At 40.4% G+C, this 123,347-nt stretch overlaps 2 protein-coding genes across 2 annotated transcripts; one reads left to right on the forward strand and one right to left on the reverse strand.

The window, feature by feature from the left end:
• The first annotated feature begins 21,556 nt into the window (after positions 1 to 21,556).
• USP7 (ubiquitin specific peptidase 7) lies at positions 21,557 to 99,331 on the forward strand. Its single transcript, XM_050905662.1, has 31 exons — positions 21,557 to 21,975; positions 54,157 to 54,261; positions 60,188 to 60,386; positions 61,829 to 61,967; positions 62,699 to 62,787; positions 63,492 to 63,600; positions 70,187 to 70,317; positions 73,187 to 73,241; positions 73,779 to 73,859; positions 73,952 to 74,042; positions 74,841 to 74,923; positions 75,905 to 76,014; positions 76,866 to 77,022; positions 78,131 to 78,275; positions 78,843 to 78,973; positions 80,064 to 80,198; positions 80,396 to 80,497; positions 81,187 to 81,292; positions 81,702 to 81,794; positions 82,692 to 82,759; positions 83,981 to 84,081; positions 85,477 to 85,630; positions 86,957 to 87,024; positions 88,163 to 88,271; positions 88,363 to 88,440; positions 88,810 to 88,910; positions 89,529 to 89,628; positions 90,467 to 90,586; positions 91,889 to 91,960; positions 92,889 to 92,979; positions 95,827 to 99,331. The coding sequence occupies exons 1-31, from the start codon at positions 21,891 to 21,893 to the stop codon at positions 95,931 to 95,933; spliced, it is 3,315 nt and encodes a 1,104-aa protein (XP_050761619.1). The 5' UTR covers positions 21,557 to 21,890; the 3' UTR covers positions 95,934 to 99,331.
• Positions 99,332 to 103,060: 3,729 nt separating this feature from the next.
• On the reverse strand, positions 103,061 to 107,348 carry LITAFD (LITAF domain containing). Its single transcript, XM_050905733.1, has 4 exons — positions 107,243 to 107,348; positions 104,951 to 105,016; positions 103,639 to 103,798; positions 103,061 to 103,169 (listed from the first exon to the last, which is right to left on the reverse strand). Exons 1-4 carry the CDS (start codon positions 107,346 to 107,348, stop codon positions 103,061 to 103,063), a joined length of 441 nt encoding a protein of 146 aa, XP_050761690.1.
• Positions 107,349 to 123,347: the final 15,999 nt, after the last annotated feature.

Raw genomic sequence — 123,347 nt, forward strand, 5'->3', positions numbered from 1 at the left:
AGACTATTTTCATCTGATACTTTACGTTATTCCACTGGATCAATGTGATATTAGTCACCATACAGAGCAGAACAAGCTGAAATACAGCATTGAAACTGTGTATTGCTCTTGTCTGGAGTACTCCTCAGACACAGCTCAGCATCCAGCTCTGTCAATGCACCTTATATTGACCTTTTGTTCCTAATCCTGCCTTCTCTGGAGATAATATCCAGTGAAATTACTGTAACTTTATTTGGGGAGGTCTAATGTCGATCAAACAACAGGATACTTTCACATACAGAACATTATGAGATAAATACCAATCTTAGAAACAGAGAGGATGCAGAGCATGCCATGTCCTTTCATAATGAGCTGTGACAGGGAAATAATATTACTTATCTAATACTTCTGAATTTAGGAGGACTGAAGAGAGGTTTCAAATAGGTCCTTGTGTTACTTTGCTCAACGACAATTACGTTATTTTATCACATTTTCATACTAAGAGATATTTTATATCCCCTGTAACATGAACTGTAAGCTTCTCGGGACAGAGACTGCAATACACACTTAGAGAGTGATATGGCTAAAACAACGGAGAGGAGATGAAAGTTGGTCTCCTTGCTATAGAGCCTCCCATGACCTCCTGCAAGCCCTTCAACTCTCCACTGCTGAGCTTTGCCTCTTACTTTTTCACTAGAGCACTGTAGATCCTTACAGTCTCTTAATAAAGCAGGGCAGTACATTTTGCTCTTCCCCCTGAAAGATGTCTTACGCTTTGGGATTTAGGAGCTGAGGCAAGAGGTAAGCAAGTTGGTTTTGAAGAGCCTCACAGTTTGACACTATGCCGGAGCTAACGGAGGTTTAAACCAAAATGAAAAGCAAATGACATTAAGCAAACAGGAGGTGACGATGGGAGGGGGAAATGAATATTTTGAGAACTGCCAAATATTTTTTGAGCCACTGTCAACTGACACGCTTTGCTTTCCATTGACTTATCACTTTATTGCTCTTAGTATCAGGATGACACAGATTCTCTCAGGCATCTGATAACCAGGGAGAATCCTTCTCTTATGTGGTCTTGCATGCACTGCATACCTCACATTGGTGGTCTTGCAAGCTGTGATAATGTCCCTCCTGCAATATATCTCAAGATAGAAATAACAACTGAATGTTGCACAGAAACTTTGGCTACATCTACGTGCATTGCTTAGAAGTTTGCGACATTTAGCGTGTTAGGGTGTCGCCACTGCAATACTCTGGGCTTTACACCGGGCTCTAATTCTGGATCTACGACAAGTTCTTTTTGCCTGGGCGGTAAGTCTCAAAGTTTGCCTTTATATCCCCCACCTTACTCGTGACTTGGAGTGCAGTGCACTTAATGATGGAGACCACGTGGGAGACCTTATCTTGGGAAACTTACTGCAGTCAATCATTAAGACAAGCTTCTGCCTTCAAAGATGAGGTAAAATCTTCAAAATCTGACATGAGAATCCCTCAATATATGCTCACCCTTGCTGCTCTGTCTGGCCCCTGCAAGCCAATCCTAATAGTAGCCTAGAATGACTCCTGCTGGGAAACATTCACCAACATCCCCTCACTTTGATATGCATCTTAAAAAAAAGTACAAATTTAATATTGGAAGCAGAATAGAAGCCTTTTTCTTAAGGAACAAGGTAATGCATTGGAGACTCTGGTTCTCAGGTTTGGCATGTACCTGGCATCCACATTTGCTCTGGTGTACCAGAGTTTCTGAGTGTGTTCTTCTCACATGAAGGGTCATATGCTAAGAAATATGCCCCCAGAATCCTTTAATTAACCAAATTCAAACTGTAGAATTGAGTGGCTTTTCCACAAGGCATCATTTACATTTACCCAAGAGCAGAACCACGGATGCCTGGAAGCTGGCTGTCAAGAAGGTTCTCACCTTCACTCTGGAAAGAGTTCAAGTAAGCGGTTAATATAAAATTTCCTTTTATCTTATATTTGCTTCTTGCCTATCTCTTTTCAGTCCATTAGGAAATAAGGTCAGCATCACCTCAGAGAATACCTTCCACGCTGTTTTGCTGTCCCCTATTTCTTTGTGTTCACCAAGAGCAATCCTGATCTAGTCTGAACTTTGATTCAGCCCTCACGTCTGGAGGGTCCATGTAGTAAGGAGCCAGGAAGACTGCATAAACAAAAAGGCACATTCACGAAACAGGAAACGTTATTCTCCTTAGAATTCTTACTGTCATTTTATTTTCAGTGAAGATTTGAAAATTCTCCCTACAAGAAAGACCCAGAGCTTTTCCTGGCTGTGAGGCAGTGAAGTATTTTCACGTCTTGTAAGGATGCCAAGCTCTCGTAGGACGTAGAGTGCTTAAGTCCTTCTGCTGTAATGGCTCTATCTTCTGGGATGCAATCAGTGAGCTTTCCAGGTACATTATCAGTTTGATGCCCCCAAATTCTCACTGCTCCCTAAGCCCTACAAGCTCGGTAATAATGTCCAGTGAAAAGTCTTCTAACCTGCCAAGCCTGCTCTCCGGTGGGAACTTACCAGTCCTGCTGCCGCTCTAGTATCAAGTCCGGACTTGACTCTCTTCTTTCAGGAGTCCTACATGCTGGAAAGCAGATTTAGTTTCATTATCATCTCCTATGAAAGCAGGATGACTCTTAGTCCTGGGAAGAAGTAGGTTGTATTAGGGAGACTAACAGGATTATGACCAGTTCAGTAGGACACTCAGAAGGCCACAGATTTCTCCCCTGCTGCAGCTGACAAGCACCGGGCAGCACATCTGAAAGTGCTGAATGTCCCCGACAAAGGAAACACTTCAATTCTTGTTCCCCGGGTACACACCTACTTCTACCTTGAATAAAGAAAAGAACCGACAATCTCATAACAGGGTCCAGGGAGCCATTGGAAAGACGATGCAAAACGATTCCCATTTTACTCTTGACTCATCTCTTTATTCATTACTCCTTGAAATTCCCACCGCCAGAGTGGGAGCTGTGAGTATGTGTGGGATGCAGGGCTGGGCACAGACCTGCAGTCCCTACTCTAAACCTCCATCAGCTGTCATAACAGCAGCAATTATATCCTCTCCACTGCCTCTAGAGGGTAGAGCAATCATGAGTCTCTAACGGGGCGGGCAGGTTGAACAGTGCCATTCCAGTCTCCTAAAAGCTTTAAAATTTCCTTAGCAACCCTGCACAAAAATTGCCAGTCAGTGCAGCCAGCCAGCAGACCTGAGACTGGTGATACAGCAGTTTCGCAGCGCTCTGCCAGATTCATCCCGCTCCAAACATATTCATAGCAGTCTCATGGAAGTCCCAGGACTGCTTTGGCAGCAATTGTGCAGGATAAATAAAGCTCCCATTGTTGCAGATGACTCTGCTTTCAATTGCATGGGAATCCAGGGCAGCAGGGACTTCTGACTGATAAAGGTTAGCACATTTGTACTACTTTTCTAGTAATGCAGGGCTTGAATTGCGGCACTAAATCACACCTTTTGGAGTATATTTTTGGGCAGCTGTTTCGTAATTGCTTGCAGCATTTTTCTAAGCAGTTAAGCCTCCACTACGATGTTTAATTCTTGTGTCCCCAGCCTCACTGCACTGCCATTTGAACAGGCATGAGTTAATACATTCTCAGCCATAGGTATGTCTGGCTCTTCACATGAATAAGGAGGGAGTCTTTGCCTCAAAAATCTTTGGGGGAGGAGGGGTTTATATCATGGGAGCAGAACACAAGTCTATAATCAAGGGCTTGTGTGATTTCTGAATTGTTGAGTGGAAGAAATAGTGCTCTTTTTATGATATGCTTTGATAGAAAGTCCTTTTATACTTAAGTATGAGCCATGCAGGTTCACTTGAAGTAGCCCTGATCACGACCTCTGAACATATTCCTGAAAACTCTTTGGATTTCACTAGCTGTAAATATCCCTTCCATAGAATAAATTAAAAAGACCTGACGCAGCTCCTTGCATGCCACCTTAACATTACAATACATTTATTTGTCCCTCCAGCAATTTACCGAACTGAAGTTACTGCTCCTGAATATACAGCAGGTATAGCATAGAGATACAACCTCTTCAAAGACAAAAAGCAGTCCATCGTCATTTGCTTAACTACCTTCCTCCTAAAACACTTAAGAAACTGCATGCAACTTCCCTGAACCAGAAATTTCCCACTAGTAGGCACCTAAATAATTATAACTGTTATTGAAAATTTTATTCCAGCAATCTGGTCTGCCTATACGGCATGTGGTTTTTTGAGCCTAATCAGAGCTCAGAAGGCAGTTTATATAAATCAGCCTCAGGATGGTAATATGATAGCAGCCGCGCTTGTTTATAATGCAGGCTTCTACATGGTGCAAAGTCTGAGTTTGATTGTTTATAGCAGGCAATGAAAAGGCATGCCTCTGCCTTGCCCTTTGATTGCTCGCCTGATCTGAACCATTGAAAGCTGCAAAAAACGTCGGCAGCCTTTTTTTCTAGATGTTTAATTCACTATGTTGCAGCCTGTAGAATAGGAAAAAAAAATTGTATGTAATAAAGTTAAGGCAGACAGTTTTTCAGAAGTCTAACCTCCCTCACATGGACCAGAATGAGAGTGTAAAAGCATATGTCTCTTCATACCAGCACAGGGACAAAATTCACCGTGGCACACTGAAGTGACGGCCCTGTACATCCAAGCCCAGCAGTGCAACAGCTCATTGCCTGTGTACTTGCAGCCAGCATGCTCAGCCAAGCTGGTCTCAGAGAGGAGGCAAAAAGTGGAATTGGGACTGTGAGAGAGTTGTTTGTTTTCCCACTTCTCTGGATGCCAGACGTCTCAATCTGCCTGCAATTTGGGGAGGGAGAGATCCCCAGGGGAGAAGGAGGGAAGGGAACGGAGGAGGCTGCTTCCTTTGCTCTCTCAGCATGGCAACCCATTGAGAAATAAGGGAAGACAGAAAAGAATCTTGTTAAAATATAGTCAATTAGGGCTAAGGACCCTACAAAAGGAAGAAATGTTGCTTATAAACAATGCTCTATGAACAGCAGAAACGATGAGACTCGATTTCTGCAAGTTCTCCCGTGCAGATTCTCTGACGTCTGATAGCACTGTTGTGCTCTTCTTGCAGCTTTTATACTTGGGGAGACGTGGTGGGTTTCTCCCCTGTGCAGCACTCAAATAGAGTGACATGGGGAGCACTCTGGATTTATTCATCTGAGAGCTAATCTCCTTGCTTCTTTTGTGAAAAACGAAAAATGTGTAGGGCACAGCCTGACCCCAACACAGACACGCTGGGGACCAATGCAGAGGGCACTTCCTCACCGTTAAAAGCAGGTTGGCACGCCTGAGCTTTGTCCCAGGCAATCACAAGTAACACCACGTGTCTAACTTGGGGCTCATCTTTGCTTTTATAAGCTAAACGGCAATCTTTTTTCGTAACGGACTTCCCATGGCCCTTCTCCAGCCATGCAGAGCATGCGTGGTTGGCCAGAGAAGGCAGACAGCCCTTCCCGGCACTGCTGGTTCATCCCAAGCACTGCACACATGGGGACCCCCTGTCCTCAAATCACCAAAATAATGTCCCCAACGGCTGGGTCTCCATCAGCCCCAGCATAATTTGCCCTTTTAAAGCTCTCAGTGAACAGATCATTTGCAAGTATGTAAAATGTAATGAAAATACGAGCGGCCAGGACTTGCTTTGCAGTAAAGATGTCTGTATTTCTTCTGAGCGCACGGCACAGGCGGGTGATGCAGGCCTGGTTTATGGCCGTCGTAAAGGCTACGTGGAAAGTCACCTGACACTGGTGGCTTAACACAACCGTGGTTTATGGCACATTGTTTTCCCCTTTTTTGTGCTTCTCCAGGAACATGGTGTCACCTGAAATTTGCAAGATGCATACTCTGTGGTGCGTAACAGCCCCAAATCCTCCAGTGGACTGAACTGACATACATATATTGACTGCATTGAACTGTTCAGTTTTACAGCAGTTGAGGATTTAGCTTGCAAAGCCTATAGCATGTTAACTATGTTATCTTTGTAATTTTGTTATTGGACTATCCTGTAGCTCCCTGGGAGGGGAACTGCGTTCACCCATTGCTGTCCTGTGTTCTCCTGCAGGATGAGCTGCTGTTGGCGAATGAGCTGATGTGTGCTGCTCTTTGGGGAGTTGCTGCAGGCTGCGCTCTCCGTGAAAGACCAGGATATTCAGAGGATTCGCTCAAGTAATTTTTTTGTTCCCTTTATCAGTTTTCAGTATCTTCCTTCAACCTGAGTTTTATATTTATACTTTTGGTGACTATAATGACTGCCTTTCCTTCTCTCTCTTAACATTGTTGACAGTAATAGTGTAGCTATAGAGATGTATTGTCCTGGTTGGTGTACAACAATGATTTTAAATCCATAAAGAAAAATTAGACTTATAATTGTTATTTTGGTGCTGACCTTTTTTATTAGTGGGATACAAATCACAGAACTCTTCATTTTCTTCACCTTGCTGCCCAGTCCCCTCTGTTCTGGAGTTAGCTGGCATTTCTTCCAGCTTATCATCAATGTGCTAAGATGGCGATAAACCTCACAGCAAATTATTTTGGGAGTGGGAGTAGGTAGTCTGAATTTGTGAATTTTAAATTCCAGATATATTGCAGAACCATTTTGCCTTTCTGTTACAGAATTCCTCTGGGACAAACTGAGATTGCCTACAGGTTACTTTTATCCTTTTGTGCTTCTTTCACTTACTTAACCTATTTTTCTGCTTCCTGGATTCAACCATTAAGGCTATCCAGTCCTTCGAGGAAAGATTCAAATTTCCTAACAGGGAAGCCATTGATATTTGAAGCTTCTTATTTCTTGGGACCAGTTCCTACAGGACCTCTGCAATAGCTAAACTTTTTTTTTTTTCCTCAGTGTAAGGGTTAAGGAACTGTCCCAAGCAGCAGAGGCAACACCAGGCTGCTGGCTCCAAAACACCACACAAACGCCTTCCCTTTGTAACATCCCTATTCAAGTGTCTTTTGCATAGTAAAAGCATTTAGCAGCAAATACAGGCCACAAGGAGTTTATTCGGTCATTGTTCGATACAATAAATGCCATACCTGAGCATCTAGTAAACTGTAGATTTTTTTAAATGTCACCAAATGTGTTTTTTGAAAAAGAATCTCTGTGTCTGCTAATGCAAAGCAAGATGACAGATCTATATGGGAAGACATGGTCTACACTCTTCCTGCTCTAATAGCTGGTCTTCCTCTATTTTCCTCTGTTTCACTGTGATGACCCTATTTCATATAATTTCTATGGTAATTTTTCTGTACACAAACTCCCAATTACTACAATATGCGTGTAACTGGTCGTTGTGATAGTTAATCATGTGGCCAAATAATCCCTCCATTAATAAAGCAGGAAGAATCACACACCATCCACCTAGGAAAACAAACGAAAATAAGATTTTCTACATAAAGATTTGTAAAAAGACTTAATTCCCTTAGTCTCAAGAAAAGAGAGAGCATACTCTGTCATCCTTGCTGCTGCTGGGTCTGGCCATCTTTTGCTCCCCTCTGGCGCAGGCTGGTGTTCCCAGAGTGATCCTCCATGCTGGGGATTGTCAGATGGGCTCTGGGAGTATTTGTAGGCATTAGGAAACACGAGATTTGTTATTTCATTGATCGATCCACTTCACATTCTGTCTTTTGGAAATGGAAAGAGGTGGATTCAAAAATAACAGGGAAAGAATGAGGAAGCTCCTCTGGGCAGGAACCGGCAGGGAGCTGATGGAGCCAGAAGAACAGGAAGAACAACAACATGAGGACCAATAGGCCTTTCTCCTTCAGGCAGGTTATTGCTATTTTGTCTTCCTCAAAGTCTCATATCCCCAGAAATGACTCCTGAACCAGCCTTGGCTCCCTCCAGTTTCCTCATACAATGTTTTCTGGTGGGAATTTTCGAAGTGCTCTGAAGAATTAAGTTCTGGCCTCCCTGATGATTATAAAATGGCAGGTTTTTTTGCAAAACAGTCACTTTTTTCCAAAATAATGGGGAAGGAAAAGTAATGAACCTGAGTTGTATGTGACAAAGAAAGAAGAGAACGTGAGTGTGGGAGTGTAAGCATTGCACAAGGAGCGTGTGCTTGCACATCTCCCTGTGAAACAGCAGTTTCCTTGCCGTGCTTCAGACCACACCAACTATCAGGCAGAAAACCATGAGCAGGTATGCACTGTTGTACTGCAAAATGATGTACACGTCAAATGACTATATCCCTCTTCAGAGCTGCACCCTGTCACAGGATCTGGGTACATGCCTGGGCTTCCCTGCCCTCAGGAGCCCCGACCTGTGCTATTTCACCCCTCCCCGCCTGGACTTCTGCCTGCCCTTGGAAATTCCCTGCCCTTCAGGCAGTGGGTAAGCCTGGGCTTCCACTCCTGCCTCCTCCCACCACCATACTCAGCTGTAGCTCCCTCCGCTCAGCCACCGATTCCCAAAATCAGTGGCCGTTCTTGCAACCCCTTAAAAGTCAACTAGGGTCCTTCCAGCTGTGATTCCTCCACATGTTTCCCTGCTGTCCTGCTGCTGTGTGTGTAAGATAACTGCTTCACTTTTCTGTCTGTCTCCTCCATTGGGGCAGAAGAGGATTGAGGATGTCCCACGAATTTCTAGATAGCCAGTCCTCAAGCTTTTGCCTGGCAGGATTCAAAAGTAGATTATCAGTATGTCCAAGCTCTCCACAGCCAGCAAAATCAGACCAACAATCTGCCTGGCCTCTAGTACCTGTCATGTAGCCCAGAACCTCTCCATCACTGCCACTATCTGATGCTTAATCAAGCTCCAGCACACTTGGGGCAGCAGATTAAAATCAGCCCTCTGAGGTTACACTGCCTTCAGCCTTACTCCTCTCCAAGGCAGACCTCTGGGGATCTGTTCCTCTGGGGAATCAGGTCCTAGATTGCCACTGTTAGCCCAATATACTGAAGAAAAATAACTCCAGCCTGGGTTGGCCTTAATACAGAACTGCAGCAGTCCCAGTGCCAATTCACAAAAAATTGTCCTTGCTTTTGAGGGCAGCGACACTCGGCGAGAAGATGGAAAAGGTGACTAACAGTAGTGACCTCTTTAAGCATACTGACATTTGCAACATAATATTTCTGGGACTGTGTGACATTGATACAAATTATTGTTCAGGAACATAGCAAATGAGGACATTGGACTGGGAAAAGTTTCCTACTTCCTTGAAACTAGTGCCTAGCTGTTGTATTGAGAGATGATCAGTAACAAGTTGGAAGTATCCTTAAAAAACAACCTATTTAAACATCAAGTTACCCTCATGTTTAAACAACACTCCCTCTACTATAAAGCATTTTCAGCTCTCAAATATAGAGAAGAATATAGAGAGGAAGAAATCAATTGCATTAGATTTGCAGGTCTGCAAATGTGTACATGTGAAGTTATGCATAGGAATATCCCCATTGAAGAGCTGTGTGTGAGCCTGAGGGTGTCACGACTCATCCTCTTCCAGCTGTAGCTGTGCTGGCTAAGGCAATTATTGCCTTCCTCAAGTCCTAAGTGTCTGTGTAACCAGTACTTCAGTCCATCCTATCTGCTAATGCAGGATTGCTTCCTACTATTTAAACCCCTTAAGGGACAGGCTTCCACCTTTTTCCTTGAAAGATATGTCCATGATTTAGTAAGCAGCACTAATAAGACATTTTTCACATATGAAAAATATTCTCTCTCCTCTCTTACCTTTACTCAAATTCCCGGAACAAATAATGGCTCTTTTTTCTTTGTACCTGTGTAAATCCAAAGTATTTCATAGAATAATCCATTTCTGCATTAACGTATGCATGGTGTTGCCTAGTTGTTGGTTTGTTCTCTAGTTTTGGTTAAGCTTTAATGCTGTGAATGCCTAATGAGATCTTATACTATACTAGCAACATCCCAAACGGTATTGATTGTGAAATATCAACTGCCTAAAAAAAGAAAGTTACTGACCTATAATTTTTGTGTTTGAAGAGAACATTCAGATTCTCATTTCAGTGAAGATTCTCAGTCCTACATCTTGACTACTCAGAATGAGATAAACGCAAGCCTTTATAACCCTGAGAGGTTTGGGTCCATACAGCGGTGGCTTGGTACTAGTGCCAAGCACAAACTGGTGGTCTCCACAACTGGATCAGCTGCTCCGTGCAGCTCCCGGTCTGAACAGGAGTTAATGTTTTACCAGAGAAACAGATCAGCCAAGGAGGGCAAAAAATAAAAGAGGATGGGAATGGGAAGAAAGTCTGACAGAACAATACAGAAGTTACAAAATCAATATCTTATCAGAGACTCTCCAACAATAGGACAGAGGTGAACAGTCTCTTCAGGGAAGTCAGTTCTAGTGAATGGCTGGCCCTCTCCAGAGGTCTGTCCGGATTTTTACCCCTGGCGTATCAGGAGGTGACAAAAAAGAAGCTACAACAATGAGAAAAGCCGTGTAAGGATGGAAGTGGTAGGAGAAAGGGATGGGTACAGAAGCCAAGTCATATTTAAAACAAAAGGTAAGGCAACTCAGAGCAATCTCCAGCATAGCATTGCTTACTCTGAAAGATGCATGTGAGACCACAGGAAAAGAAACTCAGAGCTAAGTAATGTTATCCTGCAACAGATGAAGTTTCTACTGGGTTGAACAGCTTGATTCCTATAATATTGGAAACAATTTCCACAGCACAGGATGACTAAAACAGGATTTCTTGCTGTAGACCAAATCTAAATCACAGTGGTTTTGTAAATGCATGGAGAAAGTCCACATAGCTAGCTTGCAGTTGCCTTTGATGGAAATATCCCTGAGACAAATTGTGGAGGCTGCTTTGTTCAGATCAAATGCAGTTTGACATAATTTAAAACTTCAGGCCAGATAGGTTATAAAACCAAAATGTACTGGAGTAGCTTAGCCATTAGACAACGTATCGGTGACAGAGTTGCCCGTTGTGTTGATACCAAGTGAGACAATAAGTTAGATAGACCTTCCAAGGGAGTTCGTTTGCTCAAGTAGCACTTTACAACTGGTTTCTATCAAAAACTTAGAACAGGGCTTCATTATAAGATGCAGAGTGGAAATGGCAAAGTAGCTCAAGTCTCCTTTGCAGTGATTCTCAGATGAGTTCTCTGCAGCACTCTACCATGTAAAATCTAAGAGAAGATAAATAAGTGACTGACGCATGAAACTCACTTGATGTCACCGAGAAAGTATTTAAGAAACCAGACAATGAGTGGTTCCAGGGAAGTCAGCAATGGCAGACCCCATAAAGACGCTAGAACAGAGCTTTTTTTAGGAGGTTCCAAAAATACCCATTGCCATATGAACTCGTAACAAAGTCTTAAGAGTCTACCTTGGAGTAATTCAGTTTAGGTAAAACTTGTTGGCATTTTTACATCAAGGAGCCTGACTACTTGGATGTACTGCTTCCCATGTGTATTGGGGAAGGTCAGTGCTTTAAGCTTTGGGTTCTGACAGACTAAATCACCAAAGAATCATCAAATAAAAGTGTCAGTTCTTCTTCACTTGCAGCTGTAGGTCTTCCTGAAGCCTTTGAAATCCAGCTGAACATCACTCAAAATCTTCTGCTTGTTCTGATCTGAGGCCAGAGGTAAAAGATTTGCCTTTGTTAGAAAGCTCCTGACAAGATCTGTAAATATGCCAACCTCTTGGGGCTTGGTCTGTGTTGAAAGATGGCTTTTGCTCCTTCAGCTTCTGCTGTGGAGGACCTCTGGGACTGATTTCCTTGAAGCTACTCAGAAGCATGAAATCCTATTAATAAAGAAGAATCCCTCTCCCCTGCTGTGACCAGAGCATTCAGATGAGTCCATGAGCTAACCCTTGGCAGAATCCTCCAGCTTGATGGTGCTGGTTTATTGGGCCTATGGATAGAAATATGAAAAAGCCATCCCATTGAGCACGTAGGAGCACAAAATTAACGCTATTGTAGAAGACACTGCGTGTTAAGCTATTCTAGAAAAACTTCTTGAAAGTATCAATGCACTTTGAGCATTGAGGCAAGAATGAGTACCAGCAACAGCAGTCTGCCAAAACACTGAAGTAGCCTCCAGAGAAGCCAGGGAAATCAAGTCAAAGCAAGTTCCTACATGCATCATATCACTCCAGGCAACAGCCTTCAACATTGGCAAAGCAGTAATGATTCTGCAAGGACTTCCATTGCCAGGTACAGCCGGGAAGAAATGATGGGAGATATTAAATACACATATACATATGCTTGGTGGAAAGGGTAAATGATGACCACAGGAATCCTGCTTTTTGCTTAATGCAGCAACTGCAATCAAACCAAAAAGCTACTGAAAGTTATCTTGTCCTAAGGATCCCAGACCAAGAATTGAATTCTGACCAGAGGCTATCTTTAAAAATGATCAATTCGAGGGTTTTCCATGCATAGCATATCTGAAAAATTAAACTGATAATTCTCTTTCCTCCCCATGCCCTACTACTACCGACCGCACCATGCATCAGAAGTATTTCAAATACAATATATGTAAAACTGCCCAAAAGATCTTTTTTCTCCCCAATTTTCTCAAAAGAATTAAATGGTTTATTCTTGCTAAAAACCAAGCTCAGCCAATATGTCCCCTGAGTAAAAGGCCACTTCACTTCCGCTACAGTGGACATACAAGGGGTTGCCTAGAAAGCAAAGCATGCTGAAATAATGACAGCCTCCTTTAAGCTGTGATGTTAGCACCAACTGAATGTTTAAGTAAGTTTCATATTCAAATAACAAAACAGCTTGTATTAAATATAATTAATATTCATTGCTAAATATTGAGAACAAATAAAGGTAGTCAGATGCCACATTAGTCTTTGACTTCACCACTGTGGAAGTGTTAATTCATGCTCTCATCTTGCCTCCCACACTCTATTGCCAGTTCTCCTTCTATGTTCTTAAAAGTCCAGCTTCCTAAACTCCTCTGAATGTAAACTATGGCTGGTAACAGGAAGAAGTGCAATTATGTGATTCCACCAGCAAAAAACTCTACCAGTTTCAGTTCCATTTCAGGATCCCAGTTAAATTCATCCTATTTTTAAGTCTTCAAATGCAATTGCCCGAGGGAGCCTTCCAGATGTTTATCTCTGTGCTCCCAGCCCTGCTCTTTCTATTACTCTAATTGGTATCTTCCTCCTCTCCACAACATTCTGCACAATTCTGGCATTGCTGTGGTGAGAAACTCCTCCTCCTCAGACCCCACATATAGGAGCAGTTTTCTGGCAATTAATTCTCAGTCTCTGCTCAAATATCTGTAGCAGTCATTCCTGTTCACATACGCCTCTGAAAAGTATCTTAAAGAGGAGGGGAAAAAAAAGCATCTCATTTGTTTCTTACAGCTTTTATGACAGAAGGCTGAAGATAGCTTTTTTTATTCTGTCCTGAGTTCTTGGCTTGCTTGCACTTTGACCTCTCCAGCTTTGCTAGCTGGCAGATAGCATAGGGAAACCAGGAGAATGACAATGACAATAGGGCTGACATCTGAACAATCGGAGGGCAGGGGTTTCTAATCAAACTACTTCTTCTTCCTCCTACTGAACGCAAATTCCTAATAATACTTAGGAGACAACTTACTCTGGGAAGAATTCAGCAGTCACATCTTTATCAAAAGCCAAAGGGCTTTCACTTCAGCAGTTTCTTGTAGGAACAATGAAGCTTCATAATTCTGATATTCCTTTCACGCACACACACACACACACAGACAGAAAAAAAAAAGGAAAAATACTTTTGTTCATTTTACTGGGAATTTCTGACTCAAGACACTGAAGGACACTGCATTGGTTCTTGAATCTGCCTGCGCAGAGGTCCCTGCAGGATCAGGGCTCTCATTTGAAAGTGACAGAAAGAGAGTCATGTCTTCTAGGACCTAGTTTTATTCACTTCAAAGCAAAAGGTGTATCTTCCCAAGCTTATCTTTAAAAAGTTTCTTTCCGTTATTAATTTAACTTCTTTTAATTTATTCCCTCTCTAGGATCTTTTCTTTGCCACTTAAAACAAATGGATTCATTCAGCCAATGCTGTAACATTCATTTGAAGTAAAAATGCCAACTGCAGATCTCAGTTGCCTTGTTTTATTTGGTCATTTTGTGACTACAGATTTTGTGAGGTCTGCATGTTAAACAGTTTACAAGAATAATCTCCAATACTGGAATCCGATCCGTCTGTGCAGACTCCACTGACTTCATTGGGTTTACCTGGGCTGATCAAATTGCAGGATCAGTTCCTACATTTGTATTGAACTCTGCCAGATTGTAAATAACACATTGAAAAGAAATCAAAGCTACCCCTTAATATACGACAGATTATTCTAATATGATATATAAAGATTCGACGTAGCCATAGCATCACTTATGCTTATGCTGCCCCTGCCCTGTTTTCACAGCTTGTTAAACTATCAGGATAAAGTGAAGACCAGGGTGAAGAAGAACCAGTGGCAGAGAGGAGGTAATCATTAGTGTGGACACTTGAAAGAAGGAAAGGATTTGTGGAGGCAGGTTTTTCTTCTGAGGAGGAAGGTAGAGGAAGGAGATAAGGCAATTGCAGTGGATAGATGGCACTGTAGGTCTCAGACTGATGCCTGGGCTGCCATCGTCTTCATGGTACTCAAAAGTTAAACTCAACATCCAGGTGGGGATTTGATGTGCAGCCAGGCAAAGGGAGGTGATCTCAGGGAGGAAAAACGGCTCAAATTTTGAAATACTCAGATTTTTCATGTTACATTCTATATTTATTTTCACTTTAACATAATAGTTTGCATAATTGTTTGCTTAGCAGCACTAACACCTGGCAGACCTAGTCAACATCAGGAAACATTTTATTTAGCAGAGACAGTACCTGCCCATCTCTGTGACGCTTTCCTGTGACCAGACAAGCAGAGAACTACATTTGTGGGTACATAACTAACTCCTCTAGTTAGCAAGACCCAACTTAAATGTGTGTTGCGGTCTTCTGGATTGGCCATCTGGTGCTTTGCAGAGGAGGTGTCACAGAGGAGGTCTGTGACAAAGCCAAGAACTCAGGTCCCATCTCCTAAGTCTCAGCCTGGTACCTTAACTGGCAAGTTTCTGTTCTTTTTGTCTTCAAGAACTCTCTGGGCAAAGGGCACAGAAATTCTTTGGTATCCTCCACAGCTGGATAGACCAGTGGCCAAATACCATTACAGGTGATACTTGCTTTTGATGTCAAAAGTCAAGACACTTAAACAATAGAAAATTTGCAGCAGGGTGATCAATCGCTATGCCATACCTGAAGAATTCACCTAATTTTCATCCTACTACTCTGTGCCACGTTTCCTTGGATGTGTGATACAGGGATGGCCAGAACCTACAAACCATCAGTTTTTCTAAAAAAGACCACATAATTCACTTCTTTAATATATACACAGCTCACGTTTTGGTGCTGACAGTGAGTTAGCTGCTGTATGACCTGTGGTGCACGACAAGTCACTTCATCTTTTGCTGCCTGTTTGTAAGTATGGTGATCTTAAACGCCTCACCTCCCTCACAGAGGAGGAGATGTACAGATTATTCAAACACCACACTATAAGCATTTGAGAACCTCTGCAGGTTGAAGTGCTTCAGCAGAACAACGCATGCTGCACGGGAGGCATCAGTTTTCTTACTGGCAATCCCTGTCTTCCACTAATAATACATTGATTTTAAAAAGGGCTGTTGCAAGTATACCTAATTGCACGGGTACTTTTCAGCTTCACCTTCTGCCTTCTACTCGGAGTGAGACACCGCTTTTACAGCTACCCTTAGTTGATTAATTACAGTTGTACAGAAAAAGATGGACCAGTAAAGTACCTTCCATTCCCTTTTTACTTTGGATGTATACCACTGCAACACTTGACTTCATAGTTTACTGTGTCCAACAAAATTTGATGAGAAAAAGGAATCATTGGACTATTCAAAGATGGTGAACAGAGACTGAGTCACCACCTAGCAGCTTAGATGTAAACATACAACTTTTTAGCAAAACAGGCTTGGTTTTATTGTGAAAATTAAACTTCATCAATTTTTTTTTTTTAATAGCTATGAAATTAGATGTCTTGACTCTCAGTGAAAGTCGTATGAAAGATGTGGCTTTGGAAAACTGCTCAAAAATATACTTTGAGATATGCACAAGATCGGCCAGCCCGGCTGAAACCACTTAGCAATGACAAAACAAAAGCTTGTAAAGTACATAAATCATGTAAAACTTTGAACTATGGGATGCATTCAGTTGGAATGGATTTACCACCTTTTATTATTAAGGAATAATGATTTATATCTCTCCTTAAAAGATAATGTTTGTTCAATTAAAGAGAAATCATCAAACCAAAGATCTCTGAATTGAAAACATCCCTGAAAATTTTGTAATTATGTATTTTACCCTAGTTTCCTGAGGAAACAGAGCTTAGGTTATTGCACTGTCTGCTTGTCTGTCACTCTCAACAAAAAATGATAAAGGAGTATTAGACTGAACTGATAAATATCTGCAAACTTTGTGGAAATTGCTGGCTCATTAAAGAACCGCAGAATTATTTCAGTTGGGAGGGACTTTCAGAGGCCATTGGGTCCAGCCCCTGCTCAGAGAAAGACTGGGGTTATTTGGAGCTATTTGTCACTTTGTGGAAAGAAGCGCCATGAAAGTCTGGGGTTATTGCAGGATGTTGAGGGTTAGAAAATGTGGAAAATACATTTACAGGATGTGAAACTCCATCCATCCCACTACTTGTGCAACAAGTTGTTATAGCTAAATACATACATTGCAGCCAAATAAATTATCTAGTTTTCCCATCTGATTTTGTGCCTTTAACAACATTTTCTGCCTTTTGCCTGTTGCCTTCCTGTCTCATGTGCTGCAGGAGGCTCGTGATTATCTTCTTCCCCACACTCAGCTCGAAGGTGTTCACAAGAGTCACTGATGGCCTGGTTCAACTGGAGGGTCTCTGATTTGCAATTGCATTAATCTAGAGCGCCCAGGACAACGGATTTGATTCTTTGGCTCCCTAAATAAGGTCTCCTGGGATCCACCTTTCACTCTTTAGGTACAAAGCAAGCCAGGCAGCACTAGCAATGGGGCAAAGCATCAGAAGGACCATGAACAAGGGAACAGAGAGCTTCTGGCAACAATGAGAATACTTTAACTACTTGTATCACTGTAGTACCAAGCGTCTCTGATCATGGATATGGGACGAAGGAGAAAAACAGTGAGAGACCAGAAGAGGCTGCCTGAGTGGGGAAGGCAGCCTGGTATAACTGTGGGTATGGTCCCATGAGTGCAAACTCAATGTCTTGAGGAAGCACAGTGCTGGCACAGAGGCATGTTTGCATTAATGTATATTCATCCAGAAACATAGTAGAGTAAGCTGCACAAGCAGCAACCCCAGTTTTGCTGGTTTAGTGCCTCTGTATTAAGGGTGTGTGCCGGCGTAATTGCCCTTCTGTCATTAAAGGGCTATAAATTTTCTTAATTATAGACACGGCCACCTGCACGCATTATGGAGCACCATAAGTGGTGCTGGAAGTAAGCGTAGAGACTGGCCAGGAGAGGACACCTCTGAAGCTGAAGCCAGGGCAGCAAATGGAGCCAAGCGGGAAGCAAGATTTCCTGAAGCAGCTGAGGAGCAGGGAGGAAATAAGCAGACTGGCAGAGACACAGGGCTTGCTCTGGTTCCTAAAGGCTCAGCCTGGCACACAGGCAGATGAACACTGGCTTGCGAGTGTTTTAAAAATAAACAGCCCGAGTTGGATTTATTTTTAAATTTCAGGGAGGCTCGGGAGGAGGTCAGCCTCACAAAACGAAGCCCATTTCTTCAATGGCATTTTAAAGATGATAGCACCTCTTTAACTTCATCTCTCATTACGATGACTAATGTGGAGAGAATGTTGGGAGGCTGCAGCCAGTCTGACAGCCCTATTGACCCCGAGAGCACACAGTAAGGGATCTCCTTTGCCTACTCACCTACGACCACAACCTGGAGGACGAAATCCTTTGCTCAGGTGCAGCTTCACCAGACTCCCCAGTGCTTTGTGTGGGCACAAGGGCCAAGAGGGACTGGATTAGTTGACAGGATAGAGGCCTAAATTTAGACAAGATTCAGTAAGTGGGTGTAGGAAACAAAAGGAAGGAGTGGAAAAGGAAGGACAAGAATAAAAGAGATAGGAATGGATACATAGACTGTATTCAACATGCTCCCGCTCGTGATCTTTGTTTTTATTTTTTTTTAAATATCAGTAACCCTTGCCAGGGATTTGCCCAACTCTTCCGCACAAGGAATTTACCATCAAAACTACAGTAGATGGGAATCACTTGCAGAGGGATGTGGCTGTTGAGGATGGGGTGTGGAGTGCAGAAACGGATTTATTCAGAAAACAGAAGGCATTTATGGAACAGCTGGATAAATAAGTGATTGAATATCAGTGCTGGAGTAGAGGCTGGGTGAAACGCCGGCAGCAATGATACAGCCAGGTGGTTATACAAAAGGGGACCGTCCTTTCCTTCAAAGGACAGAGCTTGTGTGTCTTGTACTGGAGAAAGGTGAACGGCAGAAAGTTTCCGAAGGAAGTGGCAACGGGCCAGAAATATTCAGCGGAAGTATTCTTCATGTAGTTGGGATAAAATGTTCATGTATGTTGAGATCTGGACTTCACCTTAGGCTTGGCAATTAATAAGATTTCTATTTCCTGTCTAGAAACATTCAAATCACAGTGCTACAATCACCAGCTGATGGTATAAAATGCCTACTATTTAATTATTTCAGAAATGCATTTGAGATTATTATATACACATACTTAAAATTTATTCCCTCTTAAATATAAGTACCTGAATCAATTCTCAATAGATTTTTTTTTTACTCACAGCTATTTTCACACAATATAAATGACACATTTTCACGTCTTTGCAAAACATTATAAGGTACTTTAGTCTGTATTGTAGCTGGACTCTGAAATGATAAAGTTTACTTAAACTAGGAATATACAATCAAGTGCTTGATTGCGACATGCCATCGTCACAAACGGATACATCGTTCCTGCGTCCAGTTACCAACAGGAAAATTCTGGCCTCTCTTCCATACCGCCCTTTCCACAGCAAAGGATTTGTACAGATGCATTTTGCACAACTTCTGCTCCTCTAGAACAGTAGGAGAATTCAACAATTTTGGAAAATTAGTTACCTTAAAGTCAACTGAAGCTCAGAGAAGTTTTTGTATATAAAATAATGTTTTTAATGCTTATGATAACATCAGCTTATGGTTAACTTTAGGGACTCATTCTTTGCAGTAGGGAAATTGTTTTCCTCAGTTGTTCCTTGCCCACAAACCCAGTGTCCGTGGCTGAAGAATCAGGTAATAACCCGTAGCCACCTTCTTGTTGTGACATACTGGTTCGTCCTGTATTGGGGATCACTTGTGCAGGGAGGATGGAGGGATGAGTTTAAACCTGTGTATGATTTAGGAGGTTGGAATGGAAAGAGCAATTGTTCTGGGAGGTAGTTACAGGGAAAGACTGGCAGTGGGGAATTCAAAGTTTAGGACATTAAGAAGCTAAAGATATGTCCATCAATCTCTGTCCAAACCTCTGTCCTAATCCCCCTCTTCTGCTGAGATATTGTAAACCCAGGTTTAGCAGATTTGTCATGTTTTTGCCTGGGTCAATAGCAACAAACCATTTCCAGGTTTGTAAATAACTTTTCTTTAAACAGCTTTTGAAAATTGAGAGGAACAACAGGGAAAGTCAGAACGTACTTTTTGGAAGGCAAACTACCAAATTAACTGTTTTTAAAACCTGATCTTCCCACTAATATCCTCAACTTCCCTTATTTTTCCTCTTTCTAGCCCTGGAGTTTTACTACTTAAGGCAGGGCTTCAGACTTGGAAATTATTTTCCTCTCCTGCCCACCCCTGCAGACTCCCGTGTTGCTGAGAAGGGGCCAGCTGGAGCCCAGACAGGCTGGACTTGTCCCCCAGATTGGTTTTGATTTGCTCATTTTATAAACTAGAAAAATAAACAAACTTTTAGTTCGCTTATGCACTTGCAATCAGACCAGCACCGTCTGCTTGGGTACATTTTCATTCCCTTCAGGAGGCCCAATTTTGCACGTCCTGAGCCCTTCCCTTCAGAGACTATCCTGCTGCCTGGGTTTCCCAGGACTGTCAAGTAAATACTGGGCTGCTTAATGCATCTCTCCACAGCCCTCTTAACTAGTCTTTCATCCCCAAGTGAAGGTGCTTCCCTCGTTGCTCTAACCCCAAACTGGACCAGCCAGGCGTTACTTATTCATCCGCACCCCTGCCACCTTCTTCCATCACAGGAGAACAGACAGGTCTCTTCCCTGGGAAGGACTACGTCCTCCATACAAGGCTTATGAAAAAGAGCGGCATCCAGGCGAGGAACGGTCTTGTTTACAGATTCCTCTTTCCACACATCATACAAGTATGTCCTTTATCTGCCTGCCCATGCCCTACAAGCGCGGCAGCCCAGGGACATGGGGTGCCCTGTCAGGGGACGGGGCGAGCCCCAAGCAGGGCTCACCTCACACACGGCCAGTGCAAGCGCCCCTCGCCTGGCCGTGCCCCGGTTCCAAGGCTGGAGCACCACGCCGGGAAGGGCCTGCCCGGCCCGGAGCCCGCCATGAGCCCCGCACCCAGCCACGCACACGCGGGCCTGGGCGCAAGGGGGGAAACGTGCCCGCAGTGGGCACGGAAGCCCCCGGGGCCCAGACGGAGCCCAGCGGGTCGCCGGAGCCTCCGCGGGCGCCCGAGGCCGGCCCGCAGCCCCTCGGCAGGCCCCGGCCGGGCCCCGCTGGGGGGGGCGCCGCCCTCGGCCGCGAGAGGGCGCGCGGGGGCGGCGGGGCGCGTCGGGCGGCCGCGGGCAGCGCCGGGCTGCGCGGCGAGAGGGCTGCCCGGGGAGGAGAGGGCTGCCCGGGGAGGCGCGGGCGGGCCCGGGCTCCCGCAAGGCGAGCGTAGGGCGCGGCCCCGGGCCTCCGTCAGGTGGGGCCGGGGCCGGAGCCTCCGCGCCGGGCCGGCGGGGAGGAGCGGGTCTCCCGCCGCAGCGGCCGGGAGGGGCCCGGCGCCTCGGCCGGCGGGCAGCGGGGACCCTGGGTGGCGGCGGCGCTCCTCGTGCTGCGCGCAGGTGGCGGCGGCGGCGGCGGCCTGCGGGGAGGCCGCGGCGGCGCCGGCGCCCGGGCCCGGCCCCTGTGGCCCCGCCCCTCCGGCCTCCTGTGGCGGCGGCGGCGGCAGCGGCTGCTGTTCCCGGGGCGGCCGCGGCGCTGCCTCCCCCTCCCCGGCTCGCTGGGCTGCCCCTCATGCGGATGTGACATTTCACGGCGTTTACCGCAGCCGCCATTTTGAGACAGAGAGCGCTGGCGGCGGCGGAGCGGCACCAGCGCGCCGGGGCACAGGCAACGGGGGGGGCCCGCGGGCCGGGAGCAGCGAGCCGGGCGTCGGCCAGCGGCTGTGCCGGGGCGCTGGGGGGGGCGGGAGGGCAGAGGAGGGGCCCCGCGGCGCCTCCCCGACTTCGCAGCGCCGGGGACACCTCGCCGGGGGAGGGGGAAGCGCCGGGCGCCGCCGCCGGGCCCTGACTCCTGGTCTCCCGTCCCCCCCTCCCCTCCTCCCGGTCCCCTCCCCTCCGGCCCCCGGGGAAGCCGCCACCCCCGGCCGGTCCCTCCTCCCCACCCCTTCCCCCCGACCGGGTGCCGCCGCCGAGATTGGGCGAATAGCGAGCAAATACGTGCGCGTCTCGCTGCCTCCGCCGGCTGCCCGCTCCCTGCCCGCCGGAGCCCAGCCGCAGCCCCCCGAGGCGGGTGCCCAGTCCCGGCCGCTGCCAAGGCCCCGCCGCTCCTCCGCCCCTTCCCCTCCCGACACAGGCCTGCAGCCCCCAGCGGGAAAGGCCCAGGCCGCCGCCGCCGCCGCGCCCGAGCCCCAGCCCGACATGAACCACCATCAGCAGCAGCAGCAGCAGCACCAGAAGCCCGGGGAGCAGCAGCTGAGCGAGCCCGAGGACATGGAGATGGAAGGTAAAGCCGGGGCCGGGCAGGGCCCCGCGCCCTCAACTCTGAGGAGAGTTTCTCCCCCTCGCCCCTCTGCTTTGCTGCCGGCTCCCCGGGCGCCGCGTCCCCCTCGGGGAGCTCCCGTCCTCCCTCCGCGATGAACACGCGCCCGGCCCTCTCCTCCCCTGCGAGCAGGGGCGGCCGCAGCTCGCCGTCCCATGCCCGGCCGCGGCCAGCCCCGGCAGCCGGGGTCCCCCCGCCCGGGGCGCGGGGAGCTCTGCCCGGTGGCGCTTCGTCGGGAGCGGGGGGGACGCCGGGGAAAGTTGCGGCGGTGAGGAGCGGTGCGGGGCCGGGGGAGGCGGCCCGGGGGGGGTGGGGGTGGCTCTGCAGGAATTTGCATCGCGGGAGGGGGAGGGTGCGGGGGAAGCGCTGCTACAGAAGGGGACCCGCTCCCCCGGGGCGAGGCGTGCGGCCGTGAGCCCGGACCTTCGGCCTGGCGGGGACCGGGAGCCTCCCGCCGGGGGTGGCCGTCGGGAGGTGAGCCGGGGGGGCGGCGGCGGGGGCGCGCAGCCGCGCCCTGAGGGGGGGGCCCGTCCGGCCGGGAGGGGACGGGGGTCCGTCTCAAAGTAGTTGTGATTTCGGGGGAGGGTTTTGCCTTCCGCGGGGGAAAGGGGACGTGGCTGTCCCGAGGGCTGCCCGGTCCCCGGGGCTGGCGGGCGGTGAACGGTGGGCAGCAGGGCCTAGCCCGGCCCGGCCCGCCGGCGTCCCCCGCTCCCGCCGCCGGGGTGGGCGGTGGGCTTCAGCCCTGCCCTGCCCGGGGCCGTGCGGGGCGGCGCGGCGGCTCGGCCCGGCCACTCATTGTATGCAGGCAGCCACGCTGCTCGCCATTTTTAATTAACCCTCCTCAGAGGGTTATTTACAGAAACCGCTGCCGGCCGGGCCTAGCGCGGGGTCGGCGGGCAGCGCTGGCCATGTGTAGCGCCTGCACAGCCCTCGGCCCGGATCCTGCACCGTCATGCAGTTGCGCTGGTTTCATAAAGGAGGCACTACATTTTCAGGCTTGTTCCCTACTCCCGTCCGGTGTAGTCTCCAGTGGTGCCTTTAGCATTTTTTTGCATTGTATGGGTATTTTTACACACCCTCCCCCCTTTGGACAACACCTTCCGTCTGAATTCAACGATGTAAAATTATTTTGGGCAAATGTACGGTGGGATTTTGTTCCCTAAGGAAGGGCAGCCACGGCATGCTGCTTGTACCGAATGGTATTTGGCTTGGAGGTCAAAAACACCAACTACCTAAATATCGTTTAGAATGCCTGGCTGTGAAGATGCCAATTCTGTTATGACTGTTTTAATCAACAGTGACATAACATTCGCCAACACAAGATATTTTGCTTGGAAACGTTGACAATCGACTTAGCAAATGTACCTTTCTGCTAAATAATAGCCATTGAAATCAAGAGGAGCAAAGGTGTTTCAGTGGAAGTTTGTCACGGTGACTGTGAGATTACATTTCAGGATTAGAAGGTCATTACATAAAGCCTTGCTTTCTGAAACATAAATCTCTATTTCAAAAATAATAGCTAAAACTTATTTACTATCAGAGAGACTGGTTTTGGTTTTGTTTTATAAAAATCTCCAAGCTGGTGTTTATATACTGTGTGACAAATACGTAAAAGGAGGTGATCTAAAATATACTTCATATTTGTTTGTATGCATACAAATATTAACATCTTATGGGTTATATTTTCCAGCAGATTGTTTGATAGCCTTTAGCAATCTGCTTTTTCTCAATATCCTTTTCAAGTCCTTTAGAATATTGACTGCATTTAATGTTTTTATTTTGATTTTTATGGGCTTGATGCTCTACCGTGCTGGGCACACTGTGAAATGCTGAACATTTTTATGCAGTTTAAAGGTGTCCTGAACTTCTCTGGATTGCATCCTCTCTGTCAGTGGGGATACAGGAGTCCAAAATACATGCAGAAGTCCCTTTGATGGTTGTGGAAATCTTACACTGGTGGCCACCTCCATTGGAGGGGTGAGGAAAGAGTCTCTGAGTATGTCAACATAGCGACGCTGAGAATACAGCGTTATCTCAGAAATCTATTTGAGATCTATTAGGCCGCACACAGCTGATGCCGGGTGATATTACGAACTTGCTAATTTTTGAGAGTTTACAGAACTGTCCATTTATGCAAAAACAAAACCAAAAAAGTTTAGCCTTTGGAGGTTTTTTGCAATACTTGCTTTTTCTTGAGAAATGTGTTAAGTTTACAAGATTGCAGAGATCAGATTATTGCTAACTTTTAATAAAGTTGACGTCACAGGTATATATTCATTTAGTGTGTAAAACAATGTTCATCATCTTAATGTATGGGTGTTTGTGCTTTCTTGAGAGAGATGCTTTCAAGCAGTGAGGAAAATACTTAATAACATGTAGTTACGTTAATTTTAACATGCACAGAACAGTGTCGGATGCCATTCTTCAGTGAGTGATCACGTTAGATTTAGGAGGTATGTGAAGAATGCGCAGTGGAAAATTGCACATCTTGATTTTGAATTATGTGAAGGTTCGCCTATTCTGTGTACAGCTATACTAGATGAACAGTTTTTGGTGAGTGAAGTAACCATTTCAGACGTAGTAATAAAAGTGTGGAATTAAACTCTTCAGGATTAATTCAGATATGGTATTTTGAGTGTCTGCTCTCATGTCCCTGTTTTTCTCCCTTCCCTTTCCCTTATGACTAATTTACTCTTCCTTGATGACCTTATGGATGCTCTGTGTAAATGAAAGTAGTACTAGACGGGGCTATTGGACTTCAGGAGGGAGGAAGACATTCCCTTTAGAAAGAAAAATTAATCTATGCATCATGAAGGCAAGAAGCAATGACAGCCTTGATAAGGGGCAGATACCTGCTCAGCAGGACCAGGTGTGATGCAGGCTCACCTACTTGCAATACTTAGCTAGAATGCTGTGGTGTTACAAATCGCCTCTTTGTGTATTTAGTCTTCTGTTACCTGTGGATGTTGTTTGTAATCAGCTTTAGACTTACTGAGGCTTGGCAGGACTGATACGTGGACAGAGAAACTTCAAATTTATGACAACTGTCAGACGAGGTTGCGTCCCCTTGGCTGAAGGCAGCTGCTTCCCTAGCTGAGGGTACAGTTGGACAAACACAGTGTTTGCTGCCGCTCGTTTTCATCTCGTGTGTCACGCCAGCAGTTGGGCTAGTGCACCTCCATGTGACTATGAAGTGATCAGAATTAAAAACAAAAAGTGGAGCTTTGAAATGTAGTTTAGGTTTTTAATTTGGTTCACCCTGCAGCCCCGTTTAGCGTTGTATGAATGTGGTGAAGGTTTGGCGTTGGGGCGGGAAGGAGCAAGAAGGGCTGCTTGAGGTGGCACGGATGCTGGCAGTTACCTGGCCAAATTCTGTCACTAGTCATGGATTTTGTGTGCACCCCTCATCCATTGCTGCATAAAAGCATGTGATTCTGGCTGCCTTTGGGCCGAAACAGAGTGGGAGTGTGCAGATGAGCCGTTGGTGCCTGAGTTTTAGATAAATTAACAGTTTGGGCTGGTGATTAGTAAATTATCCTGTAGAAATTCTGAAGAGTTTATTTGTATGCTAAATAAACTTAGTGGAAAAAATAAATAATGGTTTTTCTGTACTGTAGGTAGAGTATGTAGGTTGCTTTATCATGCAAAGAATTACGGCTGTTTAGTTGCTAGTGAGTTGCTCTATAAAGTGTTATTGAATCCAAGTCCTGATACTTTATATATGCTTCCTCTGTAACGTCTTTTCACAAATGTGTCTGAACTTCAAAGAACTTGGCTTAATACAAATCTACAGTTACATATTTCATAAAGTTCTTTCATGGAAAGTCTCATTTGCAGCTTAATAACTGTAAGTTTCCCTTGTTTATAGTTTGAATCTGCTTTTTTTGTAGGTTCAGCCTCTGCCCATAGTTACGTATGTACGTATGTTTCGCATTATGGAAGTTTCTTTTCCGAAGTAGCCAGCACAAGCTTATCAAGACAGTGTCACAGTCCCTGAACACGTGGTGACTGGCAGTTCAGGTTGCACACTTGTGCTCTTCTTGTGTCAGCTCTGCAGCCTCTCAGGCAATGCTGTCTTTTAAGTTTTTCCCTAGTTAGGGCAATTTAAAGTTGAGATTTGAATTCCAGGTGAAATGATGCAAGATATTTACAAAGAACAAGAAAAAAAAAATTTGGCGTGTCTGTGTGTATGTATGTGAAAAGTTTAAAACCGCACTTTCTTGCAGTTTCCATGCAATTGAAAGTTTGTGTTGCTTGCTGTTAATTCCTGTTTTGCTCACTACTGACAGAATTTACTAGATTTCTGATCCACTGTGTGATACTGGTCTCAAGTACATAACTTATTTTTTTGCCTGCCTTCTGAATGCTTACTTCCCTCTCATATTTTTTCCTCGTTAGTATTCTCAGTTCCTGGCAATTTAATATCATTTGCGACTGTAACATGATGTTCGTTTCTTTCTTCGCCTGCTTCCATGCCTTCCTCCTGAAGGCCTGTATCCCTCTCTTTCCCTGAGCTCCTTCGCTGTCTTCTATATTGCTTCTAACCAACCAAGTGGTGATAGAGTGAGGCTGTATGTTTGAGAGGAGAATATGCAGACTAAATTCATCATACAACTGTAGGTATCTGCTTGTTTATATGTTCTTCCTGCCCCTTCCCCTCTCGAGCCTTGACATTTTTCCATGAAATAAATGATGCTCAAGTGAGGGGAGATAAAAAAGCTGATGCAGCAGACAACAAGCAAAATTAAGTTAATTCTGAGGTTATACCTAGAGCGAAGAACCAGGCCTGGCCTCTTATTCCCAGTAATGATAATGTTTAGTACCTCTGGAAACAGCATGCTTGGCCTTGGGAAAAGATGTGCGTTGCATCGTTCTCATATAGCTGCTTCATGCCAACCGAGAAAGCAGCACTGGTGACTTCTGAAGAGTGCTATGCCTAGAGTTTCTTCTGTGCATTCTTCATGAACTGGGTGCTCAATAGGTTGTCAGCTTTAGTAAACTTTCTGTGAAGGGGAAGTGGAAATAGTGGAATACTGGAAAATGTGTGTAAAATTCGGAGGGAAGTGTAGATAGCACGCCATTCAGGATGAACTATATATATCGGACTTCCTTACTCCACTCCAGTTGTTCCATGCTGTTGGCTGAATTCAGAAGAGAAGTAAAATCTGCTCCCTGTCATTACTAGGTAGCTATACTAAGTAAAGTAGCAAGTTGTGTGTGTAAAAGTAATATAAGCCCAAACTTTAAAAAAGCAGATGGAATAGTTGTTTGAGACTGAATCGGTTTCATTGCTGCAGAATAATTTATCACAAGAAAATCTAAACAGTGTAGCAGTTAAACCAGTTTAGCCAGTACATCTTGCATGACATCATTCGATATTTGGGGTAAGGGTGAAAATGAACTGGTTTAGAGCTTGTGAAGCATCCAATTTTTCTTAAATGATAATAAATTTAAAATAGGGCATTGTTTGCTGTAGTTTGTGCTTTGAGGTGTCTCAGATCAGTTGTTTTAATTTAACTTTGTATCTTGTGGCTGTAGAATGTTGATTGTGAAGGAGTAAAATACTAGGTGGCTTGCAATACAAGGCATTAGTAATCCATAGCAAGTGTGCTTTTTCCCCTCAAATACATAGGTATATTAATATATATAAAATCTGCTATGTGCTAGTTTGACATTATCAGCAACAGCATTAACAGTTATTATAAAGTGTCTTGGCAAGTAGAATGGGGGCTGGAGACTGGCTATCTTATTTGTCAAGTTATTAAATGTGCAGTGTTGTTTTCTGAAACTTTTTTTATTGGTCTTTTAAGGTAATGTATTTTGCTCTGATGGTTTTAGCGTTTTAATTTGATACACTAGCAAGAAGAGTAAAAGTGCACCTAATCAGTGGCAATGGCTGTAGCATAATGTATCTGTACATATTGTTGCAGGCTTAGACTTAACACATTTTAATATTTCTGCTAAACCTTTTTTTTTTTTTTTCAGCTTGGCTTACTGATGGTAGTAAAACAAGCTCTGTAAGTTTAGAAACATTGAATGGAGTTTGAATGACTTGCCAGCAAAATGAAGAATGGTCAGCTTGGAAATAATGTTTTATTCTGACTTGTATTTGCCTAGTTTCCCTAGAAGGCTGAGATTTTGTCAACTAGAAATAATTAAGCTTCTGGAAATTAGTAGATGGATTTTGAAAATACTGAAACTGTACTGAATATTTGCAGTTTGGGGAAGACAGTGTTAGTCTTTTATCGTAGTGCCTAGGAATCTTTGGGATTCTCTTCAGAATATAAAAACACATTTGAAGACTGTTTTATATTGAACTTAATATGCATCTAGAATAACACAGCTTGATTGTTCAGTGTAACAGCATGTGCATATTTATGTAAAATATCTTAAAAATATGGAGATTAAAACTAAATGGTAAATTTTGATAAAACTAAAATTCCGTGATGTAATCAGTATAGCATATTTCAGTTTGTGTTTTTAATTGCTGTTTGGCAGCTGTTTTAAACGTTACCAAAATAAGTCATACCTGACCCATTTAATAGTGAAGGTTTAAACAAAACCATCATGCTTTCTAGCATCAAACATCTTAGGAGAACAGGACATTCAGTGCCTGCAAACCTGGAGTTCTCCCTGACTGCAGCTGTAAAGCGAGCTCCAGAGTGATGCCACTTGGAGAAGGTGTGCCAGGAGCATCCTATTTAAAATGGGGAAGAGAAAACACTAGTACCTCAGCTTATTCTTGCATATATGCTGGTATGTGCAGATAGACAGTCTTCCAGGCGTCCTGAACATCTTGGGGTTTTCTGCATCGAAACCAGCACCTCAACTTGCATTCCAAAGCGTATTGCAAGCCAGAGGAAGATGATGTGGATAGTGAGCTGGAACGTCCTATGAGAAGAAAATTCAAAATAGATTTTTTTCTTTAGCAGTACTGCAGTGTTTTGCAGCCTAGGAGAGGTGATGAGGTTTTTTTTGATAATCATACCTCTTTGATATGAAACATCATAAAAGTGCTGGAAAACAGAACTTGGAGCTTTATATTTTGTATGTTAAGGGATTGAATGCACTCCAGTAGAACTTGCTTTAAATGCAGAAATCTGTGAAAATTCTTAAGGTCATTTTTCATAATTTCCCTTTTCCTCGTGTAAATAGGAAAGGAAGCATAGGAGCATCATTGGTGTTCACTGTGGCTCTAAGCTTGATCATCTGGTGATTTCACAAGGTGCAACTGTAAGGATGTTCTTAAATACGGCATCTCCAGCTGTGCATGTGTGTTTTTGTAAAGATCTAAGGAAAATTTTGGTTTAGGGCTCTGAATGTGATGTTATACTAATACAACCATTGGATGAATTTCTGTTGAGCTGTGTTTAAAAAAAGGAATGGTTGTGTATTTCCACAACAGAGATTTTCCTTCCCATATGTTTTGGTGAGTTATTTTCTAACATCACTGATATTGTTCGGCAAAACTTTGATGGAGATTTTGATAAAAATAGGTGTTTGCACCCTCATACTAAAACTTGGTGAAGGTTTTAAATTCCAAATCCGTCTTAGTGGGTTAATATTCTTACTGTTTAATAGATCAGGGATTAGTGGTGTAAATTTGCTTCATAAAATGGCTAATTTGTGAATTAAAAATGCACAGAATCTGTAGTAAATAAGTTAATAAATGATTTGATATATATAAACATTATTTAAGAGAAGGGAAATTATATTTTTAAGAAAAGAAACAGACGTCCCAGTATAAGATCAACACATTTTTCTGTGACTAGATAGGAAATTTTTGGTGCAAAACTTGCTTCTGAGCCATGGAAGTATTGGATAAATTGTGGACTACAGTTTCAAGTCTAGGCCATGCGGTGGTCCGTCTGCACTCTTGAGCATCTCGCATGCAGTTGCCCATGCCCGCAGTCCCTCGGGACCCAGCAGCGGCTCAGGAATGCTCCGCGGGCTGGGGAAAAATCGACCCCCCAGCTGAGGAGGAAGCCACCCTGCACGGACGCTGGGACAGGCGTGCCACCCTGTCTTGTTGCTCACCTGTGCAGTTTAGCCCTTATCTCTCAGTAGAGGATGAGGACTTTTGGGTAGGTGTTTTAAACTTGCACATGTTCTGCAGTTCTCCCACTGCGCTGGACATGGTGGTGGCAGTGGCAGGGGGTTGTGGCCTGTAGTGTTACGAACATTCTGGTTTGCATGTCTTAAGGTCAGAAAGGTTGGCCACCCTGCGTCTGGGATCTGTATTTTCATGCATTGCTGTTTCATGCATCAGCTGTGATAGGGACCATTACTGATCTGGTCCTGCTAGGCTACCCCAGCCCCTGTATGACTAGAGGAGTGTCTGTGTTGAATTGCACTTATTTAGCATTATACAGTTTTTGGACAGTAACCTGTTGCATTTTTTTGTCTTGATAGTCTCTGATTACTGGAAAAGAACGAAGAGATTAAAAAGTGTTTGGGGAGTGATCAGTTTCTCCCCCCCCCCCCCCCCCCCCCCCCCCCCCCATTTTTTTTTCCTTTTTTCCTTCCCCCACATCTAAAAAATACATTTTGTTTTAGGGAGTCAAGGTGGAGTTGGCGATCCTAGTGCTGGGGCATGGTGGTTTCTGCATCATCTTTAGTTTTTTTCAAGAACAGAGATCACTTCATTTGGAGGTGGGGAAGAGTTTACATTCTCCCTTCCTGCTTGTAAAGCCCGGCAGCTCTCCTGATGCAGCTGACTCGTTGCTGTTACTGTTCAGTAGTCATGAAATACATCTCAGTTACATATCTCCAGAATATTTCTGGTAACTGTAATCAGGTAACAATTTTTAGACACAAGTTTGCCTTCACAGCATGTCTTAACTGTGCCATTTAGATAAATGGTTGGTTTGCTTCTGTTACAGATGTTAGAGCTGACTAGACACTCGGATGCTGTTGCATGGGTTTACAGGCTTCAGGTCCTAAGACAATGTGAGATATACTTTTTTTTTTTAAAGGAAAACTGCTTAAGCAGAGGCTGCGTGAACCCTCTTTTATTGTTCATTAAATCAAGCTAAGGATAGTTAGATTTCCTTCTTCATTGGGAATAGTAAGGAACTGACCTCTTCTAAAGAATTTTTCACCTGGTTAAGTGTTAGTTGCTTAATAATATCGAGGGGTGAACCTAATTTCTGTAGAACAGTAGATACTATTAGAAGTTTGAACACAGAGATAACTCAAATGTGTCTGTAAATTATATGAATTAAACAGTGTGTCACAAACCACATGCAAAACCCTGCTTGCTAGTAGCGATTACAGTAGTGATGTTTCACAATTTTCTTCTGCTTTCCTTTCCCTCTTCACATTCTTCCTGTGTGGTTTTTATCTCCTCTGTTTCAGTCTGACTGTTTCAGATACTTCTTGGACTTCAAGCCTGCACCAAAAAACCAGTCCCCTTAAAAACTAGTGTAACGCTTTGCAATATTTCCGTCATGCCACGAAGGTGGTAACCATAAGCATAAGTTCTGGGGGTTTTCTTTTTTTTTTTTTTTCTTTCTTCTTAAAGTGTCCTTACAGTTGAGCAATTAAAAATAAGCAGCAGTAAAATCAAACCAAAATCTGCCAGAAGTCAAAACTTACTAATAATTTTGTTAGTTTAGTCTAAAAGTTTAACCACAGGGTTTTATAATAATTTTTTTGTTTCTTCAAATGTATTGCTTCAGTTCCATATTGATTTTAAGATATTTTCTTGTTCTCAGCAGATTTGTCTTGGTTTTTTAACCTGTTTTGTTCATCAGGCTCATGCTTTGGCTTACAACCTGTGCCCTGAAGTGTGTTGTCTGAAGTAGGAGAGGGTTGATGTGGGAGGGATAGAGTCCTTACTGGAAGGGATTCTTGGGGTTTCCCTCTGAAGGAGGGAAAGCTGTGCAGCTCCTTTGCTTACCAGTGGAGCTTTGCTGGGGAAACCCTCTCTTGACCTTGATAATAGCACAGATTAAGGGGAAAAATAATTAGAAAGTTGCACAAAAATGGATCTCGTTTCACCTGTGTCAGTTGCCTGTTCGTAAGCAGCCCCATTCAGCTGTGACTTTGTTCTGTCCCTTCTGCTTTGCTGGAGATACTTAGTGAAACCGGTGGGTTCTCCAGTACCTGCAGCTGAACAAAGAGCTGAGCTGGCTCTGATGAAGAGCAGAGTGTAGAGATGTAAATGAGCCCGAGGACTGGGCGCGTTGGCATTGCGGCTGAAGAAACGTGTGTGGAACCACAGCATCTGCCTTCAGACTTTTAAACTTGGGATAAAAACACTTCAGCTTTATTGGTCAGTGACCTCTCTTGCTGGATTAAGAAAACATTCTAACTAATTCTTTAAGACCTTTCAGCAGCCTTCAATATAATGAACTGAGAGGTGTTAACATTAATGCAGTAAGCGACTGTGCCTCAAGTGGTTCTCTTCAGTATGTTTATCTGTTGGTTGTCTTGCAAATTTTGCATGCCCCAGAAGCATTTGTATAAATCCATATTGCAAACTAATAATGAAGATGAATCAAAATTTAGATAGTTTGTGGCACCTTTGAAGAACAAAACTGAAGTCAAATCTAAGAAAAGTACTTGGTTGCTTGAAGTACAGCATGGTCAAGGTCTGAACGTGAGCCATGGGAGCCTTCCTAATGCGTTATATGTCCAAATGTGTAAACACATGCTTTTGCTAGTAAAGTTATACTGATAACACTGAATTCAACACAGCACATCTTCAGGGCCCATTTTGTTCAAGAATATTATTGTTACCTAGCTTTTGCTTAAATTAGTGTAGTGGAAGCCCACTCGCAGTTAGCAGGTGTGCGTGCTAGACCTCTCTGGAGTCAGAGGCATCAAACATCTCCCACATCCAAGGTGTGTCTCTTAACTGGTACGGTGTCAGGTGGCTGTGCCATGCAGCAGTCCAGCTGAGAATAAGTGCCTGCAAGAAAGAGGAGTCTAACCCAAAATGGAGCACAAGCTGCAGGGAAGGTCCTGGATTGTGGTCTGGGCACCAGACTTCATTATATCAGATGACTTTTATATGCTACTGGAAGCCAGGAGAAGAGTTTGTGTCTAGTTCCCTCTAACACTGCTACAGAGAAGAGGCATCTTCTAGAGCGGGGTTTTTTTGACCTCTGTGCCTCCCTTTTGCCTCCTCGCTTGCACTGACACAACTGTGTGGGAGCACATGGTAAACAAGATGAATGAAGAGATCTGAATTTAAAATAACTTCCTTATTTGGGGTTTATTTTTAACCTAGCTCAGTTCACTGGTCTGCTTTATTGTTTGGCCCCACAAACAAGTGGGTCAGCTTGACTGAGGAGGCAGGAGGGAGAGAAAACTCTTAAGTCATTAATAACTTCTACAACTTTTTTTTTAAAAACTTTCCCAAGACCCTTTATTTGACACCTGGGCCTGTCTCCCCCAAGAAATGCATTAGGGGACAGGGCTGTAGCAAAATTCCAAGGGTGTGTATCAGATCCAAGCTTACAGAGCTCTTAGTGCGGACACATGGTTTTACCATTATAAAAATTGAATGTTGTTCAGATGCAAACCACTTCTGGGGATGAAACTGTTCCCATTGCAGGTCTGCTTCTGAATGTCCTCACTTCTGTTGCTTTTTTTTTTTTTTTTTTGCACAAGGGTATTCCTTGTAGTTAAAAATAGTCTCTTGCATTTTCCGACTTGAAGATACATCTGAAGGATCTTCAGCTTTCTCACCTATACTAAGTGGGTTACTATTTTCTGATTTAAGTACCTATTAAAATCTCAAACAGTTACCTCAAATCATGATCTAGATGTATTTGTGGGGGTTTTAACCTCCTGTCCAAACTAGCTTTTCTTCTGATATTTTCAGCACAGTGATAAAAAGGTTGCAGAGTTGGTGCAGACCAACTTCAGTCCTGGAGTTGGTGCTTACTGCAGCTGTTCTATCAGCCAAGCTCTCTGGCCTGTGTAATGGTCCTAATTTAAACAGGAGCCACTGGTTTCTGGAATGTGGTTGGATCATACGAGTTTTTAGCAGGTCTGTTAAAAGGAATTTCAGAGTTAACCTGCTTCCTAGTCTGGAAAGTTTACAGGATAAGATGCGTGAAATCATGGTAATTTTAAATTCAACTTAAAGGTGTACCTATTGCTATTAGCATCATGTTCACAGGTTAGACTTAAGAATATAAAACTGGCTTAGTACCGACTGGCTTGATGCTAGACAGGGTCTAGTTATTGTATCTGGAGCAAAATATTGGCAGAGATTAACTGGGCTAATGTTAATTTTTGATCTCTCATTTTTAATATACCTTGAAATGCACATTAACCACCTCGGATGCATGCTTTATTAAATCAAAGGATTGGTGTACAGTGAAAGTATTTGAAATTTTGGCAGGATACAACTTTGTAAGTAGAAAGATATTTGTGTTTTCTGAAGTAAGAAATTTTTTTAAGTAAGTGGAATTGTTGAGTAATTTATGGGTCATTTCTACCCTAAATATGGACAGTTGTGTACTATGAAAAGCTGGTTAAGCTCTCGGTGTTATAAATCCATTCTTGGTGGTAGTGTTGCACATCTGATTTCCACATCATGCTCAGAAATTGGGGAGGAGTTGTTAATTTGGGAACTTGCTTCTCCAGTGGGGATGCATTGCACCCCCATAGCCACGTGCTGTGCCAGGCCAGTTAATCTGGCCACGGTCCTGTTGCTGGTAGCACTCTTTCCTTGGGAGCCATCTCCCAGCTGGATGACTTGTTGCAGGGATGGCAGAAGCCTGCTTTATGCCTCTGCCTCCTAGGTGAGGGTGCACCAAAGGTAGAGGAAGGGGTGCCTTGGGAGAAGGAGCTTTGAAAATAGGTCGCTACTTCCAAAAGAATAATTTTGCCCTACCTACTGGTCCAGTTCAGAAGAGCACCTGGAGAAGTGGGCAGCTGAGAAGAGTGCCTTGTTCTTGGTTGCAGCCTTGTCTAGATGCTCCTTGGACCTGAGCAGAGGAGAGGCTATAGGGGTATCTGCTCCTTTTCCCCTGCCACCACTGAGAAGATGGTATGTGAACTGCCTGCCAGGCAAGGAGTGGCACCAGTGCTCAGATGGATAGCACAGAATTTCTAGTGGTATATGTTAACTTCAGAAGTTCAGTTTATATTCAAAAGATAGCTGTATACTTGGTTATATTGAGGTGGGCATGAATTTTCTGGGAGCTGGAACGCTTTCCTCAACATACCATACTTATCTCCTGCGTAAATTCACTCACTGAGATTTGTAACTGTAAGTCCTGTGTCGTGGTTGAATGTATGCAGCTGCCTCCTGGATCTGCAGAGAAATTTGGACTGTCCCTGTGATATTCATCAGCAGCAAAAGCTATTTTAAGATGATATTTTAATGGTAGTTCGTTACCTGGACATACCTGAATAATTTGGTTTATGACCTACCCAGATTGTTTAACCACTTGCTCTGTTGTAAGATTTGGGAGAAAATACAAACTGCTGTAGCTATGCCACTTGTCATGATGAGAAATATGTTCTCCTTTCCACAGAGCTCTACCAGTTCTTTCAGATGTGTTTTTCAAGCAACGATAATCAAATATAAGGATTGGAGTTAAGCTGTTGGAGCTGTATTGAAATGCATGTTACCATTGTAAGAAGTTTAAAAAGCACCAGTGCAGATAGCAGTGTATACCACTGGCAATAACAGCTCTTCTGTGTACACCATGTACATGCCATGGTTTCCACTGATCCTCTCTGTATCTAAACAAAACTCAAAAATGCAATCTAGTCTTGAAAATCCGTAATGACCTAGAGCTCATGCTTCTTGTCTGCTGTTTTTCTTTTCTGTTTCCGCCTTAAGATAAAGCATCATGAGGGTTGTGAACCTGCATAAGCAGAGATTCTGGTTGTTGGGTGTTGAGAAACCATATTGCTGGCACTTGGATTGCTGCTAGATAGATCTTGGTCTGAGATCTGGCCAAACCAAGTACACTAGTATATGAATTAAAGTGTAGGGGTAATTTCTTTGATCCCAGATGAAGTATTCATGTAAATCAACCGTTACAATAATAGTATCTGTAATAGTAAAATAATACTAAATACTGTAAATAATACCAATACTCTTGTTTCTGATTTTATTCTTCACTTGCAGAACAGAAAGTGAGAAAGCTGTATCTTGCTTGATCCGATCTTTTGCCTTTTTGCATACTTGTTAAAATTGATGACAGAAATCACATGGAAACTGTGCATGTCCAGCAGGCTTTTTTACGCTCAAAATGCCATTCCTCTAAAAAATATTTCATATTTGTACATTAAAAAAAATTGAATGGGAAAATAAGGTATAAACCTATCCCTAGAGCAGTAGTTGTAACATGCAATTAATGCAGCACAGACAATGCTGTCATGTAACAGGAGTTTGTCACTTAATGCAGGTTCTTAACTTCAACTGTAGAGGGATGCTATAATTCTTCCAGAGTGCTTTGAACACCAGTGTCTTGAGTTTTAGTTTGCATGTGTGCAAATGGATGGGGGGTGCATTTAGTGGTGAATCTGGAATAACCTTTCCTTTTCCCCAGTAGCTGGAGCTCAGCATTCAAGTGGATGTTCCCTGTACAGCTCAGCAGGGTGAGTTCAGAGTCACTGTGCCTGAAAAGCAAGGTTGCAGGGGTTTGAAGTGTGCTCGGACTTCAAGAATGCTGGATTGTATTGAGTTATAGGGAATAAGCACTGTTGGCATTGAAATTCTTACATTTATAGCCTTTTTGTTTGCTTATGAAATCCATGGAGTTGGTTGCTAATAGCATTTGCAGAAAATAAAGAAAAGAAAATACTTCCCCCCCCCCTGCCTGAAACTTTAAAAACAAATCTGGATGTGAAGACTGCATCTATTAGGCAGGTTATGATGGCAGAAGCAATAGTAAAAGCTAAAACCAGGTGCCTGTAAGATACATTGAAAGGTGTTTCTCTTTTGTTCTGGGGTCATTTATTCTGTGTCAATACTTTGAAGCAAATATTTTAATTTTCAAAGGAGAGAGAGAGAGTGGCATTTGCAGTAGTTTGTGCAATGAAGGAACACTTCTTTGTCTTGGATTGTGCAACCCAACAGTAGTGGGTGTGATATTTCTTCTGTGCATGCGGTCTGGTCCTTGCGACGGACTTCCTCTCTCCTGCCATACAGGTGCACATGGGTTAAGTCCCAGGGCCTTGCCTTGAGAAGGGGAGTATGAGGAGATCCTACAGCTTGATAGAAGTTCTCTAATAAAATCCCAGAGATCTCTAGCATCCCACAGATTATCATCTGGGATGTTTAGCTAAGTCTCTTGTTTACCCTGACTGTCCAAGCCAAAGTGAGACAGACATCTACTCACCCTGTCCCTTGTCTGTGTCTCTCTCTTTGGTCTTGTGGGGTTTCTTTGATCTTAAAAAGTGTGCTGAAAATGCATCAATAGTAAAACATCCACAGGGACGTTAAAATAGCTGAATTTGGCCATATGAATTAGAGCAAATCAAAACGTGTATGTTTATTTCTTTATTTTAACATTTTTATGGTCAAAGGATGTAGTGTGTGGGGGGGAAGTATATCTGCTAGGTAAAAATCTAGACAATGTATTGTGTCTGATGGGGTTTGTGAACAAGCTTAAACAGGTAAAGACTCTCCTGTTACATGTGCACAGATAAATTTCCTTTTGTGTAGCTTAGCTGTTAAAAGTATTCCAGTGTTGTGTTGCCACCCTGATAAACACAACACATTGCCACTTACTTGTAGGCACCTGGTTTTTGTAGGTGAAATAACTGAATATTGTATCAAAGGGTTGGTTTGGTTCTTTTGCTGGTCTGAGTGCTGTGTCCCAGAGCGCAGCTTCTCCTCCCTGATAACCTCCAGCAAAATAACCATTCTCTTTTCAGTTCCGGTCTGTTTTGTTTTTGTTTTTGTTGTCTTTTATATCTCTTCTTATTCTTTATTGCAAAGGCATGGCATGGCATGTGTTTCCCTTTTTTTCTGTAAGAAAGTTTCTGCTTTCAGAAAGGGAACGGTATTCCTGCATGCATAACAGTTGCAGTTCAATTATTACCGTCTCTAGTAATTCTTAAATCCTGGTCTTATTCTGACTTTGACCAGTAACATCTGGAGCTCGTTTCAGGTTTGGGTCAGACCTGACTGTAATGACATTTAAATTGGAGCTCTCTGCTTCAATTCTGTCAGTTCGAGGTATTAAAAAAATAGTGACTTTTAGATGAGAAACCTTCAAATAATGCACACTAGTTGCAGATACTTTTTTTTGTATGTACTTTTATTTCTTAAGCAAGATCTCTTAAATTGTATCCTCTCTGCTTCTGAAAGGAGAAACATCTTTATGGATTCTTAATTGAAATTTTTTTTTTTGTTTTGGTGAAAAAGGGCTGGAGCTGAGAAAGTGCGAGGAATTATATTCTAGACAGTTTGTGGTGTACTTCTATGTTTGGATTTATTTCTCTCTCCTCCCCTGTGATCCACTGCCATGCACTGTCCCATGCTCACCCTCCTCCGAGGAAAACTGTTAGCAGTTTTAAAGTCATGGAAAAGTAGTCCAGGAAAAAGAGAGGAAATGAGATGAGGACCCAGTAGTGGGGAGGACTGACAAAAAAATCTACTTTTGCATGCTCCAGGGGTATGCTCAAAACACTGAGAGCATTTGTGGGATAAAAGTTATAGCAGGAAATGTAAATGGACTAGCTAGAGCAAAAGAAGTGTGCGTAGTAAGGGTTTCTGTCCCAGCTGTGTGTGAGTTTGTAGTGGCTGATGACGAGACAGGCCACAAATGCTACATTATTAGAGAGAAAAGTAAAGGGTGGAGAGAAAACTTAAGGGACTTACCATTTTCATGAGACAAAGGAAGGATCATTCATCGTCAATAGAATAAGGAATTTGAGATACAGCTTAATTTGGTGGTGATGTTTATACCAGCTTCTAGCCAGAGGCAAAGCAGGAAGGCAGTAATTAATTTGGAAGTCCTCAAAATTTGCTTCAGATGAGTGGCGCTAGCAATGGAGCAAAAATAGAAGTCGTTGGGAAGATTTGCCAGAAAGAATAGAGTATTGAGATGGGGAGTGTATTTGTGGAATTAGGGTGTTTTGCAGAGCATAAGAAAGATGTAATTCACTGGGTGACACGCAGTAGTCAGCTGTTCTAAAACACATTTTCAAGTCTGTTTTGTTGCCTTTATGCTCTAAGAATAGTTGACCAGAAAGCTATTGAAATACTGTCTGAGGATTTGGCTCATGAAACAAAAAATAAAATGTAATATGTAATAAATAAGAAAGTAAATATACAACAAACGTGAGCAGTGAAGTACAACTTCCTCTTCAGAATGTATTTTTGCTCAAAAATGTGCTAGTTATAACTGCTGCTACATGTGAGGTAACTGTCTTTCCAAAGAAAAAGGAGAAGAATTTGAGCAACTTGTTTTGTCTGCCTTTTCAGGGAAAAACTAATTTGGGTGGTTATTTGGGGTGGTGACATATCAGGGCATTAATGAGAGTGCTGAAATATGCAAGAGCTCCAGCATATAAAATAAACTCCATCTGAAGCATCATCCCTCCACCCTTCATCCACTTGGTTGCACTGCAACATGAAATCTAAATTACATAGGTGCAAGGTCTCATTTCTTGAATGTCTCTCAAATTTCTGTTTCTAAAATAGTTGTTTGCGTGATTTGCATAAACCACATAGTTTTGAAGTTTGCAGCTGCAAATGTTACCGTATCATGTACATGGTTCAAGAAGCTCTGTCTGTGATAAAGAACAGTTTTAAAAATGATTGCTGCTTTACAGGTGTTCCAGTGTTTATCAGTAGATTTTTTTTTTTTTTTTTGTTCTTGTTTGTATTCCAAATAGCTTGATTTTGGAGATCGGAATTTAGCTGTTCTCAGCTAATGTGGGTGTGGAGGAGTACACGGTAGTTTCTTTGCCTCGTTGATTTCAGTGTATTTGTATTAGGAATTAAAAAAGAAAGCTAACCTCACAATGTGTGTATGGTTGTGCCTTTTTTAATATGTATATTGTTTTCTCTAGAACACAAAGTGTAACTTCATTTCTGATTGTGTTTGCTTAAGTAATATGCAAACTTGGCTACATGGTCCCATGGCAGCGTTTCTGGCACCAGAACAACTGGTTGCCTATTGAACACTGAATAGTTAAACAGGAAAAGCTTTTATTTGTCACTTCTTAAATGAAAACAAAAGAAAACTTTTAAAAAAAAAAAAAAGTGACTTAAAATTGCTGACAAAAAAGTGATAAAATTGTCAGTGGAGTGCTTAACTGAGGATTATAAAATTCCCATTCTGCATTCTTTTAAGAATTCCTTGGTAAATAATGGAAGCTAACACCCGACATTCTGTGTTTTCTATATAAAACAGTTTTTCAGCTGTGTTATTTGTCTGAAGAAAGTTGTTCTTCATGTAGACAGTATTAAATAGCCCAGTTTAGTGCTAATTTTGGCATCTGCTAACATTTGGGTGTTTTCAGTACAGTAACTTACATCTTCAGAGCAGTAAAGAGAAGCTGATCTTCAGAACATTTTACAACAATAATCAGCTCTTTCTCAGAGCCTGAATAATTATTTCCCTGCATTAACACTTGGGGGTAAAAAGGTTGCTGTCAGAATGGAAAGGGAAAATAAAGGTTAAATCTTATTTAAAAGTGAATGCTGAAGAAAGCCTAAAGTGCTTTGGGACCTAATGATTCTGTTGTAAAGACTGAGGAAGACTCTTGGTTCAGTCCTCTGTTAAGGCTTTTTAAATTATTTTAGTGATTGGTAGTGTTCGTGCTACGAAGTAGGAGAAGGCCGCCTGGCAGATCATTCAGTAAATTAAGGCTGGCCAGAAATTTAATGGCTGTAGTTTCTTGGGAGTGTCCAGACCCCAAAATCTTCGTGGAGACTCTGGTCAAAATGGGGACACTTCTGATGCAGGGAAGGGGATTTCTGTGCCAAACAGGAGTGGGATGGGGTAAACCACCCCACAGCCCCTCCTTCCTGGGGCACCAGCCCTGAGCCTTTTGCCTATTCAAAGCCAGGGACATCACCAAGTCCACGGTCCCAGCTAGGCACTCCTCCCACATAAGGTCGTTCTCTGCTGGTCCTCTTTGGCTCAGTGAAGTTTTTGTAGAACATGGAACAATACTAACAGGCGAGGTTGGAAAATTGAGCTTATTAAGTAACAACCTCAAAAACTCCTGGGAACCATGTCTTTCAGGAATTTGGGAAACTGGTGGAGAATAGAAAACTCTGAAATCTGTGTCTTAGAGAACAAAAAAGCAGCTTCTTGTCCAGCTTATTGTAAAACATCCCATTTGAAAAAGGAATGTTTTTTGTTTTGCTCATTCCACAGTTGTTAATTTTAGATGAGAGCATAATTACTTCTTGTTAATTACAGTGAAAACAAATGGTAAAATTAACCCGAAGTGTAGATTTTTTTTTTTTTGGTAGTAGGAATCTCTTAAAGTCATAGTTTACCATTATGCTTGAAATGTATATGTTAATAAACACAGCGAAAACTGAATTTCAGTAGAAAATAATGACATTGCCAGCGGTTCTCCTTATATCGCTGGGAGGAAACAGTAAATGTTCCTCTGTTAGCACGACGTGCACGTGTGCATGTGTATCAGTTCACATAGAGGACTTAACAAAAAAAAACCAAACCAAACCTTGAATGGTTTAATTGTTGTTGTCGTTTTCCCCACAGGTAATCTAGACTTGTAAAAGCGACCCTGACATGAGGTTAGGATTTATCAGCACTGGGCAGACCCACGCTAATTGATTCAGCTCTGTGCCCTACTACTGCAGCCGCTAATCTGTGATGCAGTTCCTCGTGCGGCAGGCTCAAACGAGGAGGAAACTGTCAGAAGCACCGACGCTGGGCTGGGAGGCGAAGCCGTCACCCGTGGGTGTAGGGCTGGGTGGGGAGCCCGGGGCTGATCCTGTGCACTGCCCCACACCGCCTGGATGCTTCTCGGCAACTGGGATTGTTTTTCTTGAAGTGGAAGAGAAGCATGACTTGGGTCATGCTTCTTATTTTGAATGCAAAGTGCTAAACACTGCTGTGATAGGCTGCTTTTTTTTTTTTTTCTACAGTAAAGTTTATAGACAGTGCAAAACTGTGTTCTGAGTCAGGAATCTTGGATTCTATTTCTTGTAAACTTTAGGCTGGTAACAGGTTTTTCAGTATGAATGTTCAAAAGCTTCTTATGGAAACCCTGCGTATTTGCATAAGATTAGCCACCCTGGATTGAGCAAAAATTGTTTAACCTGGTCTCTTGTGTCTTGAGGTCTGTCAGTAGCAGATGCTTATGTTAAACTTCGGGGCGGGGGAGGTATGGCGAGTTCCCTTCCCTGCTGTGCTCACCCCGAGGGTGTCTGAGCCTGGCCAGGCTGCCTCCGTGCCTTTTCACCGCTCCTGATGGAATCTTCTTCCATTCATTGCTTTGCCTTCGGAAGTGAATGGGGAATAATACATGCTTTGTATAAGTTCACTGTGCTTCTGCATCTCGAACACTGAGTGCAGCCTGGTTAACAGCCTTGCTTTCCTCCTCCATTTTAAAAAGGTATAGGAGAAGTGAAGAAGTTATAATGAGGAAAATAAAGATCATAAAAGGTATCAAATGGCTGCTGTAGCAGTAATGACTAAGTAGACTAGGAAGCGGCTGTCTGGCCCTAGTGTGGTGGATAACAGGAAAAATGTGCTAAAAGTCTGGAAAGCACAAGTGGCAGGAGAAGGTGAAACAGAAGCAATGTAATGCCCAGAGAACATAGAATGTAAATATCAGAGGGCAGGTTGAAAACAAAAAGAAAAAGAGTTATTTTGTATAACATAGTTAAACTGTGGCACTCCTTGCTGGGATGTTGTAGATACTAGTAATGTCTGCTGGTTTGAAAAGTGGGGGCACATACTCATAGGGCATTTTGAAATGCAAAGACACCGTCCACAGATCAGGAAATCCCAGGGCCATGAGATGGGGACCTAGGAGGGTGCCCTACAGCAGTGTCCCCATTCCTGTTCCCTTCAGCCTGCCATGGCTTCCTTTGTTGGCTGGTGTCGAACCTTCGTACTGTGCTTTGTGGACCTCCTGTTTTGCACTAGTGCCACTGCCTTTGAGCCAGAGGGAGCTGGGAAGGTGTCTTGGCCTCCACAGCGTCTTCTGACAAAATGTTTCATAGCTTTCAGAAGTTTCACATGCGGCATGAAGAAGGATTTTGGTTTTTTCCTTTAAACTTGCCTTCTGGTAATTTCATGTAAAGCCCCTTGTATTGTAAGTAATAGAAAATGATTGTCCTCTGGTGGGTTGTTGGTTGGTTGGTTGGTTGGGTTTTTTCCTCCTCCATGCTATTCAGAATATTTGTCTGGCATATCCCGTACCCCCCTCTAATCACCTTTTCTCTGAAGTGAATATATCTAGTCTGTTTTCTCTGTCCTCATTCTTAACCTGTTAGTGTATTATATGAAGAAGTCAAACCAGAACACGACAGGCTTTATTTACTGTTCTTCCTTATAAACAGTATCTTTCTGCTTCCATATTCTAATTCAGATTGTTGTAGTATTCAGTGCATTGTGCTAAGTAGAGCCCATAGTAGTTCTTCTTTATAGAAGCACCGCTTCAAGAACAATATGTGTTCTTGATCACAGTTCAGGTACTGTGCTTAGGAAGTCCCAAGATCTTCCAGTTGTGCATCCCAACTGAGCAGTGTATGCATCATGTGGCATGGCGTAGATCACCACTGTCTGTGTACCTAAGGACGTTTTTGCATTTTTCTAGATTCGCCATAGGACTACCAGATCAAGTCTGTAGATGATTTGGCTTGTGATTTCATGCTGCTTTGCTATAATAGCCACCTTTAAAACAAGTTTAGTAGTTGCATACTTAGCCTAAAAGGAGTAATTTCTTGTGAGCATATTTGATTTAGACTCCTTTACTGTTCAGCAAAGAAGCCTGGATTTAAGCTTGTTTGTGTTGTCAAATGAGAAGGAAATACCATTAACTCTGCTTGCTTTCTTTTTCACAATTGTGTAAGAGTTTTAAACGTTATCTTTCCGAATCCGATTTGTTTGCCTTTCCCTCTTCTCTCAAAAGCCTCAGTCTCAGAATTACTAGCTACCTGTAACCACTAAGTCAGATTCCTGTGAACCTGCTTTACATATCTGTCCATTTCTCTGCACAGCAGAAAGCATAAAGAAGAAGAGGCAAAACAAGGTCAGCGTTAGCAAATCTCCAATGGTAAAGGAAGACCTTTAAAAGCATTACTGAAAATAACAGGAAGAAATCGTGAAGGTGTTATATCCTAGGTATGAGGTCGCTGATGTGCACATTGCACAGTTTCTCTAGCTCGGAGTGATCTGTCCTGTTTAAAGGCAAATTAAGGTATGAGGCTAAAAGTTAATTTTTTTTCCTCCTAGTGTCTGTAAAATTAATTGCAGTGCAAAATCCGTATTATTATCCATTGTTGTTCTTTGCTAGGAAACTATTTTTGCATTTAAACTCTAACATGGATGGATCAACAGTGTTTCAACAGTTTAAAAAACCATGTCAGTATTAGGAAAGAAAGAAGATGTAGTATATTCATGCTACCTTTCCATGCTACTGCTAGGGTGAGCAGAGCTCAGCATACTTCAAGACTGAGTTCAGGAGTGAGCAGTGTGATTAGCATTTGCTGTAAGTATGAATCCATTCTCAAATAGAATTGCAGAATCTGAAGTAATGGGAAAGAATATTTTGACTTTGTAACAAAGTAACTACACAGAATCAGTCTACCTCCAGAGCTAGTTTGGGCAAGTGATTTATGTAATCATACTAACCCATGTAAGGCAACATTTTATGTTACTGTTAAACGTGCAAAACCTTTTTGCTGCCTAAGTATATAGCAAGCATTCAGTCATAGTATTTACTTTAATAGATATACCCCAAAACTTTCTGAAGCTGTGGACTGTACTCATGCAAAATGATACAGAAGTGAGTTCTGAAAATGTGTGTAGCTGACTGACTACTAAAAATTATACTGGTCCAGGTGGTGAAGGTGTATGCTTTTCTATACTTTCACAAGGAAAGAGGGAGGTGCTAATGGGAGCATAATCACCAATCCCATAACGTGCTCATATTATTATCCAAATAAACTCATTTTAATTGCTATTTAATGGTCTTTTTTAAAACACCAAGAATGTGATCACAGCACTATAGCATGCTGAGTATAATGTCATGTATAAACATAAGTGCTCTGTGATGCTTGGACTGCCCTGGCTCCAGTTGAGAATGTATCCTTTTCTTCCCTGTGTCAGAAGTTCTTTTTTTTTTTGAGTAGTTTTTCAGCCTTTCTAGTGGTGATTGCCGAAGAGCTTAGCGTTTGTTGTTGCAAGAGATAAGTCCATTACTCAGTAAAGCAGTAAAACATAAAGAGGGGTGTGATACTGGAAAAACATATTGTTTAGGGTGTGTTCAGTAGGTTGGGACCGAGTGCCTTGTCTTCAGCAAAGATGTAATCATACTACCATCTCTGGAATGTGCAGAGACAAGACGTAACGAGTTAGGGTAGTTGCTTCTATAGCCTTGCTGCTCTAGATACAGCAAAGAGAAGGTAGTGCAAGTCCAGTAGCTGTTGCCATAATAGGTCATGACACTTCTGATGTTTCAGCCTTTCGTTGTCGTGGAAGAAAATAATTTGTCTTGTCAACTGTTCTAGTTACTGATTTTTGAGTATTATATGGGAGCCAGAAGCAGTCTTCCTCCCTTTCTTCCTGATCTGATAGACTTCTAGAAGTGTAACCTAAGCTAACAAAGCTCATCAGACTAAGAAAAGGAACTATGAAAGATTTTTCAGCAGACCTTCTCTTGCCCTGATGACTGCCAAGGGGTTGTGGCACTGTAGAATGGGTAAAGTCAGGTTAGTGAGACAGGCATGTTGGTATCTTTCTGATAAATGACATCATTGTACTGAAGAAAAACTCATGCTGGTGCTGCTGTCTACCCCAAGTTATTAAACATCTGGAGCTTAAAAAGTGTATGAAAAACTTCTTAAAATGAGAACGCTGTCTATATGAACTCCTTCGGCAAGAGTATAAAGTTGTAAATATGTTGGATAATTACAGGCCTGTTGTTAGTGTCCAAACTGAACTCTGGTTCATGCAGTCTTTCATTTAACACTGAATTATTCATAAAGCAATGAGTTAAACTGCTGAAAGCAGGCAGTAATTTAGTCACTGTTTGTTTTAGTAAATTTTTCAGGGTGACTTCTTGAATGGCAGCTTTTGGTCCACTGAGTAATTGCATTGATAGTACCCTAAGTGCTTTATGCATGTCTATAAGAAGTTAATCACATTTTTAAGACTTAAAATTTTGTTTTGTAAAGTGCCATGAGACTGCTTCTCTCTTCAAAGATAAACAGATAAATGAGTTGCTGCAGCAAATTGCCTAGTTTATAGAGCAGGTTCTGTGTAGGCTATTTGTTCTCAGCTATTTTTCTATCCACAAAGTTATATTGTACCTCCCTTTTATTTTCAAATCAAGATAACTTTCTCAGTAGGATGAAGTTTCAGATACTCTTTACCTTACAGACTGGTATCTTTCATGCATGTTGTTTAGAGTTCAGGAGCTTCTTAGAATAATAACTTCTTCGTTTTATCTAAGAATAGGATAGTCATGTAACCTATTAATATGATCTTTTTTTTTTGATTCATTAGGTACATTGGCGCAATTTAAAGCCGGTCTTGCTATCCTATGTTTTATCAAAATGCTGTCTTTGGACAGGCAGACATAATGGTTGGAATATAAGGCAACAGCAGTATAATGATTGATCAGTGTAATAAGTGGTGGCTGTAGCATTACTGTCTGTCTAGTCATTGCTAAATATTTTGTAGGCATGGCAGAGATGATGAGTCTGCTTTCAGGAAGTTGTCCCATCCCAGTAATGTTTTCTTCTTCATTTACTGTCTTGTGTAGCATCATCTCCTTCTGTGGGGGATTTGCAATTCACAGTCAATAATGCAATAATTATTTGTTTCAGATGACAATTAGAGGGTAAGAGACTTCTGTATAATACTGTTTCTGGGTTTTTTTTAAGATCTAATGTTTGCTACTTGCTCTTTAGTAAATAAATGTCCTTTCTACTTTCATTTATTCTTTCTTTCTTTCTTTCGAAATTTGCTAAGGCAAATTTTCAAAGCATTGAAGACCTTTAAACCTCGTCTCCCTAGGTACAAGTCATTTCACTTCCTGTGCGCATAACACCTTTCTCCCTTAATCTGTAAGCTTGCCTCTTGCCTTGTGATACTTCTCTAGAAGCCTTTTCCGCTTAAGACTTAGTCATTGTCTGTCATAGCTTTCTTGTTTAGAGGTTTACATTGCTAGATATACCTTTTGACACTGGATCAAGTAATGAAAAAGCAATGGACCATGAAGGAAGAAGAATAATAAATGAAACAAAAGCAAATTACCCACCATTTGCTAATGTGAGAATTAACTTCTAGCTGTAAAGGCAAATTGCATGATTTTCACAAGTCATGGAAACGTCTGTGGCAGCAGTTATCTACACCTTGGCATCAGTCCGTAGGGTCTTGGGGATTTATGTACCTCCCTTTCCCCTCCTCCCATTCTACTGGCCAAATTAATCTCCATCTCTGTTACTGTTTTATCCTTTAAAAATGTTTTAGGTGGATTGCTTTATTTTTGGATGCCTTTTGGAAGGCAGCCACACTACAGAAATTGGTTGATACCTTTTCAGATTTTCATTACAGCAACCTAGGACTGTCTTGAAAAAATGAAACTGTGTAGAACACTTTTCATTTAAATCCTTTTCTACAGAGTCCCTTTGTGCAGTAAGTGCTGTTTGTATTCTAACTGCAGGTAGGGATTAGAGGCCAAATAGTTTCTCTTACTTTTGAAAGGCTGAGTTCTTTCAGAGCAAGTGAGGGGAAATTTTTGCTTTGAACACTTCTAGTTGTTTAAAGATTGACTGTTGTAAGTTAATTTCATTCAGATCATAGAGTTGGGAACATGTTTGGCTAATTTTGGTGTGTGTGGTTGTTTTTGTTTTTTGTTTTTAAACCCTGCCTACTGGGAGTAATGGCTATTAATCTGGCTTTCGTAGCAATGGTTTCCAGACTTTTGGAGAAGCAAGTCACTGGAGCCCACAGGTTTTCTTGTGAGCTGTTAGTATAGTGACGCAAAAACCAGTTCCACTGGTTCAATAGACTACCTGCAGACCGCTTACAGGCATGGTTTGGGGACTCTGCTACAGAGAGTTGTAAGTAACCTGTTCACATAGTTTTTTCCAGTTAAAGGCAGGTATTTATTCTTCATCTTCTTCACATTATTCTGTTTCCTGTTTGCTTTCAAGAAGTAATATTCTTGCTTTAAGGTTTTCTGAATGAGTCTCATCAGTGTCCTCTTTGCACCACCGCAGTTCGGTAACTGCTTCAGAAAGCACTGCATTTACTGCTTGCTTTAGGAATTTTTCAATTATGTATTTTGATATGCTGCCCAATAGTTACAATAGCAAAGGTCAATTTGGTGGTAAAAGAGGTGATATTTAATATAGCACTTATAATGAAAAAAAATTCAGTGATTTCAATTTCTAGCAATGGTGATTTCTTAAAACTTTATTTTGTGTGTGTGTGTGTGGTATTGTCCATGTGAGACTGACATTCTGAATTATGCACTGAAGAAGTAAACGTTTAGGGGTTTATTTGAAGTATTTAAAATACTGATGTATTTAAAAATATTTTTTTAAAAACTCTTTTTAAGAGCTTATAGTATGTTCCACAATTGAAGAGGGGTTACGCAGTGAGCGCTGAGGACCAGCAGCTCAGCGGGGCTGCCCCAGGGGGTCGTTCCTCCACTTTCAGGTGGTCCAGTGAGTTCTGACACTGAGGTTCAAAGCTGGACCTGGACTGCGTGTTCAGCATGCCATTGATGTCCTTTGATGCCAATGTAATTTGAGTGCTACAAGACTACCTTTGCTCATTTTTCAGTGAGATTTACATAGCCTGACTTTATTCTTATCTCCTACTACCTTATATTTTTTGCTAAGTCCCTTTTCTCAGTGTTTACTGCAGCTTCACTCATCTATTGGAATTCACACCCCTCCACCCCCAACCCCCCCAATTTATCATATCTATACATACAGTTCTATTTATATTTTTTAAAAATTATTAAAAGCCCTTTTAAAAACTTCTAAGAAGGTTTTGATTCTGGAATGTCCATTTAGTCCAGCAGCAGGGGAGAAAGTCTTGTGTCTTGTGTTTTCAGCCCCCCACCCCCCCAAAGGCAGAACCCTGGATATGAAGTTTGGAGTGTCAAAGTCTTCAAGCTGCTGTCAGCAGTGAATGACTGTTTGACTTCTCTTTGGCCTGCTAACCCTACTGTTAGTGCAACTCCCTCATAGTTTCTGGGATAGCCGTGGAATTTCTGCATGGAGGTCTATGCAAACTGCCTGTAGTGACATGTAAAAGTACTTGGTACTAGTGATTTCCATTGTGAGGCGGTTGTGCGTGATAAATTGTAAGCAAGTTTTTAGTATCATTATTACTCCTTCATTGTGGTCTTTTTAACCTCAAAAGGAAACAGAAATGTTTCATAACCTGCTAGGGAGGCTGCTTCAGTTTCTCCTCTGTGGCTGCCAGATCCAAAAGCTAATGACAAACATTATAGATAATCTTTCAAAATTTGAATATATGGTGTGATATGAGTCATGACTGAAACCTATGAAATAGTAGCTCGCTGTCATCGTTGTTAAAGTAGTAGCCGTATTCTGCCATAATTAAATTGCTGCGATAGTGGAGTCATTCTGTAGCTTTTGTCCACATGTGACTGCAAGCACGTGTTTGCTGCAACGTATCCTACATCTTGGAGAGAGATGAAATTCTGCAGTACTCCTGTCTTGTAACATGACTTATGTTGTGCCAAAAGCCACATGATCTTGACAAAATCTTTTCTGCTTTCTTATAATAGGAAAAAAATATAGCAAACTTTGAGATTCCTTCCCTGTAGATTTGAATTATTGTGAACAGTAGAACAACAGAGCAATATCTCTTTCAGTGACATTGAGTTCATCTTATTAAACCAGCTGAATCCATCTGAACAGCTTTTTTCGAGTACAGTCTTTTTTAATCATTGCTGCTATTTTTGTTCTGATTACTTAACAGTGCGAGTATTTGAGTATGATAATGTTGAGGTCATAGTCCATAACAAGGAGACTTTTTTTTTAATACTTTCCATAAGGTCTGGCATCCCATGGCAAGATTGTGGTTTCAGAGAACTTTGTCTTCCCCCCGCCCCCCGCATCAGTTGCAATAACCATTTTGCTTTCAGGCTTTCATCTCAACACTTCGGTGACAGGCTTAGTTAATGAGCAATGAGAAGTGTACACCTGCAGAGTCATTTATATATGATCCAGTAGGTGACTGACACTTCTTACTAACTTCCCAAACTATATTGTCATGCTCCAGTTTCTTTCCAGTGGCATACGTCAATTTTTAGACTTGATTTCATTTCAGCATTCATGATCTTTCAGTAAATAAGTGAAAGCTCTTGTTTTCCTCAAACTCACTAATATCTGAAATGCCTCTTCTTGGAAGGTGTCCTAACCTCCAAACTGCAGAGACACCCTTTAAACACTTCAAGCTGTATTGTTTGTTTGTAATGCAGTGGCATGGGTAGATAGAAAACTGTTAAATGTTTTAGAAGAAACGGTCATCACACTTCTTCATGTTGCCTTGCATTCCTTTTTGTAATGAAAGCATTGCTACAAAGTTGTACGTGTTGCATTTTGGGGAGGTAGAAAACAACTTAAGTGCTCTTCACCAAACAGTCTGACAGTGTCTAAAATTCTGGTATTGAAAGCTATATTTATTTAATATTTTGCAGTACTGTATTTCAAGAGTTAAAAACATTCCTTATTCATAAGGTCACTTCATGCTTTGTAATAATACTTTCTTAATTTATGTGGCTTATGTTAACTTTTCGTTGATTAATAGACTGCATCTTTATTCCAAGGATATGATTAAAACTGGGTATTCTGGTCTAGGAACTGACAGATGACATCACTGGGGTGATGTTTATGCACTGTGGTTTAAGATGCATTAAAGACAGCAGTGTATTAAGTAGTATGTTTAGTAGGAAGGTTTTCCTGGCCAGTGTGGACAGGTATTTTTTCTATTTCTTAATCCTGTATTGTATAATTGAATAAGTCTTTGGCATCGTTCTGCTTGAGGCGAAGGAAAACATGTTTCGTAATTAAATCTTGGTATGATTTGACAGTTCTTTCCTATGAGCTTTTAAGAACAGTGGAGGAAAACACAAATTACTGGTTTTCAATGCTATAGTGGAAAATAAATGTTGTCATACTACTTGCTAGTAAATCTGTTGAACAAGGACTGTGTTTTGTTTGTGCAAAGTATTTACTGTAATAGTTGGATTTTATTAGAAGTTAAAGATTTCCTTTATTCACAGAAGCCCAAAACATTCACTAGTGTTATCTGGGTTCCATATCTGAAAGCTATGTTGCAAAATGTGTCAATATATGTCAGAAAAAGCAGCAGTGGCCTACATCATGGTTCAGTTTATCTTATCACTAAATAGTATCTCTCAGAAGCTGCCTCTTTATCGTTTAAGTTGATGCCTTTTGCTGTGATCTCTTCTGCATTTTCTCCCTCCTCTCTGCTAACTGTTCATACTGTTGAGGAATGTAGAGCAGTATCTCATAGAAAGCTCTGTGTTTCCTTAGTTAAGGACAGGTCTTTCCCCATAAAATATGGTATCAACATTTAAATCCTCTGTTAAAAGTATATTTTGGATGAGCTTTTAGTGAAGAACTGACTATTCAGTTTGTTTCTAGATACTAAGTTGCCTTGATGATAACTTTAAAACAATAATAAAAAATCCTAGTATTAATTTATTGTAAGCAATTGTTGCATTGCTGTAGGCATGCTGTATGCTTTCAAATAGGAGAGAAGTGACCCAGAGGACAGCTTCCTTGTTAGACTCTCACCATGCTGTTGCTAAAAGATTAAAAAGAAAGGAGAAAAAAAAAAAAAAAGGCACGCAGTGGAAATAAACTTGGTGATCTTTCCTTCTTACTCTTCTTTCTGTCCCTTTTCCTGTTTTTGAGTTGCAGCAGTTTAAACTTGTCCCCTCCTTAATTTTGCTGTAGTTATGTTTATTTTAACTTGCTGTTCTACCGCGCTGCAGCGTTGCTAGTGCTGATAGCTGCTAGTGGGGGCCTCTGCAGCTGTATCGCTCAGGAGCCAATCTTCTGCAGACTGTCTTCTAATAAAAGCGAAACTTTAAATCATACTTGATTTTGCTTTCGTACCAATAATGAGAAATGAGAAAGGTGTGCACTTTATTGTGGGTGCTGCATACTGTATGTTTCAGCATATACATTTCACTTGTGCCTCAGCGAGATTTGCTGCATCCTAGTAAGCTTCCGAAAGCTGTGTTTGAGCATTAAGTTTATGATCTTTTGCAGCTTTAATCCAGAAGTAAGTCTCTAACCTGATCTGTTTCTGTTCGTGCTCAGGCAGAGGTTATTAGTTCTGTGGATTTACTAGAAGACTAAATAATCAGAATAGGAATGCCGGTTGTGAAAGTTATCTTTTCTTGTGTACTGTGAATTGGAATGAGGCTGCAAAAACGTGTTGCGCACACCTCAACATGGCTGTGAGGAGAGGGAGGACTGTGAAGCAACTGGTGACTGATCCCACTTCACTTCTCACGTGGCTTACCGTAGCTTTGGCCTTAGTTCCCTGGCTTTTAAAAGACTCCAGTGACTATCACGCAGTGATTGCCATAGCTCGTCCTTCTTGTCGCACGTGTTTGTCCCTTTCTCCATACAGGAGAAATTCAGCTGCATTCAGACAGGAGACGAGCGTCTAGGCTAGCTGGTTCGGCTCTTCTCAGCCGTTCTTGCAAACAGCCAGACATCCTTATCCGCAAACACCCCCGCGCGTGCGGGTGGGGAGCACGAACACGGGTGGGGAGTTCGGCTCAGCCCCCGCCGGGCCGGGCCCGGCCCGGAGGCGAGGGCGGCTCTGTCCAGGGTGCTGACGGGGCGAGGGCAGGGGCGGGCTGGGGCGCTGCCGGGGAGCGCCGCGGCTGAGCTCGGGGTGTTCCCCTCGGGAACCGTTTCCTTCCTGTCGGACAGGTTACCCGCATCCCTGGCTACCCATGCAGTCAATAACTTATGTGTAGCTTTTGGGTATAAAACTGTTTTTAGTTACAGAAATCAGTGACTTTGCGGGTTTTGTGGTGTGGTAGAATATACAAGTTAATAGCAGGACTGGTATAGCAAAGACAAACTTACCAGACACTTTAAAGAGTGTCTCTTAAGTAGTGCTTGTCCAAGGGGTTATAGGTTTTACAGTTTGATGATTAAAAAAACAGTTTTTTGAAGAATATATCCGCATCCCTGTAATCATGCTGAAATGATCCATCGGCTTTTGATGCACAAGCAATGGAAGGAGGCGTTGTTCAGTTGCTGGATAAATCAGGAAGATGCTTGTTCAATCAAAGCAATGCATCTTTAAAATAGTAGGGTTTTAGTTCATGGAGTAGTTTCATCTCTCTTGTTTTACTGGTGTTTACATATGTTTTAAACAGTTACTGTAGCAAAACTTAACAGCAGTGATGGCTAGAAACTGGAAAATGTTACCTCTAAAATGTTCCTGAGATGGTAAAGGATTTCCTTTCCAATTTTTCCCAAGTAAGATTTAAATCTTACCATTCCATTTGATTAAATGTTTAGGTTTTGGTTTTTTTTTTAAAAAAGCAGTAACACTGAAGAAGTCTTAAAGTAAATTGTTAATTTAGACAGTCTGCTATTAGAAACTTGTTTCTGTATAAAAATGTGGAACGCCAGAAAAAGTAATTTAAAAGTTCATTTTTATTTAGTGAGACTTGATTATGAGATGCTGACTATAAGGCCATTTGGAAACTTAAGAATCAATTTATGTTCTTTGTATTTGTATTCTGCATTAACGCGGACTTTTTGCTTCGTCCATAAGTATTCATCTATTTGAGGAATTTTACAGTCAGACACATACCAGTACAATTGTTGTGCTATAATTTAAGTAGATACTGTTTTGCATGAAAGTGTGCAATTTGTGTGTCTCATAAGCACTATCTGAGACAGGAGTGTTAATATAGCTGATGAATTTTTATATTTTTTTTCTGTGTTAGCTGGAGATACAGATGATCCTCCAAGAATTACTCAAAATCCTGTCATTAATGGGAATGTAGCAATGGCTGATGGACATAACAACACTGAAGAAGACATGGAAGATGGTAAGTAAATATTTGATAAAAACATGTAGTTTGGCTTTTTTACTTCTATGATTTTGGAGGACAAAATGGTCCATGTTTTACCTGTGTCCTCTGAACTGCAGCTCATTAAAAAATGAAACCCTCTGTAGTTATGACTGCTGGTTTTCTGTATAGGCATCCTTTTAACATAGCTATACAATAGGATTAGGCATCTGAGGGTTTGGGATTTTTCTCTCTTACTCTTTCTAGGTACTCATTTAAAAATTGCCGAAAGTGATACTGTCCATTGTTATATTTTGTGATATGTCCCTTTAAACATACTGCAGCTGGTGCTTTGCTGAATAGTAATTTTGGCAGTTAAGCAATTCCTTCAGGACGTTTAGAATCCTTATCTGTCCTGCTCTCTTGTCAGGTGGCAGCTGTGATCAGTTTTTGTCTTTGTATGGTAAGTCAGTGGTAACTATTCTGTAAAGGAACATTTTTTTTTTTTTTCCCCTCAACTCTGATGCCCTTTTACTTGCAAATGCAAAGGAAGAAGTATGTATTCATGTCTTGTTAATAAAAGGGGACACTTTGAAACATTTTGAAATCTTTTTGTTGGTCTATTAAATGAAAATATGGGTGTACAGTTTCTTCTGTTACAGAAGATCAAATAATTTTTAAGTAGATGTGTCTGGGCTTATTTAAAGAAAGATAATGAGTTTGTAATTCACTTAAGTCTGTTATGTTTAATGAGGAAAATGTACAGTGATATTTCTTTTCTTAGGAGAGGATATGGGGGGGTCTACTGTTATTTTGAAGAACTAAAAATTGAATTGGGAGAAGGGACACAAAATATGAGTGAGATTTATTCCCCTCTGATTCCTTATTTCATGCTGTCTTGTGAGAGTACATTCAGGACTAGGCTTAAACATTTATTTAGATTTTTGCAAAATGTTGAGTGATTTTTGTTTGAGAAAAGTCAAAGTTTGAGGTTAAAGGTCAAAAAAGTGCTTACTTTCATGTATTCAGGGAACATATAATAGAATACTGATAGAAAATAGTAATGTTCCGTGAAGAGAATATGGTTTAAATTCAGGACAAAAGCATCTCATGGTTGAATTGCCTCTGTATCATTGGCAAAGATAATGTTTCCTATGATCAGATTCTCTCAATAAAGTAAAAATGAGGTCTGCTTAGCCTCTGAATTTTTTTGTCTGATTGCCTGATCTCATTCAGAGGGCTTTGATTTCTTGCTCAGAGTAACTAGCTGAGACAGAAATAGGGAATTCTGTTTTTATGAAAATCAAGTTATCTGTTATAAAAGATGTTAAATGGCTTTATTGGGCCATGGTATTTGGAGGGTGGCAAGAGAATATCACATGGGTTGACACCAACTGGCAAGGACAGCTCTGTTGAACTTCTGTTCTCAGTAATGATGTTTATAGGTAGAAAGCCTGATAGCATTTGCTATCAATACAAACAGTAGATAACACATTGGTCAATTAGTACAAAAATTTGTCCAGAAGTTGGTCTGTATATACTTGCACAAATTAAGCAAAAGGGACTTAAGCTGCAGAAGCAGCTGATGAAACCCAGGCTATATCGAGGATGGCAAGTAATCAGATGTACATCTCTTCATTCAGAATAACATTGGGTTTTTAACCAAAAAGCTACTGTAAAACAGTTTCTGTCATTTACCAAATATTCGACTCCTCTCAGAGAACTCAGTGTGAAGGTGTCGTGGTAGGGAGAAGGAGTATCTGAAGGTATTCAGCAAAGGGCTTGTGAAAGCTGCTGTGTTTGTGGTGGTACTCATGTCTTTGTGGACTTTCAGTGTGGTCAGGAGCTTTGATCCACTCTGCTGTGGGACATCTTTCAGGGTTAAAATGTGATTATTAAGCAATACTCTGATAGTTCCTCATTATCATATTTGAATAAGGAGTGTCTGGCTACATCTTGGTGCTGTTATAGCTCTGCATTGACACAGATAGAAAATAGTGTTATTGCAAAATGTTATAATTGCAAAAACATTCATAAAGACTTGCATCATGTAAGTGGATGATGCCTCTTTTCCAAGTCTTGTAAATCAGATTAGTTGCTTTCTGTTGCATTATTTAAACATCAGTGCAATTGCTCTCTTGCTGTTTGTTGTCTTGCTATCCTGCTTTGCAGCATGGTGTACATGTATAATGGACAGCTTGAAGATTCACAAGATAGGAAAAAATGGAGGGAGGCATTGGCCTCTTTGATAAACATATGCTCTGTTTTCCATTGCTGTTACTCATAGCAAGTGGGATCAATCTGAGCTGATAAAGAATGCATGAAGAGAATTTAGATACCTCTTCAGTGAAAATCTTAATGAGTTTAATGGTTCCTGTGAAAGAGGTGAGGAGTTAGATAAAAAGTTGATGCTTCCAGCTGGATCATAGAAACCAGCTTTCTGGTGAATTTCTGAGCTGAAGAAACTTTTGAGGTGATTTTGTTCTTCCTGCTTAGCACAAAAAGAAATGACTGATAAGATTGGAAAAAAGTGCAGCTCTCATCCCCTTTGCTAGGCAACTAACCACAGGCATTGTGAAGAACGTGTAATGGGGGCAGCAGTGGACCATCAACAGGACTTTCAGATAAGGCTGTGTTCTCCCAAGCGGTTTGACTAGAACCTGTTGTTGCTATGTATGATGTCTTAGCAATTAAAAAGAACCAGCTGAAGGAATGTGCTACGCTTTGTAGAGAAAATGACTTAATGAACCAGGCTTTGTGAGCTGGAATAGCAGCTTCTGCAAATAAAGTAAAAAAATAATAAAAAAGAAGTTCTGATCAAATTTTGTTTGCAAGTGCATCAGTATTCAAAACAGCACATAGAATAAATTCTCTTAGAAGTTAAAGTTCAAACAGAAGGTCCCTAGCTAAGCATAAACTCACAGTTTTGCAATTACCTACTGAAGTCTCATTTCTGTGAAGAATTGCAGAGGCTAGGAGGCTTTCAGAAGCATCAGTCTTAGCCATACGCTAGTATTGCGTGCTGTATTTGGATCATTATTAAAATATTCATAGAATATTCAGCCAGTTTCTCCATTAATAATTCAGGTTCAGAATATTTTAATAACCTCAATGTACTTTAAAGGTAGCAACATTTACTAAGAGAATAAAGAAATCTGCTTTTCTCAAAGGTATAAACACTTAAATATGTACTTCAGTCTTAAAATGGATCATGTTCTGTATTTGGATCTCTGATTTGAAGGATCTCTGTCGTATCAAGGTGCTAAATGTGACATTCATCTCATCAGTGAATAAATCTTTTCCGTGTAGCAAATATAATCAGTTGCATGTAATTTCACCAAGCATTGTCAGCTGGATCTGTTCTTTTTACCTTGTGTTGAGGATCATGTGTCATATTTGTAGTTCAGGGATTTATAGAAGTCTTACTTGCCCGTCACTACTAAATTATCCTGCTGCCAGTTGCAGTCTTTTATTGGAAACTGGTGGACGTGTTTGTGATGGTGACAAAAGGTTTTATTTATTTATGTGCTCAGAATACTCATCACACTTACTATTTAAACTTCATTTTTTAATATAATTCATGTTTTAATCGATTACACTTGCTAAAAATAGGGGCTTTCTGGAAGGAAAGGAAGGTTGTTATTTTGGGGGGTTGTGTTTTCTATTTTTAAAGAAACTTCTATTTTAGGATTGACCTGTGTTATGAGGCTGCATTTTTGTGGAGTAGTTACTAGTGATTGCTCAAATATTTTACTGAGAAAAGTACCTTTCCCTGGTGAGCTCTCATGCACAGGCTTTCCTGAAAAGAAATCAAGAAATATAGGCAAACTTTCTCTGAAGCATCTGCAGATGCTGCGTGGGCTGCCTTTTTTAGCTGACACCGTAGCAGCGCTGCTGCATCCTTGTACTGAAGTGCTCTGAAAGCTGCATCAAAGGAGGCAGAAAGCAAACATGGTCAGCTCATTTTTTGGAAGCTTAAGACTAAGCCCATAAGTACCGATCTTGATCGTGAATAGGGAGGCATTCTCGAGCTGGTTTGAGATACACGTGATGCAAGACTGATTTTTAAATTGTTAACTGTGTTACGGATTTTTTTTTTTTATTCTGCCTGCGACTCAACTTTGAGAGCATACAGCTCCTTTGGTTGCAGCCTGTCTGGCTCTTGGTCATAGAAGACCAGCTCTCTACTCTGTCAGCAGGCAGTGAGTAGGTAAAACGGGTAGGGAACAGTTTTTAAGTAGGTGATAGACTACTGATTAGCTACACTTACATGTAGGGAAAAAGAGAAGAAAATAATCCTTTGAACTCTTCCATTACTGAGGAAGCTGACAGCACAGGGTAATGCGAAGGTCATTGCAGGTATAGGGGAGAGAAGAAGCTGTTTTCTGCTGTAGTGCTATTACTTTCAAGAGATAATTGGGAATGCTGAGGGCTGTCAGTCCATACACAAATAAGATCAACTGTGTTGCCAAGATCAGGATCAGAAGTAGGACAACTACTTGAAAAGAAAACCATTTTGCAAGGAAGAAGAATGAAATCTGTCAAAACTCCCCGGCAGTTGTGGACAAAACTTGTTAATTTTCTGTATTGAAGTGTATAATCTTTATACTCTTGCATGTTGTTATCAAGAAACTTTCATTTTTTAAGTAAGGTAGCAACCAGGGCTCACCTGGTTTTTAAAAGAATCATTCAACACTGTCTGGTGCCATGCAAAGCTTTCTGAGTGAATGACTGCTTTGCGTGTACAGAAATAATACATTTATTGTATACTGTGCGCGTTGTCACATAATTTCATGATCAGATTTCTGGCTTGGTGTCGTACTTCAGTGCTTTTGGTTTCGGGTGTCACTGCATGTGTCACATATCTGCTTCACTTCTGCATCACCTGTGGGTGGTGTGAGAATAGCGGTCTGACCATGGGTGCTGTCTGCTGCCCTATATGCTACTCAAACCTCCTTACACCCAGTAGCAAATCTTCCCATGTTACACAAGTGTCAAGTTGGAACCATGGAAAAGGAGGGAGAGTGTCTTGTGCATAGTCTGTACTTCATCCCTGCCCTGTAAAATTTTTGCGATAAGTTGCAGGTTTTTCCTCCCTGTATGCAATATGAGGCATGTCACAATAAAGAGAGCCCAGCCTTGTGCCTTCCTGAAGCTGTCGCAGTCTCCAGCACCCTGTTATAGCTGTGTACAACAGAAGTAGAACAGATTGTGGTATGTGAAGAACTGGGGATGTGGGAAGAAGGCAAAATTAGTTTAATTGTGTGTGTCAAAATAAGCTATTTAAAAAAAAAAGTGTCTCATTTAACTTTGTTTTAGACCACTAAAAATCTCTAAAATTTTCACATACCACAAAGAATACAGGACTCTGCTCTTGAGCTATTCTTCAGCAAACTGGTATGAGATTTTAAAAAAACCTAACAACCAACCAGTGGGGTTCATCTGTTTTGAAAAGATACTGTTGCAAGCACAAAACTACTAAATGGTGACTTGGTATCAATAGGGTAGTTGAACAGATTGTGAAAATCCTTTGCACATCTTGGTTCACGCAAGGAGCTAACTTAAACTGGGCTGTGAAGACACTACACAACAAGAAGAGTTAGAGTGGGCTGTGATTTATGTTGTAAAGCATTTGATGTCTCTGTCTTGCTGTACCTGCTGCTTTAGAGGAAACTTGAGTGGTAGCAAATTCTAGTGCTAAAGAATTATTTAAGAAAATAGTGTACAAAGGAATGTGTCTCTCAGTGCTCTGTTTTCCTGAATGGTGTTGCAGTGTTTTTCAAAATGAAAAAAATGAAACTTCAGTTGCTAAGGAATTCAGTGTCTGTCAGGGTTTGGGTGTTGTTTTGGTTGCTTCCAATATCCTGCTACATAAAACATGCTCACGTTGCATGATTTTTGAAAATGATGTTTTGGAGTGAAGAACATCAGGTTTTTCAAATAAGTGTGTGTGTGTGTGTTACAGATACAAGTTGGCGATCAGAAGCAACATTTCAGTTTACAGTCGAACGCTTCAACAGATTGAGCGAGTCAGTTCTCAGTCCTCCCTGCTTTGTACGTAATTTGCCATGGAAGATCATGGTTATGCCACGACTCTACCCAGACAGACCACACCAAAAAAGCGTAGGCTTCTTCCTTCAATGCAATGCTGAATCTGATTCCACGTAAGACCCTTTTAATTATTGTACAAGTCCTCATTTGATACTAGTTAATCTGTATTGCAAGAAATACAAACATCTAAAAAAAACTATTTTACCTAGCTTTCTGCAAGAGGAAAGAACTCTTGCAAGGGTTTGGGTCCCCTTTTTCCCCCCACCTTTCTAAATCCCAAAGCATAAGAGTAATCTTCTCTTTAGGAGGAGCTAAGAGTAGCTTGTGTAGCTACAAGTTTGTGATTCAATTTAGTTATATTTCTGTTTGATTGCCGGGGGGAAGTCTTTGACTGACAGTTTTCTTGGCATGGGAAAAGTTCTGGGTTTATTTCAAATGGAAGTGGTACTGGAGCTTCTCTAACCCTGCTGAGCTATAAATCCTGCCCTGTAAAGCGTGTGAGTGAGTAACTGCTAGCAACTGAGGCAGAGCGGTGAGTGAGGTACTCATCTCCTTAAATGGAGTTCATCGCTCATCAAGCAAGATACAAACATGTACATGTGCAAATCAAAATTGGCTATCTTTGACCACTTTTGTAAATAATACAGAAATTTAAAAAGATAAATACAAATTTCTGGGGCGTTACTGCAGCTTATCCAGCTAGAGTGCAGACCCCTCATAGGTATCCCTTCCAGTAGGATAACTCTATTCTTGCACCGAATCTCACACAACTTGTAGTTCACTCTGAATAATAAGTTGCTCTTTTCCGTCGTTTTTGTTATCTAAAAGGTGAGTGCTCAGGGCAGAAGGTAAAGAAGAAAGTTGTAAGTGTATTAACTAGTCACAGGAGAAGTGGTTCATGTGCAAGTAGTCACAGAAGGCGGCTAATGTGATCTTCAGAAGTATCAACCAAGCTGCAGCTGGTGGAGCTAAGCAAGCAATAATGCCACTGCATGAGGCGGTGACAAGATCTTGTCTGAACTGATACTCAGTCTGATTGTCTTGCACAAGTGGGATGAATTTGAACAGGAATGGTCATAAAGAAGTGCTGCTGAGAAAATTAGTGTTGGGCAGTTTATCTTTTGGGAGGGAGGGTAGAACCGCCTCCTCCTTTCCTTAGCCAAAGGGTGAGTTATCACACTCTGTAGACACCAAGACTACTGTGAGTTGGCCTATCCATCTGCGTTGAAGTAGATTAGAAATAGCTCACCTCAGAGAGCAGTTAGCTTCTTAAACCACTGTTACCTGCAGTTGCCTGGCAGTACTTTCTTAACAACGCTGTTGTCCTAAGAAAATCTCCGTTCCAGCTTCACATTCATAATGTGGCTTCAGAAAGCCCCAGGGATTCACGCCTTCAATAGCAATTAACCAAATCTTAACATCTAATAAGAAAGAAAGAAAAAAGAATCCTATATGTGAAAGTAATGTACCAAAAATCCCTAACAAAAAAATTATTTTAATGACTATAAAAAGCTTGGTTTTGAATGAGTTTCAAATGTTTCTTCTGTATTTATAGGTCATGGTCTTGTCATGCACAAGCAGTTCTCAAGATAATAAACTACAAGGATGATGAAAAATCATTCAGTCGTCGTATTAGTCACCTGTTCTTTCATAAGGAAAATGACTGGGGCTTTTCCAACTTCATGGCCTGGAGTGTAAGTAATTGGACGTGTATTAATCTATTACTAGATAGGAGCAGTTTTGAACTTGCACTCCTGAATACTGAGATACCTATAGAAAAGCGGTTTTTCCCCAAGCTGTTATTTTTTTTCTGTTATTGCTGTAGATTTTTTCAATTTCATATAAATTCCTGTACTTAATTATTGTAGATTACTTTTACTTACGTTGTGATTTAAATATTCCCTCATTATTATTTTCTGCATATCTAAATGCTTGGTTTTTGTTTTCACTGTGTGATAGTCACTGTCATTCTGAAGCATCATAGATCTTCTTGTATTTCCATGTGTTCTTTGTATATGTGTACAGATATTTAATGCCCTAATAATACTACTAAGGCTTATCTTGAATCGAGACAGCTTTTTAAGCCTTTTCAAAGGTTGGGCCCTTAATTTTTCATCTGTCTGGAATATTGCCCAGAAGAAGCAGAGGCTTTGATTACCGACTCTTATTATCCACAGAAAATTGAAATAGTACTGCTAAATCTTAAAAGGCAGGAACAAGTTTCCTGTATTGAGACACTAAAAAAGAATTAAAGTGTATTAAGCTGAAAAACAGCTTTGTTGGTGTCCTTCAATTTTTCTTCTTCAGTTTATTATTACTGATAGCTCAGGCTTCGAAACTAGAAAGTGATGTCTAACTGGATGCTTCACTAGAGTCATGTTGCAAGCTCCAGTTTTCATGTTTCTGTGTCATTCCTGTTTTACAGGAAGTTACTGATCCTGAAAAAGGCTTTATAGAAGAGGACAAAGTTACTTTTGAAGTCTATGTTCAAGCAGATGCTCCACATGGAGTGGCGTAAGTATCTTTGTTTAAAAATAAAATTCTTAATGCTAATATTTTTATGTTGCTTGAGATTGTTCAAGTATTTTGTGTTATTAACATTTGTAGCGCTCATTAGACATTCTCACTTTGTCACCTTTAATTGATGAGTTCTCACATGGCAATATTTTTCATTAGTCACAGAGATATTTTGTATAGGTTAAATTTCCATTTGCATTAGTCAGCGTAATGTTGTGGAACTTCTGTATGAAGTGATTTGTGATTTAACACCTCTGCAAATCTAGCCTCAACGTTTCTGATCTTACAGCTGATAAGGGTTTCAGACACAGTCAGGTGGCTCTGCTATCTAACTTGCCTTGGTTTACAGTTGTTTTAAAACTGCCTCATCTGAGTCATTCTACTTCATGTAACTTGTAAACAAAGCGGTTGTACTGAAATGCAGACTTGCCCTAAAAGTATAGCTCTGAGTTCCAGTGCACTTTCATAATGCATAATTTTTCTGCCATATAGAACATCTTTAAAAAGAAAACCTAACAAAATCACAGAGCATTTAATTGCAAAGACTGTTACTGGCAGGCAGTAGTGAAGTGTAGTTTATTTAAACCTTAAGTAACAATGAAGAGTAGCTGATATCTACCAGCAGCGCTACCTTAGAACAAATACTCTTTATTATAGTTAATACAGAACTATCTTGTTTTTAACCACTAACTATTTTCTAGGTGGGATTCAAAGAAGCACACAGGATATGTTGGCTTAAAGAACCAGGGAGCAACTTGTTACATGAACAGTTTGTTACAGACTTTATTTTTCACAAATCAGCTACGAAAGGTAATCAATATGTGAAAGAAAATGAGATTGCTAATTGAAATATCCAATATGTTATATTTATAAATGCTTCAAAACAGAGCTGTGTGTTCCTTTTGCCTCCTTCGTCCTTTTAGAGAGGCTGAGTGCAGGAAGCTTCCTTTTATAGTTTGTAGAATATAAGCTTTTGGTTTTTGTGAAAGCAGACAGAGTACCTAGTGAAGACCTGAGCTTAAGATGTGTTTCTTAGACTGTATTATGTGTTAATGTTGCTATGAGTTGTTGGGTGGGGGGCGGGGGAAGGATGACTCTACATCTTGCAGATAAGAGACGGAAGTAATTTCCCTTTCTTGAAATAGTTAAAATAGAGAAGTCAATTATGACTTCTCAGCCCATAAACAATGTAAAGCATTGGTTATGGTTAGCATCTTTGTAGTGATGGAAGGCATTAGAATTTCAGTAGTTTAAACAACTTAATTTTATATTTGCTTCATTCATATGTTTTTTATTTACTGTAGATATTACTTCTTTGCTGGAAGGAAGAACTGCTTTAAATATCAAGCTAAATAAATATCTCATCCAAACCCAGGATGAAATATACTAGATAATGTATCATTTTAAAATAGTGCAGTAGCCTTAATGGGATAAAAACATAAATGATGACTTGATATTGGAGGTGGCTATCTGGAAGAGGGGATATACTTGGGAAAAAATGTAACTGGGCACCATTTAGTTTATTGGAGCGTCCTATTGATCCTAATTCATCCTTTTGCGCATTCCTGCGCTTATTGTGTATCTCTCAGTGAAAATGAACTGCTCTGACTTACGCTTTCTCTTGTGTATACTAGTTGTTACGTTTCCGTTAAGCTTTCTTTTCTCCAAAATTTCTCTTTTTAATGTACCTACTTTCCACTGTCTTAGATTTTCCACCATCTTATCATTATTTATATCACTGTGGCCTGTAAGTGTCCCAGTTGGGATTTCTTTTTTCTCTTTTGCAATGTGCTGCTTACTCTGAAGCATTGCAAAAAATAGCACATCGAACTCCAGTAGACTGTAACTGAGATCTTACCAATACCATGTACAAGAAATAAATACTTGCCTTGTTTTACATGATGCACCTGTTTATTTTTTGCAAGAGGTATAATTTACTCATTCAGTTTATCATGTGTTACAATGCCTGTTCTTTTTGCTCAGTACTCATAATGTTTGTGCATTTTATGTTTTTGGACAACTTCACTTTGCTCTTTAAAGAAAAAAGTGTTTTTATAATAGCTACATCTAATCCAATTGAGTAGTTCCTTTCAAGACTGTCTTGTAGTCAGTAAATCAATATGTACCATGAAGTAATCTTGTTCTGTGAAGAAGAAATTCTTTTTGTGATCCAGATTTGTTTCAACTGAGCTAATCTTTTCAGGCATTCCCCTGCATTTCTTCCCCAGCCCCCAAGTAAATATCAGCTTTTAGGGAGTGTTAATATCTGGATAGTGACCGTATGAGAGAGCTTGATTTACTAGCTGGTAACTGCAGTTTCCTTTTTGGAAATGTTATTGGACATCAGCTGAAACAGCCAATTCTTTGCTAATTCTTCAGATTTTCAGAGCCCCTACAAACAGAACAGACTACAGCGGTAGTTTTAGGCAGTTTTAATACTCATTTGCGATTATTACAGGTAAGGAAGAATCAGTAGTTGTCTTGTCTGAAAAAATGAATTTCTACGACCGTTTTGTTTTCACTCTGAGCAAAGTTGTTCCTCTTAAAACCGAGTAAAATAAAATGTGTAGTATCCTTAGTTTGCTTATCACCAATTCCATTATTTCTGTTAATCCTCCTTACTTAGAAGACATAATGATTTCTATTGCCATTATTTAGAGCTTTATTAACAGAGAAGTTGCTGTCAGGAGTAGAGCTGGGAAAGCAATGAACAATAGCAAAGGCAAGCACGTACCTATGGAAAATCAGACTCTGGTGAAGCGTGGGTGAGGATTGATGGAAAGATCCCTTCTTCTTTGCTCTGTTTCCAGACAACAGATGGGAGGTTCTTGGGTATTTGAAATGAGACCTCCCTTTATTAGCAGCCAGGTGGCTTCAGTGGTAGGGAATAAAGCAACTTTCTCTCCAGAGCGTATCTTTATTTGTCTGTTTGTGACTGGCAAATGCATACTTAAATATAGTCCGCCTAGGCAAAGGACAGTGGTAACTTCCCAAATGGGTGCAGGTTTGATCTTGGACCACGTTATATGAGTCTTCCCATGTCTGTCATTAGCGCCTCCAGCCAGTCAGTACTTGTGGCTGCATCCAGTCCATTTTAAAACTCTTTGCCAGTTCCCTTGAAAAATTCCCTACAATTCATGAGGACACTGCAGAATGTTCATATAACTATACTAAAATCACAAATACTGGTCCAGTACATTTGTCCCTGATCTGGCTCTCCTCAAGTTATCCAATACATTTTACCTTACCTTGGAGTTCCATACACAGTATTTTCTTCCCTTCTTCAAGTAATTTTCTTGACTTTAAGCAGTGTGTTCAAGCTTATCTGTAGCATTCTTTTAATGTGTAAATATCTAAAATTTTTCTCATATCTCTGTGTCTGTTGCTTATAGCCATTGCCTATACATGTCCCTGTCACTCTTTTGTGTTCATTTCCTGAGGGAACTTCTCAGGTGTTTAATTAGAGATTCTGCTTTTTTCAAATGGATCAAAATGCCTCACTCCTTGATCTTGAGGTCAAGCTTTCAGAGTTTGGGAAGGTAAGGCATAAAAATAAAGGTTTGTAGAGGATCGTATTTGTAAAATGGTTTGGAGAAACACTTAAGTTTTGAGAAATGGGCTTCGATACTACCTATATACACAAACAGAATGAAGAACCAAAGAAAGGCTGTGTGTTAAATGTTTAGTTTGTAGTAACACATTTAAAATTTCAGAAGAAATAAAACTGGTGTTTTTATTCAATGGCAGCTGGAATGTAGTAATTATAAATAAATTGTAAATTATTATTTTAATATTACTTGAGAGATACAGGAAAGGAATTAATCGTCCAGATGGTGTATGAGGAAACCAAATAGGAACTAAATGCAAAGGATCTGATTTTGATTAATTATCAAGGTGTTCTGAACTCCCATTTATACCTTTTTGATGGAAGAGTCAACCACTAGGTTGACTTTTAGCCTGCTATAGTATCATCTTGGTTTGTTACGAAGAATATTTAGCATTTAAATACTTATTTTGTGAAAATGTATCAGCACTGGCTATATTTGAATTTTTTCATTACTTGATTTTCGTATCTTATTTCTATTCGTTTGAACACAGCAAGCAACTTACTATGTATTTGGTTTTTAAAAAGCATTTATAAAGCATTTATTTTTGTTAAAAGCATTTATATATGTTAAAAACAATGAATAGGGGCTGATTATAGTGATTTAGAAGATTTGAGACTTGGTCATTCAACTATTTCCTGTTTCTACCTTTAGCCAGTGAAGACCAGCTCATAAAAGGGTTCATAAACCAGGGGCAGGGAGAGGTTAAGTTAACTCTGTAAGATGCTGACTTGTTTTGATGTTCATATTTTAAAGCGAAAAATAACTTTTGCTTGTAAAATCAAAAGTATAATTTTAGCTATTCGTATTTGAATTGGAGTTTGCCCAGATCAGCATGGTTAACTGTAACTCTGCATTTGAATAATAAAAATAGAGAAGCAATTGAAAATTATTTTCTTTATTAGCTTATTAGAATTGTTTTGAAATTGTATGTTCTGATCTTAGGAAAGAAATTTTCATAATCAGGGTGGTCCAGCTTTACAATAGGATGTGTGGAGAGGTTGTGGGATCTCCATTCCTGGAGATGCTCGCAACTCAACTGGATGTGACCCTGAGCAACTGGACCCAGCTTTGAACTTGGCACCTCTGTGAGCAGGAGCAGAGTTCAGAACCTACAGAGTTCTCTTCCAGACTAAATCACTATAAACTCTAAACTCCTAAAGCAGTGCTTAGCTCATTAGAAAAGTTGCTGATGCAACTACATGAGAAAATACTATTTTTTGTTCTCTTAATTTTTCCAGGCTAGCCAGGTAGTTAGCCTCATGGATTGGCAAAAATAATGGCATGAAGGATTATTGAGTTTCAACAGTTAAAACTTGTTGCTGATGATAAAATTGAAGATGCTATTTTCTTCAATTTATGAAATTTTAAAAAGCAGTTTAAGCAAATTTTGAAATTAAAGCAGAGCAAAGGAAGACTTTTTTGCTGCTATTAGGGTGGGGCTGGGCTATTTTTCTTAACTCTTACATCTTTAGGGTAATTTTCTGTTGGCTGTCCTTCAACAAAAAGTTGATGATAAATTTCAGCTCATTTCTATTAATGTTTTCCCTTTTATATGCGTAAGTACTACTATTGACGATGTAGCTCGCAACTAAGTAGAGACATGAAATTTGGAGGTTACTAATGTTCAGCTTTAGATAATCTCTGTTTACTGTTAAATTTTGGAAATTAAATTTAAAATTTAAAAGATAAAGGCATGTGAACTAACATTGTTTTACAGTTGCATAATTAACCAGTGTTTTTCTGTCTGAATATAAGGGATTTGCTTTCTTTATGAAACCGATATTTCAGTAAAATAGTTTCTTTTATTTCATCTTATTACTGTAGCTCTTCTGCTGATAGTTTCTTATTATATTATTCTTCTAAGTATTTATGTTGCTGTACTTTTGAAAAATTTTGTGGATATTCAGAATTGTAATAGGAAACTGGCCTGCTGACTTCTTAACAACTTTTTTTGCCTTTTTTCTTTCTTCCTTTCTTTTTTGGCATTCCCTTGTGTTCTTTTTGTATCAGCTTTGTCTTTGTCTAACGTCTGTCTCATCTGGTTCCCATCACCTCTGTACTGAGCTTTCATATAACAATGAATGTGTTTCCCCAACAATTCAGCTACATACTGGAAGTACTAACCTTGCTCTGTATATAGGGAACTGAAGTACAGGGTAAGGTAGAGGTGCTGGACACCTCTGAAATCTAGGCTGATGCAGAAACCGAGTGAGAACTACTCAGATCCAGTTCAGCGCTTCACTCGCAGAAATGTGTCGTTCCCTGTTGTTTCACAGGCAAAAATTCAGGTGGCAATTTTTCTGTTTCTTAACAGGTTATTTTCTCATATGCTACTTAATATTGGAGTCTTTATTTTTTCATGTGTTGTTACCTATCCTTCCAGAGTTGTCTGTGTTTTCTTTTTACGTTCATGCTTTCTAAATGCGCATCTCCCTGTGTCGTGGTTTAACCCCAGCCAGCAACTAAGCACCACGCAGCAGCTCGCCTCTCTCCCCTCCCAGCAGGGGAGAAAAAAAGAAGTAAAACTCGTGGGTTGAGATAAGAGCAGTTTAATAACTAAAGTAAAATAAAATATAATACTACTAATAAAAATATAATAATAATAGTAATGAAAAGGAATATAACAAAAAAAAAAAAGAGAGAAACAAAACCCAAGAAAAGACAAGTGATGCACAATGCAGTTGCTCACCACCCACTGACCGATGCCCCAGCAGCGATCCTCCCTCCTGGCCAACTCCTCCCAGTTTATACACTGGGCATGACGTTCTATGGTATGGAATACTCCTTTGGCTAGTTCGGGTCAGCTGCCCCGGCTGTGCTCCCTCCCAGCTCCTTGCACACCTGCTTGCTGGCAGAGCACGGGAAACAGAAAAGTCCTTGGCTTAAGATAAGCGCTACTTAGCAACAACTAAGACATCAGCGTGTTATCAACATTATTCTCACACTAAATCCAAAACGCAGCACTGTACCAGCTACTAAGAAGAAAATTAACCCTAGCCCAGCTGAAACCAGGACACCCTGTAAATACCTTTTCTTTGCTGTTGCTTTTCCCTATATATATTGGTATACACTTTTAAAAAAGTAAATCTCATTTCAGTGCCTGTTGAACTCTCCTAATCCCTGTTTGGTCCATTTGTGTAATTTCTTTGTTCTCAGTCCTTCACACATCAGTATAATCAGTGAATTGAATTGTTAAGCTGTTTATTTGCTGGACAGCAATGACGTTAAGTAGGAATGAATGTATCAGGGAATCTCAAAGCTTCCTCTGACATCCTTCTCCATGTGGACCATTTCTGTTTTCGTTCATTTGTTGCCTTTTATGGTTTCATGTGGTTGGGGTTTTTTTTGTTTTCCCCCCCCCCACTATGGGTGACAATATTCACAGATAGGCAAGCTACAGCACAAAACTGAAGTTATTTTCAAAAGCCTATAGTATTGATCAGTATATCTGGTGATGATTGCATAGACATACCAGGCGTGATAAGTTGTTTGAAGGTGTTGAATGCTTTAGTGCATTTACTTTTCTAGGCTGGAATAAGGGAACTATTTAGATAAAATAACCATGAATGGGATCTGTTGTTTACATCTTTCTAACCACTGTGCTCTAAGAAAAGTCATTCTAGACAATTAATGTTTTTACACTACAGTATGAGATTTTTTTCAGACTGTTTTGGAGTGATGATTAAATGGAGTTATATGAAGGAAGTCACTGAAGAGGAAAGAATGCATTAAACAATACGAGCAATAAACTTTTCCTTAGATACTAATTGAACTAAATGCTTTTTCAGGCTGTGTACATGATGCCCACAGAAGGAGATGATTCATCCAAAAGTGTTCCTTTAGCATTGCAAAGAGTGTTTTATGAGCTGCAACATAGTGACAAACCAGTTGGAACTAAAAAGTTAACAAAATCTTTTGGGTAAGTTTCAGAGATTTGGACTATTTACTGGGCTATTACAGACTTCATAAAGCTTTTCTTTAAAAAAGGTTTTATTTAAATCAGGCTATTTTTAGAGAGGTGCAGAGAAGTGTTAATATAGCATTATGTTAATTGCTAACTTTTCTTAGTTTACTTGGATAGGTTTTTATTTATAGTCAGTACTAAAGACAGCTGATGCAAAAGTCAGATTTTTTGGGGGAGGGGAGTGGTACACAATCAAACACAGCTGTTAGTAGCAGGGTTATAATTCACCTGTTACCTGAAAATTGTGTGATGCATTTGACTTAAGTAAAATTCAGGACAAAATATGTTGTTGAAACATTGCAGTTCATGTATTGTTAATGTCTTTTTAAAAATTTAAATCTGTTAAATTTAAAGAAATAGCTGTAATTTGCATTTCCATATTGTTAGCTCTGCATTGATGACTTGTAACATTTTCTTATGACATATCAAAGATGCACGTATTTTTGCCTGTGCACAATTTAGAAGCATTTAATACTGTATTCTGTTTCGTGATTTAAAGCTTAAGAGGAGTATCTGTTGCATGAAGTAAAGGTGTCGGAGCACACACATGAAGTAATTCTTTGCATTTTCCTCATTCTAGCACCCTCTCTTCCTCCATAAAACATCTGCAAAAAGGCTTGCTTTTTATTTTCATTTTTGCCCAGTATCCAGTTCACTGCCTGGTATTTTTTCCAGTCTGGTGGTACTTCTTGTGAGATGGTGTTACAGGGTGTAATTTTAAATCTGGAGTATCTAGACATAGAATTATACAATATAGCTGCATTGAGGATGTTGATTTTTTTTTTTTTTTTTTTTTTTTTTTACTAGCTTGATGTTTCAGTTGAGCACAAGTTAGGACAGAAGATTAAGATTAGCATAACCTCTGCAAGCCTCCTCTTTGCATGTCGTGTAAGCATGGAGTAGGATTTTGTCAAAAACTGTCCTCAAAGATTGTATTTTGCATTATTTTGTCACACTGTATTTGTAGACTAGTCTTTTGTAGTAATATTGACAAGCATTTTTTTATTTAAAAACAGGTTAGGAAGTTTGTATCATCTTTTTCACGTAGCTGTCCTGGTGTCTATCCCGCATCTTCTGCTAAAGCTTGTAGTAGTGCTCTGTCCTGATAAGACTCTTTGTAATCTTGCGTCTTTGTAACCTTACCTTTTCACCTTTTGGGGGAATTTTTAAAATGAAATCGGTAACCTCAGTGTTGTACGTTTATCTGGTCATACCCTCTTCCTACTAGCACACTGTATATTTAGTTTATCAGCGCTCCTGCTGTCCTATTACACTGGAAAGACTTGCTGATATCGTAAATATTTCATCTTGAGTGAAGATCCCAACTGTGTCATCTTTAGCAGCATGAAGAGACATTTCCCAAGGGTGTTGCAGATGCTTAATTTTGTATCCGAGAACAAGGTTTTAAAACTCTGTTCGTGCCTGCCTTCATTCTTTGGAAGGAATTTTTGAATATGTTTGAAGATTTGATCTTTTCCCCCCGATTAAGTCAGAGAGGGGTTTCTGACCTTGTGAGACCTACCTATATGCTGTGTAGAGTGTAACTTATTACTGGGTATTGTGAGTTTCTAAGTAAGTTTGGCTTCTTTCAGTAGAAAGTGATGCTATTGTCTGAAGGAGCCCTTTTTTGTCCTAATATTAGTATGTAACCTTTTTCTTTGATTTTTGTCCTTTAAGCTGACTAGTGTTTAAAGCCTAGGGAGTCAGGAGGTTATTTTGCATTCTTAATTATCCAGCAGGTCACTTCATTCAGCTTGTTTAAGTGTGGACCCCCACACAGTTGTTTTGGCACGCTTTTGGGAGTAGTATGGTGCCGTGTGACAGTGGTGGTGAGTCACTGAGAAGAGAGTGGTAGGGGAAGATAAAGTTAGTATTGCTCCTGATCACCCCTGTGCTTGTGGCTTCAAGGGCCAGGGTTGAACCTCATGCTGAAGCTAGAGGCTCCAGTAAACATAGCTTATTTCATATGGTTAGGAGTGATGACTGTTGCAAAAAGAGTTGTCAGAGGCTTAAAACTTAAAAAGCAATCTTGAGTTTAAGTTAAAGAGTTCATAGGAGAAAATATTTCATGCTGAAACTAAAAACACTTTATGCTTCTTCTTTATTTAAGGCAGTAGTGCTGAATACCCTTGTTGCAGTGTGCCGTGTTGGCTACGAGGCATTTAGAGGCTGTTGCTGTCACGCCTCCTTTCACATGAGTGTGTTTGCACATGGACAGTTCAGGAAGCTGGATGCCTTCTTGCACCCTTGGAGTTAATGTGCATCCAGGATTAACTGTTTAGATGAGCACAAAGGAGCCAGTATTTCCTATAAATCCATTTACTTCCTTTCATGGGCTGAAATAATCCGTGAATGCTACTTGACTGCACCTGAAGGGCCCTCAGAAGAGAGGCAGCTAGAAGCATGCTGCGGAAACTGTTCTGACAGCATTGAATTGCTCCCAGGCCTTTTCTTAAGAGTTTTTTTGATGTGAACTGATACTAGGTTGTAACTGGAAGAATTCTTCTGCTAGCAATAGCCTGGCCCTGACCTCTTTGGCTGGCTCCGGCTGCCTTCCTGGTCCCCATCCCCAGATCCACAGAGAGAGAAGGCACGTGGGCACAGAACGGCTGCCAAAATGTCCCACGAGTTCACTGCCCCTTCTTCCTGCCAAGTAAATGCTATAGAACTAAAAAAACCTGTGCATCAACCAGTACTAAATCTCAGAGTCTTTACGTCTTGCTATGTATTAAATTCTTGATCTGCAAAGAAATCACAAAAATGTCTTTTGAGCTGTAAGTTTTCTTCATAATATAGTAATTTTGTATTAATTTGCCTTACAAAGGTGGGAAACTTTAGACAGCTTCATGCAACATGACGTCCAGGAATTATGTCGAGTGGTACGTTTTTACTATTTCTTACTGATCTGTGATGCATAGTGTTGTCTTTTGATATTGTGTATACATAATACAGTTTAGTAACAATCCTAGTAATACTGGCACTGATTAATTTAAAGTAGGTCTCTCTGACATAGAGTTTTTGCCTTGGTTTATTCCTCTCTTTTAAGAACGGGATTGATTGTGGCCTTTTGTGGGTGAGGAATTTGTAAAGGATAGGGAAGGTTGAAAATAAGTGGAACGTATGCTAGTGGTCCTTATATAGCCATGGAGAGAAATGCAGTTTTGAAGATGCAAATGCATCGTTATATTTGTGTTGTTTCCAGACTCAAAGGAATGTAGCTAGAGTAGTCCTCAGTGCAGTTTTTAGGGGGAAGAGGAGGATTTAAAGCACTAGAAAGGAGATGCCAGTACGAATAGACTAACATTTCATTTTTATGCAGTGACTTAGAGTTTAATCAGTGAAGTTGTCATCTGTGTATGATGAATAAATTAAAAAACTTCAAGTTTATCCTATGTAAAAACTGATTTTTCTTTCAGTTGCTTGATAACGTGGAAAATAAAATGAAAGGCACATGTGTAGAAGGCACTATTCCCAAATTGTTCAGAGGGAAGATGGTGGTATGTATTTAATCTTTTTTTTTTTAATAATTTAAATTAACTCTGTTACTTGTATACATTGAAATTCTGTGTTTTTTGGTTTTTGTTTACAGTCTTATATCCAATGCAAACATGTAGACTATCGATCTGAACGAATAGAAGATTATTATGACATCCAGCTAAGTATAAAGGGAAAGAAAAATAGTAAGTGATACATTGTGATATGCACCAATCAAATACTTCAACATGTTGGACTTCTTTAGTGCCTGTTGATTTCAAATGGGTTTGTTGGTGCTCAGCACTTTGAAATATCCTTGCTTTAAGACCCCTCATTGAAAACATTTTCTGCAGAAAATGTTTTTGCTTACATTACCTTTTTTCTGTTCTCCCATTTCCCTTCCCTGCTCCTTCCCCCCTGATTCTCTCACTGATATCTTTTCATAAAACTCTGTGAATTTTAGGACTTCTCCTGGTGTCATAAAAGTGCATACTGTGCCATGGTGATAACAGTAGTGTTGTCACAGTAGATTATAATTTATATAGGAAGATGAACTTGGAGGAAATAGATTCTTATTTAGACCTGACCATAGTAATAAGCAAATAAAAAGAATGAACTAAGTGGAGCAGCATAACAGTGGTCCCTTACCATCACTTTACCAAGTACTTGGCATACAAGACATGAAAAAGGACACGTAAGAGTCCAGCAAACAGAATCATCTAGCTTGATACTTAACAGTTGCAGTGTGAGAATAGGAGATTTGGCAGACAGTTGTAACTGTGATTTTAAAATCTGTTGATATTCTTATGTGTGCCCCTACAATTTGGTGCATTTCTTGACATTCTTGAGCAACATAAAACTTTTTTTTAAGACAGAAACATTCAAACACAAACTCTCCTGTCTTAATATGTTGTTTGATTAATACATTGTTAAGCCCCCAGGCTAGAGTAAACTTACGTTTTTCTTCCTCTTTCTGTACAATTCCCCAATCTTTTTTCATTTAGTTTTTGAGTCCTTCATTGACTACGTTGCAGTGGAACAGTTGGATGGTGATAACAAGTATGATGCAGGAGAACATGGCTTGCAGGTATTTTTCTTCTTTTTAATTTGGTTTTAAATTTTATTTCTCTGTCCTTGATAAAATAACAAAGCTATGGTAGCCAAAAAATGTTGCAAAACCCATTCAAGGTTGTATCAACTGATGTTGGTGATTTTTCTCCTTAGACAAGCTTTCACGTAGCTCTTCTTAATTACTGTTAAGTTTCTTGAAATGGAGCTTGGATTTTAAAACAATCTAATTAGCAGTGAGTTTTATACCTATAAGTGTTTTAGTGACTAGCATGGTTAACTTCTCTACTGATCTCAAGACTGAGTTGTTCTTCCTCTAAGAGTAGTCTGTTCTTCTATGTGTCTAGTAAAAAAGCAGCATAGCTCTAAAAGTAACTTGAGGTCATTTTTGTATCAGCAAGAATGCCAAATGAACCTGTGGAATTTTAAACATGTATATGTGTGCACCTGTTTCTGAGCTTTTCAGCTGCAATTTGCTGCATCCACTGTAGGAAGCTGAAGTCCTTTATAAAAAAATGTTGTTTTATTAAAGCTTACTTTTGCAGCTTCCATATACCAGGCTTTGTCAGTAATGTTCTATATGTTCTTTAGCTGTTCTTAGGAAGGTACAGCATGGTAGCCAAATATTTGTTGGCAGGATACAATGAACATGAAATTCTTAATTGATCAAAAATGAGTTTTCGCCTCTGTATTCTCTTTTAATTTTATTTATATAGGTAACTTGCTCTTAATGCAGTGAGGTGTTCACATGTGCTTGTATGAGTGGCCTAAATGTAAATGAACTGAGTTCTTGTAAGTGTTATTGGAGTAGCTCATGGGAAGGTTGGTGCAGCATTAAGATAGTTAACTTCCACTCAAGTTTTGAACCATTCTTTGGTGCACATTGTGTTGTCAAGCCTATAAAATAAAAGTCCATAGGAAGAGTGTCTGCAGCAAACAAGTATTTTGAGTTGCTAAAAATCTTGCAATTTCAACCCTCTATTTCCTTCAAAATGTCTAGGAGGCAGAGAAAGGTGTGAAGTTCCTAACATTGCCACCAGTATTACACCTACAGCTCATGAGATTTATGTATGATCCTCAGACTGACCAAAACATCAAGATAAATGATAGGTAAGTTTCTTGGGGTTTTTTTCATTGTAGAATTTGGACCTGTGAATGTATTTTACCAAAAATAATTTGCCAAAATCCTATTTTTGATTCAACTCCAAGAGGAAGGTGTGTGCAGTCACACATGGTGGAGGTCCCCAAAATGTGCGCTGATTGAATGTTAAGGTTCTGAATGACAAATTGAATACTTAAATAGTCATTTGTAGCTGTTGTTTTAAATATGAAACAAGTGAATGCATCTTTTACTGCTTTGTGGAACGTTCTTTGTGCCGTGTGTGGAAAGTTGGTACATTCCCATAGGCTGCCACGAGAGTAAGCAGGATGAATAAGTAGTCTTCTGCTTTCCCTCCGTCTATTTCTATCCCCACTTGCTGTAGATAGAGGCTGATAATTTCTCAAGGAGATACGTTGTTGGCTGTAAACTACATCTGTATTGCAAGGATTTCAGTCTCACCAAGGTGAGACTGCAGCAGCTGAAAGACATTTCAAAATAATGTTCCAGTCCAGTGGTACCTGTGCTAGAGAAGCTGTACTTGTGTACTAGAAAATAACAGGTTTTGAGCTTTTCCCTTGACACTGTGAATCCAAAACAGCACTATTACAGTTGAAGTTCTCTTACCCTTGTTACTGAGGGCATACTTTTTCAGAGGTGCTTATGAAGATTATTTTTATTCCATATTAAAAGAGTATAAAACCTGCCACTGTATGCAATATATCCTGAATAGAAATGGCATTGTGACAGTAACTTGTTCAATTTTTGTAACTTGCTTTAGGAGTAAGTACTGATGTCCTGCATAATAGCATGTGTCTGTCTTAACTGCAAATAAAACTGTGTTAATTCTTTTCAAAACTAGGTTTGAGTTTCCTGAACAGTTGCCACTAGATGAATTTTTGCAAAAAACAGATCCTAAAGATCCTGCGAATTACATTCTTCATGCAGTTCTAGTACACAGTGGAGATAATCATGGCGGACATTATGTTGTTTACTTAAATCCAAAGGGGGATGGCAAAGTGAGTATTGAAAAGCACCTAAACATGTTTGCGTTTTGCAGATATATACTTGGAGTTCTCATAATGGGCAAATCTTTGGAATTTTTGTTCCCTAACAGAAGAGTGTGCTGGCACACTCACTCAATCACACAGGGATTTGACTTCTCCATGTAGTTCTTCGCTTGATACTCTCTCTTTGGTGCCTATTCTAACGTATTTGGGAAACTTCCTTTGTATTTACAAAAAGAAAAACCAGCAGTCCTCGTGTCTAGTTTTTAGTCTTTAGGGAGGAGCCTGCATTTGGAGGCATTAAAGAATCACTTGCCTTCTTAAGAGGAGCAGCTTCATCTTTGCTATTGGCTTTTGGCAAAAGACTTTTAACTAAGGGAATCCCTTCAGTTGTGTGTGTATGTGTGTTGCAGTTCTACTGCAATCAAATTTTATCCAGCATTTTTTTTAGGCTGACTTTATGCTGAAGCAAATATGAACGTTTCAGATGTTTCCATGACTCAGAAGTTCAATATCTTTGCATGTCCCACTGTTATAGGTTTAGGTGACTTGATTGGATTGGACATTGATAGGTCAGGTGCCTCTTCCCTTGAGTTGACTGATTTTGTGTGTACATAACTGTTCACAGTGAAAGTACAAGTCAGATTTTGCTGTGAATTTGTTGCTATCTGTCTTTCATTCTTAATTGGCTTTATTGCTTTAATTTAAAATTTGCTGTGTATTACTTTAAATGTACAAATAATTACTAGATATCTTCTGCATCACTGCTTTTTATTTTATTTTACAACAAATAAGGTCAATTTTCTGATTCATATAGAAATGTTAGATATTTGAATAACAGTCTTAAGAAGAAGTTCTTTGACTGGTTATTGGGCTTTTGATATTCAGTATAAATGTTCAAATATTTCAGTAAAGGTTTGGTATTTATGGCCTTATGCTGAGCGCAAGTAGCAGGTAGCACAAATTATACTGAACTAGATTTTTTAAAAACTCATGCTGCTTGAAGAGCAATTTTAGTTACTTCAAAGAGCTGAAAGACGTGCCAGAAATAGGATTAATTTATCATTCAAGAACATGTTTTTGTGTGTAAAATTATGTTTATATAAAATTTTCTCTCTAGTGGTGTAAATTTGATGACGATGTTGTATCAAGATGTACAAAGGAAGAAGCGATTGAACACAACTATGGAGGTCATGACGATGACTTATCTGTACGGCACTGTACGAATGCATACATGTTGGTTTACATCAGGGAATCAAAATTAAGTATGTATACTCTGCGTGTGTTCCAAGTTAGATTTACATACAGGGATTTAGGGCTATATTTTACTTCTGAATTGTTGATAGTCTTCCTATGCAAAGGGGCTTCGTTAGTTATAGTTGGAATTTATAGATTCCGTGGGATCAACCAGCCTTTCTCTCACTTTTGGAAAGGATGTGCTAATCTAGTGTCATCTTATCTTAGCACAGTAAGGCAAGACTGTGTATCTGCAAAGTGCTTCAGCCTTGATTGTTTTACAGGAAGGAAAAATTAGTGAACTAACTTCAGTGATGGAAACTAAATCCAATTGATTATAAATATGTAGATATATGTATACAAAAAAAATTGGTGGTAAATCAGAAGTCTATGATACATATTTCATGGAAGTAGTACATTTAGGCTTGGGATAGAAAATGCTTCTTTTGCCAAAACATGATGATATCAAACCTTGTTTTTAATTAGAAGATGGAGAAAGCTGGTTTTGACTTCAAACCAGAGGAAAATCAAGTCTATATGAAGAAAAACCTGTTTGATGTAAATCTTGAAATGACATCACAAAATCTGCTTTGTAGGTGAAGTTTTGCAGCCTGTCACGGACCATGATATTCCTCAACAACTTGTAGAAAGGCTACAAGAAGAGAAAAGGATAGAAGCTCAGAAGAGGAAGGAGAGGCAGGAAGCTCACCTCTATATGCAAGTGCAGGTCAGCTTTTGAAACAGATCAAGTTGCAACTACCATTAAAATTCAGAATGTTGAGCCACCCAAGACAAACCTTGATTTTAGGGTTTTTTTTTTAATTTGTGTTTGGAAGAAGTGATTTGAAGTGAAATTATGATTTTAGTGCTTGTAAGTATATTTACATATGCAACAAATCCTAGTGAAACACACAGTACTGTATGTTATAGGCATTTATGTTTTCTCTAGAAGTTATGTACTTGCAAGTAAAAATAGTGAGTTCAGGTGAAAGGAAAAGGACCAGGTTATTTTAAATGGCTGCCCTGCCACCACACTTTTATCTCCTTCAGGAATTATTTTCTAAAATTAGAATGTATCTAGCCATAGGCTGCAAGGCTGGACTACTGCCAAACTGAGCTCATCAAGTAGAAGCAGAAGGAGAGAGTGCTTATATTTGCAATTATCTTTTTGGAAAAGCCAGATGGACTAGATTGTTATGAATTGCCTTAAGGAACCCTGTTTATGGCACTTTCCAGAGCCCATCTGGCACAAGAAAATAGAACCCGTTTTCCATTTACCTCCATGTTTCCTTGCATCTTCTTTCTGATGTTCATAAGTAGAGATATTGGTGAAGTTTAGCTTGTTCTACGCTGCATTTACACTAGAGCCGTTTTCAGTGGAGAGACTTGCAGAGTTGCACCGTTTGTCTTTCTGTTAATAAAGAATGCACGGGAGCTGTTGGAGATACAGGAAACATTTTAGGCCAGCCTCCTTGCATTACACCAGTAAAATAATTATGTAGCCTTTTTTTAAGTGCCAAGATTGTTAGAGCACATGTTTCCAAGATTGGGATCTAAGTGCAACTGGTTTTTAATTGTTCGGGATTTGTAAGAATTAGTGTATTTTAATTACTTACACTGATTTGACTATCAATCACAATTTTTTAATTTCATTATAATCTGTATACTTGCAAATTTTCTTCATGTGAAGACGAATAGTGTTAGCAGTGTGCCACTATCCAGAGAGCCAGTGACATTGCATAGTAAAGCATCACGAGAAGGTATTACATTGTGCACCTTAGTTAATATGAAAGTAACCTTTAAATGTAATTTTTCAGATAGTGGCAGAGGATCAGTTCTGTGGTCACCAAGGCAATGATATGTATGATGAAGAAAAAGTGAAATACACTGTTTTCAAAGTATTAAAAAACTCCACGCTTACAGAATTTGTTCAAAATCTCTCTCAAACGATGGTAAGTTTTCTGTAGCTGAATATCTGTATGTATTTATTTTATTACATTATGGTTGCTTCATAGTCTTTTTCTTCGCCAGGTATTGGTGGCAGTCATAATTTAGACCTTTTAGAATAGAAGATCTGTTTGGGGTTTAATAAAAGTATCTTAGCCTTTTTTTTTTCTCTCTTTCCTGTCACAATTTTTATTTATTTTAGGGATTTCCGCAGGATCAAATCAGATTATGGCCAATGCAAGCTAGAAGTAATGGAACAAAAAGACCTGCAATGTTAGATAATGAAGCAGATGGCAATAAAACGGTAAATATTCATTGACAGAGGACATTATTTCTGTACATCACCCATGATTTTTAGTTCTCTTTAAGAATCTGTAAGTTTGGGCCATCAGATTTTTCAGGGTTTTAATTTAACCTGTATCTGGTAAAGTTTGATACCTAAGAAGACTTGAGATTTAGTGGATTGATTTGGATAGGAGGGAGGAGTGCCGTGCGTGATTTTTCTTCCACGAAGAAAAGCATGATCATGATTTTTATGTTAGATTTCGAACAGAAATGTCTTTTTGAGTCCTACACTATTTGGGCAAAAGCTTTGGATTTAATGAAATGTGTTGCTTAAAATGTAAAACATTGTGTGTAAATATCACAAAAACCAGTGATTGGTTTCACTGTCCTGTTACTTCTAAGGTGAAGTAATTTTCTTGCCATAATAATGATAGCTGTAGGTATATTTTTTTAAATGAAAAAGAAATAGATCCATTTTAAATAAAACCTATTATTTGTGCTTCATTGAAACTTTTTTGGTGGTTTTATATCTGTCATTGTTTCTCTTAATAAACTTCATAAACTTCCTGTCATTAACACAACTAGGAAAAAAAAATTCTCCCATTCATAGAATGTCATAAAGTTCTTGTATGTGATGAAAATGCAGATATCAGGTTATATTATATTCTCTAGAGACTTTTTTTTCTTCTTCCACATCTTTCTACATAGATGATTGAGCTCAGTGACAATGAAAATCCGTGGACAATATTTTTGGAAACAGTAGATCCAGAGATGGCTGCTACTGGAGCAACATTACCCAAGTTTGATAAAGATCGTAAGCATATATGCTAAAACTTGAGTAAATACAAAATACTTTTAAGTATATCTCAGAAAACATTGTGCGCTCCTTTTTTCAATGATGACGTTGATGTACCCATCAAACTACAGTGCTGAAATTCGTTTTTCTCACACAGTTTTTCCCTCATTTCTCTTCAAGTGTAAGACGTTTCACATGTTTTTAGAATCACTGAATAAATTTTTATATGTATATATAAAGTTGATTTATAAAAATTCCACATTTAAGAATATTTTAAGGGCATTAATCAAATTAGTAAATCAAAGACACATCTTTGTTACAGTTTAAAGAAAAATATCTAGGTGATTTCCCCTTCTCGTCTTCTCTTCTCCCCCCCCCCCCCCCCCCAAGCCTTACTTAAAATTAAAGCTTGTTTCTCAATTTGTAGATGATGTAATGTTGTTTCTGAAGATGTATGATCCGAAGACTCGGAGTTTGAATTATTGTGGACATATCTACACACCTATATCCTGTAAAATACGTGAGTTCTAAAATTCAATTTCATTGTTCTAATTGAAATTTTTTGAAGACAATAGATTGTGTATCTTTTTTCTTTTCTTTTAATATTAGTTTTATCACTGAAATGAAAGGTAGGCCACAGAAAGAAATTCTGATTTCTCCCAACGCCTGATAGTTTTCTTCCTCATGTTCTGTCAGTGAAACTTTCTGCAAGGATGAGAGCATTGCCTTAATACACCGTTGGCTGTCAGTTAATTTTTTGTTACATGTGATGTATTCACCAGGTGTTGCTGAACATAAACAGCTATTTCAGACTTGCTGTAAAGCTTTGTGATTTGATACTGCTCTCCAGTTTGTTTTTTTCCCTCTATTTCAAGTTGTTTTTTGTGGAATGTAATTCTGCAATAGCTTTTAAAATAACTCTTCTACAACTTTTCACTATGGTAGCCTGAGAGCAGCTGCTCAGACTGAATTGGGCATGAGCCTTGGTTTTCATATGGGTCCATTTAAAGAATTCAGCAAATGTCCACTGAGTAAAAATACTTCAATTTGTCATTTTGAATGCCTCATTTTGACTTGTACATGCTTTCTAATTTTGTATTTTAGCTGTCTTAATTCTTTTTCTTTTAAAGAGATTAAAATTTTTCTCTAGGGAAGGAACAGTGTTATTTCCTCTCTTTGATCTTGGATGGCCTTGCACATATTTTTGTTGTTGTTGTTCAGATGAAGTGGAAAGAAACCTTAAAGTCTATCGCTGGGTTGAATGTCAATAAGGGAAGCTTTAGCCTGGAAGGCTCTATTTCTTAGACATTTTAAAACTATTTATCCAGGGTAGAAAAACAGGCTCTCTCCTTTTTGCAGGAGGTCTCACTAGCAGTTAAAGTGCAACGCATTTCACATGCCTTTTCTTTTTCAATAGGTGACTTGCTTCCAGTTATGTGTGAAAGAGCAGGATTTCCACAAGAAACTAACCTTATCCTCTATGAGGTTTGGATTGATAGACTTTTTGTAACATTTTTGTCTTTCACATGCTATAACTAGAGAAAAAGAAGCTTTATTGGTTAAAAAAAGGTTGCTTATAACTGGTAATTTATAAATCATAAGCACTCTGTAGCCTGTAGTCTAAGTAACCTAAGTCTACAGTGCTGCAAGAGAGTAGCAGCAGATAGTTAACTTCAAAACAGATTTGAAATTAAACAACTAGAAGTGTGAGGCTTTAAAACCAAAAAATCTCTACATGAAGTCCTACATGAACAATTTTGCTGTGCTGAATCTGTGCATATCCTTTGAGTCGCAGTGTTAGAGGAGCTAATGCTGCTAACATTATTGGCCGTTGTATTTTCAGTGCCCCCTGAGACAACGGAGTTGAGAAAATGTTGCATCTTCTTCCTTCCCTAAGTTATAAGTCAGCAAACAAAATACTTAGTCTGCTAACATGTTTCTGCCCAAATACAGAAATAGTAAATCTTTATAACTGCTGTATTTATTGAGTGCTGAAGATGCAGATCTTGCCAAGGCAAAGTTCTTGCTCTAGTAAGAACAAGGAGTTGGGTTTTTTATTGCAATTTTTGTTAGCAGTCATGCTGCACTCTCTGGTGGTTCCAGGGGAGCATGCACACTTCCATCCTAAAAAGCAGAACTGTCAGGTACTCCTACTCTGTGCAGGTCAGGGTTGCAGTTTGATTCCAGTTGGTTTAGACAGGTGCTTTTATCCCAAGAGGTCAACTTACAAGTATAAATATGTAATATACATATAGATATCTTATAATATATGCATTTTTAATATGGCTTTGTTATTTTTTTTTTTTAAAAGACAAGCAAATTGCTGTACAAAAGTTCTGCACTATTAAAATAAGTGAGCGTAGTCCATGTTCTCTAAGCTTCCTGGAAGCTGCATCAGTAGAAAATTAATCTCTGAATTTTGGAAAATTTTCAGTGCTAACAAGATAATGCTGAATGACAAAATACTTTTGAAAATTAAGATAACTTGAGTGAGACTCCAAAGGTAAAAATGAGCAGCCAGCTTTATCAATAGCAATTAGAGGTATCTGGACCCTCGCTAAGATTACATTTCATTTGCACATCTATCCATTTGTTTCAGTTGAAAGAAGATGCAAGTTACCTTATCTGATGATTTCTTCACTATTGTGACCTTTATTTTTGTCTTTTGTTTATTCTGTGATCAATAATTTTTGTTCTTTATTGCAGGAAGTTAAACCCAATTTAACAGAAAGGATTCAAGACTATGATGTATCTCTTGATAAAGCTCTTGATGAACTCATGGATGGCGACATCATAGTGTTTCAGAAGTATGTATTTTAAGGGGCCAGCTTATCATTGCAATTAAGTCACCTGGTTCACTTTGAAAGCAGGACTTCCTTTAACTTAGCGTTTTTAACAAGAGCAAACTATAATTTTCCAACAGTAGACATGTTCTCAGCAGTTCTCACTTGTTTATTCAAAGGGGAAATGAAAAAATATTGGTAGTATTATAATTATCACATGCCACATTATTTAAGGAAAAGAAGGTTTCTTCCTAGTTTAGAAAACTAATAACCTAAAATAGGTCTTAATATTACCAAAGAGTGTGGTTCAGCAATGCATCTGAGTTTTGCAGCTTTTTACTTGGAGCCACTGTAACTTAGACACTGAAGAGCCTACCAGCATTTCGGATCTCGGGCTCAGTACCATTACCACTGTACAAGGCTCTTGGCTTGGAGCTCCTTTCAGCCTAGAACTAAACTAAACTGCTTTCCCTTTTTTCCTTTCTGCTCATGCTCACAGTAAGTTCCTTATTGGTCTACAGTGGTGAGATGCTCCCAGTTTGCCTGAGCATATGCGACTCATAGGTGTACTGGTGCTTCAACTGGAGTTTTCTCCAAGGCAAAAGGAGAACTCCTGCATCTTGTATCCGTTAAAGGGATCTTTCATAAGCTTGTCAGGGCTATAAATCGGCATTTCTATGCTCTCACTCCTGATGGTCACACCCAACTGTGTTGCTCTGTTTCTCTCCATGGGCTGACAGTGGGTGGAAGCCAGCTAGTCTATCTTCAGCACTCTTACCCCAGATTATGTGAGATGAATGTATTTCTCATGTCATGCCTTGGAACTCGCATTCCCTGTTGACCCAGTTGGTGTTATGCACCTTTGGCTGGCTGCTGACTCCTGGGTAAGTGCACGGCTTGTACCCTGGTGCTATTTCTCCGCTGAGAAGATAGGGGTACCAGTCAGTAGTGACCCAAACCCGCGTCTGTGCCGACTGTTTTGCTTCTGTGGTTCAAGGGGTGCTATTGTACATCTGGCCTCTGTGCAAAGCAATTAGTACAGGAGTATATGGAAAGCTGTGGCAGCGTTAATACAGACACGCAGTACTACACCAGGGTGGGAGGGAGGGACAACTACTGCTGGAATACCACTGTGAAACGACTGGATTCAGAGCATTGCCAGATTGCCAAGTGAACGAGTACAACATGCGGGTGCATTTAGCCTTGCACCGCACAGAAATACTCAGGGGTGTGGGTCACTACTGACTGTATTAGTTCTACTGTGTAGGAGTGGTGGCTCTTTAAAAAGGTTTCTAAACTTTATTTCTGTATCTCTCAACTGTTGCTGACTTACTGTAGAACATGTTTTTAAAAGCCCTAACTGCTTGTATGTGTAACAATGTGATACGTAATGGTATTATCATTTGTTTGCTCTTGTAGGGATGACCCAGAAAATGATAACAGTGAGCTACCAACAGCTAAAGAATACTTCCGAGACCTCTATCATCGTGTGGATGTCATTTTCTGTGATAAAACCATCCCCAATGACCCAGGCTTTGTTGTTACTTTATCCAATAGGATGAATTACTTTCAGGCATGTGTCCTATTTGTTTCTCTGCTTTTGTTTCCCTGTTCTGAAAGTAACTTTCGCACTAGTTCACAAGTGCATTATACATACTTTTAGAAAAGAGTAGATCTGTTCTTGTACGCTTTTTGCGTTGTGGTAATGAAAAATTTAAGGAAGCTGCTAATGCTTGTGAGAAGAAAATACCCTAAAAAACCCCAGTTTTAGTAATAATGAGTTTTTTGACAACAGGATTCTTTCTTGATATGCCATTCTGCTCTGTCAGGGAAATGATATTCTAATGAAATTATGCATTTGCTTTTAAGTGACGTGTAAAACTTGCTCAACTTATTTAGCTGTTAAAAGGAAAATACCTTGGGAATCTAGTGATACCTATTTTCTGCTTGTAATATCACCAACAATATTCATTTTGTAGACCAAACTGTATTGCTTTCTTTACACAACGCTGTTTAATGCTCAGTAGTACTAACAGATCAAACCTGTTGTGTTCATAAAGGGTGACCAGGGGTGTTCAGAAGAGGAAAACTGGACAATGAAACTTTAAAAAAAAAAATAAAAAAAAAAGTTGGTCTGATCTGTTAAGAGCCTGAGTAGATTTGGCTCTCCACAGTTCTCCTGCAGTTGCTTTTGTCAGCGTCAAAAAGATCACTTAAAACCAGACAGTTTATTTTCTGTCACCAAAGGCAGAAACTTTGAGCACCTGCATAGACAGGGGAAGTCAGGGATGACTTTTGCTGTCCTGTTCTCACTGTTTGCTTTTCGGCAACTCGCTTTCTCTTATTTCATTTTTACTTGAAGTGTAAGTTCTTTATAGTTTTTTTTGGTAAGGGAAAAATAGACAGAGAATCCCCATGCTTTTTGTGAGGCAGTGACATGAAATACACTGATGGGAATAATGTCGTGATATTACCTGGCAAGCTAACTTCCTTGGAGTGAATTAAAGAACAGTGGGAATTTTCAAAGAGCAAGTCTTACTTGTTTCCCCAATAATGCTATAATTTAAAACAAACAAACAAAAACCAACCAAACAAAAAACCAACAAAAGAGGAGTAGAGCTATTCTGTTGTTGTGGATTTTGTGGTCTTTTGGTGACAGTGATTTATTGTAATAAAACAGACCATCTCCTAATTTTTTTTTTTCTAGTATATCTTATTCTTTGTCAACTGTTCAGAAGCTAAAGATAATAGTTTATTTTGCCTTGGGGAAGTAGACATAGTGCGTCTCTCAATTTCAGTACCATAATGTTCTTGACGTGTAATGAATGACTGTATGATTGGAGAGCAATGTCATAACTGCCTGAAATAATTCAGAACTTACAAAAAAATTTATTTGCAGGTTGCAAAGACAGTTGCGCAAAGACTTAATACGGATCCAATGCTATTACAGTTTTTCAAGTCCCAAGGGTAAGATGAATTTCCTTAGTGTTCTGTGTCTAAACTATTCTTTAAAATACTTAGCCTAAATATAGATAGGTAGCAGTTACTTTGTAGCTTTTTCCAGGTTGTTAACTAATTCTTTGCCAGTAAGATGTTAGCATTCTGACATGCACAGCAAGTTGCATAGACAGTTTTAAGGATTGCAGTGGCTGGCTCTAGAGCCTCAAAGAATTGCACATTTTAGAAGAGTTCTAGTAAGCGTCATTGAAAAAAGATGCATTTTAAAGGATCATTGTTTACATTTCTAAAATCGTTAATTATTTCAAAGCCTTACTGTATGAGACAAATTAGTAAGCTAATGCAAGTGCTGTTTCAGTGGATGCAGATTTCTGGAATGGAGCAGAGCAGAAACAGGTGCACATAAAAGCAGGATTTTTGCTGATTTTACAGGTTTAAATGCAGGAGTTACTTCACTGATTTTCCCCCTCCTCCCCCAAAGTCTGCAAATGAGGTTTTATGAAGATGACGATGATCTAACAAGTTCACAGCTGGTAGAAGGGACATTTCTGGTTAAAGTGGTGTTCTCAGGCACAGTTGTGTAAAACTGGATTTGAATCTGTATAAAACTATAGCAGGAAACAGCATATTAGTAGTTGTACGTATATGCTGCAGGAATAATGCACGCACAAAAATTACATCATCTTTTTGTATTCATGTAAATGTAGATTGCTCTTTATTAACCTGTAGGTATCTCCCCTCATCATCAATGAGACTGTCGTAATTTGAGTAGCTCTTTATAGTTTACAGTCCTGTGGTCACTCTGGAATTTGCTGTGTCATATGGCTCCACAAATTAACCTTTCACAATCTAAAGCATGTGCTGCTCTACTAGTAGTTTCAGAGGAATGTAGGTCTGCCACCCTGCAGCATTAAAGGTGAGCTTGTAAACATCCAAGAGAGTTACCACGCACAGTGAATGGTATTTCTCTTCCCATACACTCACCTGTTTTTACAAATCACTAAAGCACTGAATATAATGATGCTTAGGCTGTGCTAGCAATTACGTGAAACTGGAAGCCAGGAATAAAAATGTACTCGGTACTTCAATTTACTGAGCAGTGATGGATTGTAAAGAGATATTTGTGTTTTTCTTTTTCCTTCTGTAGTTATAGGGATGGTCCTGGTAATCCTCTTAGACATAATTATGAAGGTACTTTAAGAGATCTTCTGCAGTTCTTCAAGCCTAGGCAACCTAAAAAACTTTACTATCAACAGGTAAGTCTTTTGTTTTTATTGGTGTGAATTAAAAAAAATAATTCTGCCCTATACAAAGTATGCCTAAAGTGTTTTTCTTTTCTTCCTTAAGCTCAAAATGAAAATAACTGATTTTGAAAACAGAAGAAGTTTTAAATGCATATGGCTAAATAGCCAGTTTAGGGAAGAGGTGAGTGAGGCTGGCTGTTACACACTTGCTGTCGTTTCTGTGTCAAAGCTGGTATGGCTGTGATTATGGCTCACACACTCTGTTGTCCCTGAATAATGCAAAATTAGAACAAAGTTGTACCTTATGGAAAAAAACCCCAAACAAACAACAACAAACGCCCCCAAACCACCAAAAAAACCATGAAAAATAAATGTCAAAAAAATGTGTCAGTTCCTAACAAGAATTTTGAAGATAACATAGGTGTTCACTTTAGTAATTGTTATCTTTTAAAGATGAATTTTTGATGAAGAGAAGAATCCGGTGTATTCTGTGCTTTAATATGGTTGTTTACATTTTCAGATTTTCTAACGATTGTTTCAAATTCCACAGGAAATAACAGTATATCCAGATAAGCATGGGTGTGTGCGAGACCTGTTAGAAGAATGTAAAAAAGTTGTAGAACTCTCTGAAAAAGGTTCAGGGAAATTAAGGTAAAGCTGGATGATTTTGATTTCTTTTATGTGATCATGTGGATTTTATGCAGAAAAGTATCCGTAGAATTTAAAATACTGTGGAAACCATTATTATCAAATGAAGTCTGATATTATGTTAAAAATAAAAAGCTTCTAGATTCACGTTAAGAGAGTTCTTATTAACAACAAATATAAATTTTATGTAATTATTTATTTTGTGTTTCATAAAGTTACATCCTTGAGATGCATATGGTTCATCAATTGCATTTGTTAACTCACAATTTAATAACTGTTTCCAATTCAGGCATTTCATGCTGTTCATTTCTCAGGCGTTAAAAGTGAGGTCATTTAAAGAGAGTTTAAAAAATAATTTAAATTAAAAACCTTTGTCTTGCAATTGCACATACTGGCTTTTTTTGCCATGAGCCAGAAGTATTTTAACCTCTTGTAACTTTACAGCTTCATTTTTACTAAAGACTGAATTTAAAGTTTTACAAATACAGTAGTAGCATCTGTTTACATCCTGACTACACTAATCCTTCTCAAGGTTTGAGAAAGAAATGTTGCATTGATTTTTTTTTTTTTTATTTTTTACTTGATTTCTTTTAATGCTTTTCCTGTTTGTTTATTTTTAAGGCTGCTAGAAATTGTAAGTTACAAAATAATTGGTGTCCATCAGGAAGATGAGCTGTTAGAGTGTTTGTCACCTGCAACAAGTCGAACGTTTCGAATAGAGGTAAATATTACTTTCTTAAAGAATATTTAAAACTTGACTTTGAGAGAAGAAACTCTCAAGTGGTAATTCTGTCTTTCTGGATTCCGATTTTCGAGTACTGTGATACTTGCAGCAAGCTAGATTACATGATAATATATATGTATTTTTAAAGATAATACTTCTAAAATTTTTCCTTTGTTCCATCTGCTTTCCTATAATGATTTCATTCTTTAATTTTTTATGTATGTTTATTATAACAATACATGAAGACTTGTCAAGGGCTTGTCCACAGGACATTTGCTGCCTTAGCAATAATTCCAAGGTTTGTTTGAGGACTCATGATATAAATGTTTATGCTTAGGAACCCACTTTCATACTCTAAAAGTATTCTAGAAGACTTTGTTACCTTTTCTGTTAAGTTTGAGCTTCTTGAGCCAAATTTTGATACTTATCATGTGATTTTTCTAAACATTTCATCATTCAAGTCTGTTAACTTGCCTCAAAGATCAGAAATTAAAAAAAAAAAAGTTTCCAATGTAAACTGTAATGAGGAGATGACAAGAGGTCTGTGATATTGCTATCAGCTACTACTACAGCTGATAGAAGACTTCATGTCAAAAAAGCCATTCGGGGAAGCCAGGAGAGTATTTACTGAGTAGGGGAAGCTGAAATGCTGTCATGACAGGGGTGAGTGACTCTTGTCAAAAGGCTGTCAAACAGCATGGTTCTTGTAATTGTTTTTAAATAGACTTGTTTTACATCAGTAACAGTACATCAATTATGCTTTTTAGTTACTTAATAAGTTACTTTTGGGGAAAGTTTTAGCTGATTGCAGTCATAATTTTATGTCTGGATCTAGGAAATTCCTCTGGACCAGGTAGATATAGATAAAGAAAACGAGATGTTAATCACAGTGGCACATTTCCACAAAGAGGTTTTTGGGACATTTGGAATTCCATTCTTGCTGAGGATACACCAGGTACAGTATGCCTCTCTTTTTCTCCCCATGGGATTATATTGATGATGTTTTCTTAAAGTACTGACAAAGAAATTGATTAGTATAAAAAGTGTATAGGAAAATATTGCTCCTGTATAAAAGGTTCTGCCCCATGTATGCCTTTTTACGGTTAACTCACTTACCATCTCAGTACTCTTTTGCATATACAGATTGTTCAGTGTTTCAGTGAGCCTGTGCAATATCTAGGAAGTAGGCATTCGGCATCAGCCAAGGACTTGAAATGCTATCAAAGGAATGCTACCCCCTCTCCCAACACCTCACAGAACCTCCCCCACAACAAACCTACAATCCTGTTTCTAATACCACTTTAGTAATTGCGGTGCAGACTTGATGGCAAAAGTGGCTAGGCCGTGGTTGCTTGGCTTCTTACCGAGACACGTGATTATGAAAAATGAGTTTGCTTTCTTCAACATTTTCTAAGATGACTTTGCATTTCTTAACTTCTGTAATTTGATGTGCTTTATCTTCTAGGACTGGAAGTTAACACAAGAGTGAAAGCTAATTTTGAAAGCTTAATTTAAATTCTTAAGTTTTTATGTGGTGCTGCTCCAGCTGAATGTCACACTGATTCTTTTAATATCAAAGTGTATTTCTGGGGGCAGTTTGCTTCTAAACTTTTTCTGGTTCATGTGTGTTAGTTTGTATGAAAATTACCTAGTTTTCTAAAAGTTTTGGAATGAGAAATATGTCCACGTCTCTGCATCCTATTGAATTTTACTATATTTCCATTTTTTTGATCAGTGTAGAGTAAAACCTGTGTGTTGATTTCTGGTGGAAACCATTTGCACTGCATTTCCCTGTCTATGAGAGTCGATACATGTTATTGATCTTTAAGTTGATGGTATTCATCACTGTTTTGGGCATGCAGAAACATACTACAAAAAGTTACTAATTGAGGGGGAGCATCACAGGTGTAGAGGTTTTAAAAAGTAATATGCTTAGAAAGGATATGTAAAATTTTTTTTCCAAATTCCTATTTTGCTGCTAATTTTCTAACTTTGTTTCTTAACTTGAACCTGACTTGCACATATCACTAGCAGTGCTTCGTCGACTCTTGGGACAGTTTGCGTAATGATGAATCAGTAAGACTTAAAGTTGCTGAATTTATAGCAAGTTGTATGTTGTTATACTGTATTGTAGCGGATGATGTAAATAACTGAGAGATTAAGGCAATGTATTTCAATGAAGCTTGAAGCAGGAAATATTAACAGCATCCCTTTTTTCCCTAGATTTTTTTGACATTAAAAATCTTGTAATTATTAGGGTGAACACTTCAGAGAGGTTATGAAGCGGATTCAGACAATGCTGGACATACAAGAAAAAGAATTTGAAAAGGTAATGGCAAGTTGGGAGAGTTTTTATTGCTGATTGTAGACCCTAAATGAGTTTATTTTAAGACATTGGAACACCACAGTTTTGGGATCAGTGTAGATTTGGATCAATAGAACAGTTGCTTGACTTAAATAATGCTTTTTCTGAGAATAATCAGGTAGGACGTGTAGGAGTAGTATTTCTGTCCTGCATCAAAAGAGATACTTGGCAAAACATTGAAGTAACCTAGAAAAGTTTAGATGGTGCAAGACTTCTAGAGGCCACCCACTTCAGGTTCCTGCTCAGAGCAGAACTAGCTTAAAGTTAAGTCAGGTTGCTCAGGGTTTTACCTAGTTGCAATTTGAAAACTTCCAAGGATGGAAATTCTGCCACGTTCTGGACACTGTATTACCAATGTAGAGCGTTACCACTATCATTGTGAAGACTTTTTTTTTTTTCCTTACATGTAATCAGAATTTTTCATTTTGCAACTTGTGATGGTTGCCTCTTGTCCTTTTGCTGTGCAGCTCTTTGAGAAGAGTCTGCTTCTGTGTAACACCCTTCAGTTGGTGGAAGACTAGATGCCCCTGTTAGCCTTTTCTTCTCTGGGCTAAACAAACCCATTTCCCTTAGCTTCTTGTATGCCATGGACTCCAGCCCCCTAACTGTCCTACTGGACCATTGCTGGACTTGCTGCAGTTTGTTGCCATCTCTTTTTCCCTGGAGCGCCTGAACCTGGACGCAGTACTCCAGATGCAAGTTCATGATTTCCTGAGCATTCATTTTATCCCATTATGCAGGTTGTTGATGAAGATTTTAAACAGAACTGGCCTTTGTCAAGCCCTGAAGAATACTTTTATAACCTGCTGCAAGTTAGACTATGAAATTAGACTTGAAGGCTTTATTTTAATGCAGTATCTTACCAGTTGTGGTTTTTTTTTCCTTTCCATAGTTTAAATTTGCAATTGTAATGATGGGCCGACACCAGTATCTCAATGAAGATGAGTATGAAGTGAACTTGAAAGATTTTGAGCCCCAACCTGGTGAGTTGTTAGACAACCTGACTATTCTTTTTGACCTGCTGAAGTTGCTCTGCCAGTTGTTATAATGCGATTATCCTTAACTCAAGATGCAGAAAGAGTTTGTTCTTTGTACATGAAATACATTATATAAGCAAGTATTTTTATACACTTGTGTGCACACTTAACAGTGTTAAGTGTATATGTCAGTCTGAGAATATGTATTTTATAGGCATATAAATAACTAAAAAATCTGTTTCCTTGTGAGTTAAAAGTTTGTATTTGAGTGACCAAATGGGTCAAATAACAGTATAACATACTTTACAGAAGGGAGTTACAACATCAGTTGCACCTTATCTGTATTGTCCATCTGCTCCCTTGTACGTTTGATTCTCACATTATTATTGGAGTATATGCTTACGTTATTCCTAAAAACTATTAAGGTTCATTCTCATAAGATTCTTATTTTAAGTGTGCTGCAAAGAGGTGTTTGAATTCTCATATTCATTGAAAATACTTCTTGTTCATTCTTGATATCTTCAATGAATGTGAAGAATCTAACAAGAATATTACATATGTGAATAGGATGCTGTTTAGATTTTCTTTTCCTAAGAGATGATTCACCAAGCTACAAATGCAGCTCTGTTCTGAATTTGTCTGTGAATGGTCTACCATCTTGTTTACTTGACTGATATTTAAAGCTCTGTGCTCTGAGGAATTTACACATAGGAGAAACGAAGTTAATCCTTCAGGAGTTCCACCACAGTCATCTTTTGAGAGTTCCAGTTGGGAATGGCACCTTTGAATCTGCAGTCAGGGCTCTGTTGAAAGTCTTGAATTCATCGGGGTTTTTTTCCCCTAGTTTAGCTGAGTGTTCCTTTTTGTGAGCTGCCCTGTCTGGTAGAAACGAGATTGAGGACAACTTGCTCTCTGCTGTTCTATTTTTCTGACAATTATGAGCTCTGGGTTTTGTTGGCAGGTTGTGCTAGGGCCAGACTTTCTCTGATTTTTTTTCAGGCTGTGTTCTGGATTTATGTAACAGTTGTAAAGAAATCCTGTAACTGTCCATTTATTTCAAAACCTACAGAGAGTTAGATCTATACTGTTATTGAGTACTTTGCAGGAACCTAGCAAAAAGTCCTCTCGCTGTGGTATGTTACACAGCCAGGTTTATGGCTCGTGGCTGTGAATATGAGGGGACTTGCCAAAACTTTGAATGCCTGCATCCGCACAAGTCATCCATGAGCAGAGAAGTGTGTCACTGGAGGGACCTCTTTTTCGGCACTAGTTGTGAGGGGTCTCTCGATGACGAACTCGGAGGTGGACATTTCTCCATGGACAGATAAACTCTCTCTTGTGTGCTCAGAGCAGGCAGAGTCCTGATTTTATTCTGAGAGTCATCTTTCTGGGGGCAGGAGGGGAAAGGCAATAGTCTGAAATGAACTGTCGGACTTTGTGAGCAAAGCAGAGCCGGTATTGCCAAAACAACGCGAAAGACTAACCAGGTAACTAGGTGAAAAGTACAGAACATGGGAGAAATTGGGAAAAGGAGAACTTGAACTGTTTGAGGAGTTGTAGGGAATGTGAGATAAAGGGTTTTAATTTGAGAGTTCGTGGGAAGTTGCCCCTTTGATACAATACACTTTGATAGAATTTATTCCCCCCCTGAAATTCTCCTATGGGGTGATAACATGATGCTCTAATGCCTTCTTATCTAAGTAGTATTTCAAGGTGTGGGGCTCACACGTTTCTACAAACACCAAATTTTAACACATGCTGGAGTGATTGAACCAAAGCTTTGGCATTCTCTAATTTGATTGACGTAGCTGATTTCAATAGTGTCCCCCTGCTTTTAGAAAGATGCACTCTAGCAATGCTTGTGCTAACAGTGTAGGACTTCGTTTCTTTCTTTAAAAGACATTCAAGTGATCTCAGCAAGATTGGCAGTTCTCTTTTATATTTGACATTGACCATTATGTCAAAAAAAAAGACACATAATTTTGATTGAAGAAAATATATCCAAAAATGTAGATGCAGGCAACCAAAAAGGTCAAGTGTGTTACGCTTTAGTGGTTGCAGTTGATGGCTTTGAATGTAGGAGCGTGCTTTTCTTGCTAGGGGGCTATTTAGTTTCTGCCTTTATCATTTCACTTCAAAGAACATTAGATGCTCTGCATCGAGGACATCTTAAAAGAGAATTTCTCCCATTTGAAAGAAATACGTGGACTGTGGTTTTTCATGAAAACTAGCAGTAGATAAAACCATATTGGGTTGAACAAGTGAAAAAATGTGTATGTTTTCTTTACAATCTAAATATGACTAAATTTTTCTCAGAAAATAGAGGTCAGTTACATGATTTCTTAATTAACTGATTATTTGCATTTTACATGAATTTAACAAATATTCCCACTTAAACCAGGTGATAAGAATAACTTAATACAGCAGAGATAACTTATAATATGGCAAATACTGTAGGTTGTCATATTTAGATGATGGATGTCTTCCTGTTTCAAAGAGGCTCAGCACTTTGGTGAAAGCCGGTACTTTGATGTGCCTGCGGCCATAAATTATAACAGTAGTTTTCTTGCTTTAGCACAGACTTCACTGGTGTAAACTCCTGTAAGTGACTGAAGAGGAGAAAAACCAGCTACCTGATCCAGAAACAGCTGTAAAATGTATTACTGGAAGGAAAGCAGTGGTCAGGAAAGCTGCCCTGTTGGCTGTGGACTGTAGGACTGGTCTGCAGTCCTCTTCCGTACCCTGTGATTCCTAGCAAACTGTGAACAGGGCACACAGGAGTAGTTTGTGTAAAGGAAACTTTCCAATTTAGTCTTAAAACTTCATTATTTTTTTTTCTCTTTTCTTTTCTAGGCAACATGTCTCATCCAAGGCCATGGCTAGGGCTTGACCATTTCAATAAAGCCCCAAAGAGAAGTCGCTACACTTACCTTGAAAAAGCTATTAAAATCCATAACTGACTTACTTAACCAGATTGTCAAGGCAAGGGACAAAAATAAGTGTGTGTGTGCACCTTTTTAACAACTGTAGAACTTTGGTACACGTGCACTATATCTGAAGTCTTCAGCAAGAGGATTTGCTGCTGATGTTAATTTTATTTTGTTGAGGCTGTTCAGTTTGGCTTCTCTGTATCTATTGACTGCCCTTTTTGAGCAAAATGAAGGTGTTTTTATAAAGCTTGGATGCCAATGAGAGTTATTTTATGGTAAACGTAATGCAAGGCAATTGTCAGCATAATGAGGGAAGAGTTTAGTAGAACAGTTGACATTGGCAAAATATTTGTCTGTAGTACGTTTATAGATGGCATAAGCTGGCTGGCTGCCCTTCCCAGTATGGTGTTCACCATCACTGCAGCTAGTAAGTCTTATGTTTAGACTCACATCAGATTTATTTCCTTCAGTTATACTTTAAATGACATTTTTGTGCATTTGTAAATGCAAAAAAACTCACATCATCAATAAATAGCAATCTCTACTTCATTGTGTACATTGTTGGCACTTATTCGGGATTTTTGTCTCCTCCAGCTGCATAGAATCTTTTTTAATAAACTAGTTTTCGTTTAATTTAGTCACTACTTTGCATCCCGTTTTGCCAAGTGGATGCCCTGAGTCCTAAAAAGAGATATTTGGGTCTTTTTATTAAATTTTCAACCATTGATAAATACCATTGCGATTTATTATGCCATCTTCTGGCAAATAGAATGACACTCAAAAGTTGGCAAAAGCAAGTGAAAAGATTATAAATATCATTAATTTAGTTAACATGGGAAGAGATGGGGAAAACGCAAGAAATAGCCTTTTAGCACAGAGGGCATGCTCACTAGTGTTTAGTAAGCTGTTGACTTTGTATAAAAAAGGAGGAAAAAAAAAAGAAAAAAGAAGAAAAAAAGAAAAAATGAAATTGTATATTTAATGAATGAATATGTACAATTTAACACTTGGAGGTTAATTTTGTTGGGTGAGTCTGCAAGTGAATTTCACTGATGTTGATATTCATTGTGTGTAGTTTTATTTCAGTCCCCAGACTGCTTCCTTTTATTTTGGAGCTAATGCCAGCTGCGTGTCTAGTTTTGAGTGCAGTAAAGATAGAATCAGCAATTCACACTTAATTTTACATTCTTTTCCAGTATTTTATTTTGTTTCTGTAGCCGCAGTGTACAACAACTCTTCCTGTATATTGCCTTTTTTTGCTGGAAAATGTTGTATGTTGAATAAAATTTTCTATAAAATTTTTTTCGGTGAGTGATGACATGGACGTTGAAGAAGATTTCTCCTCTCCTTGGAAATAGTGTTTTGGGAAATGTTTTCTTTTGTGAGGTTTTGCTAAAGGTGTGGTTTTTTTCTTAAGTGTTGACAATTGTATAACCCTCATATTGGTTGTTTTGGGGAAAATTTGTGGGGTTTTCTGTTTAATTGTTTTGGGTTTTGGAGTTTGTTTTTGGGTTTTTTTTACCGCCTAACTAGTCACATTTGAGCTTAACAAATAAACGGTTTTCCAGGAAGGAGCCATGTACAAAAAAGACAAATGGAAAAATTATTTTAGTAGTTTGTTTGTAAAGCTTGTAGTAGAGTCTTTGTGGTAGACTTGACTCTGCCTGCCTGTACAAAATTTTGTGGTCCAGATTCTCAAGTCTAATATTATAAATGGTGTAAAGTGAAATCTGGAGTCTCTAAAGGTAAGCTCTCTTAATAGAGTAATAGATTCCCAGCATAATGTGTTCCCTGTATTCATAACCAAAACAGAAAGTGCTTAGAAGGTTCCCTTTCTCAGACCTATCAATAAACATTTAGTAGGGGTTGTGTACATGTGATGGCCTTTATACTTTTTTCTGAGATGGATTCTGGTGATTACTGAAAACACCAGCAAATATTTTTAAATTAAATTTTAAGATCTATTTCATTCTTTTAGCTTTAAAAGGAATTAATCGCTCAAGTTTTAGGTGTGTTTGGATTTCTTTTTAATTTACATCTTGCAGTGCTTTTAACTGTCTCTTATTTCCAATCAAGGCAAACTAGTTGTTTACATTTTTTTTCTTTTTTTGTCATCTGAGTGCATAGGTTACAGGTAGAGGGAAGTGCTTAAATGGCATGCCTTAAGTGGATAAAGTTTTCCTTTGATTTGTATTTGCATCGAACTGGTGAGAATTACACCAACATCTAAGTGGTGTTTTTACTAGTACTTGGATTGTCTCTGCAGGCTTTCAGTAAATGTCAGGATTTGTATTCAAAATATTTCAGTAAAATCAGAGACTCTGGTCAGCAGTAGTAAGCCTCATTATATTTTGTGTATTTAATGTTATGGTAGACTGATACAAAATTGAGCTTGTATCTGAATGTCACTAAGTTTTCACATTAATTTATGGGATGTTGGCAGCTTTTAGGGAATATCTTAAGAAATCACAATACTTCCTATTTCAGAAGAAAATATTGCTAACAAAGTTAATTTTGGGTGCCTTTTGATTTTTAGATGTCTAGTTTTTATGTGCTTCAGTATTTGTGCTATTCCCACACTAGTTTTGAAAAGACAATAAGGCATTCCGTATGCACCTTTCAACAACTGAAGTTTTTTTATGACTTTTTTTTTTTTGGAGCACAAGTAACTTGTTATTCAAATGTGGAAACACACATCTATGAAGAGAAGAGGAAGACAGGAGGTTTTCTCAGGTGCAGTATGTTTGTTTAGTTCATTCTAAAAAATTTACAAGAATGCAGTCTTCAAAATCACCATCCTTTCCATTTCTTATTCAGATTTTGGCATTATCTGGATAACAGACAGTGAATGCATTAAATTAAGTTAATGATAATATAACTGTTAAGCAATAAGGATGTAATTTCATGGTACACAGCATCAGAGCAACATGATGTTAATGGCCCATCCGAATTCTCCCTACGAAAATAGCAAGCGTTGTTCCTGTAGGTTTACATAGTGCCTTTTATCCTAAAGGAGTCCAAAGCATTCAGTGAAATCTAAGCAAATCACACCAGTGACACAGTTGCCGACTAGAGAGTGACAGCCAACAAAAACACCCTTTACACAAGAAGGCTTGCTTAGCAACACCAGGACAAATCTGTGCCGCCGCAAGACGCGTCGGAGGGATCGGGCCAGTGTCGTGCCGCAGGACGTGCAGAGCGTGCAGTGCCTCCCGCGTACTGGATCTACCTCAGCTGCTGCCCCTCCGGAGCTGGCACGCCAGCATCCTGCCCCGGCATCCCACTGGAGCTTGGACCAGCCTGTCCTGCGGGCGTCAGTGCCCAGATCTAAGCTACGTCATGTTTTTGCTATTTGATATCCTTTGTGAGAAATCGTTTTCTGTAGGAACTGTAGATATTGTAAATAAAATAGACTAGGATAAACACTGGATTGGTGTCTTGTCCGTTCATTTTAGAAAAGATTGGGAGCAAAAGCTAATGGGTCGCTCAGAAGTCAGGGTGATTTTGGTTAGATCAAAGAGATAAATTTTGCAAAATTCAGCCAAATTGTGTGTCAAGAATGATGTTCGTAGTGGAGGGAGAGCTGGCCAGAAGGTAAATGCTGACTTCTGTGGCAATTTCCAGGTTGTGAACTCTTGTTTTTTCTCAGAGCAACTAAGCAAGCATTTGGATATTGAGATGGAGAGTATCTGTTTGGTGTGTGAGCGGTGTGGTGTCATTTATTGTTGGCTTTTAAACCAGCCTGGTTTTTAGCGTCAGAAAAAGGGGAAAATGTTCACGTGTGATATGCCTGAATCTGGCTTCAAATCTGTGCTCAACTTAATTTCTGTCCCAGGTGATGTTGAAGTTAGCTGTGTACCAAGCACAGCAGGAAATTAAATTTGCTAACCACCAGGCGGTAGCTGGAAGCCTTTATTTTTTATGAATTACTTGTGTAAACTATTGTGCCTCCAAATATTGGGGTAAAAATGTTCCAGCTACTTCTGTTAAATGTCTCCTGCACATCCTAAATCATATATATAATTTCTTTGTTATGTATATATTCATGTGTTTTTGGTTTTTTGCACCTTTCCTCCTAAATGTTACCGGCTTGATGCGTTATTTACCACTACTTAACAGCAAAGCTTGCTGTTTCACAGCCAGATTTTAAAATGGAGAAAAATCTTAACATTTTAAAAAACGTGTGAAATGGTACAAAACCTGTTGGGCTGACATCTACGCAGCTGCTTGTGGATTTAATCGTGGTATTATTTCCCATTCGGTCAAAGTAGGTTGGGTCACCGCAGGATGGAGTTATTGACCTTGGTACCGAGTGAAAGTCGGGGCAGCTGCTCTTGGAATTGCCTTCGTTGCACCACTGGGTTGAGAAGCTGGGAGGTGTTGGCTCTGGGCTTCACGCAGGGCCACGGAGTCATCGTAAAAGCTCCTTTATAGAAATACCTCACTCGAGCAATTGCACTACCAAGCCTGTACTCCTCTTAGAGGATGTGAGTTTCTAAATGTATAAAATATAAAAATAATTCAAACGCAGATGATGGGCAGTTTGTTTCCAAGTGGCTTACTTAGGGCCTGAGCACAGGAGGTGCCCAGAGGAGGGCCAGTGGAAGGGTTTGTTACCTGGGATCCTTCTGGCAGTAACTGCCACTTCAGGCTCAGTGATGCTGATCGGCATCCATTTGGGCCTTAGAGCTGAAGATGTGTGGAATGCTGAATCACACTGTGCTTGCTCTAAAAACAGTTTCTGCTTGTCTACTAGCTATAGTTTTCTTCCACAGAGTCTCTTGGTTTTGCTGTTCTCATCTTCTTCAGCAGGGCAACGTGTCTTTTTCAGTTTGTGGTGTCTACCAGGCTGAAAGGTCAGCCTGCTGCTCTAGCACAAACGTGATCTAGCTCTATGTGTTGGTTTGATTTGCCTGGAAAATAGTTGCTTAACAGTTTTTACTTATATTGATCCAAGTGTAGTTTTTTCACGTCTTACAGTCTTTAGACTGGAGTTTCTATGGTCTAAAGACTGCAGTTCTGGTACTTCTTGAAGCAAAAAGCCACGCACACGTCCAGCCTAGTTTAGCTAAGCCACTTTAAAACGTGCTACTAGCTAAATAGATGCTATTTGTAGTGCAGATGAGCTCCAGGTAGTTTAAGATGAGTGGGCAGTGGGGAATGCCGTTCCTGCAACTCATTTCTACTGCATTCTTCAAACCCACAGCCTTCAATACCCATTACGTTCCCTTTCCAGAGCTGCCGCCCGGCTGCACCAGCGCCGCGCGCCGCCCGCCTCCCTCTGCCGGTGGCACGGGCGGGGCGGGGCGGGGCGGGGCGGGAGCGCGCCCTGTGCCCCGCCAGGGGGCGGGCGCGAGGCGGGGGGCGGGGCGGGAGGGGCGGCGGGCCGCCCGCCTGCCTGCCTCCCTCAGCCCGGGCGCGCTGAGGAGAAGGTGGCGCGGCCCGGAGGGGTTGGGTCGGTTTCACTGCTGACGGTTTGGGCTGGCCGTGATTTTGTGTGGGAAACAAACAAACAAACAAAAAAAACCTTCAGGAAAGGGTACAGGTGAACGGTGTGTTGCTTCGGAAGGGGAACTGGTAACGGCTCTGGGCTGTGTGCCGCTCGCCGCCGTTGGACGTGTCCTCGCCGGGTCCCTTCCCAGAGCAGCTCGGGCCGCATCCGGCAGCGCGGACGGTGCCCAGCCGGCTGCGGCCTGCGGCAGCGCCGGCCCTGGCCGTGCAACCGGCAGGGTCTGTCTGGCGCTCTGCTGTCTTCCCGCAGCCTTCGGGGGGAAGGTCCTTGTGCGTACCTGTGGCAGCAGCTACGGGGTGCACAGGACCGGCAAACCTCCCTGCGGCAAACGCTGGCCTTAAGAGGATCTTCAGGGTTCTGGAGTCACTGTTGCTAAACAGCTATTTGGGGGGACACTCTTCCTTTTATGGCTTAAATTGACCAAATAGCTAAAACAAAGGGTTTGATCAAACAATGTCAGGCTAAGTGGGAAGTTTTAAAGTTCTTTTATCTACGTGGTATCTACAGATCCTTTAGAGCATGGGCAGAGTACCTCAGTCACAATAAAATGCAATGGTAGGGGAGCAGCCTGTGTGCTGCGTGCCATGCGTCCCATTTGCCCACAATAATTATGGTACTAGCATGAAAATATTTACGATTTTAAAACATTGAAATACAGGGTTTTCTTCTATTCTTCTGTTTATCTTTCCAGCCAGCAATAAACAGCAGCAGCTGCTGCTGCTGTCAGTGTTGAGCAGGGTCTGGGCACCTTCTGGGCAAGTAATTATGGAGATCTGATTTTACAAGATAAGTGACTTTGGATGAGAACTGTGAAAGTTTTCTGTAAAGTGTAAAGCCCAGTAAGTCCTTGTTTGGGAGATGATGTACTGCATTGGGAAAGCAGAGAGGTAAAATGGGGGCCTTGTGTTGTGGTTTTGGTGATTTTTTTCAAGCTGTGCTTGCTGATTTTTCTTCTTTATGTGTTTCCCTTTTGGTTCTTGGTTTGTTAATGTAAACAGGGTGCCCCAGTCTGACCTGCATCTCTGCTCTGGATGCAACGGGTCACGGAAGCAATGCAGACAGGAGATGTTTTGCCAGTATTGTTAACAATAACAGGTTTATTTTCTTACCTCATATATAACACGGTAAAGACAGTCTCATAACTTAGTGTTTCATTAATAAATAATCAGCTGTACCACCCACAGCCCTGCAGGGGTAGGTCCCATACAAAGACGAGCAGAGAGAAATGAAATCCCGACCAGTCAGTTCCAGTGCATAGAAGGTAAGTGCTTCTCTAAAATGTGCATGTCCAAGCCTCTCAGTTACTGGTGGGTTGAAAAGTCCAGAAGAGTCTGTGTCTCAGCTGGGTTGGATGTTTGAGAGGAGGAGTAGTAGCGCTGAAGTACTCACTAGTGGGTCACTTCACAGCTCAGGACAATGATTCAAATAAAGCATAAATTCAAGTGACACTATAAATTAGCCTTCAAGGCTTTTTGTTTTAAAGTCAGTCCAGCCACGTGGTGGTAAACTCCAGATGGATTCACCAGCAAGGGAGCTGCAGACCCTAAGCCTACTCCTATAAGTTTCTTAGCAGTAGTTTATGTGTAGAATCTTATGCCATTAGGAAACAGAGACTTGACATCATCTGGTTGCATAAACTTTGTTTCTATAGTCTTTTGTATCTATAAATATGAAATTGGCAGCATGGGCAGTAATGGTCTGCATCCTTGAAGGTCTTCACGAAGAAAGGTATGAAGCAGCATCCAAAACAGCACCTACAGCCAAAGAGGAGAGGGACGTGCATGGAATGATTTACTGACTTTGCTTTCTGCTGGCTACATCTGTGCTTTTTCTCTGCCGTATTCTGTCTGCCTTTTCACTGCATGAGTCCACTTCTTTCACAGGTCTCTTAATGTTTAAAGTATCTTCCAAAAAATTGTCTTCACTGCTAACATCCTATACATTAGTCTGATTCTGAGCCTGATTCTAAATTACGGTAGGGAATTAGACAGTGTGGTACTAATTTTTGCTTGTCTTACAAAAATTAATAATATGCGTGGTTAAATTTAGCATGTTTGCATCCCCTGTTGCCATGATGACTGTATCTAGAATGGACAGAATAACTTCTTATCAAGTAGACAGTTTGCCCTTCTCTATATAAGCACTAGCTAGAACTTTTTTTTTAATGACTCTTTTTTTAACCTTCTGCTATGAAGAATCTTTAAAGTATACGTGAAAGCTTACCCAACCATACACAAGCTGGTGCACAGAAGGTAAGACAGTCTGCCCAGTCTGTAGGTGACCTGTGTGGTGATGTGCTGGCGGCAGGAAGGGCATATTGTGGATGTTGGTTTGCTTGAGAAGATTCCTGCTACAATGATTGGAGGCTGAGACACCAAGTAAACTGAATTCAAGAGGAAATGAGAAGCAGCAAAATTAGAAGCACAGGAAATCTTTTACAAGTTATAAAGTCTTAATTGGAGAATGTGGGCTCTTAACATGGCTGATCTAGAGGCACCTATGTTACTATTACTGATTTCAAGTATATTCATAAGCACCACTGTACTGCTTGTTCTGTGTATCCCAATATGTTGCTTCTACCAGCAGCCAGTATTTACTTGGATAAGGACATATACAGGGAATTGCCTATGGGATAATCCGCGTAGTCAGGCAGTCTCCACTACCTACTGGTGGATGTACGCTGACACTGAGAACTTATCTTCTGATATTTAAAATAATATGAAAATGCATGTTCTCCCTGAAGAAGAGATTTGAAGGATGTAGAGAAGCTTTCTGGATCAACTTTTCAGTAGTTACAAGAAATTCATCGAAGTAGTTATTCTTAACATACAAATGTCATCAGTCAAATGCTGGTGCTGTCCCCAGTTAGTAAAGTCTGTAGCTTCCCTCATGGTTTTTTCAGTCTGGACCTGATTCTGTCATACTCTTTGAGGGGCACGCCCCTTGTAGGTACATGAAGGGTATTTTTTCAGAAATGTTTTCAGTGAAAAATACCATTTTAAGCATCCTAAAACAAGTTTAGGGTACATTCACGCTGTAGCCTGAAGCAAAACTTCAGGAGTGGGAAGGTATTGTCTGTTAGATAGATAGGATATAGCATATCTGAGTTTAGTTGCCTTCTGGTCTTAGGGGTTTTTAAAAATGTATGTGTCTCCTTCCCTCCTGTAAGAGATGTTATTTGACTGTTCTTTTAAGCCTTTCCTTGGTGTCTCCTTTGAGCTTCTCCACTTCCATAAAGGTGACTAGAACAGGAACAACGAAATACACTGGACTTAAAATGATTTGTTCTGAAAGTCCAAGCTGGTTTTAAAAAAAAATGGGTGCTTCTGTAGATTGGCTAATGCTGGAAAAACGAGTCTGAGTCTCTTGTCTTAGTTTATCTTCCAACATTTCCAGGGAAATTTTCCAGCCTCTTAGATTGTGATTGGGTCAGAGAAAACTATCTTCTTTGTTGATTTTAAAACTAAAAACGTTTCACTTTTGTTAGCATATAGAACCACGAATATTGTCAGAAACACAGTCCCCTGGCACTTACCTGGTTGCTCAAGGGTGCCTGTTTCTCGACAGGAGTAAGGTGGGGGAGAAGGATATTCATAACCTCCTATACAAAGAAAAACAGGGCAAAATGTAAAAATGCAACCAGCTTATGCCTCCCGAAAGCCCTGTTTGGAGTCTGACAAGAAGCTGCATGGGGAGGTGCCTCGCAGGGAAGGCCTGACGTGGCTCAGTGAAGTAAAGGACAGGGAAAAAATGCTACTGAATTGATTCATGGGGTTTTTAAAGTGAAAAGAGCCTGCAGTGACTAGTTAGTCTCACTTTCTATATAACATAAGCGAGAAACCAAATCCTTTTTTCAACACAAAGGCAGTAACTGCATATATTCCAGCATAACATTGGAATGATACTTGGTCTTAAATTAAGAACTCCATTGATAAAGGATCCACAGTACCTCTAACTAGTTTCAGTGATTACTACCCTTACTATTAGTATTTAGAGCCTTTTTTTCTAGTTTGAATTTTATCTGCCCTCAGCTCCCAGCCAAGTAATTTCATCATACCCTTTGTTCTAGAAAAAAGTTAAAGATCTTTTTCCTTTTGTTGTGGATAAGGGAGAAAGGAAGCTGGTGACTGACACCTCATGCTTTTTTAGTTCTTTTACTAATCTTACAAATTAAGAATGCAATCAGCCTACCTGAGCGTGAAATAAATGAATGTATAAAAAATTACATTCCTGAATACATTCAAAATAAATTCATGTATAAAACTTTACAGCCAGCTAGCATGGATGTGGTATCAAACTACCAGACTGGTCTGCAGCAGGAGGACAGTCCCTACGAGAAGTCTTGTTTGGTCAAGCCTGCACAGCGTCAGAGAAGCCCTCACCCCCAAGCAGAGCAGCCCTGACGTGGGAGTCCAGCCTGCGCCGTTGAGCCTTTCAGAAACAATGTGAGTCCAAACAGGGAATAAGCCCACAGGGATACAAAATGGGATACAAAACTGGAATTTTCCAGAGTGAGACAAAATACAATGGCAAAGTTGAAAAAATGTTAGCAGTGTTTCCTTGAATGGCTTGCCAGAAGTGGTAGAGATTTGCGATGGCATTTGGCTTTAATGGTGGTGGTGCCATGTTTAGGTTTTGGTTTGGGTTTTTTTGGGGGGAGGGGTTATTTGTGGAAAAACAAACTTGTAAAAAATTAAAAAGTAAAGAATTTCCTTCTGAGCTAGAAGAGGTATGTGCCTAGTACAAGTGAGTTATCACTCCATGTGTTTTTGTGAAGGACCTGCTTCCTGCGTAAGGACAAGACACTGCGACTCAGTGTTAGATGTGTTGAGTGTCTGTCCCTTGGTTGAGTAGCTCACAAATGAGACTTTCTCCCCAACCTCTTGCAAGCTCTTCTGAGTTTAGAAAGAGGCCAGAGAGGTTTTTGAAGACAAAAATATTTACAGAGAGAGCTGATCAGAGTAAAATGCTCTGAAAATGAGTCAAGTTTAGATGCCTAGTACTGACACATCTAGCCTTATTAGTCATCTTCTGACCTCCCGTTCCGGTTTTTTGCTCCAGTCCTGTCTGGTGAATGGCAATTTCCTCAATAGCAGGAAGGTAACAAAGGTAAAATCACTGATACCTCAGTGTGTCTTTCAATGAGTGTGGGATCGAACAGGCAGACTACAAAGGAGTGTTGTGAGATACTTGTGTAGGTGTGAGAGCAATGCCTACTTTCAGAGGAAGAAGCCAACCCAGCAGAGCAGCAGCTGTCGGTGCCCACTTGCAGTCGTTGAGCTGAATTGTCAGCACTTCAGTCATCATGTTTCCCCATGAGACAGCAATGGGAAGGGGTTGTTCGTCCCTGTAGAACCTGGCTGCAGAACTGACTCATCTAGGGAGGGCAGCTCTGGACAGCAGGAGCGTTTGGGAAAAGGCCAGTTCTCTGGAAACTAGATTACAATTTAAGCAAGACATAGCCCGTCCACATACAAAGTTTGCTGGCTGAACGTTTGCTCGTTAGGAATATGAAAATATTGTAGAGATACAACTGCAATTCCTTTTCCAATAAAGCATGTGTTGTTTGAAAAATTATTAACTAAGGTAACAAAAATATTTTTTTCCATTTTAAGTGATGTTTCTGTTAGGAGATCCTACCAGCTTGCCTACCCCAACCCTGGGTTTTATACGCTGGCACAGGCGCTTTCTAAACCCATCATGTCCTGGCAAAGCTGGGCCCTTTATGAGCTGGCTCAGTTGTGCTCTGGAAACCAACTGTCAATGTTTGCCACGCAACCACCAAGAGGGTGGTCTTTCCAAAACCCTCCCAGTGAAGCCTACTTACCCTCTTGGCTGCAGTACTCTGGTGCCGAGGGTTCTTGCATGTAGGGTTCACGGTGCGGTTCATACATAATCATAGGAATTTCCACACGTCCCTTCTCACTAGGCATCTCTGCAGTTCACCTGCCAAAAGTAGTGCAAAATAAAGTCTACTGTAAGTGACTTTCAGTGCCCTGTATTTGTCAATGCCTGCTTCTGTAATTCCTAGTTCTCACACTCAGATTTTACTTAGAGGAAAATTAGCAGTTCTCATATTCTGGCTTTTTTATAGACTGAAGTGCAGTCAGTTCCTGTTGCACTTCAGGATGAGGAGGATGGGAAGGGAGAGCAGAAAAATACCATCTTTACATATTTCTTTGTGCTGGAAAGCTAAAAATGTTCCCCCAGAAAACACACTATTCAAAGTGTGTAAACTCGTGACTGAAAGTGTTACCTTTGCAGAAAAGTTAACCTAATTTTTTTCTATGGATTGTCAAAATAATCAAGGAGGGGAAGAGCACACTTTGGAGCACCTGTGAAAAACCTTCATGTGTCATTAAATCAGAGCCTGCAACAGTGCAGCCAGTGGCAATTCGGGTCTGTCTTTCGTCGGGTTATTGTGCAACCTTATCATCATCATTACCGTGACCAGTTTTGCACTGTGAAACTATTGTCTCATCACTAGTGTGACAGGCTTTTGTTGGGCAAGGTCATTATTAAATATGACTGCGCTGCCTGAGGCTCTGAACAAGATCAGACCACAAAATCTGTGTGTTTTGCAGGTGTTAGCAGGAACTGTTCCTTGTGATAATGAAGAGTGCGAGAAAGAGGACACAGCTGGAGATGTATGTTTGTATTGCTAAATGGAATGGTGTTAATTATTCCTAGCTGTCCCTTGAACCAGTATTAACTGGTTGATTTCCTACTAAGGTTAACTGTAGGAGTCCTTTGCAGAAGAAAGTTACAGCCTTTTGCAGAGGTCAGCAAGGAGGGGCAGTTTTGGGGAAAAAGGAGCAAAGATGTTTGCGAGGAGCTGCTAAGTGAGTCTGATGCAGGTTTACTGGTTACTCGGGTAACTCCACATGGCTCCTTGCACTCCAGCTAAATGTCCTGTGTCGCTGTGGAGACACCTTCCTTGGTTCAGATCAGGATTGTGCCTGTCTCACCTACTCACTGGTGTAATGCAAAAGTGAGGGGTTGTATTTTTAAGAGACACTTGGATAAGCAAATAGAGACTAAGAAATGTAACATTTGGCAAGTCGGCACAAGCTGCCTGAATATGTGAGGTCAAACTGGAGTAGGATAGAAATTGCTGAACAAGGCAAGATGGTCTCAACAGGTCTGTTTTCAATGTGTGTTGGAGGGCAATATGTATGGGGGAGGCCAAAAGAGGGGGGGATTAGTAGTGCTGAGATAAAGCATCAGTCCTTTTAGGGAGGAAGAAAAGGAGAAATTTGAAGATATCACTAGGGAAGAAGTGATGTCATTTTCACAAATCTGGATGAATGGGAAGTGATATGGTAAATGGTAGCAGAATGAATAATAAAGGGAATAGGTAGGATGGTATGGAGAAAAAAATCAGAAATACAGCATTGGCCATGTGAAGGCCAAAGATGCTGGAGAAAACTGCTAATATATGGATTGGAGAGGAGGGATGGGGAAAGGTGCATCTCGGTATACTTGTTATAAAGAAGCTAAAACAAGTGATTGGGAATGTCAGAAGTATTAATAGGCCATTTTTGAACCTTCATGAGGATCCCACTGAGAAGAAAAAAGAAAAGCTGAGAATCAAGAGAACTTAGGTAAGATGAAGCTATAAGAGCCAAGGGAGAGTAATGATCTGCAGAGAAGAAAGACAGTGTGTCGATAGTAACTGTGGGTTCAGGAGTATGATGATAGACAATATTGCATTAGCCAGTGTTGACCAAGGGCTGTTTCCTTAGGACAAGGATCAGTGAGCAAAATTATAGGGAGTCTCTTCAAGTTTTTGGCTTATTGCTATCTTTGTACTTAAACATCATACAGTAAATACTGGGTGGTGTCAGTTGGGGTGACATTTCTGCTGAATTCATCTCAGCCACTGTTAAACAGGAAAAAGAGGAAAGGGCTTTTGAATTTCATCCAGTGACGGTAGGCCCAGGCAAAAGGCCTGTCACGAGGCACAGAGTAGGAGGGAATAATAATGGTTAACATAGTGAGAGTGTTGCAAGTTAACAGCTGAATGCAAGCAAACACTGACTAATCCTTGCTCCACCCAGTGAGGTATTAGTATAATATCATCAGTTAAATGTATAGGACAAGAGATGCAGAAGTGAATCAGCAGCAGAGCCAGGAATAGTGTGGGAGTCCCACTGGATGCCAGGTTTGTGTTTGATCTACTAGAGCTGTTAAGCACAGAAGCTGTGGGCCGTAGGCTGTTGATAAAGTTGGTGCCCTGAATTTGCTTGCTTTCGGTGTCTTGTTATGCACTTCTAACAGTGCTGCCAGTAGCTCTGTGTGTTGTGATGGAGGACCTGCCCCAGAGCAGATGAGCTGGGAGAACTGGATGGGCAGCTGGGCCTCAGCTTCTGCAGGAGCTTCTTCAGCCTAACTGGGAGAAAGTACCACGAGGTTAGATACCCTCTGGGCCTGAATGCTGCTAGTCCAGTGGTCCAGGAAAGGCATTCTCTAGGGTGTTTTTTGCAACTCAATAGACCCTTTCATTTGGCATATAAGTGGTTACTCTCAGTTCTTGGTTGCAACCATGCCTGTGATGCCTGAGAGCTCTTTGGGGCTGTGACCCCCAAACCTGTAAGTGTTATTGCCATAGATTAGGGCTAGAGACTTTCCTCTCTCAGATGCGATCATCTGCTGGAGAGGAAGGTGTGGGAGAGAACAGACAGTGTTACTAGCCCTGTAGGAAAAAGTCACAAGGAGAAATATCAGGCAGCAGTTCCTGAACAGTAGAAAAATGTCCTATAAACTCCCCTCCAGAAACCAGTAACATCTAGGAGGCCCACACTTAATAGCTAGGGAGGTGACTGAGTCTCTGCAGTCACACTGAGCAAACAGAGCTCTCTGCAAGGGTAGAGCAGACCCTTGTGCACTCCTGAAGTGGGGGCTTGCTTTATCTGAAGCACTCAAGATTGACTCGAGCAACTGCAAACTTCTTGATTTGCAGGCAGAAATGTATAATCCCAGGGACACCGAAACAAGTCTGTGCCTTCTCTCCTCTGAAGTCTCAGTCTCTTCTACATATGGGTATAATCGATTTGCACTGGAAAATAAAGCTCACTTTAAGTCCTGTGGAAATTAGTATTTTAAAAAAAAAAAAAAAAAGCAAATCACACCCTGAGGCATATACACAAAGAGCCAATTCAGGGAAAGGAAGGTGGAAAGGACAAAGCCTTTATGTTCCAGGAAGGACATATCCTAGGGGAGAATGGGCAACAGCAGTTTCCATCATCTTCCTCTGGATTTGCTCCAGTCACTTGTGTTCTGGTGTGAAGAGCAGTCATCACGCAGCCAAGAAAAGCTGCTGAACTGCGAAATTCCATGGCAGGGCCCCGCTCTCTGGCTCTCACTAGCACCTCTGCATCTTCCTTCCCAAACGTCCCTGGTGGCTAAATAATCCCACAGATGAGAATAGTTTGACGTGTGCCTGCAAAGAGGCGCAGGCGCTGTCATTTGTGCTTTGTAAAGGGGAAACTGAGACACATGGAGGACAATCTTTTCAGGAGTCCCGACAGAGTTGTCGTTTGGCCTCCCATGTATGGTTCAAATAGTTGCAAAGAGAACGATGACTTTCCTCCCCTCTTTGTGGTATTTTTCAGAAAGGTTTTTCGGGTGCTACATGTTTGCAGTGGTGGGCAGAGAGACAGTCCCATCTATGCAAATCATTTTTCACCTTTCAGAAATACTTCTTCTAGTTTGATTTCAAGTTCGTTGGAAATATGCTTTTCCCACAAACACTTCTTCAAAGGTGACGTTGTGGTATTTGAAATGGAAGCATTCATGAACCTGGAGAGTCCTGTGGGATTCTGTGCATTTTGACCTAGGTATAGCTCAGCAGAACACAAACTGGGAGCTACTCGACAGTCATTTCAGAAATCTCATTACTTGAGTGCTGATGCATCTTTGTTTTAGTCTTATGAGCATGTGCCAGTGAAGTATTTACGATTTCATTTGAAAATTGAAGTTTACTGCAGTACTAATTCTTCTCCATTCAGATTCAGAAATTATAGTCTGAAAAGGAGAGGAAGCAGATGAGATTTGGCAGGTGCATGTGTATCAGAGTCCAGGTAACATTTCCCTTACCTCGATATTCTCTTCTGATGCAGTTCTTCCTCAGAAGTAGATTGACCTAGTTAAGAAAATGATGTAGTACTTCTGTGAAAGCTGATCAAGATTTACTAATCTTTTTTTTTTATTTAACTGAGGCTTGTTTTAGCAAGAAGGTTATTTGTTGGTCTCATACTGCAGACTCCAAATGAAGTTTCTAAAAAGTTTTCGGAAGTGCTTGGCACTGGCCTATTTCTATTCCAGTTGAAGCAGTGGAGCTGCTCCCAGGACCCAGACATGGATATAACAGCACAAAATACCTAGCACTTCTGGGAGCGGAGGAGAAAATGTAGGGACAACTTGGATATGTGAGGGAGGGACTAAAGTTGCAAAGGGCCGTCTCTGTGCCCTCCACAGCTGGTAATAAGGGCTGGATCAGTATCATGTCATCTGGTAGGAGGTTATCATATTTGGCTATCTCATCGTGTGCCAGGATGGCATCCAGAATGTTAGGCAGGACAGGAAGCAGTGACTTTATAAGAAAAGTGTTTAATCTCCATTCCAGCTCCAGCTGATGTCAGTGTGGGATTTGCCATTGCCTTCAGTAAGAGCGGGTTCAGAGATGGAAAAAAGGGAACATGGAATGTGGGAGGAAACGTTAAGTGATTCAGGTATTTGAAGAAGATAGGGTGATACATTCAAAAGTTTTGTATTTTGGAAGATTAACATTAAAACATTATAGTAAGTGATCTTCAGATTTCATGGACATGTGGAGGTATAGCAGTTTTCACCAGTGATCTATTGGCTTGTAGGATACTAGTCCAAAGGCTTTCAGTTTGCTGTAATGTGTTCTTGTTCTCCTGTCATCACTAGTTTAATGTTTTCTTGGGCATTTAGCCCTTCCAGCTGCGTTTATGAGACAACTTCAATTTCTGCTATTTTGAAGAGTGACCATGAAATGCCATTGCTGGCATGCAATTGCATCTGTGGCTTGAACAATATGGAGTATGCCTGTTTTACTTTATTGAAGCAGTTAATTCTAGTTTTCAGCTAGCAATGAAACACTGAATTCCTCAGTGGAGACATCTTTTCCCTTTAGCCCTGAGTTGGTTGTTTATGGTAACAGTCACAATGTGCTGAGGCTTTTCAGATGTTCAGGAAGGAATAGTTCCAGTTCTAATAGAGATAAAGAGTTGGAGAGCAGCATTCAGGTATTTGTTTATTCTTAAAATAGAAGCTAAAAGAGATGACTGCCGGCAGCAAATTGAAAGTTGGACACTAAAAAGTATTCAGGATGTCTGAAGTAGACAACCTTTTCAGTGAGATGAAGGATGCTCTGCCAATTCCCTGTTCTTTACTCCCAAATTTCATTTTTAATCCTATAGTTATTCTGGCTTTTAAGTCTGTATCAGGCTACCAGCTTCCTTTCTCAAATGGAGAGGATGTAGCTGTGTGGGATTCCACTGAATATGAACCGTATTTCTTGTTGCAAACTCTTCACCTGGTTCCCTCGGCCTGTCTGTTGACTGCATTGACTCACTAGCCAATATGTAAGGTCACTGCTTGAAGTGGTCAGTGGAAGAAGTTGGTTGTTCATCTGTTGAAGTCATCAGGATGTTTTTGTCATTGAGCCAGGGAGCTGGGCAGAACCCAGAAAGTCACTGTGTAGATACTGCTTCTCCTCCTCTCATGTGGAAAGGGAGATATTTATGTGTAATCCGAGTTCCTATGGCTTACATGGAAGTTTAGAGTAAAATAGCATAACCATTGTTCACAAAATCAGGAGGAAGCATATACTGAAGAGTGAACTGTTGGTGAGCTGAGCTCTACTGAGAAAGAAAGAGCTCTTTGCTTTTTCCATTTTGGAGAAAACCTTTTCTTCTTCATGGTATTGTAAACGGTGACACAGACGCCAAGAGATTTGGAAGGTTTGGGGGCTTGTGTTTGTTTTGTTTTGTTTTTTAGCAGTGCAATCCAGTGTTCATTTGCTGTGATGTGCGCCTGGAGGGCTGGTCGCCTGGTTACTGGGCTTGCGCAGGCAGCTGCAGCACTTGTGCATGCAGATCGGCAGCCTGGCCCTGCCTATGGGGACTCACAAGGCTGCTGGATAGGCAGGGACTCCCTGGATTTTCCAGTTCTGTCCCAGGTCAGACGTTTATGTTAGGTTATTCCTTCATGAAGGGAGCTCTGGTCTATAATTTAGTACATTTACTGCTCCTGTTGCTCTCACCTCTAAAGCAGTTCAAAATACTGTAAACTTTCACAAACCTTCTAGCCTGAAATCATTCATGGTAGTTTATTCCTGTTTGTTATTGTGCCAGCATCATGCTTTTATAGAAAAACCTTCTCCTCTCGAGACAGCCCAGAGAACATTCCTGTCTCTTTGCAGCCTTTCCTTCACAGGGCTAAGCAAGCTTGTTGAGTCCTTCTCCTTTCCGTACAGTGAATTCATCCTTCTTGGCCATGAGTGACCAATGAGCTCCATTCTCAGCCTATATAATGCTATGAATGTCATCTTATCTTTAATGGAAATGCTGTCTTTAGAATAATCTAGTAGCTCTTTTTCTTTTTCCACAGCCATATTGTGCTGATGGTTTGTATTTATGCTGTCATTAACCAGCAGTAGGTCTTTCTCCTCCAATGTCATTTTGTACTAATGAACTCCCAGCTTGTAGCTGAAATTCCTGATACAGTTTTCTAAATGCACTGCTTCGTAGCATTATAATACAGATGAATTCTGTCACAGCAGTTCTCTAGGTTTTCTCGTTCTGTGTAATAGATTTTCTGCTTCCATAATTTGTTTCTTCATGCATTTTATTAGCCACTCCTATATTTCTGTCAAGGTTATTAATTAAAATACTGAATAAACTCCATCACTGATTTCTGCGTTAACCTTTGATGCAAACCAGATGTATCTCTTAAATCTTGTTCCTTAATTTACTGTTTGAGGTATAAGCCCTTGCTTCCTTCAGATGACAAACTTCATTCACATTTAAAGGGCCCTTATGCTGAAGGATGAGCACAACTGGGCCCTGGGATTGCATAAGAACTTGTCCCTCCCTAATTACCATTCCAAAAATAGAGTACTAACCACTAAAAGGAAGTATTGTCCAGTGGTTTGTGCATTAGCCTGGACTGGGGGGGGAAAAAGATGGGCTCAGTTCCTGTTCTGCAACAGTGACGATGAGCAAATTAATTAGTCTTGGTTTTGCTCAGCTCTTGTATACAGAAACACTGTATCGGGGAGACACTGCGATCATTCTGCAGTGACATGGTCCACATTTGGTTATGCCTTGTCTTAAAACTTGAGCAAACAACAGAAGATAGGAAAAGCCGAGTTTAGATTCAGCCTTTGTCTTCTATTGACAAGATTTTGTCTTTCATGTTCACTTCAGCTGTTGGAATTGAGGGCAGCCTTACACAATTGTTTCCAGCTCTTCATCATTACCTTAAAATTTGATGTTTGCCATCTTTTCATTTAATTCTTTTATGGATTAACATTTCCTTACCAACAGCATTGAATCATGGGTAGCCAGCATTTCATTTATACCCACGTAAAAATAATGTCCTTAACTTGTCCTTCAATTGAAAACTGATAGAACAGCTCAAGTAACATGTCCTGTAGCATCTGGACCTGGTTTAGCCACTCTTATGAAGTTATTATGAATAAACATTCATTTGAAGAAAGCAACTGTGTGCCCTGCTTTTATGCATGAGCTAAGCCCTTTCCTATGGTGCATTAGTTTGACTTTCCATTCTTACTACTGTTCTCATCTTCACCATATCAGAAAGCTCATTTTCCTATTTTCCATCTCTGATCTGTTCTATGAGAAAGTTAAAATATCCTGAGAAAAATCTTTGCCTCCAGATTTTAGGAACATGAGATAGAGCTTGCAGATTTTGAAAGCTTGACAATTTAATCGTAAAGAGTTAACATTTACAACCGAGAGCCACAGCTGTCATACTCCTTGAGCTCACTGTCTGTTTTAGTCCTTGCCACCTCCCTTGCCTTATTTCCTAAGGAGTAAACATAGTATTGATCCCACGTAATTTGAAAGCTCTTACCTTTAGGTAGCTCTGGCAAATCTGGGGAGAAAAAACGCTTCAAAAGTTGATCACTTCATCCATGTCTTTTCAATGCGGCTGTGTCTAGGAAAGAAAGCAGCACACATGACCAGTGACATGACCTGCTGTCATGCCTCAGTAGCGTATCCAGTTGAAGACGCGAGCAAGTCAGGTTGGTAGACAGTGTATAATTACCCCAGTTCACCAGCAGTCCCAGCCTACTGCTCACACCTGCTCTGCAGCAAAAGGAATGTTGTGTGACAGGCTTGCACCAGAGTTTTTTCACAGATAGTTTTCTAATATCCCCAAAATTTTACTTCATGCTGACCTGACAGCTAGATGAAGACAATTAGAAGCAGCACAGGAATAACTTGAGGACAACGGAGAGAAAAGTGTGTATCCTAACCCATTGTGCTTCTATACAAACCATCACAGAGAATGATGAAAAGCCATAGGTACAGTTGTATATGGGGCTCTGATATTTTGTTATCAAAGTCAACGATCGCTTTAACTTCCTGACCGATTAAGTGTTTGTGCTTAGATCAGCAAAGATATCTGTGCAGGGTGGTAACCATTGACATTGTAGCTAGGATATCTGTGGTAACTAGGTTTGTAGCTGAACTGGACTTTTTGTTAAATAGATGCTTTGTCTCTGTGGTGGGTTGACCTTGGCCAGCTGTCAGATGCCCACCCAGACACTCTCACTCTCCTCCTCAACAGTACAGGGGATGAAAAAAAGATGGAAGTGTTCTTTGGTCAAGATAAAGACAAGGAGATCACTTACCAACGGGCAAAACAGACTCGAATTGGGGAAAATTAATTTAATTTCTTGCCAGTTAAAATATATTTGGATGGTAAGAAACACCAGATGCCACAGATTTGGCATCTCTAAGTATAATGGTGTCCACATGAACTTCTTAGTAAGGATTGTTCTCGCTTCATCCAAACCCACTGCAAAACTGTTTCATGCAAAGACTCTTCTCCACAACAGGAGCCCATCCGCAGTGCTCCCGACAAGGAGAGAGTGTGATGCATCGGGTTTGCCTGAGGGACTCACATCGCTGGTCCAAAACATCCTGTTCACTCGGCTCCTGGGCAAACAAAGTCTTACTCAACAAAGGGCTGCAGCAGTGCAGGAAGCCCCTGACCTTGAGAGGTCAGGATTGCACAATAATTAGCAAAATAGTAAGGTATAGCTGAGAAACTGCCAATGGGTAAAGGAAGAAGAGAGTGAACAGCTGAGTTTTCATGCCCCTTTTGTCACCATAACTTGGAAGCTCTTTGAAACAGAGATTTTTGTTGTTAATGGATGGATTGGTGTCAATGGTGAAAGCACATCACCTGCCTCTCATCTGGACTTGAAGGACCAGGTACAGAGCACTTGCTCAGATTTGCCTCACTGGCAAGAATGGAGGCTCAGCGCTTTGTACACTACACACATGCTATGACTTACATTTGACCACCATCAAAGTAGTTGTGGACTCCCCTGACAAGAGCCACATCTCCAGGCCAAACTAAAAATATGAAAGGATGGCTGACAGTAACCATGGCTTGATCCTATTTTTGCATTTCAAATCTTTGCTCTTTCACAGGTTTCCTGTGTGATATTGGGCAAGTTATTCACTCCTCTGCGTTCTCTCTGTGTAAAGGGGATAATAGATTGATCATAATATTACTACACAACTTAATTTTAATAGAGATGTTAAAATGCTGCTTTATTGAAACTGAAATGCTTTGGGGAGATATATTATTTTGACAACATTTTCTCAGGAAAGGTTTTATTTCTCAGGGTTCACTGGTTTCTGATGAGGGAGAACGAAGGTCACTCCCATGTATATGGCTAAATATGGTAGGGTATTGAGGATATTTGTTGAGGTTAGAAGTCAAGAGGTATAGCTATAATGTATAAATACAACAGGTAGTAAGAGGGTGTTGAAGAGGCTGAAATATGGGATAAGTAAAAGGAATGAGACTGTATTGGGGAGTGTGAGGAGGAAGGAGCGGCAGAGAGGAGCTGCTATGGACTGACCACAACTCCCCATTCCCCCTGCACTGCCCAGGGTAGGTAGAGGAGTCAGGATTGAAGAAGTGAAGCAGAGCCTGGGAGAGGGGGAAGGAAAGGTGTTGTGTTAATGTTTGTCTTTTGTTTCCCACTACCTGAAATTACTGGTTTTAACTGGCAATAAATTAAGTTAATTTTCCCCATGTTGAGTCTCTTTTGCCCATGATGGTAATTGGTAAGTGATTCCCCTGTCTTTACCTTGACCCATGAGCTTTCTCATTCCTGTTACTCCTATTTGCTCTCCCTGTCCTGCAGCGAGCAAGTGGCTGGGTGGGAGTTTGGCTTTTAGCAAAAGTTAACCCACCACAAATTCTCATTCTGTGTGTGTCTTTACTCATTTTGTTCCTTGCAGATGCAATCACTAACAACTCATGGTTCCTGTGAGATACAAACATCATCATAAGTTTTTCAGTCAACAGTTGCCTCAAATTCTTCAACAACAAACCCATCTGTAAAAATCTGACCCTCTGCTAGCACATTAGAGACATTTGTAAGTTTTTCTTGGAAACATCTTGTCTGTGTTCATTCATGATATGCTTTGCACTGGTGAAAATCAAGAATGAAGGAATGATGTTGATGAACAGAATAATAAGATGAATGAAAACAAAAGGGTAGTGAGCCTTCTGAGACTGACACATTGTGAATGAACCCAGAACTCAGAGGAAACCACAGAACATAACAGAATATAGAGAATATATGTCAGAATACATCTCGGTATTCTTATCTGTGCTGGTGAATGTCCTGCTGGCACTAGAGAAGCACATAAGGTGCTCTTACTTTTTAGGCATTCCTTAGTAGAACTTACCTGTCAGTATAGACAGAGGCTGGATCAGGTTTAGTCACTGCATGTTCATACTGCAACATCCCATTCCTTGAAGAGGTTCTTTAGGGTCTAGTGAAAACATTCTGTATTGAAGAAAGAAAAGAGAAGTGTCAAACCAGTAACATCTGTAGAACAAAATGAAGTCAAGGGTAGTCCCTTTATATTTCTATTATTTGTTTATATATATGGTAGCTAAATATCTGTTAAATGATGCTTGTGAGATAGTCCCTGGTGATCTGAACCTCAGCAATAGGTTTGTGAGCATGTATGTGTCTATGGGGAAAAAAAGTCGTGGATACCAAAAAGTGCATATGTTTCTCTCTGTTTTCAAGTTAAGTGTCCATAGCATGTGAGACTGGGGAAGAGGAATGGCTACCAAGATGTGCACTGCAGGGGCTGTCTGCGCAGGATTGCATCCCTCCCCTTCCTGCTCCTGCCCAGCTCTGTGGGGAACCAGGTGGATACTTGGCACAGACTGGATTTTCTTTTGTTCATGGAAACATTTGAGGTAGGTTAAAGATAGATTTTAGGATGACTGTGGTTGCATATCAAATTAATATTTCTTTGTGGCAGAATATTGTGAGACTATATTTTTTATGAAATATTTTTTTTCTGAACGTATACTGGGTGTTCTGGAGGGCACAGAGTTTAGACTCAGCCACAGTTCCCCTCTTCCATGTTGACATATAAAAATGTTAATTTGGTAATTATGTATATTCTTCTTGTTTATGTTGTGAGGATGGTAATCACTAGCCCTGAAATCTTTCACTCCTTGCTTTTCAGTGACTGTAACATTGCAATCGGAGACTCTACCATTAAGCAGGAAATGAATCTGTGGGAGAAAGGGCCCATTTCTTTGGGGAGGGGCATCTTTTTTTTAATTCCCTGAAGAGTAGAAGAAAAAAAGTGATGAGACCATGAGTGCATCCAAAAGTGCTCATGCACGAGAAATTCTTACTGTGGTGTAGGGTGGCTTAAGTGCTTAAATATTTAGAACAGCTTTAATATGCTTAACACACTGCCAAGTTGACGCTCATGAAAGAACCTGAAGTTGATTACGCTCTTAGGGCTGTTTACAGGCGTACAGGAGGCAGGCACTCACTTCAGAGCCAGCTCTGTTTTGCCTGTTCCAAGTGGCACTGGGCATGCACATGTTCTCACATCTTCAGCCTTTATTATAGATGAGATAAGAGGACACAAAGATCCTCTTGTCTCCTGCCATACATGCTTTTCTCCCTGCTGTGGTCACCACCAACCTCACCATGATTCTTCAGCTTATGGGAGAAGTGAGTGATTTTAAACTTCTGTTTACATGTGTATCACTGGCTTTCTTTTGCAATCTTAATTACGCTGTTTGCTCTAAGAGGAACAGTGTGATACTTAGCAAAGAGAAAGATTTCATCAGTCCCCTTGAATCATTATATCAGTCCCCTGAATATCATGTATGCTATCAGAGACAAACAAGGGTGTAATAATCGTTATAAGTGAGTCCATCAAGAGCTGATTGCTTTTCCTATCACCACAAAAGATAGCCTCTTGTTGCATGTAGGAGCTACATTGACAATTATTTGGGGGCTTCTCTCCTATTTTTGCTTCCAGTTGTCCATATGATGGGACAACTAGATTCAAGATTTTTTTTTTTTTCCCCTGTGTGTAGTTGATAGCCCTAGTTCTGACTATGGATGTTGTAACCATGGAGTTAAGATCAGAAAGATCATTGTGTATGATAAAGGCTGCAAAACCTTGCCTGGGGATTCCTGCATAGCTGCTGGTGGAGCCAGATATCGAGCCCTACACAGGCCCATATGTAAGGCAGTACCATGGGGAAGCTGCCCCAGCGAACGCTCTGGGAGGTTTGGAGCCTGGGCCAGGACTAAGAGCATCCCGAGGATGCACACAGAACAGAGCACTCAGCAGTGCAACGAGCCCCTGCTAGGGCAGGGCAGCTCTCCTCCTTGGCCAGGCCTTGTTCACGCCACGTGTGAGGGTGGAATGGAGCACAGTGGAGTTTTCTGTATCTCTCCATTGACTTTAGGACGGCCTCAGCCAACTGGCTCACACTGTGCTCCTAACTTGTAGGTGGATGAAATCAGGACATGTGTTCCTCCCTTTGCTCCCTTTTAAATAGTTCGTATGTTCTTTGAAGCACAATTGTCTCTTTCTTGCTGTTTTGTGTTCAGGGTCTAGCCCAGTTGACTGAAACCTTTGTTAAAGCATGACAAAAATAAAGTTGAATTGAGATCTTATTACAGATAACCCATATTTTGATATAGCTTCTCTGCTACTGGAAAACTAACAATGAATAAAGGTCCTTTCCTAATAAAGCTTGGAGAAAAATCTGAACCATCTTTCCAGTTACAAAAGGCAAAGACCTTGTACACACAATTCCCCTCCTGTTTACACCAGCAAGTATTTGTTTGCAGTCAATAGCATCTGGAGCTGGAAGTGTTTTGTAATTCAAGAAATCTCAATGTCTGTGAATATCCCTGCTATTGTCTTCCATAAATATAGTGGAAGTAGAAAAAATTCCTTTCCCAATTAAAATGCCAGTTTACTATAGCTGAGCATACATCCTATTGACTGGGAACTTGCCTGTCCTGTTTGGTATCTGAATGCAACATATTTCTTAGAACACTGATTAAACAAGAAGGATAAGAGTGACTCAAATATGAAACATCATTCTTTTCAGATAAGATCTAGAGATGAGTTGCTTTAATATGCAAAGTAAATATTTGAGTGACACGTGGCACATAGCTCAAAACAAAGCAGAAACCACTTATATGCAATGGTTTCCAAATGAAAAATTATCTCCAATATGAAAAATTATACATAGGCTTTTTCTAGTAATTCGCCTGTTGAAATAAGATGCAGAAAAGAGAACCAGCCACATGCCATGCAGGCATCTGAAAAATCATGGTACGCTCTGCAACTAATCTGATCTGAAACCCCAGCCTGCTATAGCTGGATTGTGTGCCTACCCACAGTGGGGACCATTACTTAGTTTTGTTAATAGCACAAAAGTAATGATTTTTTTTTCTTCCCCCCCCCCCCCCCCTAATATAACAGTTCTAAAAGCTCTGAGCCTGGTGTCAGAAAGATGGTTGTAGTATTCACATAGTCTTACTCATTGATGATGTGAGGCAGAAAAAGCTTAACAGTTTAATTCAAAGTTAATCATTGAATCAAAGGAAAATTAGTGAACATCTGCCTTGGTTTGCAAGGAATACCTTTATGAAAAATGTTTTATTGTTTCCTTTTTTATTTTGGATGTTGAAAAATATCCACAATCCTAACTTGGTATTTGAAAATCATATTTTTGAAATAGTACATGGAAAAAGTCAGTGAGAACATTTCAAAATTGATGGAGGAGTTATTCAAAGTATGTTGTTAATTTTTGCTCTTTTTGACCAGCTTGGCTGTTAATGGTTTTCAAGGGGAAACTCTGTCCTGTTAGCTGAGAAGTCAACTCCTCGCATTCACAACAAATTCTACCTTCATGCTAATACATCCCTGCTACCAACAGTAATATTTGTGCTTCCAACCTGGCACCACACAGTTTGGCTTGGACAAGGCAGGCAAGGCTCCAGGAAGTCAGCTGCGAGCTGCGAGGTTACTACTGAGCTCTTCATGCCTTGGAGTAATGGACCACAGCATGAAACACTACAACAGAGAAATCCTGCTTTAAGAATGAAATTGCATCTACTGGTTATCATCACACCTTAACAACTGCTAGAGCCAGAACCATGAAGGAGTAGACTCACAGACTGGAAAAAATACAGAAATGAGAAATTTCATGCAGAGAGGACAAAGCCCATTCTGCTGGCATGACCGTGGTGCTGACATCGGTGATTATACAGTTGGGCTGTTTGGCATGTCCAAGAGTTGTAACATTTTCTGCTTGAATTAATGGGCTTTTTGACTTTTCTAGACAATGGGAATCCACAGGATTTCCATCTACGTGACGCATATGACAAAACCACCTTATTATATCATCGTACTGATCTCAGAAGGAAGAGGACTGGGCCATTAGCCCTCAGGGTCATTTTGGAAATTTCTTTATCCACAGCCAAGTAATTAACTTCAATGGTAAGGGCTGAGATGCTGGAAAGAGCTGATTGCTAGAGCTGGCTTGCAAGCCAGAGATGTTTCTGATGTAAGGAAGAGTATGTGGTCAGATGACTGAATTACTGTCTAATTAGAAACTTCGGTGCAGTCAGAAGAATAAGTATCTCAGCATTTCAGTTGTCTCTAGAACTCTGCTTTGTTTTAATTATAAAAGTGGACAATGTGGAAAGGAGAGTGAACATAGTTTAAATAGGCCAAAAGTATCTGTTCTTTTGCAAAGACCATGCTGATTTTGCACAGGCTTTGCAAAGACTAGTTGCGAGTGCAATCAAAATATTTTAGAGGTTGCTTCCCCCCCAGGGGACCCTGCCATACACAAAAAGCTCAATGCACGCCTATCTGGTACCACAAGGGAAAAGGACATGAAAGGCACAAATATGCAGAATCCCATTGCCTGCTACCTCTCATGGAGCGCGGCTTCAGGTCCCTGCAGCCAGGAGGAGTCCGCGGGTAGGGGAGGTGCTGCAGGGTCCAGTGTCTGCCTGGAGGAGGCTCTCAGAGGCTCTGGAGTCCCCTAATTAACTGGGACAGTACTTAACGTTGGTCCCAGTATGGGGCGCTGCACTGACAAATGCACCCTTTTGTTAATTTTGAGCATACATAGCTTATAAGCATATGTGGATTTTTTTTTTTTTAAAGACCTGTGTTTATTTTAATTTTAGGCAGTCCTGTGAGGAGCAGGGAGTTGGATTCAATGATCCTTATGGGTCCCTTCCAACTTGAGATATTCTATGATTCTATGATACTAATGGTTTCAGCTTCCGGAAGCGAACAAAATGATCTGAAACGGATTTT

Source organism: Gymnogyps californianus, chromosome 15, assembly GCF_018139145.2.
Source record: "Gymnogyps californianus isolate 813 chromosome 15, ASM1813914v2, whole genome shotgun sequence".
NCBI lineage: Eukaryota > Metazoa > Chordata > Aves > Accipitriformes > Cathartidae > Gymnogyps > Gymnogyps californianus.

Coding starts and splice junctions, on each gene's coding strand:
- LITAFD (XM_050905733.1), bottom strand. CDS start 107,348: ATGCCTAGTGAGAAGGGACGTGTGGAAATTCCTATGATTATGTATGAA. Junction 105,017..107,242: donor AGAGTACTGCAGCCAAGAGG/GTAAGTAGGCTT, acceptor TTCTTTGTATAG/GAGGTTATGAATATCCTTCT. Junction 103,799..104,950: donor AGGCACCCTTGAGCAACCAG/GTAAGTGCCAGG, acceptor TCTTGAATTCAG/TTTACTTGGTGTCTCAGCCT.
- USP7 (XM_050905662.1), top strand. CDS start 21,891: ATGAACCACCATCAGCAGCAGCAGCAGCAGCACCAGAAGCCCGGGGAG. Junction 77,023..78,130: donor ATCCAAAGGGGGATGGCAAA/GTGAGTATTGAA, acceptor TTTTCTCTCTAG/TGGTGTAAATTTGATGACGA. Junction 87,025..88,162: donor CAGTTTTTCAAGTCCCAAGG/GTAAGATGAATT, acceptor TTCCTTCTGTAG/TTATAGGGATGGTCCTGGTA.